Source organism: Patagioenas fasciata, chromosome 14, assembly GCF_037038585.1.
Source record: "Patagioenas fasciata isolate bPatFas1 chromosome 14, bPatFas1.hap1, whole genome shotgun sequence".
NCBI lineage: Eukaryota > Metazoa > Chordata > Aves > Columbiformes > Columbidae > Patagioenas > Patagioenas fasciata.
In genome coordinates, this window is record NC_092533.1 from 19,145,639 (window position 1) to 19,287,067 (window position 141,429).

General features: G+C 47.2%; 3 protein-coding genes across 9 annotated transcripts in view; all 3 read left to right on the plus strand.

Annotated features, from left to right (window-relative positions):
• HSPA9 (heat shock protein family A (Hsp70) member 9) overlaps positions 1-7,309 on the plus strand; it is a 20,449-nt gene extending 13,140 nt beyond the window's left edge. Inside the window, exons 14-17 of the mRNA XM_065848930.2 lie at positions 1,725-1,819; positions 3,962-4,054; positions 5,728-5,868; positions 6,582-7,309. Of these exons, the coding sequence (XP_065705002.1) occupies positions 1,725-1,819; positions 3,962-4,054; positions 5,728-5,868; positions 6,582-6,641 (389 nt within the window). The 3' untranslated portion in view covers positions 6,642-7,309. The remainder of the gene's footprint in view (positions 1-1,724; positions 1,820-3,961; positions 4,055-5,727; positions 5,869-6,581) is intronic.
• Positions 7,310-11,276: 3,967 nt separating this feature from the next.
• ETF1 (eukaryotic translation termination factor 1) lies at positions 11,277-39,412 on the plus strand. Of its 2 annotated transcripts, XM_065849233.2 has the most exons (11): positions 11,277-11,376; positions 11,463-11,610; positions 27,109-27,284; positions 28,075-28,214; positions 31,255-31,393; positions 32,296-32,486; positions 33,010-33,139; positions 33,904-34,059; positions 34,915-34,979; positions 35,907-36,054; positions 37,442-39,412. In XM_065849233.2, exons 2-11 carry the CDS (start codon positions 11,525-11,527, stop codon positions 37,522-37,524), a joined length of 1,314 nt encoding a protein of 437 aa, XP_065705305.1. In that variant the 5' UTR covers positions 11,277-11,376; positions 11,463-11,524; the 3' UTR covers positions 37,525-39,412. The 2 variants fall into 2 exon arrangements, with proteins under 2 accessions (XP_065705305.1, XP_071670990.1); XM_071814889.1 differs by having other exon boundaries at positions 11,291-11,610.
• Positions 39,413-45,373: 5,961 nt separating this feature from the next.
• FBXW11 (F-box and WD repeat domain containing 11) lies at positions 45,374-115,880 on the plus strand. 6 transcript variants are annotated; one of them, XM_071814891.1, is made up of 16 exons: positions 45,374-45,489; positions 53,779-53,858; positions 56,291-56,399; positions 61,334-61,435; positions 83,676-83,738; positions 84,789-85,014; positions 93,347-93,533; positions 94,850-94,940; positions 105,688-105,825; positions 106,103-106,221; positions 106,624-106,873; positions 107,951-108,069; positions 109,099-109,209; positions 110,162-110,240; positions 110,777-110,965; positions 113,381-115,880. In XM_071814891.1, exons 4-15 carry the CDS (start codon positions 61,385-61,387, stop codon positions 110,936-110,938), a joined length of 1,596 nt encoding a protein of 531 aa, XP_071670992.1. In that variant the 5' UTR covers positions 45,374-45,489; positions 53,779-53,858; positions 56,291-56,399; positions 61,334-61,384; the 3' UTR covers positions 110,939-110,965; positions 113,381-115,880. The 6 variants fall into 6 exon arrangements, with proteins under 6 accessions (XP_071670992.1, XP_065705020.1, XP_065705016.1 ...); XM_065848948.2 differs by lacking the exon at positions 61,334-61,435; XM_065848944.2 differs by lacking the exon at positions 56,291-56,399.
• The last annotated feature ends 25,549 nt before the right edge of the window (positions 115,881-141,429 follow it).

A 141,429-nucleotide genomic window follows, 5' to 3' on the forward strand; every position in this document is an offset into this window, starting at 1 on the left:
CCTCCCCAGGGAGGTGCTGGGTGTACAGGTTGCTAAGGAAGGGCTCTGGGTGTTTGTGGAGTGGTGCTTCTGCTGCCTACAGGGGTGTCCTGTGTCACCGAGGAGCCCAGAGCAGTGACATTCTGCTCTGCGTTACCCTGAAGGGACAGAAATTGGGGTTTGGGAATCCAGCTCCCCGTATGAGTTCTCGATCCTGGGCATGCTGTTCCTTAGGGAGTGTAAACACGTGAAGAGATTGCTGTCTGTTGGGGCTGCCTGCCTGGAGGTGCCAGCTTTTACGGGAGAAATCGAATTAGAAGGTGCCTGAATGCAGGGCATGTCAAGTACAGCTGAACAGATCAGCCACGTGCCGAGACCCTGTTTTGTTTCTAATTACTCCATTACACAGGTCTTGAAATGCAAGTATTTTGAAGCAGCAGGTATTTTGCGTAACCACCTCGTTCATTTTCATCCATTAAGGCTGGAAATGTCTCTAAATGACTGGAGGCTTGGGGACTTGAAGCTGTCAGTATATTTTACTGTGTGGTTCAATGAAGTGTTAGGCCCAGTGTTCTGGGGTAATTAACAACGCAGTTGACATTTTCTAAAGCTCTGTTGTGGGCTCAGAAAATTAATTTGGAGCATTTGTAGATTCCCCTGATACAAAATAATCTCTTTCATGGCTCTGACTGGGAAGCCTCCATACTGCCCTTCAGTTGTTTCTTGAAGGCAACCGCTTGAGCAATCAAATGGATGCCCAGTTAAGAAAAATACTGTTAACTCTGTATTGGCAAACTTGAAGGTATGTGGTGTTCTTAATCCTGCTGCTTGGCTTTTGACAGAGATTTGTTACCAAAGCCACACTGCTTCTTACTTAGATTTCCATGTAGATTTCGATGTGTGGCAGCCTTATATCTGAATAGCCATCTGTGATCATAAGCAACCAGAATTTTTAGCTGCCTATCTGTATGCAAACATGGTCCTAATTATAAAGCTGAACTGCTGATCCCACATCTGCATCCAAAGGGCATGTGTTTGTCTCTTTTTCATGGTTTTATACAAATGTTATGTAGAAAACTTATTTCTAGTGAGGATCTTAGTATATCGTTTTTGGACTTTGTGATATCCTGGATGTTGATCCTCTCTTTAGCAATGAAATGATGCTTTACTGCAGAAATTAGCTTAAGTCTGGACTATACATTTGGGGACTAATGGAGAAAAAGAGATGAGGGGGACCTTTAGGAAGCTGCCCATAGAATCACACTGTGTTCACTTACTAAGGGTGCTGTGCGGAGCATTGTCTTATCCTACTACCAGTCTGGGCTGCTCTCCAGCAGTGAAAACAATCTAAACAATTCCTTCTGTTTGGATTTCTTTCTCTTTGGTTGGTGTTCTGGTGGTTTTTGTTTGGTTGGTTTTAGTTTTTGTGGTTTTAACGTGCTAGAACAGCCCTTTGGTTTGGGGGCTTTGTGTGCACGTTCACTTTCCAGAAGGAGTAACTGAAGAGTGGTCCAAGTGACTTGCAGAGCCCGGCAGGAGGTGTCTGGCAGGTCTGAGCTGTCAGGTTTTCGTCTTGCCAGCAGCATCGCTGCCTCTTCAAACACTGGCTGTGTTTGTGCTGCCCATGGGGTCTTCGCAAGTGCAGAGTCCCTGAGCAAAGCTGCTTCCACTGAGGGGGTTTGGGAACTGATACTCTCCTTTCCTTGAAGAACACAGTCTTTATTAATGCTGCTTCTCTAATGCAGTTGTTATCCAGTCTTCTGGTGGTCTTAGCAAAGATGAAATTGAGAACATGGTGAAGAATGCAGAGAAATATGCAGAGGAAGACAGGCGAAGAAAGGTAATGTGATCATTATGGTACCTTCCAGCTCATAGCGTACCTGCTGGTTATTGTTGTTTTGTGCTGTTAACTGTGCCCACCTTGAAGGAGCTGCAGGTTCTGGTCTGCACAGTCTTGAGCTGTTTGCTTGTGCAGCTGCCCAAATATCTGCTGGCCTCCTTGTACTCAGTTTACATTCCAAAGCTGCAGGAAGGTGTATGCAAAGGCATTTGGGTCTTTGGTTTGGGTTGGATAACTACCCTGTGCAATCGATATTTTAATTCGTCCCGGAAGAATTGCTGGGACATGGAGGCAGCAGTAAGCAGGCTCACCTGCCTGTTACTCGTGAGAAAACAGCTTGGCGATTCTAGTTATGCTTTTTGTCATCAATGCTGTTTACTGTCCACCTGCCTGGTACCTTGACTGTTTGTTTGAAGCCAGGGTACTACAGCTGGGTTCTCACAGTCATGTTCCATTTCAGTGCAGGCAGTATGGGGATATTTAAGCTATGTTCTCTGGAGTTTATTTTAAAGCTTAATATGTAGAACCTGCCAGGCAAAGCTGCACCTCAGCCTCTTCCTTTGTAAGTGAGAAATTGCTTTCTGTAGTCTTAAGATCTCACTGTGGCATCTCAAATGCTGTATTCATCTGAGCACAGTGCTTGCCCTCAGCGCAGATGAAGCCATCAGGAGATGTTTGAAATCCTCACTGACTCTGTCAGGAGAAGGCTGACACTCACTATGGCCAAGTGACTGAACCTGTGATATACATTGGATTAATGGTTGGAACTAATTGGTTTAATGAGGGTAGTAGTACTGAATTATGCTACTAAATATAGAGCATTGATTTTTAAGCAAATGCAGTGAAGGCCTACTCTGGGATGTGGCACCAGCATATAGTCAGAGATTGCTGAAACTGGTATGCTAAATTTGTCCACATTGTGTTCTCCTGGTCTGTAGAAACCTGTCTCAGGTCTTCAGGCAGCGTTGTAAGTCTCGCCATCGGTAGCGAAGGGATCAGGAGAGGACTGAAGGAGAGAACGCATGGAATGAATTGATGTGAAGCAGCATCTCCATGCCACAGAGCGTTGGCTAATGAGCATTTGTAGGCTAGATGGAGAACCTTTAATGTCCCTGGTCTGAAAGTCCCATTGTTTAAATAACCACATCGTTGCCACAAAGCGTAGGTGGTGGCCTAGCACTTGAGGAGGCTGCACTGAAAACTCTTTCCTGATGCCTCACTTTGTATCTTAAATCATTGAATATGTTCTTCCCTGTCCTTATCCTGAAGTGACACTCAGTCCAGTGACCCATCAGGGGAAGGTGGTTATGTTACTTTCTTAACTAACACTTCTCTTTACTTGATTTGCGTAACTGTAATTGTCAAAATTACACCTTCATTACACCTTCCTGATCAAGTTTTTATTGCCATGGAAGTATCATGAGTGTGTAAACAGAGTTACCACTCTGCTATGAACTTCGACATCCCACAAAGAGTGAAGACATTGTGTAGAAATGGAATCACTGTGGTTAGTAGTTAGTCTCTTCAGAATATTATCACACCCCTGTTGGGGTAGACTGCTCTTGCAGATGGAGAGGACTGGGTGTCCCAGGTGAAATGGTTTATGTTGACATTGGGACTGAATTATGTCTCAGCGGACTGCTGCTCCCCGTGCTTAGAGTCTGCTCTGCCCCTTGTTGGTTGTGCAGCAGTAACCTTGGGAACTGGTATTTTGTTATTAGCACAGTGGGGGTTTTCTGCTGTTGAGATGTTACAAGCATTTATAAAAAGAACACGAGTAAAAAACCCAAGCATTTTAGTTCTCTAGTGCCCTTGTTGCTGAAGCAGCTTAAGGATATTTCCCTAAAGCTCTGTTGCTTTCCAGAGAAGCAGAGCGAGCTGTGCTGGCTCTGCAGTCACTGACTCTTCGACTTCCAGGGAAGTGAGCTTGAGTGTGAAATCAAAAGGACCGCCAGTTCGGGCTTGCTGGTGCCAGAATGCATCTGAAAGTGTTTGCTTGCATTTCTTTTTGCCCCTTTGCCATTAAGAAGGACCTTGGGTGGGAGCTAGAGCAGAATGTGGCAGTTTGGGGAAAGAAATGTCAGCTGCTCGTTGGTACGTCCAGAACGTGTGTCAGCAGCAATGTGTGCGCTCTCTTCCCAGGAACGTGTGGAAGCTGTGAACATGGCCGAAGGCATCATCCACGACACAGAGTCCAAGATGGAGGAGTTCAAGGATCAGCTGCCAACAGATGAGGTGGGTACTTTCTGATCCCCTACCAGTACAGGAGGTAAGATTCCGTACCGTACCTTTGCTCAGACTCGCACTTAACTCACAGCTGGCCCTGGCCAGTGGCACCAGCTGTGCGTTTCCCTGATGTGTGAAGATGTCACAGTCATCAACTCTTCTGGTTTTTGCACTTGATGAGTGGGATGAGCGTGGCTGATGGGAGGATGTAAGGACACGCTTAGAAGAACGTGGTTTGGATAAAAGCAGAAATCCTATTTCCAAGTGTGGGCTCAGTGTTGCTGAAGATCTAACTGCCTGGGAAGCCGTTAATGAAAGATTTCTGCATTAATTGTGCCCTTGACTCAGCCTTCTAGGGATTTGATAAGAACTGTGCGGTGGCCTGCGTGAGAGCAGAGTTTTGCTCAAAAGCTGGAGATTACGGAGAGAGCCTACCAGCGTATTAGCAGAGGGACAAAGGCAAAGCTGCTGCACAGTCTGGCAGTGCTGGTGGTGCCAACACAGCACTCCAGAACTTGGAGGCACTGAAAATGGCTGTATCCACTTCACTCCAGTTTTTCTTTTGTCTTCAAAGTGGAGATCTAGTATTGAAAGAGTGCTTTTTCATACCATTCTTAAGTGACAGTTTAATTTCTGCATTATGCATTTCAAAAGTCAAGTTTGAAACACATTGCACAATCTTGAAGTTCACAGCTCTTGGAAGCAGAATAAAAGGGCTCCCGGGGCCTCTGTGAAGGTGGTTGAGGGAACAAAATTCTAATTGGTTGGTGCAGCCTCTGATGGGTCTAAATGCTGTTTTTCAGCCCAGCTGTTCACTCTAGGGTGGATATTGGTTGACTGTGTTTGGGGTAATTATCACTGGAGTTTTCTCGCAGGAGAACAGAGCCTAGATCCCCGTTCCCTGCAAGGACTGTTCCCTGTAATGTCTTTTGGGAAATATCGAAGGAAAGCGGGTAGCAGCGCTACCTGCATGTTTTGGGTGGAGAGGGTGGCCTGACACAGGCGGTGTCGATCGCCTTCCCCTTCCTGCGGCTCTGAACGAGAGCTCTGCCCACGTTGTGCCCGAACGCTGAGTGAGCGCAACTGTCCCCGCTCGCCCCGCGTCCCCGCGCTCTCCAGCAGCGCCACAGAACCGCCAGACTGCGTGGAGGGCTTGACAGATGGCGACAGGGGCTGGGCTGGGACCGTAATGCTTTTGTTTGCTGCTCTGCTCCCTCTCCCGCCTGCAACAAAGGCATTCAACAGGGTGATGAACAGCCTTACTCACTGGCTTTCTGACAGTGCCTTAAATACAGCTGAGAACCAGCTTTCTGTTCCTGCAGCCGGGCTCCGGGTGCCAGAGGCTGTGGCGAGGTGTGCCAGGGGAGCGGCTCGCAGCCTTGGCCGGCTCCTCGCTCTCCGCGGGGCTTTCTGTCCTTGGCACCTCTGCTGAGGCTGCAGACAAGAGGAGCGATTAATGCCAACTGTGGCACATTTAGTGAAGTGGACAGGTGCCCGCTGGGAACAGAGCGCAGTCCCGGGCCCTGCAGACTGTATGGCTCAGTTTGAGACTCAACTTCATGGCTGCTGGCAAGGAAACAGTAGTTTTGCTGCGGCCAATAGGTGGGTTAAATAACAGGAATGAAATTCTTGGTGAATGAAGTCCAAGATTTTTGACATGTTTCTTTGTGACTTATTTGCAGTGCAACAAATTGAAGGAAGAAATTGCTAAAATGAGGGAACTTCTGGCTCGTAAAGACACTGAAACGGGAGAAAACATCAGGCAGGCAGCAACCAGCCTGCAGCAGGCTTCCCTGAAACTGTTTGAAATGGCATACAAGAAGGTAGGTTCACTGTCATGTCCATTTTTTAGGTGGGGAAGGGCACGCTCAGGTAGGAGCTGTGCCGGGAGGGGTCGCAGGTGTCTGTGCAGCTCCCTTGGGTGACACTTGGCTGTACTAAGTCTGATGGAGGTAAAGCCTGAAGTCCTGGCCGTCCTGCCGTGGGCAGCCGTTCCCTCGGGCGGCTCTTGCGTTTCTGTACAGTGCTGTGCGGAAAAGTGCTGGGAGCTCATCAAGAAGAGCATGGACAGGGTTTTCCCTTAGGTCTGTAGAGTGCTTAAAGAAACATCTGGACTTAATTTTAAGGATGATTGTAGCACAGGCTTTCTATTCAGTTTGCCTGAAGTGACAGTAGTAAGGCCATTGGCGCTTTGTTCTCCATGTGGTTCCCGGGATGCAGACGGCACACTCTGCCCAGGTGAGCTCAGTGCTGCTGAGCAATCCTCACCATGGAAAGCTGCTTCTCTGATATCAAAATGATCAGTGCTGCAGTGGAAACTTGCTGCATCCACTGCAAAAAGCGTGAACACTGGGAAGAGAATTTCCTCCCTCCGTTGTGCAGAGATGGAGGTTGTTTCCAGTCTCCACTGGACAATTAACCTTTTCACTGGGGGTTTCTTCAGTCTAGAACTAACCTGAGCGGCTAGCTAGGGAAAACAGAAGTCTGCGAGACACATTTTGTTGTTACTACAACTAATAAGCCAACTCTTTCACAGATGGCCTCTGAACGAGAGGGTTCTGGAAGTCCGGGGGATCAGAAGGAGGAGAAGCAATAAGAAGTCTCTGTCTTGCCTTGACTAGAGTATGAAGAAGAGGTCGATTTTCTTGACGCTTGGGAGAGAAGGGACCTTCCTGAGCAGCAGTGGGCAGAATTCAGACTTACTGTGTTTTTGCAGTATTCTATATATAAAATTCTTTAATGTATAAACTTAGTGATGCGTCTGCTAGATAAATTGTCACTTGATGAAAGTTAATTCATGCCAGAGGAAGTTCAAAGTGTTTGGCCCCATGGTATTCGACCGAGGCACCTGGGGGCTCGCTGATCATTTCTTTCTGATACTTGACACAATGGTGTACTAAATCTGATAAAGTTTGGAAAGCATGTCGTCAAATCCAGGGGTGGAGGTGGAAGGGATTGGGAGGAAAATAACACCTGTACTGTGTGTCACTTGTGGATGTGAGCGCTTGTGAGCAGGTGACAAGGCTGGTGACATCTGCAGCGAGGTTAGTGCCCTTGTTCTGCAGGAGAAGGGCAAATTTAGCCGTAACATTCTTTCTTAGAAAAGAGGCTACGTGGAAGTTAAATCCTTTGCTTGTATGAGTCTTCTGCTCCATCCTGTGTCTGTTCTCTGCTTATGGTAAGACGATTTCCTTGATAATAAAACTGTTACTGGATCCATTCTGGATTTTTTTAAAATAAAAGCAGAAAAGTGTCCAACATGGAGTTCTTGCTGTCCTGTGATGGTGTTAACTGCCCAGGAGAGCTGCTGGGGAGCGGTCGGCCAGGTTCTCCTTGTCCCCTCTTGTTACTCCGTGTGTGTTACTGACTGGAAGGAGAACACAGAGTTTACAGCTGCGTTGTCCTGCCAGCTCAGGTATTTAGGAGGAAGAGAAGGATTCTTCTTTCTGGCACTCCAGACAGTTCCCTACAGAAAAGCTATTAGGGTGGGGTTTGTCCTCTCTGAATTTTAAATTGCGGACTGGAAGGGACCAAAACCACTTCAGACGCTGAGCTCTCCCCAGCTAGAAGCAGCTTCTACTTTAGAATAACTCAGCCTTGCTATTGAAGTGAACAAAAGGGAAAAATACAGTAGTGAGTGATCTGACTGCAGAAGGAGCTGAAAGGATTTTGGCCGGGCTTAGGATGAGGAAGGTGCTGGTGCAGCCATGGAGGGGGCAAGAGGCAAGGCCTGGGCTGCCCAGCCTGCGGCATGCTTGGTGTGCTGGGGGGTGTCTTCACAGCAATTTGGGGGGTTGAGCTGCCTGGCTTGGGGTGAACTGGGGAGTTCCCACCCTAAATTCTGTGCTTTGCTTTCAGCGGGGGCGTTGGAGGGTCTGGGGACCTGAACTGCTGTGGCTGCTGGGGAGGACAGGAGGACAGGGCAGCTTGCAGCACGCTCCTCTGCTGGGCTGTGCGGAGATGAACCTTCCACAAGTGCTTACAAAAGTGAGGTGCATGAAGCCAGGTCCTGACTTTGTTGGGGTGTTTTTAAGGGACAGGGCTTTTATTTGTCACAAGCAGATCCCGGCAGGCTGAGATGTGGCCAGCATGGTTCCCTGGACGCTTTGAGGAGGCTGAGGACACGCACATTCACAGCGGCTGCTGCTCCCAAGGGCTCTTTGTGCCACCTACGTGTGCCTCTTATGTGTGAAACCATGTGCTCAGTCCTGCCACAGCGTAGCTCTGGCCTGTACGTGGGTTTGGTAGCGGCGGGGAGCGCTTAGCTGTGCATCTCCTGGGAGTAAACCCCTTTGTGAAACTCAGTCACAGCTGGCTTGCGCTGAATTTCCCTCTGCCGCCCCTGTCTGAAGTCAATCCGCTCTACAAAACCAGTTTGAAAAAGAGGAGGAATTCTCTGGCAAAGCGAGTTGGGTATTTCAGGTGCTAGAAGGAAACGTCCTGAAGTGAAAGAGGTTAAAAACCATCCTCCGTGGAAGCTTTTCCTGCTGCCTCCCCAAAGCGCGGTTGGGCGTTTGCACAGCAGAGCCGGGGGCAGCTCAGGGCAGCGCTCGCACGCTTCTGCCTCTGCTCCGGGCTTGTGGCAAAGGCGCCGGATCATCTCACAGCCCCTGGGCTCCTGAATCATTGATCGGGGTTGGCCTTTATTTCTTGAATGAATTATTTTCCGTGTCGCTGTTTAAAGCCATCTTTCATATATGTTCTTTATTTTTTAATGCACTGTTCTTAGCTCCTCCTTTATAAGCTAAATTATTAAAGCAGGAAGGGAGAAGTGAAATCAGGTGATGTGTGTCACACTGAGAACAGCTTTGTGCTGGGAAAAACTGCCAGGAAGGCAGGAGGTACAGAAACTGGGCTGCTAACTCACAAAAAGGAGAAACTCATGTCCCGAGCAGTTTAACTGCTGCGGCCCCGCTGTGGGGAAGGTGTCATTGGGGTGGGGTGAAAGGGGGTTTGGGCTTCTCTGCCCACTGTCATTTTCCATGCGGGCTGATACTCAGGAGCCTGTAGCCCCAGAAATGCTGCAGCTCTGAAATAACTGGCAGTTTAGAAAAATTATGCACGTGTTCTTTGAGAAGAAAAGACGATGGAGCGATGTTTGTGCTTCCACCCGTGTGCATCCTCTGCGAGTGGGAGCAGCTCAGCACAAGGCACCCAGGGCTCTGCAGGTCCCACTGCCTTAAAATAACAGCAAAACCAGCAAATTGCAGCGGCACAGCTCCTGCCTGACTCGAACAGCGGAGGGAGGGCTGAGATTTCGATGAGGTGCAGGGTATCTGTGCGTGGCTGCAGTGGAGCTGCGAGGCTCTCTGGGCTCGGGACAGCCACAGCGTGCTGATTTTGGGGCGCACACCCGGGGACGGGGACCTGCTGGTTGCCAGTACGGGCAGGAGGTGCTCGGAAAATAAGAGGGAGCCTCTCCCCATTCTCCACAAGACAGCGGCTGCCAGCGCGCTGTGAAGGCACGAGTGTCACGGCAAAGCGGGCGCATCAGGCTACAATTCGGTAACCAGGATGCTTTTTGGAGTAGAATGGCTGGATTGAGGAGTGGGATCGCCAGGGAAGCGCGGGGCAAGGTGTTGTCCGCCTGTCCATCTGTGTACACCCTCCTTGTCGTATCAGGCACCGAAACCTCCATCTCAGCAGATCATCTCCTAAAGCCAGGTATAATCCTCCTGTTTTGAGGAGTATTATAAAGGGCTGTGTGGGACAGGATGCACATGGGCAAAAGTATCTGTAAGGGTTGAAATTGATACTTGCTCAGTCCCAGAAGAGAAACAGGACTTTACATCCAATCAGGTAGTTCTGAAATTCACAGCATCTCCAGCTGAGTCCCAGCCCAGTCTCTGCTCAGGTGCAGGTGCTGCCCAGCTCTGCTCTAGTGCTGCCTTACCGGGGGGCCGAGGAGGCTGCAGTGGGCCTGGGCTATGGCAGTGCTGCGGTCCTGGGAGCAAGACACCCCATAGCATGGGGACCAAGCTGATGGTGTGTCCCAGGGTGACAGGTTGAGGCTGGAGAGACACCAGAGCCATGAACCCCCCGGCATCCAACTGTTGGTGACTGTTTGGCACTGCCAGGACAGTGGGGCAGCAGGGAGCGGCCTCTTTTCTACTGCTGAATAGAACAATTAGTTGACTTCAGGATCATTTCATCACAGCGTTTCCAGCCGGTCACATTTCGGGTTACCTTCCCCACGCAGGACAGGGCTGCGGGGGCACAGCTGTCACCTCCACCTCCCCCCCCAGCTCTCTGGGTGGTTTCCTCAGCCTCTCCCAAATCTCAGGCCAGTCTTGCTGCTCTTTTCTGGCCGTTCACCATTTCTCTGCTGCCTTTGCAGCAGCAGCCTGAGCTCACGGCCAGACCTTGGTGGGCATCACTTGTTGCTTCTGCCCTCTGCCACCCCGTCACCAATAGGGATGGAGAAAGGTGATGTTTCCACGGAAAGGAGAAATGCCAGACTACTGCCCTGTGGCTCCATAAAATACCACACCAACAAACGTGGTGGATGAACCATCCCTGCAGACATCCCAGGCCAGGCTGGACGGGGCTCTGAGCAACCTGAGCTGGTGAAGATGTCCCTGCTCATGGCAGGGGGAGCACTGGGGGAGCTGGGAAGGTCCCTTCAACCCAAACCGGTCTATGAATCCATGATGAAATCCCTCCATGTTCCCCATCTCCTGGGCTTCCTCTGGGCGGTGACAGCCCGGGAGGACCAGGTGTTTCTGAACATGGGCTGTGGTCTCCGGCCGTGTCCCCGGGCAGGGACAGGAACCCCCGTATGCGGGGGGGACACGGCCCCCAAACCAGCAACATCGGGCGCTGCTTTGGGCCGGGGAGTGGGAATACGAGTGGGCTGCTGGGTGGCCGGGCGCACAGCGGTGACAGGTGACAGACGGCAGCCGCAGGGCCCGGGGCAGCGCGGGCAGGGGTCCGGGCCGGAGAGCCGCACGCGGACCGCACCCCCAGCCACGCCACTCTCGCCGCGGGCCCTTTAAGGCCGCCCGGGCTCGGCCGCGCCGCTCTCGCGAGAGCCGCCGTTGCGCCCCGCCCCGCAGAGCACGCTGCGGACTACACGCCCCGCAGTGCCCCGCGCGGGGCAGCGACCAATCGCGGCGCGGGCGGGGGGCGGGGCTCGAGGGCCGGCGGCCTATGGCGTGGCGCCCCGCTCCCGCGCGGGCGGGGTGGAGCCCGCCTCGGGCTCCCGGAAGTGATGTCACAGGCCCCATGTGAGCCGATTGCAACACATGCAGCGCGGAGAGGGGGAGCGCGAGCTGCCGGTGTCCGACGTCAGCGCCGCCGCGAGCCGCGCGCCGGGGGGAGCCGCGCCTGAGGTGAGACCGGCCGGGCCTAGCCGGGCCGGGCATACCCGCGTCTAACCGGGTCTAACCGCTGTGTCTGTGCCGCCCGCCCGCCGCAGGCCGCCGCAGCCGCCGCCGCAGCAGGAGGAGGAGGAGGAGGAGGAGGAGGAGGAGGGAGAAGATGGCGGACGATCCCAGCGCTGCCGACCGCAACGTGGAGATCTGGAAGATCAAGAAGCTCATCAAGAGCCTGGAGGCGGCCCGCGGGTGAGCGCCGGGGCCTCGGCGGCGGGTGGGGGGCGGCGGCGGGGGCGGCCGGGCCGGGAGCGCCCAGGGGGTCCCGGCCGGGGCGGGGAGCGGAGCGGGGAGCGGAGAGAGGGGCTGCGGAGCGGCCCGCCCGGCCCTGGGCCCGCCGGTGTCCGGCCGAGGCGCAGCCCCGGCCCGGCGGCCCCTTCCCCCTGCCCTTTTGTCTTGCCGCGTGGTGAAGCGGCCGGGCCCCCGCGGCGGCTCTGGGGCTTGGGGAGAAAAGCGGGTTCGGGGCCCGTCTCGTTGGGCCGAGTGGCCTCGGGGCCGCCGCGGCGGAGGGGGAGCGCAGCCGGGAAAGGGCAGCGCTGCCGTCAGGCTCCCGCCGCCCCGGCCTGTCAGCTGCTCCCCCGGAGCGGTTCAGTCCCTGCGGGGGCGGCACAGGTGTCCTGTCCCGGGCGGAGCGGAGGGGACGCGGCCCCCGCTCCCTGTGCAGCTCCACGTCGCGTCCGGCCTGGCCGGGTCCCCGTGCCTGTGCCAGCTGGCACCGGGGCGGCGGATTCCAGCTGCACCAGCGGCTCCTCTGGCCCCTCCAGAGGCACCGCTGACTTGGGCAGGGAGCAAAGTGAGCGCGGGGAGCAGGGGCCAAGGCACTGGTTACTTTATTACTTTTCTTATTGATACTTACTTGATCTCTCTCACCCCTTCACCTTCCAGTGAAAGCGCTTGGCTCCATTTCCCAGAAAACCAGCTGCGCCAAAGTTGGGATAGTGTTAAATTTAAGTCGTTATTCCCCCTTATGTCATCCTTGCACTCTGATTTCTTTTCTACCACCAGAAGTAAAATTCCTGGGTGTTGTTACAGCCCACCCCATGGCAGAGGTGATGTGGTGCCTGTTTCTGTGGGTAGCTCAACAGTGGCACATTGTGTGGGTCAGGAAACCACTTGGTCTTGAGTAAGAGCTATAGGTACCAGAGCTGTAAAATAGCAAAGAAAGTGTCTGTCTTGGTATTTGCATTGTAATGCAATAAAATAAAAACGAAGGGGGACTCCTTAGCCACCCTCATGCCTTCAGTTTCCACAGGCTCCTCTGAACGGGTGTCCCACTGGCTGGGGCGCTGCTGGCACCGTCTTGTGGCCACCCCGAAGGTGCCTTTGGACAGCTCGTGTCAGCCGAGGTGCTGTCTTGTCTTTCCCTTAGTGCTGGTGTTTGTTCCTGTGTGTCAAGTAGGCCAGGGAATCACTCAGCTGAAAACTAACCCAGGCAGGAGGAAAGAGGGGGAGGATGCAAGTCACAGGTCTCCCTATATTTTCTTAGTCCGATTTATGTATCTGTGTAAGGGATGGGGGTGTGGGCAAAGGGAGTGGGAGGGCAGGGCTTTCCTTCCCCGTCAGAGTGGACTTTGCCCACGCCGGTCACTCAGCTGTGCCTTCGTGTGGTGTTGACAGCAGGCGAGGATCGCGGGGAGGGCTCAGCAAGCATGGGAGCGTGTCAGCGACTTCTGCCATGCAGCTGAAGGGGCTTGGGGAGCTACAGGCATGCGCTGCAGCTTGTGAAAGCAGCTATCGGTCCCTGTAACAACACTGAGGGAGGCTGGGAGTGTTTTGGAAGCGCACTGTTAGCATTTTGGCTGTCCCTGGTTCAAAATGTGGTACATAAGCATGTCTACCTTCAGCGGCAGCTCTTGTGCTGTTTGGAATAGATGAATGTTGGGCAGAACGAGATTGAGACTGGTATTGGAGAGCTCCTGGGAGAGGTGAGGCTGAAGGGCTAGTGTGGGGGGGAACAGCTTCTTGGGGCCACAGCCCAGGTGTCTTCCCTCTCCCCCATCAGTAATCCCTGGCACATCTCTACTTCATCGTAAAGATGCCACAAGCGGTACAAAATGCATGTAGGAGGTTTGGATGATCCGTGTGCATCCAGCATATCTCCTAGATGTCACGATACTGCTGTTCCTTACTTTAATATCCATGCCCGCTGCTAACCCGCCACCCGACGAAGGCTGCTGATGCCAGCAATCCTTCCCTAAGCAAGGTTATGCAGGTTATCTGTAAATGCGTGTTGTGCTTTCACTGAGTCTAGCTAAAATTATCCTGGTCTGTTTGGGTCCAGTAAGGGGAAGAGATGCTGCAAGTTTTGCCAGCAGAAGCGTTGGGCTCCCTGGCACAAGAGGTGTGAGGCAGCGGAACAGGCTTTTCCGGCCTTCAGGAGCATCACTTCCTCTTCCTGCCAAGTAGGAAGACCGGTTCTGGGGTGGATTAGGGGGCAAAGCTTTCAAATGTGGCTGACCAGGGACTCCTCGGCATCTCCACCTTCCCTTACTCATGTCTTCCTAATAGTGACCCAGCAGCCGTGTCCCAATTTCATGTGCTGGTTGTTCCTGTGGTGGATCAAAGGGATGGGAAATGGAGGAAGCTGGAGCTTGGCGTTCAATTTGCACGTGGCAGCTGGGGCACCTCTCTTGTTATCCGGCTGTTTTGGTAAAATTTCAGTAAAGTCTGCACAATTTTATCAAAAAGTTAAGTGAGCATGAGAGCAGAATAAATGCTTTTATGGTGTGTGAGACAGATGAGGTAAGTGGCAGTATTTGGTCAGAAAACCAAGGGGGAAGATGAGAGCTTCAGCTTTACCAGCAGCTGATCAACCAGAGCAGAGGTGTCAAACTCATTGTCACAGGGGCCACATCAGCCTCGCAGTTGAGTTCAAAGGGCTGGATGTCATTTTAGGAATGTATAAATGTAGGAGTTGTTAGATTTATACAGTCCTAAAATGACATTTGGCCCTTTGAAGGTAACAGCAAGGCTGATGTGGCCCCCAGTGATGATGAGTTTGACACCCCTGAGCTAGAGGCCGGTGAGGGTACAACCGCTTCTCGAACTTTAAGGAAATGTCATAATAAGAATGTCCTGTGTTTTCCAGTCCTGCTTAGGAAAGCTGTCTCTCTCACTGGTATCTGGATAGCAAGAACCTGGAATATCAAAGCAATGACAAACCATTTTCAAAACCATCAAATGCACCCCATAACCCTTTCTCTGCTGGCAGGGAGCAGAAGGAGCTTTTCTCTGTATCTTGCTTCCTAAACCAGAAGTGTCTGTTATCTCCCCCGAGCTCTCCCAAAGTTGAGTTGCAAACTGTCTGATATTGTACAAAGTTAATGAGTTGATCTTCCTGATTTGGTGTGAAGGGAAGGGGGAGCAGCTGGTATCTGTGGAGTATGTACAAGTGAGAGCAAATGGGGCCTGAGTTCTGCGCTACAAGCAATTAACCTTTCTAGCTAAAAGAAGATGAGGGTAGAAAGCTGGTGATGAGCAAGTTAAGCCCTTGTGAGAAATCCCACCTTGTCAGTCATCTCTGGTAGCTTGGAGTGCTCGGACTTTTCATTGAGCATCTCTGCTTCTCCCCTACAGGGGGATTCTGCTTTCAGTCCACAGTTTTTGACAAAACCAGATTTGGTGACAGACTGTGCCCCCCAGAAGCTGCAGCCATGTCTGCAGTGGATGTTGCGGCAGCTCAAGCAGAAGCTGTATTTACCTCTGTGTTTTTCTCTTATCCTCTCTCTTAGGGTTGTTCTGCTGTTGCTTCATGCAGTTTTCCAGTGTCAGTCTTCAACTGACAATCGCTCTTTGTTCCTTTGGTCTTTGCAGTTCTGAATAGTTAGCAGGGCTATGGTCAGTGTTTTTCTGCTAATCTAAGCTGTAAATACTTGGCAAAATCAAGTATCAGCAAAACCCACCAGTCTCCTTGTGGGCTTAGGCCTGAGATGTCACATCTGAATCATATTTGGAAAACTTGTCAGTTAGAAACCTGGGCTTTCATTCCTGAGCAGAGCCATTCGCAGGATGATTTAGTAACACCTCTGCTGAGCGGCTGGATTTTCTGACCCCGAGTGAGAGCGCAGCAGGTGCCGCTGCAGGGTGTGGTGCTGCATTATGGATCAGGAACCTGCTCCCTTGAGACATCTCTCCTGCCTTGAACTTGCTGTCTTCAGAGCAGTAGCCCATATGGGTTATTTTACTGAAAGAGGTGGCAAAGAGAATGTCTTTGGAGGCTGTGTCTGCAGGCATAACTAAGGTTGACAAACAGTGTGTCAGAGAAAATTTTTCCAAATTAAGTATTTTGGAAGTGGAGGGGAAACAAGGGATGTGCAATCTTGTGCACAAATGCAGGAACTACATCTGAACAAGTAACTTATTCTGCTTGTAATGGGAAGAAATGTATCAAGGCAGGAGAATGGAGAAATGGCAAGAGAAGGGGAAGTTTTGATGTCTCCAGAGCCATGGGAAAGCCAAGCGATGTGGTTTCCTGCTAGGGTCTGGATTCTGCCAGGATGAGACTTCCACCTGCTAGATGGGAGAAACCAAATGTGAGGCACATCAAAAGCCACTGGAAAGGACAGAGGCCTGAAAATCTGTGGGAATTCCTGCAAAGTGAAACACATACTTGTTCTGCTTAAGTGTGGAGAAGCTGACCTGTTGCTTAGACATAAATAATTTACCCAGCTTGTGTTGCAGAAAGCATTGTTTGCAGCTGGGTTCTCCTGCAGTTCATCTGGAGCCTTCCTGGTCCTGATGGAAGGGCACAACTTTGGAATTAGCCTCAGGCTGTTCCTGCTTCCCAGCCTTGTGCTACAGGGACTGAAGCTGATTGTGAGAAGGTGGGTGGTTGGCTGTGCATCTCCACACCTTGTTCTGGGCTGTCCTGGGATGATGCTGCTTTGATGACCAGGCAAGCTGGCAAGGCTGAGACCTGTTTGGACAACCTGGTGGTTCTGGAGAACAAGGTAGTCTTGACCTGCTTTGCTGTGAGTGTGGTGGGCCTTTCCAAAAGTGACCTGGAAGACACCTTCTCGTGAGTTAACGCTGCTGCAGCGCTTGCTGCTGGAATGCATTTAAGGAGTAACAGGGCTTAGTCACAAGGAGAAGTCCTGTCTGGGTTTGCCTTGTTCCTCAGTTCTTTGGAACAGAGTGCTGGGGTTATATTGTGCTGCAGCGGTGAGCTATATCTCCCTCCTGAATTAGTGCAAATCCTCATTTGCTCCTGGGAGCACCTGCAGCACTCAGTTGTATATGACTTGTTCTGCTGGTAGCAGGTGCTGTGCAGCTTCTTGGAACTGTGCTGGAATAACTGTTGAATGTGGTAGAGTAGTTGGTTCTCTGGTGTGAATTCCTCTACTGCACCACATACACATAAAGATACTGCACACCATGTATAGTGTGTGTAACCATACCATCAGGTCTAGGCAAGTACCAGCGTAACTGTCTCATCTTTAAGTGATGTTATATGTTGGGAGGAGGGTTTGCTGTGGTCTGTCATCGCTGTGACTGGTTGGTTCCTGGCCACGCTGCCGGACATGTGTGGGTTTAGGGGCTCCCTCCCTGATCCCAGACAGGCAGACCTCTTTCTCTGCCCTCTTTATTGGGATCTGTTTGTTGTGTCTATGCCTTGGGTCCAGGGAACAGTTCAACCGTTGATACAGGATCTGTTTCTGCAGAGCTGAAGCTTTCACCTTAGGATGTGGAGTGTGATGGAGACCTTGAACTGGGCTGGGATGAGCTGGTTGGTCTGGGAAGGGCAGTGCTGTCACAAGGTACTACTTGACTTTGCAGCTTGTGCTGAGTTAATTAGGTTTCAGGACTGATATGTCATGCTAGTGCCAGTCTTGGGATAGTCTTGAGCATGTCTCCACAGCAAGCTGATGTCTCCAGTGGACCTGCCTTTGCTAAAAGCCTTTTGCAGCTGCTGGAGCCTGGGCTGGACCATCCTTGGTGTAAACGGCTGTCGTGTGCTCTGTGGGGAGTGCGAGAGGCCTGAGTGGGGCAAGGGTGGGAAGGGTAGCATCTGTGGGGTGGCATGTGGAATTTATCTTTACTGACAATGACTTTTCTCCTTTGGCTTTATGATACATCATTGAAGGGTGGAGTGTTTAGGGAAGAGTGAAGTCCTTACTGAAGCTGAATGGCTTCCTCAAAGTAGCACTTTCTCAGCCTGCTTGTCTTAAAGGTAGTTTCTAAAGGAGTCATGTTTCTGTTGCGGAGGTAAAGGCTATGATATTAATACTGCCTTTTGCTTCTAGTAGCGTGAGGAGAAGGAGATGTTTGCAGAGAGGCTGGAATAGAAATAGTCCAGGACAGAAGTGGTACCTGAGGGCTCGGTGGCAGATAATCACGTAGGATGTGCTGCAGCTGCTCATGCTGTTCCCCTGTTCTGTTGGAGCCTGTTCCAGCTGCCGGGCTGCACAAGCTGAGTGTGGATTTCCTGTGAGCAGGGCTGTTCAGAGCTCTCGGGACTAAGGCAGCGTCTCTTCAGAGCTCGCGTGTTGGTGGTGTTGAGGGTGGCTGTGCTCTGCACTGGGCAGAAGGCAGGCAGAACCAGGGAGAAGGTCCAGAGCGTTGGTCACTCTCTGCTGGTTGCCTGTGTCTAATTGTTGTAAAACATTTCCTGGGCTTTCTCATCTGCCTGCTCTACCTGTTCCTTTTGAATTATAGCAACAATTAGGAAGCACTGTTTTGAGAGCACACGCTAGCAAGCAGCAGAAATGACCTGGTCTGGTTATATGTCAGACGAGAACTCCAGTATGTGTTTTATAGCCTTTGGTAGTTCGGCAGCCTGATACCCTCTTTTACAACTGCGTGAATCATTAGTGAACAGTGTGATTCATGCACAAGATCATCATTCACATAGAGCTAATGAATGAGACCCTGACTGCCGAAGACAAATGACATGGGAGAAGATAGGAATGAGCACCTCAAAAGAGAACAGGCTTTTTTGGCTTTTTGGCAACTGTTTTTTTCTCCCCTGTTAGCTCCCTATTCCCATGTAGCTCTGAGGCATTAACATCTTAACAAGCAAATCTGGATTTGTTGCTTTAGTCCCTCAGTGTACATCTTGTACCCAACTGGCCCATTAGCATAATGCAACAAGTCTTTTAAACTTGGAGCATTAATAATTGGAGAGGGAGGAGGGAGAGCAGGGGAGCTGTGGCAAGACTGAGCCTCCCAGTGAGTCACAAATGTCTGAAGTGCAGAAATGTCTGTTCCATTTACCAGTAATTGGGCATCCGGGCTTTCTGCATGAGGTCAGATGCAGCCAATAAGGCCTATTCAAAACATGCCTACGCAATTATGTTTTGTCATGTGTTGCCTTTGATCCAAGGGTTTCAGAGTGGCACTGATTCACCTTCCCTGTGGGGTGGGCAGGATCCACTTGTGCTGCTTCCATCCCTACGGGATGAAGTCGGGATCTGCTCCCGGAGCTGCAGAACCCATTTGGAATCTGGGCACTGACGGTTGCCTGAGCAGCAGCCACAGTGTTGGAGTGGCTTCCGTTGGGAACAAGAGGAAGGTTGGAGCACAGACCTGCCAACGTTGACCTCTGGGCAGGTAGTGCGTGGTGGACCAGCAGGTAAGGGCTTGCTATTACCTGTGCATCCTTCAGACATGTGATACCTGGCCAAATTCCCCGCGATGTGGAGAAGTAGAGGTCTGTGACCTGATTCTTTTTTCTCCTCCTTGCTGTCCCTGGGGAGCGGTGCCTGCAGAGCTCAGGAGGCAGGTCCTGGCTGCGGGCCAGCGCTGCTGGGGGGACGCGCTACCTTGCCTGACCCCTGGGGACACGCGAGCCGGCTGCTGCCTCCCTGCTGCCCTAGCAGGGGCTGCGCTGAGCGCGCTTCTCCTTGCCAGGGTGGGTTCTGCCTTGGCACTTTGCTCACAAGCTTGCTTGTCATCTGGGGGCTTTTCCTCTTTGGGAAGGTCAGTGGGTTAGGGTGAGAGGGACTAATACCTTTTCAGGGCAGTCTTAATGTCCATGTTCGAGTTGTTTCTGGTTCCAGGGAGTGCTTTTTGTAGATCATCTTCCTGTAATGTTGGCAGATGAGAGGCAAGATTCCTGTTTGGGGCTCAGAACTACAGCACCAGAGCCTGGCGCTGTGTGAGCCGTGGTGGCAATAGCTGCACAGCCTCATGCTGTGCAGCTAAGTGATTTTCTTTTGTCCAGGGTAGAGGTGGCATTCAAAGACGGATGGAGGAATTAGCTATCTCAGGGGAGTGGAACTCACTTTCTCCAATTAGTGCTTATGCTGAAAAGTACTCTTGAGGAAAGAATGACTTGGTCTTGTGGCTCTGCAGTCCCCCTCACATCCAGCCTGCCCCCATCTTGTGCTTTGTCTGTGCTGATGAGGTGGCGCTGGATCCAGAGGGGTCATCTCTGCCTTACTTTTGCTTGGGAACTGCTCTCCTCCACATCTTCATGCCCTTCTCTGGATGGCTAGGAAGCCCTTGAGGAACAACTTGTGTTGATGTCACCTCTTAGTAGATGATCTAGAGTTCTGGTGTATGCTGTGGCGAAATGCAAAACGCCTCCGAGGTGGCAGTTGTGAGGTTCTTACTGAAGAGATGCTGTAAAAAGTACTGCCAACAGCATGGCTTTCAGCTCAGCTTCACATTCAGCTTCAAAGGAACTGATAGTAGGTCCTGTTGTCAGCTGATGGGTGCTGTGTGCTCTGTCTGGATATCTGCTGCACTCATCTCCTGCATGAGCTGTGCTCAGAGCCAAGCACCTGAACAGAGAGTGGGATTTCATCTGTTTCTGATGGAAACATCACAAAAAGCTGTTGCTTCTAGAGCAGCAACTAGATTGAGGCATGTTGGCTGTGTTTGTTGCAAAGCATTCAACCCGTGTTCTCTTTGGGTAAGATGACGTTGCTTCTGTAGCACTGGAGGGATCCTAGACTCTTAAGATTGCTCTTTCCTAGCAGACTGACAGGATTTCCAAGAAAAATTATGTAGCTTCTGCATCTGCTGTCATCTCTCTAGATTTGCCATCTCAAGTGGACTTGAGCCACTTCCTATGATGAAGGCTTTGTCATCTTAAAAGACATTAAGTCTTTAAAAGGCACAGCTATGAGCTGTTTATGTGCTTCAGAGCCATAATTCTTAAGTTGTAAAAGCATATGCATAGAACTTCCCTATGGCAAGGTCAGCGCCGCTGCGTACAGGGCTTATATGAGCAGGGAGTGTCTAATGACCGATGTTTCATAAGAGAACCCAAACCAGCAATTTTGCACTTGTCTATACTAGAGGACACTTCATAGCATTTCATTCAACATCTCTGCTCAGATACAGGACCAAAAAACCCTCAAGTATTCCTTACTTACATCACTGCTTGTGTGGACCGTGCTTTCAATTCAGTCCTTTGCTCGAGCATCGTGAGCCCAGAGCGCTCTGTAGGTGTGTGTTCAGAAGTGCTCTTGTCGTGGACCTGTGGTGTGTGCCTGGCCAAGTTCTGCCTTGAGTTACTCAGATGTTGCTGGTGTTGTAGCTGGCTGTGAATGTGGCAGTGATGGAGCTGCTCTAGCCACAGTATAACTGGAGTGGGTTTGGCTGTCCGGGCAGCTTGTGCTCCTCAGTGCATGCGATGCCTGCCCAGTAATCCGCGGTCCTCTTGGATGGAGACCAACAGATGTTACCTGGGGCAGGTAACGTGGCTTGAAGCACCATGTGGCAACAGTTATTTCATAGAAAGCTTCTTAGCTGTGGTGTGTGGTTAAGATCAGATGATTTGCGAGCTGTTTGCTCCAATCTCTGGCAGTCGCACAGAAGCCTCATGCGACTCGGTTCCTGGGGAAAGCAAGCTGCTCACACAGCGAGTGTCCTGTGAAAATCAGCTTGTTTTGAGTCACAAGGACTGACGTTCTTTGCCTCTGTATCTGCACGTTACACAGTGTGCTATTAGTGTAAAATGTTTAATTGTGGAACAATTACAGCCCAGCTACAGTTTGTCAGGTCTCCTCTGATACCACAGGATGGGCCAGTAGTTGCTATTAATATAGCACATCTGTTAAATGAATGTTCTCCCTTGCCAGTGCGTATCTCGGATTCCAGGAGACAGGTTGAGTGCCTGTTCCTCCTCAGACTCTGGTTGGGACGGCTCGTCTGCCACATCAAGGGCAGCTACGGTTGGTGGTTGCTGCGTTTGGTACTGTGGCCATGCAGGTAGCTGTTTCACTGACAGAACGCTATGTATAGTGGTGGCAATATTTTAGAAAACCACTAGACCAGTTTCTAGTTTCAGCTGAAAGTTGAAGGTCTAAGGATTTGCTCAGCTGTTCCTTCTAACAGGTGGAAGACTAGAAACTGGATCCATGTAGATGAAGATGGTCACCCAGCTGTAATGAAACCCATCCATGGGGTACACTCAGCAGCTTCTTCCAAACGCAACGCGCTGCTCGCTTTGTGCGCTTGCCTTCTCTTGTGGTGGCTTCTGCTGAACCATGAGTTGCCTACGCGGTGGGCACCGCTCCTGATGCCAAACACAGCGTGGGACTCGGGCTGCAGCCGGTGCGAGTGTCTGCTGTGGGATCCCTGATGGGTCTCGGTCTGTGGTACCACGGCTGGCGGGTGACACCTCTCAGGCAGTGCTGGCAAAAGGAGCTGTGTTGAGGCCATAGTACCTGCTCGCAGGAATATTGGTGAAACTTTTCCCCGCAGCTTTTTGGGGCGAGGTTAGCGATGATTCAGCGCTGCACACGCTGCCACTTGCTGTGACAACTTGTTAACGTTTGCTCCTATGTCTGTCTGTGACTGGGAAAGCTGTTTGCTTTGTGGTACGCTTGTCTGACGTTCAAACTGTAGTAACATTGAAGTTTTAGTAGCAGAACAGGCTGTCCTGTCCACAAACAACAATTTTCTAATGAATTTGCTGTCTCGAGAGAGCAAATCATGGTTGTTTTTGCCTCCCCCTTTCCCACAAACAGCTCTCTGGCAGGTTGTAGGCACAAGGTTGGAGCCCACCCGCAGTGATTTAGAATGAAAGTTGTAATCCTTGTCATCTTCTGTCCTGCAGATACCTAATGCTGGTGCCTTCCAGGCCACACTAAATTGGAGCTAATTGCCAATTACTGGCAGGGCTGGCACAGCATGAGCAGTAACCATAGTACTCAGACAGTGAAGTGCTTTGGCCTTTCCAGAGGTTGGCACTTAATTGCTCCCTTGTTTCTTTGTAGTTGTGGACAGGTGCCCTCAAAGTTTTTAATGGTTCTCTCCTCTCCAGTTCCTTGTGCAGTGGCACATGTTGTGCTGTCTTGTGCTCTGGGATGCCGAATTCTTACAAATCAAACCTCCCAGAGCGTTTTGGTTCTCGATGCGTGTACTTGCATCACAGTGGCAGCTCTTTCGCTGCTGTGCAGACACTCCTGAGCCCAGAATAGGGACAGCAACTGTCTCTAGCTGCTTAAAACTCCCTGGCTCAGTTCAGTCTGAAAGCATTAGCTTCCAGCTGATTTAGTATAATTTGTCTTGGGTGCACTAAAAGCAGGAGGGGGAAACTCTTAGCAATGCTGCATCTTGAAATTGGGATCCTGCTGAGCAGAATATAATCTGAAGTGTTCCAGGTCCATCTTCGTGCAGGAGCGCTGGGGATGGTGCAGGCAAGAACCAGCTCGTTGCCTGTTCGATCCCGAACTGCCAGGGTGAGCACTGCCTGGATTGATTACTTAATTGTTCACTGTAACAGTCCTCTAATGGAGTTCTGTCTGGCAGTGTGCTCGCTGGGCTGGAGGATTCGGGGTTGGCAATGTTCTGCCAGGCAGCAAATGTCCCGTGTGCTTCACACACAGCAGAGCCTGCTGGGTTTAGAGGTCTGCTGTCAGGAAAGGGCCTTTTCAGGACAATAGAATAGAATCATGGCAGTTGGAAGAGACCCTCAGGATCATTGAGTCCAACCATAACCTGACTCTGGCACTAACCCGTGTCCCTGAGAACCTCATCTAAATGCCTTTTAAACCCCTCCAGGGATGGTGACTCCAGCACTGCCCTGGGCAGCCTGTTCCAATGCCCCACAGCCCTTTGGGGAAGAAATTGTTCCCCACATCCAACCTCAACCTCCCCTGGGCAACTTGAGGCCGTTTCCTCTGCTCCTGGCGCTTGTTCCTGGGGAGCAGAGCCCGACCCCCCTGGCTCCAAGCTCCTTTCAGGCAGTTCAGAGATCAGAAGGTCTCCCCTCAGCTCCTGTTCTCCAGTTGAACCCCCCAGCTCCCTCAGCCACTCCCATCACACTTGTGCTCCAGCCCCTCACCAGCTCCGTTCCCTCCTCTGCACTCTCCCTAGTATTTCAATGTCCTTCTTATGATGAGGGGCTCAAAACTGACTCCAGGATTCAAGGTTTGGCCTCACCAGTGCTGAGGACAGTGTCACAATCGCTTCTCTAGTCCTGCTGGCCACACTATTCCTGACACAAGCCAGGATGCTGGTGGCCTTTTTGGCCAGCTGGGCACATGCTGGCTCATGTTCAGCTGCTGTCACCAACACCCCCAGATCCTTTTCCAGCCGTTCTTCCCCAGTTCATGGGGTTGTTGTGACCCAAGTGCAGGACCCAGCACTTGGCCTTGTTGAGCCTCAGAAAATTGGCCTCAGCCCATCGATCCAGCTGGTCCAGACCCCTCTGCACGCCCTTCCCACCCTCCAGCAGATCAACACTCCACCCAACTGGGTGTCATCTGCAAGCTTACTAGGGGTATGGTCGATCCCCTCATCGAGATGATTGATGAAGAGATTAAACAGAACTGGCCCCAGTACTGAGCCCTGGGGACACCACTGGTGACTGGCCGCCAACTGGGTTTGTCTCTATTCACCACAACTCTTTGGGCCTGGCCCTCCAGCCAGTTCTTTACCCATCGGAGATACACCATCCAGACCATGAGCTGCAACTTCTCTGGGAGATGCTGCAGGATACGGTGTCAAAGGGAGGTTGTAGCCAGCAGATTTCCCAGGTGTCATTACCAAAGTAAAAGTGCTCTAGAACCCAGCACACAGCTCATCTAGCAGCTGCGGAGGAGGAAGAGCCATGGGATTTTGCAGAAATACCTGTCATGTTCAGGCACAGCGGCTGCGAAGACGGGTAGGAAACCTGGAGACTGTATTGCTATGCAGAGTAACCTATTTTTTTTTCCTAAGTGTGTTTGAACTGCGGTTTTCTTAGAAACTCTGTACTCCATTTTGCCTCCTTGAGGTGAACTTACTGTACAGGTACAAGCTTGCTTTGAGAGGTGAAATCTGCCCTTCTGGGGTAGAACCTCAGTGGTGTGTGAGGGTCTGTGCCCCCCCCAGTCACCTGTGTGCGGATCTGCTGCTGCTCCTGCGCAAGCAGCACACCTGTGCTTTTACTGGGTTCTGTAGGAACTGGTTAGTGCCTGGAATAGCTTTGGCTGAGTAAATAGTGACATGAGCACCTCAAACCTGGGAAATGCACTTGATGTTGGTAATAGAAGGTGCTTTTGGGTATAAATCCAGACTGGAATTTGCTGAAGGGTTGAACCAAGTAGAGTGCTGTGTTAAACTAGTTTGAGACTTAAATGAGGAAAAGTGCATCACCTAAGAGACCCTTTCCATTTATTTGTTTGCAGTTATAAGTCACGAGGGCTTATGAAGTCAGGCGTATTACCTGGGGTTAGGGTGCTTTGGGAAGGGTGTGGACACATGACTCAGTCTCGTAGATAAGACGTGGTGTGTAATATAAATAATCATGGGTCACGGTGGCCCCTTCCAGGTGCAGGTCTGGTGTGACCCAGCTGCTCAGGGCATGCAGGGCTCTGCTAGTGCAGCAAGGCCAAGGGCTGGCATCTGAGGGCTAGTTTGCACTTGGAAACTGATGGTGGCTTCACAAGTGCTTTTCACTGAAGAATCAGTCTTGGGAGGGCACACCTGGTCTTCCTCTTTGCTATTCTCATCTGCTACCCCACGTCTGTCCTCAAAACAGGAGAAGTTGAAGTCTCGTTGTAGCAGGAGAGCTGGGAAGTGCCCAAGGGGCGGAACTCCCACCTCGCACCCCCGCATCGGGATGCCCTTAGTTTGTTCAGCAAGTCGGATGTGATGTACAGAGCTTTCTGATCTCTGGGAGGGCTGAGAATCTCTTCTTATGGAGGAAGAAACAAACCGTGTGAGCTTGCCTCCAGAGTGCCGCTTTCAGAAAAGTGGGAAGAGTTGCTTTCATGCTGATCAGCCTGTTCCTCAAAGGATCCTGCTGGGCACGGTGGGCTGTTAGATCTCCCCCAGGGCTCATGCCGTTCACCGGGGTAGCCGACTGCTTTAATTGAGTGGTATATGGAGTATTCTTGGCTGGCGTGACCTGCGAGTCTGATCGCTGTCAGCATGGCTCAGAGCTCCTTCTGGGAATAATGCCTGCAAGTGTCTCTTTGCGACTTTCTTCATTAGTGTGTAGGGGGATCTTGGATATTAAACCCAATTAGTTGTCTTCAAGGTCAGGGACTTGTTTGACCTACCGCCACCTGTTTCAACTTGGCCTGAATTGAAGATCTTTGCAAGAGGGCTGCACAGCTTCTGTAAAGAGGCTAATGAAGTGATGCTTTTTAAAGCACTTCCCTGCTGGCTCTGTAGCCCAAACACTTCAGGCAGGACACCAGAGCATGACAATCTGAAACAGCAGCAGGCAGGTACTGCCTGAGTCTTCTCCTGCTGTAAGAAGTGTAAAAGAGCAAAATCCCCCTTTTTTTAATGGCTGAAAACCACTTTCTTGGTTCTCTGACTCATAACCCTGAGTAGAGCTTCTTGCACAGAGCTGAGCTGGTTTGTCCTTGTGAGGACTAGAGGACATGATGAGGTATTTGATTTTTATGCCCTTACTCTGATGTCAAGTATGAGGTCTCGGTTAAATTTGAAATGGTGCAGAAGCAGCACTTGAGACATCTGGGATGCTTCAATGGCAAATAGGAGGTACCTGCTGGAAAGCAGATGGAAACTTCCCTAATTTTCATTTTGGCTTTGGATGGATTTGGACCATGAGGCTGCTCTGGGGACTAAGACCTCTGCAGGATCCACCCCAAAGCTGTAGGAAAAATGAATATCGAACTTACTTTTTTTCATTGAATTTAAGCCAGTTCTGTGATTTGTGGGGTCTTATCTCCTGTTCCATGCCTGAGGCTGGCACTTCTGAGCTAGCAGGCCTGGACTTAAGCCCGCTTTATTTAAAGCAACTGCTGGAGCTGATGAGCTTCCCTATAAAACAAAGTGCTAGCGGGAGGGTAGAAAAGACCAACTACTACAAAAGGATCCTTCCAGTTTTGTTTTCTGTCTTAATCTGAGGAGAACCAAGTGTTAAAACAGCACTTGGGCTGGGTAGTGCTCCAGCTGCCTGGAACAAATGGAACGGGTTTAAAAATGTCCTTAAAGTATGTGACTGCATTGTTTTAAATGATTTCTGCTGGGAACTCCGTACATGCCTTTAGCTTGCAGCTCTTAGCCTGTACATGTGTTCTTTTTTCCAGAGGAGTATTCCCTGTTAAACGAGCGGCTTTTGGAATACCTCAACACTTTGTCACGGAGTCAAATCTTCTGAAGAGACCTTTTTGTTACCTTTTCTCTCAACTATTGTCCAGCAGAAGGGGAATAACAGTGGAGCACCCTTGGGGGGAGGGAGGAGATGCAGCTGTGCGCATGGAATATGGTATGAATACACTTGTTGCTTTGGCTGGTGGCTGCTCACAACCCCTATTTCTTTTTTTCCTTTCTCAGCAATGGTACCAGCATGATATCGTTGATCATTCCCCCCAAAGACCAGATTTCGCGAGTGGCGAAAATGTTAGCGGATGAGTTCGGCACTGCCTCCAACATTAAGTCTCGAGTGAATCGCCTTTCAGTACTGGGAGCCATTACATCTGTACAGCAAAGACTGAAACTCTATAACAAAGGTAACTGGTAGCTTGTATGGATGCTGGCAAACTTCCCTTACTTGGAAGCAGCCTTAAGTTCCTGCATTATACAGTTTTCTGCTAATCAAATCTGTTGGCCTATGCTGCTGTTTTGCACTGATGTTCCAGGTATGTTGCCCATGGATGAACTACTTCAGGGTTAGAGCTTGGGACTAGAATAGTGGGATGGTCCTTGTCTTTGATAAATGGGCTCACGGTCCTGTCCTTAGCACTGCGGGCTATTCTAGACCAGGCCAGCCTGAAGAGCTGTTCCACGAGAGTTCATGTGCATTAAACTAGTGGGTTTTCATCAAGCAGAAACTTCTGTATGCCTTATGCATGCCACTGTGCAGCTACCACCATTTTGGGAGGAAACAGACCCACGCCATCTAAAATGATACTACAAATTAGTCTTTATGTTGGCAAGTGGCTGTAGAAGAACCAGGGAAACTTTATGGGGATGTTCAGTCTTTTTCTGGATTCTATGAGCTTGCAGGCTCATGGGTTTGACAGACAGGTACATGTCTTCGCAGCTTTTTTAAAGTCTTTCCATCAGTGTTACCTTTAGCTTCCTGCTCTAAGCTGTTCAGTATCGATTCACCACATTTGTGTGTTTTCCATCGCAGAGATCTGGGAAGGAATGAGGTGGGCGAAATGAAAAGTGAGAAAAAAACACTTGGGAACTTCGTTTTGATCTCTGCCTTAAGTCTCATGGCCTTGTCGTTGGTTTTTGATGAGTACAGCTCACAATATTTGTTAGTGATCTCAAATTGCGTTGTGTCCTTTACAGTACCTCCAAATGGTCTGGTTGTTTACTGTGGAACAATTGTGACAGAAGAAGGAAAAGAGAAGAAAGTCAACATTGACTTTGAACCTTTCAAACCAATCAATACGTCGTTGTATTTGTGTGACAACAAATTCCACACAGAGGTAAGAAATCCCCTATTGCCTGCTGGTCCAAGTCAGATTGCTTCGCTAGACTTGCTGAAACAATCCTTGGTGTGCTTGAGTCCATAGCCTAGAACAGCAGCTTCAATGAAGACATCCTGCTGGTGAAGCTGCTGGTGGCTGGCCGGTGTTCAGAAATGTGTGATATTTGGGAAAGGACTTGAGATATAGTCCAGCTCCTGCTCCAGCTGACTTTATGGCCCAGCTAGTAACTGCTGAGTTTGTGTAACCCACAGGCACGAGCTTTTCTCTTTCACTGGAGGCAGGTGTGGTTTTTTTTCTTAACCTTAGAGGCTCATAGATCTTATTCCAAGCCAGGCCTTCAAGTAATGCCAAGATAATGTTAGTGTTGCCAGTCTTGATATCAGATGCATTAACTGAGAGCCTTGATGGAGAGCTGACATGTGTCTAATCTGTCTGGAGTAAAGTGGAATTATTTTTATCCCACATCTACTTAACTTAGTTAAATGAATGGTTTGAGGCATATTTAAATAAATGTGGATTACACTGCTCCTGACTGCATGAAGTCAGTTTATTGCCTCTCATCTGTTTTGGTTCTGTTGGCAGTCGCAGAAGTTCCAATGTTTGCAGCAGATGACTGACTGCCTTTCACACCCATGATGTCCAACATGATAAATGTGTGGACTGAGACTAAATTGCCCATCACCAAACCCCTATGATGTGGGCTTGACAGGCCCTTCGGTGATGTCTTTCTGCTTGTTTCCTTGGCTTTTTGGAGAGCACAATTGGGTTTCAAAGGGTATGAGTACAGAAGGGAAAGGTGTGCTTGTTGCACAGGTGAGGTACACCCCTATTATTGTCTCCACACCAAGGATGAAATCCCAATACATCTTTGACCTACCAGGAATAGCAAAACTGCACACAGGTACAGCTCTTGAGTTCTGCTGAGCCTGCACATCCACAGGCAACTGAAAGCAAGAGGTAAATAAGAGAATTCAGGAGAGAGACAGAGGTGCAAAGCCAGGGGAGATATGTGTCCCTGCCACTGTTGACAGTGAGTTGCCTTTTGCGCTATTAGGAAAGGGATTAATTTGGTCTTGGCTGCAGGTGCCACTTCGGGGCACTGATCCAATGCACAAGGAGTAGCTGCTGCCCGGTGGGCTGTCCCGGGAGGCAGCTGTAAATACACCCCTGCTGGTGCGCAGCGCTGCTCAGCGAGAGAACAGCAATAACTCGAGAGGAATTTGTGGTAACTGCAACTACTGCTGATGTGATTGCTGCCAGCACCTTTCTGCACGGGCTGTTTGCTCTCTTGTGTCTTTTGAGTATGTGATTATTTGACTTGGTATTATCTGCACTGAAGTGATCAAATATGCTGTCTTGAGCTGTGAGGTGATGTTAGCTCTGAAGCCCTGGTCTGTCTCATTTGGTTGTAGAGCTGTGTTTTTAACCCAGTGATTGCCCCCAACATGCAACTACAACTCAACAGATGGGGCACCTGGCTTGCTACATCAAGAAATGTCCTGTGGAAGTGAGGACGTGTCAAGGAATAGAAGAGGGATCTGATCTTCAGCTTTAGGCTGAAGCTGCAAAGAGGAAACTCAGCCCAGGCTGAAGGAACAGAACAAAAGCAATAGTCCGTTTTGTGTGCTTGATAGGACAAAGAGTGGAATTACTGATGTAGAACTAATGAAGGGGAATCATTGGATACTTTGTTAAAATAAGAGGGAATCAAGAACATCAGGTGTAGTCATCTGCTGCCTGGCAAGGGTGTCTGATAAGATTTCCCCTAGGTATTTTATTGCCTGTGTGAAACTAAAGCGACTTCCCAAGAGAGAAATGAACCCTGATGTGTCTGAAGGGTAGGATTTACAATGACTGGTTCTGATACCTTGGCTGGAGCGTTCATCCCAGTCACACGACTTGCTTGGCTCTGTCCCAGTTACGTAGATTGCAATGTCATATGCCACTTCCTCCTCTCATTCATCCCACTGCTGAGGAATTAATACAGAATATTTATCTTGGCCAGTAGATTCCATTAAACCTTAGTGTCTGTTTCTTTTAAGTTTGAACGCCGTAGACTCGGTCGTGTGGATTTTGGACGAGGATGACTGTGGCTTTTATTCTTTCCATTCAGCCCAATAATCAAGCTGGCAGGCGTGCAGGCCGTTAAAGGTCCTGTTCTGTAAACCTACACCATCGCTCTTTCAGTATTAAAATAGTGGCTTAAAACAATCTGGAATTTGACAAGTTCTCCATCCGACACCACCAGAACCAGGGCTGGATGGGAGATGGCACAAAAGTAACTCAAAAATCTCGACACCAAGCAGTGCTTTAGTTGTTAGTCAACTTATATGAGGATGAATTTAGCTGCTTTCTTTAAAGGGAAGAAAATTGAAGGATAACTTCATTTTCCTGAAGATGTTATGGCTGTCTTCTCTATGGCAAATTATGCACAAGACAATTATTGCTGCTGTTACTTAATCCTGCTTTGTAAGGCTGAATTTGTCACAGCCACTGTAGATTTCATCATCCTGCTGCTGGGACTTTTTGAAGAGAGCAGGTGCAGCAAAACCAGTATTTGTGGTAGTTGGCAAGTATAAAACTGGTCTGTATTGGTGCTCTGTGGTGTAAAACTGCCTGATGTGAACTGAGTTCTGCTCCCCTGGCTGGAATACTGGGAAAATTACTCTTCCAGTTTTGCCAGCCAGAGGTGATGCAGCCTCACAGAGGTGTGATCTGTTTCAATTAATACTTTCCAGAGCTGACCTTTAGGGTTTTGCTCTTACACCTGCCTGGAATGTCACCTGATGATCTGATAATGCTATGGAAATAGTTATCAAGCTTAAACATCAGTTTTCCTTCTGCTGTTGGTGGTGTTGTGTGAGACGGTAAGCAGGGGGAGTCACAATTCCTGAATCTGCTGCTCTTCCTCTGGTTTATTTGTGAAAAAACAGCGATGACCACCTATGGAACTGAAATTTATTGAGCTGTGTTGTTTCTGAACTAGAATCCTTAATAAACTGGTGCTTGCTGCTGACACCACCGTTTTCTGCTCCAGGCTCTCACGGCACTGCTTTCTGACGACAGCAAGTTTGGCTTTATCGTAATAGATGGTAGCGGTGCACTCTTTGGAACCCTTCAAGGAAACACGAGAGAAGTCCTGCACAAATTCACTGTGGATCTTCCAAAGAAGCATGGTAACGCGCTGGGCTCTCTAGACTGATTGCAGCAGAATATCGCAGGGTGGGATGTGAGGGCAGAAGCAGGGAATGTGGCCTGTAGGTGTTTAGCTCTACTCAATTCTTTGCTCCCTTGAAATCTGACAGCAAAGCCTCCAGTCTGAGCCTTCTGTCAAAATTAATGAATCACTCTAATCCGCCGTTGATCTTCTTGAAGTGACGCTTTTTATTTTGTGGTGGATTTGACCCTTTATTTGGTTTTGGGACAGTCATAACTAAATATTACTAGCACAAGTAGTAACACCACTTGGTAGTGTCTTCAAAGTTTGCATCTGATGGTGTTGCATGCAAACCATGGTGAGAAGCAGGAAGCACAGAAGTCTAATAGAGCGAGCAAAATTCTAGTTTCATTTTACAATGCTGTACTGTAGAGAGCTACTGATGAATTCAGCAAGTTATCTGTTAGCTACTCCTGGTTTACTGTCCTTCTCTGGAGATTGGGATGGGACAAAATGAAATAGAAACAAGTTTCTGCAGCAGAAACTGCCGGGAGGCATCGCATCAGCGAGAAGAGTACGTGAGGTAGTGTAACAAAGGAAAGGCTTTTAATGAAGGCACAGGACACAGAAAATGTGCACAGGTGTTCAGAATTTCTATAAAGAGCTGAGAGTCTGTATGAAAAGAAAATAAACCAATCCCAACATATTTTCCTCTGTGGGATATGTGGAGAAAAATCTCTTGCTGTGAATGAAGCCTCTTTATTTACTGCCTGTTCAACGAGTGCCCCTGGCTCTGCTTGTGGCAAATTGCAGCTGCCCTTGGCTTCAGTGATCCAGGGCCCAGCTGGGACCGTGTACTAATAACCTGCCTGAAATGAAAAGGCTTCCAAATTGCTACCACACATCTGTTCTCTCCTAAAGGTAGAGGAGGTCAGTCTGCCTTGCGTTTTGCTCGTTTGAGAATGGAGAAGCGACACAACTACGTAAGGAAGGTAGCGGAGACGGCCGTGCAACTGTTCATTTCCGGCGACAAGGTGAATGTGGCTGGTCTCGTTTTAGCTGGATCAGCTGACTTCAAAACTGAATTAAGTCAATCTGACATGTTTGATCAGGTGAGTGGCCTTTTCTGAGCAAAACCTAAATGTTAAAGCCGTCGGTGGTGACATGGTGATATTGGCAGTAGCTCTTATACGATGCATCTCGGGAGGAATAAAACTTTAGTGTCTTAAGTGACTTGATCAAAACTAAGCTCATACACTCTAGAGAGATCTCCCTTTCTTAACACCTCCTACCATTAGGTAAGATCTCCTTTTGTTAATAACAGTGCTAGTGAGAAATCTGTCCTCCCTGGTTTGAAACTGGCATTCACGTTCTTTGTGTTTCCCAAATCTAAAGTAGAAGCTTTATTGGAATTAAACTCCGCTGAACCTAATCTGTGTCCCTGATGCCTGAAAATTGTGCTTCAAATTGAGCACTCAGAGGTGCCTCTGACTCAGAACCTCTGCTTGCAAGTGAAGCAAAAATAGATTAATGCTGTGACCCTTACTAAATACTGAATTCTTGTGGCATTAGGAAGTTGTCTTGTGGCAGTTGTGTGTAGTAGACTCTTTCTCACGTCCTCCTTTTCTCTTTTAGCGGTTGCAATCCAAAGTGCTCAAACTAGTTGACATTTCATATGGAGGAGAAAATGGATTCAATCAAGCAATTGAGTTGTCAACTGAGGTCCTCTCCAATGTGAAATTCATTCAAGAGAAGAAACTAATAGGTATGTGGCTACATGCTCAGCCTTCTGAGCCAAATGTGCTTGACTGAATCTGCAGGTTTTGCTTCAGAACTCCTGGTGATGCCTTGTGTGCTGCCTCAGCCCTGCTGTGTGTCCTGAGCTGGGCACAGCACCGCTCATAGTGACTCTTTCTGCTACCTGGACACCTTGTCAAATGCTGCAGGACTTAATGATACTTCAAGACGTGAGGGGGTTTTTATGTATGTGGTTTTTCTTTTTCCACGCTGAACTTGTCAGATCTTCTCGGTTTGTTTTCAGAGATTGCCTTATTTTTGGGCCTTCTGCTGACATTTGGGTGGGAGGGGAAAAAACATCTCAGATTGTTTGCATCTTCAGAAAGATGAGAGTTACGGTTTATTTAGGCTTAAGATGGCAGTAGAAATGATCCTTGGACTCTCAGCACATACATTGCTGATTTGAAACCACAAGAGCACAATAGTGGCAGTAGCTGCTTTGCACAGAAGAGTGGAGTTCAGTAGTGCCTGCTGGTGGATTAGTCCAGCTGATTGTTCAATAGCCTTTCAAGGGAGTGAGATTCCTGACAGGACAGTGTTTGATGGAGCTGACTTTCTGCTGCTGAATATCCTAAGTTACATGCTTTGACGTGTTATCACATCCCTTGCTTCCTTCAGCAGCACTGCAGTCTTGTTTTCCAGTTTCTTCTTGCATTCAAATCAGGCTTGTTAAAAATCCCCGTGGTGTGATCGGCGTTTGTGACAATCTCACTCTTTGTATCCTGGCTGCAGGACGATACTTCGATGAAATCAGTCAGGACACGGGGAAGTACTGTTTTGGCGTTGAAGATACACTAAAAGCTTTGGAAATGGGAGCAGTAGAGATACTGATAGTCTATGAAAATCTGGATATAATGAGATACGTTCTGCACTGCCAAGGCACGGAGGGTAGGTAGTGCTCCTGTGAGACTGAAAGGTCCGTGAGGGTTTGACATGAGCCATCGCACTTGGGTAGATGATGCTGGAGGAACACCAGAGGTAGAATCACAGAAAGGTTTGGGCTGAAGGGCCTTCCCAGCTCCCCCAGTGCCCCCCTGCCATGAGCAGGGACATCTTCACCAGCTCAGGTTGCTCAGAGCCCCGTCCAGCCTGGCCTGGGATGTCTCCAGGGATGGTTCATCCACCACCTCCCTGGCCAACCTGGGCCAGGCTCTCACCACCCTCAGGGCAACAATTCCTTCCTCATGTCCAGCCTGAATCTCCCTCCTTTGGTTTAGAACCATCACTTTTGTCCTGTCATAACACACCCTTCTAAAATGTCTGTCTCCATCCTTCTTACAGGCTCCTTTTAAGTACTCATGTAAATCTTTAAGGGCTTGATTGAGGAAATGGCTTATAAGCAGCCGCTCTGGGGGAATAATCTCAGACTAGCAAGCTTCCCCTGGCAAGAAAGGACCGTAGTGCTGGGCCGGCAGTTTGCACTGGCATGAATCCTCCGTCCCGTGGGTTAAGGATAAATGTGGTACCAATGCCCTACAGAGCAGAGACTGGCCTGACCCTGTGGCCAGAAACACAATTCTTACTGGCTACAAACCAACTGTGTGCCCGCAGCAGGACCTCTGCCGCCTTTGCTGTTGGCACTCCACTGGTTGTGCCCTGTTGAGTTACCCACAGAGCTTCAGCTAGAAAGACTGGCAGTGTCCAGACCCTCCGTGGTGTCACCGCTGGCTGCTGTCTGTCTCGCTGTCTTTTACCCGGAGTCTTACCTGACCTGATGTGTTGTTTTTTCCTCTCCATTCTCAGAGGAGAAGATCCTGTATTTGACACCAGAGCAAGAGAAGGATAAATCCCACTTCACAGACAAAGAGGTATTTCAGCTTTTGGGCTTCTAGATTTATTCTGAGTGTACTGGTGCAGCGCTCTGGATATCTGAGCTTAGTTTGTTGTGAGCACGATGACCTTCCTGGCACTCAGATGAGACTTCCAGGCTGTGGTTCTTCCTGTTCACCTTCAGTGTAGCTCCTGGATTCTGGACTTGCTTTTCTTCAATCCTTGCTGCTACCAGTTCCCAGGCTCTGTGTAAATGAGTTGTTGACAGGCAATACGGGCTGTCTGACCACACCAAACCATCCACTGCAAGAGTTTGGTAGCCACCATGCAGGCAAAGGTCCCAAACCATTATTCCTGGCTTATTTATTGTGCACTGATTTGATCAGAACAAAACAACTAGAAATGATGACGTGGATTTAAGTGCAAGGCAGCATTTGCTTCTACATGTCCTTGAAATGTGGATCTGTCATTCGCTGCCTGGGAGTTTCTTGCTGTACAGGTCAAAACCCCTGACGGGGCTGTGTTATATTACTGCGCAGAGTAAACTGGGCAAACAAGTCAGTCCCTTGCAAAAAGAGCGGTTGTCTGTCCTGTATTAGGCTGCCAGGGTGGCCGTTCCCAGCTGCTTTCCCTCCTGGTGGGGTAATTGCTGATTCCTTGGGTGCACGGAAGTTTTACGGTGTTATCTGCAGTGATGTAGGGCTTCTATGCCAATAATCACTCAACCTTCTACTTATAAAACTATGCTTTTTGCCTCTGTATTTACCTAGATCAGTATTTCCTAGAGTAAACAGTGCCTGGTTAAGTAAGTGGTGCTGGACTTTGCGGGGTATAAAGCAAATACAAAGAAATTGTGAAAACTGCGAGTATTGCATGAAGTGACAGTTGTGCAGAACAAAGAAGGCGTTTTCTCTCCCACTTCTCCACTAACTTCTCCTTTATTTTTCCCTCAAATGTCCACGTAGACTGGCCAGGAACATGAGCTGATAGAAAGCATGCCCCTTCTGGAGTGGTTTGCGAACAACTACAAGAAATTTGGAGCAACGCTGGAAATTGTTACAGACAAATCACAGGAAGGATCTCAATTTGTGAAAGGATTTGGAGGAATTGGAGGTAAACTGCAAGAGAAAAATGTTTTGTCTTTTTTAATGGTTGATTTGATAATCTGGGGCCAATCCGAGTGGAAAGCTTAACAGGTTAACCTTACTCCTACCAGTTTAAGAAACTATTATGTTCATCAGGGATCTGCGGGTGAGTTTGCTGCACGTTCAGCAAGAAGCCGTGCGAGTGGGGTGGCTGTCACTGCAGGCTGAGTTCCTCAGATCCCTGTGTCCTTTAGTGTGCTCGGACTGTCTTTCTGTCCAGCTCCTGGATATCAGAAGGGCCGTGAACAGCTGCTCTGTGTCTGCACCGTTGCTGTTTACAGCAGAGCGTGCCCTGCTGTGTGCAAGAGCTGGAGGACCAACAGCAGCCCCGTTTCTGAAGCAGCTGGATGTCTGTTACCTCTCACAACTTCCCTCTACTTTGCTCCCTGCTCTTCCACTTCTTTTCCAAATAAAACTATTTGTAGGCCAAGTTGTTGGAGAAGTGAAGCTTCTGACGTCCTTCTCTTGAGCGTGCTGACCAGTTTTAGCTGTCTGGCAGGGGTGCAGGTAGCACGTGTGCTTCAGGCTGACAAAATCATGAGTAGGGTAGAGCAGAACCACCTACTGTGCACCTTGTTCTCCCCAGACCCGGATCCCAGGACAAGGCTGTTGCTCATTTGCTGATTAGCCAGCTGTTGCCACTTAACAGTGCTTAGGTTGATGCATGTAAAATAGAGGTGAGTGTCTTGTAAAGAGGGATTTTTAGGGGCCAGAGAACACCAGGCAGAAGGAAACAAACTTGAGTTGTTTGGCTGCATAAACAGCAACAAGTTTCTGAGTTCTCAGGGTTTGTAATTCCAGGAGTCCCTCCTGTCCTGGTGGATCCAGGCTCTTTGGTGGGTTTCACCATGCGCCAGCCCCTGTGGGCTTGAAAGGAAATACTCCTGGAATACCCTTCACCTCAATATGTGTTTCCAGGTGTAAAGGCTTCCCAGAAACCCAGGTGGGAAAGACAACAGCCGCTAAATTCTGCTTTTACCCCATTGTAAAAGTTACCTCAGTGCCAGCCGCCTTCTGTATTTAATGGCATGGCCCTCACCTGGGCAGTTGTGCTGGGACAAATGATCTGGTACTGGTATTCTCTTGGAGAAACAGTCCCCTAGAACAGGCTCAGCTTTTCCAGGAGAGAGCCGGTCTGTACCGGATGGGTAGGTGTTTCTTCCTTCTGGCAATAAGTGGAACATGGATGTGGCATTTTAGCTCGTGTCTGCTGTCAGTCATCAGTTTGAGCCTAATTTGCAGCACAAGCGCAAAGCCATCTTCTGAAAATCAAATTTACGTGCAGACAGGACTCAGTAAACTGCTTAAAATGCTCCTTAAATCCTGAAGGAGCTAAAATGTGTTGTTTTTTGCAGGTATCTTGCGGTACCGAGTGGACTTCCAGGGAATGGAATACCAAGGAGGAGACGATGAATTTTTTGACCTCGATGACTACTAGGTAGTCGACCTGGGTCCGGCAAAACGTGCCTCGCCCCTCCAGCATCCAACCCAAGGAGCAAACTCATGGTGGAAAACACAACAGATCCCTGCCTTAGAATTGGAACATTTCCAGAACTTGATCCACAAGCATTGGATTGAAAAAAGCAAAACCCTACACTTTGGTTTGTCATAGTGTCAGTACAGCAGCAAACTACTAAGTTCCTGTATGCCACTTTGGACTAATTTAAAAAGAATCCCAGTTTTTACTTTTACTCAATGGTGAAATTGGTTGCTCTTGTATTTTATGAAAATGATTTTTTTAACCTTCATGATACATTAACTGCTGTAAACCTCTTCCTTCAAAAATTAATAGAAGTAAGATCCTACTGGTTCATTTCTTTTTACTTGATTGGAGAAATCAGTTGCTGCACTTGGCAGCACTGTGACCCATTTACATGGCATTCTCAGCTTAGACTGCAGAAAAAGCAATGGAATGAGATTGGAGCCATTCATTCTCTTGAAAGGAATGAGAAGGCACTTACCTGGAGTGCTGGCTTACAATGTGTGGCTTGCAAATTGAGAGGGTTTGGGGAGGCTTACCAGCCAAACGTGCTTTAATCTATTTGCAGAAGCACCGCTCGTGCAAACTAGGAAATGCACTTCATTGATTGCAATGAAAATGCTGCTGAACTGGGCTTAATTTGGATTGGAGCAGTGCAGCCTTCAGGATATTTTTTTTCCAGTCTTGACAAAAATAAACGTGATTTAAGTGAAGTAAGGTACACTTTGCTTGGTTTTGTTCCTCAGTAAGCTTTTCTTTTTTTGCTTTAGGACTGCATGAGGTTTCCTTGATTATGTGAATTTGAACCCACAGTTCTTTAATGGAAGGGGGTATTTTACAGTGGAGCCTTTGACTCAAACCTGAGTGCTGGTGCATTTGGAGTAGTTGATACAAAGCTGTTGAACGTTCGCACAGCCCCTGGTTCTCCCATGTCCCAGCACTAGGCCGGTCTGTCCTGGAAATCTGATGCTGAGCTCCAACGCGCCCTTCGTGGGTTAACACCTCAGCATTCGAGACGAGCTTTTTGTCCCTCTCTGTAGAATGCACTTCAACGGCTAGGAGCCAAGGGGTTGAAGGGTTTTTTGGGTGTCTCGCAGGCAGAGGGTGCAGTGACGGCTGGCACGCCGTAACGCGCCAGTCTCGCTGGTTTGGGGCTCTGGGCGCTGCCGCGGTCGCTCTGGTGCATCCGCAGCGTCTGTTCCGTGCTGCCCGCCTGCCTATTGTCCCCTAATCCCGTCTCATTGAACAGAGCGGGCAGAGCTTGTCTCCAACCTTCTGCCACGTTGTGGGTTTTTTCCGAGGTCCAAAATTCCTTGTGAGCAATAGAATCCTGGTGGAGCACCTGGCGATGCCTTTGGAATCTCACGGGAGGTGTTGCTGGGCCCTCCGCACATTTGCGCGAACCCGCGGGGAGCACATTAGCGGTATGTTCTGGATTTTGCCATTGTAAATGGGTCTGATGAGACATGATAAGACCAGAAAAATTAGATGTAAATTTACTTTTTTTTTTTTTGAATATACTGCTTGTCGTTTCACATACATTAGGGTATGCAGCTCCTTTTTGTAGTTTTTATTTTTACTATTTAAGTTTGGAAATGATGCCAAATTTTTGTATTTCTTTAATCAATGTGTTCTCTTCAGTGATATATATTGCATTATATATTGATGTGTATATCAATATATACTGATATGTATTACACTTACACATACAAACACATTAAACGGGGGTGAAAATTCCTAGCCTTCGCATACTATATAGCCTCTGCAGAGAGATCCCAAGCAGTGATATCTTGGTGTTGTGATGTACAGAAATGGAGAAGAGTATTAAACCATATTTAAGAATATAGTACGGACTCCTGATTTATTTTCTTCAGTCCAGGAAGCACCCGCTTTGCTCTCAGCTTGGTGCCAGCTTCAGGTCAGCACCTGAGCTCTGAGGTGGCTGTTTCATAGCTGGGCTTTGTCAGCGTCTTGTTTCTTCATGGTTGTTCTGAGTTGTTCTTTTAAGCTGCAGCAGAAATCTCGCTTCAGTAGAGGGGGAAAAACCACCAATGACCCACGTTCCAAGCAAGTTGTGCTGTGAGTGTTACCTGAGGTTCTCTTGGGAAGAACTGAGGCAGCTGAAGAACGCCCTGCAGGTACACGAATAATAATAATAATGATAACAATAATACTGCACTCATGGAACACCTGGATGTGTTTTTTCTTTCTAAGAAGCCTTTGCTCCCCTGCCTTGGTGCGGGACAAATTTGCATTAGAAGTATTAATGATCCTTTATTAATAATACTTGTATTACTAACAATACTGGCTGTGTGGGGCGGTGCCTCTGGTCCCTCCTGTGTCCAAGCTGCACACACCAGTGACTTCCCCAGAGAACCCAGCTGGGAGGGCCACGGGTACAAGACATGAGCATGGGGAATTTTACGGGATGCTTTAATCACCTGCCAGCTGGAGCAGAGCATGCACTGGCACACAGCACCGGCACACAGCAGGATCAGGGCCGTGCAGCTGTTTGCCTGTTGCAGACTCAGAAAAACCTCAGGTTTTGTACTCGCTCCCTCGCTCTCTTTGATCTGCAGCTGTATCGGACAGGAGAGCACCGCTCATGGTCCTCGGGTCTCCGGATAGCGGAGGTTTCAGATATGAGATGTTTCTGCTGGGGCAGAAATAAAAATGATGCACAAAACCACTTTGCTGCATGTATCTCATGCTATGACCTCGCTGCAGAAAACCAATCCCCGGTCAGCTCGTGGTGCAGATAACAGCACAAAGCTGAGATCAGCACAAAATATTAACAGAAAATAATCCCATCAGTCGGTACTCGTCCCAGGAGCAGCTCTTGCTCGCAGAAACTCACCCGTGTACTCTCACCAGCTGCCAGAACCAGGCACCTGGATGCATAGAATTAAAAAACATTTCCCAGTTGCCACTTTCCTGGCAGCACCAGCAAACCTGGTTCTGCGTTTCGGTTTTGCGTTCCAAGGGACAGCGAGGAGCAGCGAAGAACTGTCCCGCTCGCTGTCACGAATGCTGCGCACCAGATGTGCCAGGCAGCTGCTGCTTCCTCCTGTCCTCACCACCCCGGCTGCTTCCCCTTTGCGTTTTGATGAGAAAACCCTCGTGTGTTTGGGGGGATTGTCTCATCTCTGAACGCTGATTTACAGCCTTCTTTTTTGCCTCAGGTGTTGCAGAGCCCGTGGGGCCGGGGCGGGTGGGCCCTTGCAGCTCCGATCAGGAGACCTGACCACATGGGATCGGCGCGACACGGAGCTTGGGAGGGAGCTCGGTGGGGCCGCGTCCGTGCTGTCGGACACGAGCCGTCGGTACCTGCAGGTTGGTATTTGAAGGCAGGCAGGACAGCTCGCCGCACGCCTGCTCCACCACGGGCTCTTCAATAACCGTCTCCCCGGAAGGGGTCCCATCTTTGTCAGCCGGAATCACGAGGAGGAACACAGGGTCATTTCCAGTCTGTCACATGGAGCCGCTCCTGTGCATCGCTGAGGTTTAAAGTGCTTCCTGGGGGTCCCGTCCATGCACCGTTTCACCCTTGAACTTGGCGGTGGGGGCACGTAGTGGATCATCAGCTGCCGCTTGCTGTCTCAGTGCATGTTTTTTCACGTGCCGAAGGGCTGGAGCTCTTCGAAATGCTTCGGCTGCGTGTGTCTTCCGCCCTCGGTAATACCCACTGGGTTGTTATTTTATGTACAGTAGGTCCATACGGCTCTTACTGCATTCCCTGGTTCACTTTAAATTTGGTGCTGTGTGCTCAGATATTCCGATAATGGTCTTTTGAGACGCTACTTTTTGTATAGCTGTAATTAAAGACAGAATTTGCCCTTTCTAACATGTTATTTTGGGAGCTGGAGCCTGGCCTGCGCAGGCTACAAATGCCATTGTCCTGGGACGCCCAGAGGCAGCTCTGGAATTTCACTCGGTTATTTTTAGCCGGTGGTGAAAAAATTGCACTTCCACCACTTTTGAGCCTTTGTCGCTGCTTAAATAAATCAAAGGGTGAATCCTGCCTTCTTGCTAATGAGCGGGACAAGGAGGTGACCTTAAGCTGCTGGTGAAGCGGTGACATGTGGGTGGGGTAGGGGCTGCGAGGGGCTGGGCTGTGACCGGTGATGCTGGGGCAGCTCTGGGCTCCTTGCTCTTCTCCCTGTATCCCTTTCAGGGGCGTCCCCCCAGTTCTCTCTGCCTCCCCAGGTCTTCCCCCTCTGCTGCAGCAGCTCCAGCTCTCCACAGAGCCCTGGGGGTACCCATCGTGGATGTGGCAGCTCACAGAATCTCAGAATGTCAGGGGTTGGAAGGGCCCTGGAAAGCTCATCCAGTGCAATCCCCCCATGGAGCAGGAACACCCAGCTGAGGTTCCACAGGAAGGTGTCCAGGCGGGTTTGAATGGCTGCAGAGAAGGAGACTCCACAACCTCCCAGGGCAGCCTGGGCCAGGCTCTGACACCCTCACCGGGAACAAGTTTCTTCTCATCTTTCAGTGGAACCTCCTGTGTTCCAGTTTGCACCCATTGCCCCTTGTCCTGTCACTGGTTGTCACCCAGCAGAGCCTGGCTCCATCCTCCTGACACTGCCCCTTTCCATATTGATCCCCAGGAATGAGTCCCCCCTCAGTCTCCTCTTCTCCAGCTCCAGAGCCCCAGCTCCCTCAGCCTTTCCTCACACGGGAGATGCTCCACTCCCTTCAGCATCTTGGTGGCTGCGCTGGACTCTCTCCAGCAGTTCCCTGTCCTTCTGGAGCTGAGGGGCCACAACTGGACACAATATTCCAGGTGTGGTCTCCCCGGGGCAGAGCAGAGGGGCAGGAGAACCTCTCTGACCTACTGACCACCCCCTTCTAACCCACCCCAGGTACCATTGGCTTCCTGGCCACAAGGGCCCAGTGCTGGCTCATGCTCACCCTGCTGTCCCCAGGACCCCCAGGTCCCTTTCATGCAATTCAAAGCAGGTGACAGGAACTCCAGTCCCACCTGACAGCTCATGCTGCAGTTTCAAAGTTTCACCTCGTTCTGTGACGTCCGTCATCGCAAGGCATTAGCCATTCACACTGCCAGAATGAGACCAGAGATTGATTCTTTCTTCAAATAAATGGAGGAATTGTTGCCCTTTTTTCTCTTTGGCATCTATTTTTTTCTCTTTTCCGTTGTCCTGGGCACCTCTTTCCATAGTCAGAAAACTCACCTGCTAGTACCGCTGTGCTTTGGAAAGCACCATGTAAACCATGCTCTGGGTCATGATGTGAGGCTGGGAAGGATGTGGCCCCACTGTTGGCCTGGCTGCCCAGCTCTGGCAGAAGCCCTCAGATGTTTCTTCATGTGGAAATAGAGCGTGTCAGGCGTGCAAAGTTGGGTCTGTAGTCTTGGTTAGAGGGACTTTGAGGCAATGGTGTTTGTTTTGTCCAGAAGAATCTACATGAGGCAGCTTTGGGGTCACAGCAAAGTTTCACCCCCAGACCCTGCGAAGATGGGGAGAGAGAGACTTGCTGCTCTTGGGTCACCTTTCTAAATTCTATCAAAATAATTGAAACCTCACAGTATTTTTTTTTTAGCATTTTTAATGAAGAACATACATTTCTGCTGACCTGTCCTGTAAAGCAGGTGTGTTGTCAATAAGAAAGGATTTTGCGCCATCTCCATCTGCTCATATTCCGTTTCTTAACTGTTCGGCAGAGGTTTTAACAGGTAACAGAAAAAAGTGCTTAGGCTGAAGCTGCCGAGTCCATTCCATCATGAGCGTGTTGCTGCTGCTGCGCTGTTACACCAGGTTGCTGCCCACAACACTTTTGCTTCCAGTTCCCGATGCCCACGAGGCGCTTGGTCCCTGCTGTGTCACCGGGTCTCAACCCGCGTGTCCTTGTTCACCCAGAGCACCTGAGCTCATGGTGCCGCTGATCTGTAACCCCACCCGGCGCTGGCTCCAGTGGCCTTTCCATGCTTAATACAGGCTGATAAGAAAGATGGGACAGACTTTAGCAGGGCCTGTTGTCACAGGACAGGGGGTGATGGTTTTAAAGTAAAGGAGGGAGATTCAGGCTGGACATGAGGACGAAATTGTTGCCCTGAGGGTGGTGAGAGCCTGGCCCAGGTTGGCCAGAGAGGTGGTGGATGAACCATCCCTGGAGACATCCCAGGCCAGGCTGGACGGGGCTCTGAGCAACCTGAGCTGGTGAAGATGTCCCTGTCATGGCAGGGGTGGCACTGAGGGAGCTGGGAAGGTCCCTTCCAACCCAATTTCCCCTGGTGTGGCTCATCTGTTCGTTTTCCAGGTGCTGTCGATCAGCATTTGGTAAATAATCCCATTTCAGCACATCCGCGATGGGTCGGATCTCCACAGCAGCTGGAGTAGCAAAGCAATGCAGAAACAGGTTCTCTGCTTAAAGCACAGACACTATCCCCTGGGCGAGCGCGGCCAGTCCTGAGCCACATGACTGGGCAGAGTGGGATTTATTGAACAAAACTATTGAATAAACAGTACAACATGTGATTCTGCATCTCGTAACACTTTCCTAATTAAGCACGGTTTACAACGTGGTATTTTTCAAGGGGTCTACTTTCATTTCTAGGAGAAAACCTGCACCACTTAACTCTGGTCATTCTGAATGAGTTTCTGTGTAATCACTGTTCTATGAGGAAAAAGGTAAAACCGACATCCTGTTTGTGCTTCGGTAAACAAGCAGAGCTGCAGCCTGGAACCCCCGGTCCCCACACGCCGAGGGTCCCGGCAGCGCCGCAGTGCCGGGGCTCACACCGAGACGGTTCCTGTTCCCCAAGGTACTGGCAGGTGCTTCAGCTTCTCTTGGCTCTTAAACCATGCGGGAGAAACCGGGTCAGAGGTGCTGTGACCCGGCAGCAACAGGCTACCAGTGCAAAGTGCTGTTCTTTGCGAACACGTTACTCTTCACAAGCCCTGACAAAAACGCTGCTGTGACACTGACAACAGCCCCAGGGTGTCCCTGACTTTGTAACTCGTTTTGGGTGGTTCTGCTTCCTCCCCAACGGTTTCTCATGTTTAGCCGAGAGCACCCCGGTGTCCCACACTCAGGGGACATTTCCGCCGCGGACAGGCTGGTTCACTCTCCCCTCCTTGCGCTGGGTGCAAAAGCAGGAAAGCGCCATTAGACCAGCTCCTGGTTCCGCGCTAGCGCGGCAAAACCGACTGAGGTAAAGCGAATGAATCGCTCGCTGAGCGGCGGAGCGCCCCAGGCCGGCGGGGCCGCGCGGGTCCCAGCGGTGCCTCCCGCTCCCGCCCCGCTGGTTTCCCCCAACAACCCGGGGGCCGAGCGGCCGCTTCGCGCGGTGCGTTCGGGTCTGCAGCCCGCGGATCGGCCCCGGGGCCGCGGCGAGGGAGCCCGTCCCGCCCGCCGCTCCCGCCCCGCGGCGTCGCTGCGCTCCAGGGAGACCGGGCGGCCCCGGCGCCGCTCCCGCCAGCGACGGGCACTGAGGCCAGAGCCGCCGCGCCCTGTGGGACCGCCGCGCCCTGTGGGACCGCCGCGCCCTGTGGGACCGCCGGGCTGTGCGCGACGCCCGCACTCTGCGGGCCCCCGGCCCCGCCGCTGGGCCCGATGGAGACGGCAGCGCCGCCCCCGCCGCGGCGGCACGTGACCCCGCGGGGCACACCGGGAGCGGCCCGCAGCCAATGGCGGCGCGGGGCCGCGGGGCACGCCGGGAGTTGTAGTCCGTGACCGGCGGCGCCGCGACGGGCGGTGCCTCTCCGCTCCTCTTCCGGGCGCTTTGACGTAGCGGAGGACGCAACGTGCGTGCGTCGGCGCATGCGTGCGTGAGTGCGGCGCGGGGGGCGGGCGCGCGGCGGGGCCTGGCGGGCGCGGGGCGCGGGGGCGGGCGGGGCGCGGAGCGGAGCGGCCGCCGCGATGGAGCCGGACTCGGTGATCGAGGACAAGACCATCGAGCTGATGGTGAGTCCCCCCGCCGCCCGCGCTGCCCCTCCCCGCCACCCCCCCTCCGCCTCCCTCCGCTCGCCGCCAGGCCCCGGTGCCGCGCCCGGGCCTCGGGGGTCCGGCCCCGCCGTCCCGCCGCGAAGGTGACTCCGGTTGGACCGCCCGCGGCCCTTGCCCAGGCCCGGCGGGGCCCCCGGCCCGGCCCGCTGCGCTCCGCTTCTCCCCCGCGGCCGCCGGTCGGTGCTCCCGGCGCAGGCCGGGGCGCGAGGGGCGCCTTGATTTAATTTAAAAAAATCACATAAAATTAACGAAACCTCCCCGGAAGGCAGAGCCGGCCTGGCGGGGCGGAAGGACGCCTCCGGTGCGCAGGTGATGCGGCCACGCTGCAAAAACCGAAACCGAAGTGGCCCCGAAACGCACCGACCGAGCGGGGCTCGGGCCCCCGGGCTGCGGCGCCGCGTTCCCGGCGGGGCCTCCCTGGAGCCCCCGGGCCCGGCCCGGCCGCGCTTGCGAGGGGCTGGCGGGGCCCGGGGGGCGGGTTTAAACCGCCAGCGGGAGGATTCGGGGCCCTCCGACCGCCGGGTCCCGCGGGTCGGTGCGGGGGGCGCGTCCCGTCAGCCCGGGCAGCGGCGCTCCGGCAAATACGGGGTTCTTAACTAGGGCTAATTGGGATATTTGTTATAGCCCCTAATTAACACGTACGCCGCTAAATTGTGGTTAGCGGAGAGGCGGCCGGATGGAAGTGAAAGTTGTTTTTTTTTTAATACAAGCAAATATTGGATCTCTGTAGGCAAATATTAGGGAGCCCCAATTTTACAGCCTTTAAGGATGAACAAAATGGTTAGGAGTGCAGGTAGACTGATAATAACTAAATATATTCTTATTTATTTGTCATAAGCATAATTTGCTTTCACATACCAAATTTCCTGTGATCCTGCAGAACCGGGTGATCAAATGCAAACGGTTGTTTGTAAGGCACTCTGAAGGTGAGCTGGGTTCAGTGGAGACATTAAATGGCTTTTTTTAGCCAGTAAAGTTATTGATAAACGACCTCACATGGAAAAATATGAACTTTCTTTGAGTGCTGTCTGCTCTCAAGAAGAAGAAATTAAAAAAAAACCAAAAAAGTGATGGGGAGAACCCAGAAACCCATTATGATGCTTTCTGTATTTGCTTCTGATCACTGAGGCCAGTAGCTCCAAAGCTGTTCTTAGCAAACCTCCTTTTCCTGAGCCCTATCGATTCCGTGATCTTGCAGTTCTGCCGTCAGAAGCGTTTCCGCGTTAGGGGACTGCGGCACGGAGGAGAGAGGCTGGGGCCGGTGGTGCGAGGGCTCCTCACAGCACCAGTGCCTTCCAGAAACGATGACAGCCACATTTCCCACGTGTAAAGTGAGCTTTAGTGGCTTTTTGCCCTCCCTGGGCTGGAGGGTTACTAATGCTCTTCAACCTGGGGTTACGGGAGGTGCTTCAGTAGTGTTTGAGGCTGGAAGGTACGTTTGCCTCGCTCAGCTTTCTTGCTTGTCTCTTGGTAAATGCTCTCCTGTTTTAGAAGTCTTCTGTTTGGGGCCAAGTTGCTGGCAGGCAGAAGGCAATGTCACTTTTTCGGATAACTGTTGTACCTTCTGTTTACAGTTGGACCTGGGAAATGTGCTAATTGATGCAAATATTGATGGGGTTATTAAGATTTCTATTACGTAGTAGGAGGTTTAAGAAACATGTTTCTCTCTTTCACAAGAAATTAATAAACATAAACGTTTAATAAGATGAATGATTAATTCAGTAGTTTCCAATAGAAGATGACACTCTGTAAAATGTAGTTGACAGTTGAATTTAATTTCAACCGTAGTGAAAATTTGTGTAGGAGCTCTTGTGTTTGAGTGTAAATGTTTCACAAAAAGCATTGAAAGTCCTTCCCAAATGAAGATGTGGCTTGCAGGTGTTGCTTTCTTGTGTGTTGTAGAAGATAAGATTCTGTGACAGATTTGTTTAAATACAGGAAACAGAAGCTGTATTGACAGATTTCAGTCTTACTTACAAACTCTTGTATCAGTTGTTGATGCTGGTGACAAACATCCCCAAACCGGGAATCATCTCAGCCTTAGTGGGATGCTTCTCTGCTTTGAAATGTTACTGTTTACTAAAAGCAGGATGGTTTATACAGGAGATTGGTTTTGGTGCACTGTGGGTTGTCCATCCCTTCCCTTCACTGCCAAGGATGAATCTGTAGTAAATACAGGACTGAGTATATGGTGCAAAAGTTCTGAGGAGCAGATACAATATAATTCTGAGTGACTGATAAACGAGAGATAATGTGGCAACATGTTAATTGCACAGAAGTTTCAGAACATGATGTTCTAGCCCTCAACTCTGCCTTCACTGGATACATCATTTGCATTTATTTAAAGAAAAGTCAGTCACGGAAATAATACCGGTGTATTTTTAAAGCTGGAATTGAATAGAAATACGGTTTCACAGTGACAGCTTCCATTTGCCCTATGAAGTTGTAGCGAGTGTGCTGGAGTCACTGTGTTGTTTAGGACAGCTGAAGGTTTTCCTTGTCTCGTTCTAGTTTTGTAGATCATGTCACGGGGCCGTTGTAACGGTGCCGAGCGATGCATTCAGTGCTGCCGGTTCACGGCTCTCCCGTGCCCATGGTGGGTGCCCACAGCTGTGGCTCCAGGTTCAGGCTGCAGAGGCTCTGATGGGGTTGGGTTTAGTTCAGATCCCGCTGTTCTTAGGCTGTCTCAGTTCAACACTTTGTGTGAGTGGGCAAACACTTAGAAAATGAGGAGTAAGGAGGTAATCTGGAACAGATGGAGGGCCAGCCAAAACCATTGAAAGGGCTCTTTCTCCCCCTGCTTTTGATTTTCTCTGTGAAATTAGATAACTATAACCTTTCTGCTCTTTGAAAGAATGGAACGTTTTTCTTAAGGTGAAGTTCCATCAGCAATACTTTATGGAACAGGGTTTTTTTTTACAGATTCCGAGTTGTGTATAAAGTAATCTGTGTTGTTCAGTTGCATCAAAGCCATTATACGCATTTTGTCTTCAATACCTGCTAAAAGCCTCATGTTTTTCAGTTTTTTCAGAAAGCTTCATCGGACCATAGTTTTGTTTTACCAGCAGACTTTCAAAGTAGGGTGTAATTAGCTTCTTTGTATTAAAGTGGTTGTAAAAGAATACATAAGTATGGCAAATCCTTTTGTTTTTAATACAAGGTAGAAAGTTATGTGTTTACGGGGTGAACTGTGTGCAGCATGAGATGTGAATAGTATTAAAAACAAAGCTGTTGCTCCCAAACTCCTGTACCCAGCAGACACCAACGGGACGTGGTTAATGCAGTGGGAATCCAGCTGTGTGTGAATTCCCTCACTTGCTGAGCTTGTGGTCATCGTTCTTTTCCCGATGCCCGTGGTGCGCATGCTGTTCTAACACAGATCCCGCTGCTGCAGAGCTGGCAGTTTAAATTCAATATAACCCTGCTCCACGGCACTAGCATGAAAGGGTTGTGGAAAGACCATGCCTAGGAATAAAACTGGTATCATTTGTGTCTTAAAAGTTACATGTACAGAAAATACTCTTCCTAGTACACTATTTTTACTGTTTAGAACGTCTCTCTCAAAAGTGTCTAGCGTTTAAGTGCCTCCGTAAATAATCAATTAAAATCTACAATTGAATATCTTGCCAAAAGTCTTTCAGTTTCTCCTGGCAGAACTTTGATGTGAGCCCAAGGTCTTCGAATTCCAGAGGTACCGGTGTGGCCGCGCAGTATTTCCCGTGGGTGGCAGCTCCTGTTCTCCCTGCCAGCGGTACTGGGGTCCCTGGGGTTACTGACACTGCGCCCCAAGCTAGTTACAGCTTCACGGTGGAAAATAAACCTTAGCATTCAGTTTGGAAACTAAACTACAGCTGCTGTATGTATCTCAGTGGGGCTGTAACGTTCTGGCTTTTTTCTTTCCTGGCTCCATCGTTGCAAGCCAGGCAGGCAGTTACATTTTTGTGTGTGTTTTTCCATGTGTTCTTAGAGAAATCCTTCAAAGGGTTTAGTTTTGTAGCGATAGAGATACAGACGGACTAGGCATCCATCATCTTTGCATCTGGAACAAAGGAGGTGCTGTTCTAGCTCAGATGTGACTGGTCCTTAATCACAGGCTGGAACTAGATGGAGAGTTAGTGAGATGTTTGTAAACCTGTCTGTAAACTAGTTGTACTTTCCTTAGTACGATAACAATCTATTTGCTTTGCAGTTATCTTTTTTTAACCTCCAGTAGCTACATTAGAGTTGAGAGCTGTGTGTCAGACATTTAAGAGTGCGGTGGATGGCGTGCGGGGTGGTTTTGTACCCGGAGGAAAAGGGAAAGGGCAGAGCAGCTGGGAAGGCAGAGGCGAGCCTGCGGGCAGGGGCTGTCCGAGCCACCGTCACGCTGCAGAGAGCGCCTGGAAGAGGAAGGGCACAAATATAAAGAAAATAGATTTCTGTGGCTTTGGCAGCGGTGCAGAAAATGGGAAGGAAGAGCTTAAGAAAATGAATTAGAGCCAGGCAGCTGAGTTCAGAGCCAGCAGAGTGATGATGAAATGAGGGAAGTGGACAAAGAAGGGCTGGAAAGCTGGATCTTCTGGGAAGGGCTGGGGGAAACAATAGCCCGAGCAGGGAAGGGAAGGAGGAGAATACAAAGATGCGGAAGAGAGGTTACAGAGAAAAAAGTTACCTGAAGTTTGTGTTGGTTACGGGAGCAGACAGGGGTTTACACAGGTGGAGGAAAACTGCAGATGCTCCGTTTGTAGGGCAAATTCTGAAATTAAGTTGCTTTTATTTCTTAATGGTGGAAGCTTGCAGCTGCTTGGGGACACTAAATGTTAGTGTTTCATCAAAGGCGTTTCAAGTCTCATTTGAGATTTGGAGACTTTTTTTTTGCCTCACAATACAGTTCAGTTTTCTAACACTACTAAATTTCCCAACCTTTGCAACGACGCTGAGCAAATGAGACCAGCAGAGAGAGTTCCCTTGCAGCCCGAAACACGTGTGCGGGTTCCTGCCTGCGGCAGCACCGCCGGCCAGTCCTCAGGGCAACGAGTCGCCTGCCAGCTCGGCTTTGGGGCCGGGAGGTCCCGGATCGTGCCCAGGTGTGGCTGCGGAAGGAGCCCCGTGTCCAGGGCACGCCGGGCTGCGCGCCAGCTGCTCTCGCTGAAGTGCTATTGGGTTGCTCCTTTCAAAAGCTATAAAGCACATATGTGCCGTTCCTGCATTTTGGACCACGCTGACTGTATCCTTTAGGCAGAGTTGTTGAACGCTGCTAGAAATTTGGGTCACCCACAAGCGTTGCAGCAGCATCTCAGCAAAACAAACCACCGTGTTGCAAGTTTAACCCTTAGAGAGACTTGGGAGCAATGCCCGAAGAATGGATGTACCTTTGAATTTCATATGTGTTTTCTAAAACACTTTCGCTACTTGTTTAATCAACTTGCTGTGTGTCTTTTGATGTGTTACGTTTTATTGCTGCGGAGTTCAGAGGTCACGTTGCTTTGGCATTTCCAGTGTCCCGTTCCCGCGCTGCCGTGAGCGCCTGTGCGGCGGCGGGTGAGGGGAGATGCTGATGGGTTTCAGATGAAATGGATGTTGCAGCAAACGTGCCAATGCGAGAAGGATGATGTCTGGGAGAGAATAAGAGCCCACGGTTATATGAGGGCTGCTCTGCGACAAGTAATAGTTCGTTGGAACGGAGAAAATAAAATCGAGGGAATTGAGAATATTTACTGAGTTGTTTAATGCTGATTAATAACAATACTTATGTTCCAGCTTTTTCCTCTGGCGATGTCTTCTTTATACTAATGCCACTGTTGATGTTGTTATATAATCTGATTTCTCCATTTGATTTTCATGCTGTTGGTAGTACTTAATTATTCACAGAAAATCCACTTTTCTTCTGGAAAATCCCTTCCTTTCCCACTTTATGGATGTATCCATGAGCTCAGTGGTGTGACATCTGACAGCCTGCTCCGTCCCATTTCCACACATTTCCCAATGCGAGTAGTGCACGACCAAGACCAGAAAATGCAAAAATAACGCAATGCCATTTCTGTTTTAACAACAAAAAAGCGCTGACTCTTTTTGGAAGCTTAATTTGCTTCTCGTGCAGGCTAAATTAACAACGGGAATGGTTGAAGGCATGTTGTTTCTTCATTGCTTTGTTAATTCAGGTTCTCTCAGGAGTTGCATCCCTGTACTTCTACCCCAGGAAATGATCGTTTTTATTGGGAATCAGAGAGCTCAGCTTCCCTTGCCCATTTTTTGTGTGAATACAGGCAGAAATTTGTAAGCTGTGGGTAGGTACGTGCTTGATAGAAATAGGGACTGATGTGCTTTCTGGCTAAACTGGTAAAAAAGGTTTTTGGGGTCAGCTTTGCATTGTGGCAAAGCTACAAAATGTTTTGCTCATTGACCTAGAGGAGAAATGCAACTATATATTCAGTGTTACAAGTTGTGGGGCTGCATTCTGAGTTTCATGCTGTCGATGGGTTCTTGGATATGAAGTTTCGATACCAAAGACATTGTGATAAGTCGCACTGTTTCCCTTTTTGTGAGGCGTGTTTGTGTTTCAGGACAGCTTGCACGACGGTGCTGTATTCAACTCTCCCATCCTTTAAAGATTTCAGTCCAAAATACATACGGCTCTTGGAAAATCTCTGCTGACAGTCTGTTTGCACAACTTCAGTGACAATTACAGCTTGCATTTGATAGACAATCTTTTAGGCAATTCTGTTCGGGCAACGAAGGACTAACCAGGGAAACTTGATATTCAGGCTGTGTCCATCCTGCCAGGACTTCTGCAGACAAAAATCAGGCGGGTGCTGGAACACCGGCAAATACTTCTAAGGAAAGCCTCTCCCTCCAACACCCCGCTGGCTCTGTTGGAACTTAGCAAATCAGAACATTTATATAATGCTGATAGCTGGCTTCTTCCTGAGCTATATTGTACTCTTAAAATTCTGAGTCATGTGCCTTGACATCTTAGCGCTTTACTTGGCAGCCTTAAAAATCCCAGATTGGACATGGTATCGGGCTTACAGTGCCGCTCTGTCCTTGAAATGTCGCCCTCTAGCTGACTCTTGCTTTACCGGAAAAGCAGAACGTCACCCCCCCATGAAGATGCTCCTTTGTGCGGGTGGTCCCGAGCACTCAGGGACACGGCTGTGCTCATGCAGATGGTTCCATGGCGGAGCTGTGAGCAGCGGCAGCTTCTCCCACCCTTCCCCAGGCTGCTGCTGCTTGGAGCCACGGGGCCCGTTGTGGAGGCTGGAGAAGGTTTGGCGGGCTCTGCCGAGGGCTGGGGAGCAGGGAAGGGTGAGACCGCGGGGCCTGTTCTTCTGGGGATGTCGCAGCCTTGTGTTCTGAAAAACGGCGCTGTCACTCTTGGCTGCTGTTAGGGGAAATAATTTTGCAGGCCATTTCTCAGGCTGGTTGAAGATCTGACTGGAAGGTGCCCAGGCTGGTCTGTCTAGGACATATTTTCTGTTACACACATAGCAGGGACTTTCTGCAGACTCCATCTTCTCTTAGGTGTTACTGTTAAAGCTGCTTTCAATCAGTCATTTATATTCTAGGTGTACTGCTGAAAGTACTGGATAAAGGCTTTTTTCATCTTGCTCAGTAAGAGGTGACTTTTTCTTGCCTCAGGAGCAGCAGTAGCATGCCTTACTCTCTTCTAGTTCTAGATTGCTTTCCAGAGACAGCAATACTGCAAATCTACTGAAATTCGGTGCTGTCGTTCAGATCGTAAGTGTCTTGAAGGCTCCATCTTTGTGCTGCAGATACAAAAGGCAAGTTAGATTATTTGCAGTCCGGAAACAGGGAAATAATCCTTGCAATAAAATGCTTTTGAGCATGTATATGGCAGATTAGGAGAACTATATTGGTCTGTTTTGAAAACCCGCGTGTTACTGTTCTGGCAGTTCATGGCTTGTGAAGCATAAGCTGGTGGCTGAAGCTGTAGCATTTGCTTCATTATTTGCACTGTAGTTGCTTCTCATCTTCCTTCATCTTTGCAGAGCGAGCTGTAGCCCCAAAACACTTGGTGTGCATTGGGTGTTTCAGGGCAGGGGAAAGAGCAATTTCTTGTCCATAAATCTGTTTCTTTGTCTTAGATCCACCAATCCGATGACCCTACTAACGTAGCCGTTCCCGGCCTGGTAAGGTGCCTTGGCTGCCTTGTCTCTCTAACAGCGTTAGGAGTACGTAATTGGGATTTCGTTCAAGAAAGAAGTAGGTACCCCAAGCTGAAGATGATTGGCTGCTCTCTTTTAACAGAAAAGTCTGAGAAGGAAAACCCATTCGAATCCCCTTTCATTCTGGATTGGTGGATCTGAAGCCCAGAAACAAAGTTTCAGGTAAGAAGTCACCCTGTACTATATCTTGCTGCTTCTGCTTAGATGAGTTTGTCCGCAAAGTCAGTATCTTGCTTTGTCTGCTTAATGTCCCCGAAGCGTTAGAACACAGCGAGTGACCTGCCGAGCTTAGGGTAAGAAGGGGCATATTCAGTAAATACACACGCAGTTTATTAGGAAATTGCAGATCTACTGTGAAAAATGGACCTGGGAACGTAAGGTAGACTTGCCTTCTGCAGAGCTGGGAAGCAGGTACGAGGGCACCAAGCAAATGGTTTCCAAATCCTGCTTCTGGAAGGAGAAAGCAGGTTTACCAGTAATTTGGAACTTCTCGGTCAAGTTCAGGAAAGTCGCAGCTGTCTGCTCTGATTCTCATCAGAAATTTAGAGAACTTGTCTAGTTGTTTGTAGTATAAATTTCACTAGCTTCATCCTGCTGAAATGCTTTGTGAAATCCTGTCGTGGGCAGCACTTTGAGTCGGCCTTTTAAATCCTTCCTGAGATTTAATGTAAAGCTCTGGTCCTGGTTGTTCTCAAAGCTGAGCCAGCTGCAAAGCACGGGCTTTAAGAGGAGCTTTAAAGTTGCAGCGGGTTTATTTCAGAGGAGGGGGAGTCTGGATGTATTTTGAGTCACATTCGTCTGAGATTTTGGAATGACTGTAAAAGGCTACACAACGTGTTATTTCAAAGACAGATGCATTAGGAAGGAAAGCCGGGTCTATGGCTGATAGGCAAGTAAAGTTATGTGAGCTAAATATCTGGTGTGGACAGGTGACCTGCACCTCTCCCAGTGTCCAGCTTTATTGTAAATTAGTGCTTTAATGGACTTGGCACCTGGTTTCTAAAGTTAGTACGAAGCAGTGTGCCTCAATTCCTCCTGACATTAATAGCAATAACACTGAGCCGCTTGAGTGTTCCCTTGTGTAGACAGCTGCTAAAGCCAATGTTAAGGCCTCACCATTTAATCTACTGTAGAAGAAACTCGTGTAGGTGCTGTTGGTCTCATGTTTTAGCTCTGTGTTTTGCTGGCATGGTATTTTGTGCAAAAATTATACTTGAATTTCATGGATGAATGCAGATGTAATGAATTATTTGTGCACAGGGTACTGTTGTTTCCTGGTTTGTTTTTTTGAGTACTTGAATTTTATTTGCTTAGGGTGGAGGTGTCTTGGCCATGCTTTTGTAGTATAATTCTTTAAAAAAAGCTGAGGGGAAACCTAAGGGCAATACTCATTAATCTTAGTCTTACGCATTTCTTGCAGTCTCATCTAATATCAGATAAAATCTGTCCCACTTGCTTTGGAGTTAACACTGCAAAGTAACGTCTTCCCGTGGAATATTTGCTGTTCAGGGTGTGCCTGTTTCGAAAATGAGAGACTGGGGAGGCAGAAGTGAACTTGGTGTCTTTGATGATGAAAACTGAAAAGAGGAAATAATTTAAAATACACCAAGGGGAGGGGGAAGAGGAAGCATGAATGTGTACTCCTGCTGATTGAGATCCCTGATGTTATGATATTTAATATCACTTGACTTTTGAAATGTGAAACAACCCTATCAAAGTCAGTAGTAAAGCTAAGTCGAACTTGAGTGCAAGTTTATGTGGGTCAGAGCTTTAGTTCTTGCCCAGGTTTTGAATTTCAAAAAGTACAATGTGAGTCAGCTATGAAAGGCCATGTAAATATTCCTGTGCAGCATTTACTATACAGTCCCTGAAAGCGAAGCGAGCATTTTATTACGCACCGAGCCCAGACTTCATCTGCATTTGTCCCCGTCAAGTTCAACTGCACACTGCCTTGTCTAGACTAGAGTTTTAGATGGGCTTACTATTATTTTTTTAGATCGTGTTAGGCCTCATCCTTAAAAACTTCTTACAGAAAGAGTGTAAGACAGCTTTAACATCCTAGATGAGTTTCAGCCACGTTTTTCTAAGCATTTAACTTATTCACTCAAAATTTCTACTGTTTGAATGTGCAGCGTTAGCTCCCTGGTCCGAGTTTCTCTTTGTGCCCCAGTTCTGGTTTATTCCGAGCGGGTGTGCTGCTGTCTGGAGGTGCCTGGGACGCCTCTGGTTCTGCTACGTAACAGCACAGAGAAACCATTTTTCCTCTGAAAAACGTAGGATATTTTAATGCAGAAAGGGATATCACACTTCCGGAGTTTGAAACTGTGGGCGTTGGGATGTATGTACATGAAGAAAGCAAGCGCTAAGCTAAATCTTGTGTATTTTGGAAAATTTACATCATTTCATTAACCATTCAGAGTGACTTACATAAATGTCTCGGGATTTTCTTTCCATTTTTCTGTGTCTTACTGAAAACGAGATACTGCATCTCATGAGTCTTATCCTGATGAATTAATGATAATGGAGTAATGTTGTTGTTATATTCAAATAAAGCATTTAATCTTTTCTCCACTGAACCCATATTCCTTTTGTAGCATTCGTTTTGTCGTAGCAAGCATGTGCTTTGATCTCCAGGAGCAGAGTGGGAGCGCCTTGTCCATCACCCTTCAGTGAATTCAGTGTCCTATCTAGAAGAACGCTGTGGTAATGAGGAGAATTTCTCTGATAAACTATTTTCCCTTTGTCTTGCTTTAAATGCCCTGAGTCCTCACTTAGTGTTTTCCCCAAATGCAAGGAGCTCACGTGCAGGACTGGAATGGCCTTTGGAAGGTTGACAGCATTGAGTGATTTTTATTTTGAATGGCAATCATTTAGCTACACAGATTTTTCTGACAGAAAATTGGTTACCCATTTTCTTAGAATGATCCGATAACAAAAAAAGGAACAATCAAAAACATTTCACAAGTTAAAATGAATTTGGATACCTTTTTTTGAGAAATTCACTTTTGCATTTGTAGTTTGTCGAAGGACAGAAATGCAAGAGCAAATTATACCCAAGACAACTTTCCTGACCTGAGAAAGCAGCTGATTTTAAGTCGAAGCGGAACACTTGAATGTGTATGTAGAACTCCATGGATTTTGGAGATACATTGTACGAGTGGTACTCAAACAGCCTTCCAAAGCAGGCACTCGGGCTGGCCGTGAGACTGCATTTCGACCGTGGAAGAGGTAGTGGTGTGATGCACCGATTGCAGCAAACTGCGTGGAGCATGTGAGCACATGGCACCTCTCAAGGGACAACTTGGGTTTGAGATGAAAAGAGGAGGAGCACAAAATACTTCTGTTGGTCTCACGTAAATTGTGGCTTTGTTTTCGAACGCCTCGGCAAAGACGCTCAACGTGGTGCCAAATCGTGCGGCGTAATGAACGCGTTACGGTGCCAAGCCAGGCTGTCACTTGTGGAACACGCGGATTTGTGTTACCTGCATGCCCCACACTTGATTTCCAATTAAATATTCACACTGAAAAGTGTATTTTGCCGTTTTCGCTTTTCCACCTCTTGCGAATACCCAGCCTCCTTGTCCTGATAGCTAGTTGGTCCAGCACTGCTCTGCTTGTCACTAGTTTGAACGAGTCACTTCAGGTCAAACACCAGGTAAGGTCGGGACGGTGCCCCCGCGAGCAAAAGGTTTGAGCTGTTGGCACCTCTTCCCTGCCGAGTGTAAAATAATACTGAAGGCCTTTGAACGCTGTTACTGCTGGTTTTTTCTGTCCCATTGTGTTTAATGCTGTTTTTTGAGAAACTTAAGATCTGAGGTCGATGTTAAAGTTGAGTTGGGAGCATCAGTTGTCGTACTGTCCTTAGGTCTAAGCTCGCTTTTCAAAATACCCCTTTTTGCAGCATTAAATCTGAGCTATGGGGGGATGAGCCTGTCGCTTCCACCCATAGAAAGGGATTTTACTGACTACAGTTAGTTTCCCCAGGAATTTATCAACATTGAGTGCTGATGGAAATAAAGTATCAGTTCTGCTGGCCCAGGCCTGGATCATGCTAAACTAAACTTGGTGTTAGATTACCAGTGTTGAATAGTGCTCAAGTTTCTTACAGCTAAAAACCCGAAGAGAATTCCAAATGAAAGTTGAAGTTTTTTGGCCGTGCCTTGTTTGCCAAACTGTATCTCTGGGCCCACCTTCCCCAGGAGCTGGTGCTTTGCTGTAAGAAAGTTGGGAACAGCATTTCAGACTTCAGCATTTGGAAACCTGAATAATTCGTTAGGTTCTAATGTTCAATTTTGTTGTGTAATAAACTGCATAAGAAAAAAGTTGCAGGAGGAATTAATTAATATAATTAGTGGAATGCTCCTTAATAAAATTGAGTAAATTAGCTCCTGCATTTGTTTTACTGTATTTTTCTTTGGAATTCCGGACTATTTCCCCTCACCAGTCTTTTCATGGGCTGTGTTTAGAAAGTGATTTTTGAAAGCAAGGATATTTTTACCTTAAGAAGAGAGTTTCCCAAACTGTAAACACACCAATACGTTTTGATCCCTTAAATTAATCTTATATGAAAAAACCACTGCGGTGAAAAATTCCAAGTTCTATAAATACTTTCTAAAACCTCCAGCAGTGAGGTTTGGTTATGGAAATGCTCTCATTGCAGTTAGGACATTGCAATATTTCCATATAGCGAAGGTGTGTTAGTTCCATCAGGAACACGGGGGATAATCCCTGTTAATTTCTTGAGCAATTTAGTGCGCTTTGTAGGTTTTTTGTTTGGTGTGTTGTTTTGGGTTTGTTTGTTTGAAGGGGTAAGAAAGTGTGAGTTCTGTTTGGACATAACTCTTAATTTCAAATGCACTCAAATGAAAGGTTTCTGGACGTTTTCTAGTGCTTTAACAAAACAGCACCTATAACAAGTACAAGGTGAATACCAATTTTGAGTTGTTCGGGTGCTGAGGGTTTTTTTAATTAACAATATGCTGCCTCTATCCCGAAAGTTATCAGGTACATTGTAAGAACGCTGCTGTGCGCTTTAATATAAGAAGTTCTTAACATCTGAGCTTTATGGACACTGAAGCATATTCCTGTTTTACCGGTACCGCTGAGAATTTCTAGTTTCGAATGCAAACGCCAGCATATGCATGGTTTTCTTCAATTTGAGATTCAAGATTGAAACCGAAACATTGAAAGTAATTCCTGAGGCTGGGCCAGCAGAGCAGCAAAGGCCTGAGTTCAGGGTCCTGTTGTGCGAAAATTGAATCTTGAATACGCTATTATGCTTTTATTTCTGACAGTTCCTGTGTGAGCAGGGTTAAGAAATAACAAGGCAGTGAAGCACACAAATATTTGCACATTCCTGATGAAGTAGAATGCAATATTTCATTTGTAATGTTGTGCAATATCATTGCTAAGTGTCAAGTGATTTTTATAGACATTTTTGTTCAGGGTTTTATAATACTGTGGAAAGTTTTTGTATGGCTTCGAATTGGCATGGAAATGGCCTCTGTGTCTAATGTATTTTGAATTAAATTAAGAAGTAGTCATCAAGTTACCCATATTTCTCTTAAGTTTTAATATTCGGCTTAGTTAGCTAGAGTAGTTCCTAAAGTAAAACACACTAACAACCTAAACCAGTGATTTTTAGCTTGTAATTTGTGGACTCAATATACACATTACACACAGTTTTTTAGATCTTACCTGAAAATCTTGGAGAAATTAGTTGTGTTTCTTGATCAATGGCTTTTACTGAGTGAGGTGAGCAGAACTGACATTTTTACTGGGCCTGTATGTTTAAAAATGGAAACATTTAGTTGGGCTTTAATAAATAGCTGCAGCAATGCACTGAATGTTGATGGTTTGGTGTTGTGGGAACACCAGATATTGTGCCAAATAGGGTTAAATAGTGAACTGGATTAGAAAGGAAGTTTCTTGAATGATATATGCTTCTTTTGAAGGGAGACTATAAACTGTCTATATAAGGTCTGGCATTTTCTATATCCTCATCAGTGGGTTTGAACAGTATATCCCATCTTTCTTTAAAATGTTTTGGTTTTTCGATGTCCTATTGAAATTAAGGAAGTTCCCCTAATGTCACTGGTTGACAATTCTGGGAACTAAATTTCAAGTATTTGTATGAGGATGTGTCAAAGTAAATTATTACGATGTAATTAAAGATACACTGGATTAATTACTTCATAGCTAAATCAAAAAATCACATTTCTCTAAACTTCAAATAAGAAATGTTTAATAGAAAACCGATTTATTTTGATATTGAAAGAATAGCACAATATAGCGTGAATGTGTGAGGCGAATGCCCCTGGCGGGGCCGGCGACCTTCCCGCCCAGGACAGGACAGGGTCCCCTGTGGTCTGGTGCTGGTTCTTCTCTGGTTTTACTCTAATTTCTCTCCTCAGCACAGAAATGAAAACATTAGGCTTTCTTTTCTTTAATTTTTAAGATCTAAAATGAAAAGAATAAAGTTTTTAACCTCTTTGGTTGCTCTGGGCTCCCTCCCCTCATTACTGGCCCAGGAACCACTTTCTCCGAGTCTTCACCTCCACTTTCAACTTTAAACTTCGTGGGATTTTTTCTTTTAAAGACTCAGTGTTAGTTAGAACTGAACAGGCAGCCTGTGTGAAAACCATTGAAAGTGCAGTCTGTGCCAAAGCCCCGAGCTGGGTTTGTGCGCTGCTCGATAGTGAGGAATGGAATCCTTCCCCGACTTTATCTGATGGCCGTGGAGCGTGTGTGCTGTTCTGTCCTTAAAAGGAACTGTGAAATAATATCATGGAGCTAGAAAAGGTTTGGGGAGTCTGTCTGCATCAAATTTCTTCAGGAAAGGGACAAAAAAGATTCCTTAATAGTTCCTGACTGGTAGTGTCAGCGATGTGGAGCCTGCTGGTCAAGCTGGGTTCTTTCTGGCTTGGGTGGTGGTACGAGTAATAAATGTAGTTAGGGTATAATTTAGCTTCAGCTGATCGTACAGAGATTTTTCCCCAGTAACCCATTTAATCAGGATACCACACATCTGGGCTAAGCAGAACTTGGTCTATTGATTTAAACTGAGCAAGGCGTTGTTCCTCCCTAAAAAAAAATACCTTGTTTTGGTTGTGTCAGTGTCCCAGTGTACAGACTGTAATTTGAGAAGTTAATGTCGACTTGGCTGTCAAAATAAATAAGCACAAATGATTTGAGAAAGTGGCGACAGTGATGGAAAGCTCCCACAGTTGCGTTCCCCACGGGTGGCCGCAAAGGTGTTAATAAAGGTACCCCCGTCGCGCTGGTCCCAGGCCGGCGGTTTCGGGGTGAGGCCCCGTCCCCCGGCAGGAGCTCTGCTGGGCACCGCCGAGCGACGCGCCCACCCCAACAGCCACTGGGAGTGAGAGAAAATGTTCACCTGAGCCCTAAGCCAAGCGGTTGCAGACGAGGAAAATCTGTTCGTTACAGGACAGAGGGACGGCTTATTTTCTGAAAAGGATCTTCAGTCGTTATTTTACCCTTGGCCGCTAACCTTGTGCTTAATGTAGTGATAACATAGATCCGTACCCACGTTAACGTACTAATGAGTTGCCTGCCTTGAGTGATTTGTTGTGGCATCTAACTGCTTCTTCTCTTCCTTCCTTTTTGTCACCCTGCAGTGTTCTGTGCCCAGGTCTTTGTGGCTAGGCTGCTCCAACCTGGTAGAGAGCATGTGCGCACTGAGATGCCTGCAGAGCATGCCCAGTGTCAGATGTCTCCAGGTGCCTTTCTTCTTTCTTGTTGTAAATGTTATGCTGTTGAACATTGTGTTAAAACTCTCCGGACTCTGTTTAATCCAACTGTTAAGTCTGCTAAATGTTTGTTGTGCATCCTTTTGCTGAAATCTTCTGCTGAGCTGCATTGTCGAGTGCAGCCGAGGGGTTCTGTACAGCAGGCTCTTGTGGGCGGGGGGTCAGCTTTTGTGTTTTATTGCCTGTTTACTGACCTTGTGATTAAGTAGCATAGTTGTGCATGTTGCCTGCTACGTTTTGCTTTCTCATTTAATTTACAAAAAAATAACATAATGAGCTTTGCCATTTCTCTTAACTTGCAATGAACTGACTAGCCTGTTAATAATTGTGTGATTTCATTTAGAAAGGATGAGCTTTTTATTTCCTGCTAAGCGTGATCCTGGTTATAGCCTTACATTACAGTCCTTGCACATGTTGGAGTGGAGAACAGTGAGCATGGAGCCCTGGAGCTCTTTGGGTTGCTCTGTTAACTCAGCTGTGCAGAGCAGGGCCTGGGGTCACTGCACAGGAGGCCGCTGAACCTCAACTTCTCTGTTGGTTTTCTTCTAGTAACTGTTGAAGCTGAATCTGCGTAATTTATAGATGGGGGAATTGCTGCTGTTTCCTCACTGGTTTGGGAGGGATTGAAAATGATAAAAGGGGAGATTTTGATACCAGTTAACAATTTTGAACTCCCAGGATGCTGACCCTGGAAGGAAAACGCAGAACACATAGTAACTGTGTGGCACTTGCTAAAGTGTTTCTGAATGTAACATTCATACCAGGGCATACCTTATTTAATATTAGCATCTTTTATAACATATTTGCATCACTCATTGGTTCAGTCTTTCACGTGTACAAATCAAATACTTAAAAGAGATGGCTTTTGTGAATGAAAACTTAAACAAATGGAGTTTTGTTTGAGTTTGGGCACTGGGTAACGTGAATGTCTTGCCTTAGAGACTCGAACCTCTCCTCTTGCCTGCAAAATGTGGCCACGGGGATTCCAACTCATTTCACTCAAAATACAAGCATGTTTTTCTGTTTGAATGCTTTATGTTTCCAGTTTCTAAATACTATTCAAAGGTGGGTGGGGGGTGGAAATCAAGACCAAGATAGATGTATACATGGATAATATAATTCTATAGGAACTGGCACTACCTCATGGCCAAATAATGGTTATAGTAGATGCTTATAGTCATGACAAAGCGAAGTCACTGAGGTTTGGTGTCTGTCTGGGGAATATTTACAAACTAGTTCAAATATAAGATCTTCCTGCTTTCTTTCCTTGATCCTCAGTATTCACCCCTCATCGGAAAAGGAAAATAAAGCTTGGTTCGGTGGGAATTGTGCATGTTTTTTCTCCTGAGACCCAACTTGTCAGTGGCCAGAGAGCACAGCAGAGTTCTTCAGCAGCTGCTGTAGTTGTGATTTGATGGGCAGTGCTGGTGGGAGCAGGTGGGCTGGGACCTGCGGGGGTGATGGTTTCCAGGTTTGGTGCTGAACCTTGGAGCTGGAACCCGCAGCTGCTTGGCCGTGGTCGTGGCTGCAGACCTGGCATTGCGCTCCTGCGCTTTCACACTTCATTTTTTTACCTCCTCTCCACCTGACTTTTGAATTTGTGACTGTATTTAGCAGCTTGAGAAGTATTTCGGGTCGGAGCAGCGTTGCTGTTAGTAACCGATGTTTACATGGTCGGTGTAGAGCTCGGTTCATGGGCTACAAGGTGTGGGGAGGGTTGGCTGCTGGGTACACCGGCAACAAATTGCAAAAAGACTCATCAGGCTGGGGGGACCTTTCCCAATTTCAGGTCACCGCTGCGTGTCCGCAGATCCCAGGAACTGCAAGGGCTGCTTGATGATCACTCTGAGAACTTTAGAACTGCCCCAAGTTTAGAAAGCAGCTCTTTGGAAATTTCACATCAGTTAGCACATCATGGCAAACGAACTGGCGTGTTTGTTTTGCCCAACTGAACTGTTTATTAAAACAATATTACAAATTGAAAAGAATCTATATATTCAGTTGAAATAATAGTAAATCTGTTTATTATGAAAGCTTTTCTCTCTCTGTTACAGTACCTATCGATAGGTACATAGTAGTTAACTATAAGTTGAACCGGCTGGGTGGTAGATTAATTGATGCAGAATACATTGTGTTACAAACTTCTGTTGATAATGTTGATTACAGGATAAAATACAAAGCAGTTTTTGAATGCACTGCTTGATACATGAGATTTTTGGAAACCTGTTATCACCCAGATGTGGTGACATATCTAATTAAAAGCCATAGCTAATCACAGAATCACAGAATCGACTGGGTTGGAAAAGCCCTCGGAGCTCATCCAGTCCAACCCTTGGTCCAGCTCCAGTCCATTGACCAGATCGTGACACTAAGTGCCGTGGCCAATCTCAGTTAGTTAATTAATGCAGCTGTTATGTCAGGATGTGTCACTTTGAAAACTCTCTCAAACCTGCATTGTTTTCAGGAGTTGTTACAGATCTGTTAGATTTAATGAAAACCACATTTGAAGCACCAGTTAATTTGTGTAGGCTTTTTGCTCTGTTTGCCTATAGGAATTTAACAACCCCAGGACATTTTACACTATATGATAGTACCAGCTGCCAGGACTAACACCTGTGACAGCCACTCTGTTTAAGCTGGTGGGATTTTTGTTTTCTTAACTCTGATTTTTGTAGAACTGCAAGCAGGAGTCACATTTTTGAATCCTTTAGAGGTATCTGTGGGAGATTATTATATTTTTTTAAGAAAAAGCTTCTCCTTTTGGGCGTGTGACTCAGTGATGCCCAAAGGGAACTTGGAAGCGAAAGTGGCACCAGCTGCTTTTCCCCTTTTTAAAATGGTTCATACCGTGACTTGCGCGTTGTTGTTTCCTGAGCTATGAGCCCATGTGTGCAGACAGGCAGGGCATCTTTGTTCTGTAGCGCACATTCCATTAGTGTAATGATGATGATTAGTAAGGTTAAGAAGGGAAATACAGGAGCCCTTCAGTGATGTACAGAAATTATCTGGGAGTTTTATCTGTTATCTGTGTTGTACAGGTCGTTAGTGAATGGACCAGGAAGAGGGGAAACAAAAAACAACCCCAGTCTTAAATCAAGAGCCTTGCAGAATTTCTTTAGGAAGCTCTTATTCAGTCTCTGCTTTTTCAGCCATTTAGACTCCAAGAGTAACCTACCACCAGTCTAAAAGAAGCAAGCAGAGATTAGGTTTAACTTTCCCATAACGTTGTTAGCAATGATAAAACATACCTAGGCCCTTCTGAAGGGAAGCTGGAGCACTGATGCTGGGGGAGCGTCCGATCCCGCACCCCCCGCCGGGCGCTGTGCTCCCTGGGTTTCCTCACGCGGTGCAATACCCACCTGCTTCCTGTAGCTTACTGGAGAGAGATTGAGTTTCCGTGTTCTGTGAGCTGTTAGTGAACGGAGAAGGGAGATAGATAATTTATTAAAACAAATGTTATTCGGGTTTGTAGCCCTTGAAGTTTGTTCTCATCTATTCTGATTTTCAGTGTAATTAATATTATTTGGAAAGAAAGTCCTTGACACTTATTACTTGGTATTATTGTATTGAAAAGCATATATTAAATGCCAGTTTGTAATACTTGAAACTGTTATAGATTCTGAGGCTTTTTTTTTAACTACTTAATTATCCTTAATGATGTTTTTGTACCAAGGAGCTTACCATTATGAGCACACTTGGATTCAAACAGCTACTGTTTTCATCTTGTTTGACATGGATTTGACTGCAAGAGCAAAAGTTGGTCTCTTAATTAGGTGTTTAGGGAAACTGGCTCTATTACCAGTTGTGTAATGGAACCATATGGATCCATCACCCTCGTGAAGCGCAGCGGTGGTTTGGCGCGTGGTTTGTCCCACTGAACTGGGCAGCAGCTCCAGCGGGGCTGTTGCGCACACAGGAGCGTCTGGGGCTCTCGGTGCTGTCTGGAGGCGTCTCCCAGCGAACTGAACACTCATCATTAGGGAGCGGGAGACAGGCACTCAAACACTGCTTGGAGTTATTGCGTAATGTCAGCGGTGATGAAATAAGGCGTGGGGAATAAATTATTAGATAGATGGAATGAAATTAACCTGGTAACCAAATACTGCTCGACCAACTTGTTTACTTGTGTTCAGTTACACTTTTCCTTGACTCTTTTTTAGGGGGATCATTGTATCTCTCTTTGAAAACTATGCTTAGTTTTTTCTTGCTTATTTAGACCCCCTCCCTGCAAAATGTTGGATTTTTTTCTATACCTTTCCACTTATTGTCCTTAATATTTTCAGGTTACTTTTATGTAGTGTCCTGCTCTTCCCTTGATGTTCACACGTGGAGATGCAGCTTGGAAGCTCTAACATAGCCCTCGGTCGCTACCAGAGCAATAAACTCGCTTCCAGTGTGAGAAGTTTAGATTGAATATTAGGAAAAGATTCTTCACAGAGAGGGTTGTTGGGCACTGGAACAGGCTGTGGTGGAGCCACCATCCCTGCAGGGGGTTAAAAATCATATAGACGAGATTCTCAGGGACGCGGTTTAGTGCTGGAGTTGTGTTGTGATGGGGCTCCGTGATCCTGAGCGTCTCTTCCAACAGAAATGATCCTGTGGTTCGGAGTCACCTTGTTCCTCCTGAGGCCAGATCTGACAGCTCCTGAAGTGCCTCTGTGGGACCTGAAGTCCCCGACTCCTGGGGCCGGTGCTCCGGTGTGCGTCCCCGCTGGGCCAGCTCTGCCCGTGTTCTGTTCTTGCCCGTGTCCGCTGATGGACGAGCAGCAGGAAGGTGCCGTTGGCTTAGTTCTTGCCAGTCTCATTCCTGCTTATAGATTAAGACAGGGGTGTATTGGTTTATATGCCATAACTGGAACCTTTCTTCACAAACACATCATCTTAAAAGCCTTTTGAATTGACCGATTGATAATTTATTACTGTTCAGAGGAACTTACTGTCTGTCAGTGGAGTTCTGAAGCGTTAGGGTTTTAGTATTTATTCCTTACAACAGCATTCCCTGCGCAGGAAATGGTTTGTTAGCAAGAAGGGATCTCAGTGTCAGCACAGCTGAGCTGGGACAGAAGGACGCTCAGCTTGCTATTTATTGTTAGGATACAGTTTAGGCTTAACTTGCTTAAGCTTCTATTTGCTACTCTTCACTTATTTTGAGCTTCTGTTGGCTGATGTTTCTATTCAGATATGAGAAGAAAGTACAACAGAAACTATAACTGGAAAAAATTGTATTTGAAAAGTAAGAATTGTGATTTATTGGCACAGAAACTTCATCATCCTTTTTTCACAGTACAGACTCAGACACGGACACGATGCAGCGTTCTTCAAATGACAATGAGCGCAGTCAATGCATTCTGCTAAAACCTGTTCCTGCGGTGCATGAAATCGCGAATCAGAAAGTGATGAATAGCCTGCCGCTGTGTAGTCTGCATCCTTTGGAAAACATTATTCTGTGCAGCTGTTAGAATGAGTTGTCACAGCCAGACAACTGCTTTGCTTCTTCTGCTAGATTTGCAGTCATTTACAAATACTTCTTTGACATATTTTCTGGTATTTTGCCTCAAAACAGTGCGACTGTTACCGTTGCTTTTTGGAAACAGTCCAACAGGTCCATTAGAAAGAAGTGCATATTCAATTCCTTTTCTTTAAAGAAACAGAACGTCTCTCCAATATCTGAAATATCTGTGCTTGTCCCTCTATTTTAAATAGACTTCTTTCTGAAACAGAAAGCTTTAAAACTAAGCATGGCATTGCAGAAGCAGTTAAAATGTCGGTGCACTAGACCTGGGGCCATTTTGTGCGGTGACATGGCCTGAATTCCCCAGTTCGCAGGGTAAAAATCTCCCATTTCTGTGTTAATCAGCAGCAGTGCTTCCCAGTATTGTTCATTCTTCTGGCCGAAGCTGGCGTCTCCTCTCAAAATTAATAGCAGTTTGGGTTTTGTTTTCGGCAGTTTCTCATAGTGTCTTTTTTTTTTCCAGTTCTCGGTATGTTTGTGGTGCAGACTCTGAGGGCTGATGCGACAGCTCAGTTTGGTATTAGTTGCATATATTGCTATATTCCCAGCATTTTGCAAAGGGTAACATTGCGTTTTACCCCTCCTTTTTAAATATTTTCTTGTGCCCCAGTCCCGAGCCCCTTGGTTGTCTGCAGCAGAGCACAGCCCAGCGTCCCGGGGCATTTCTGGTCCTGGGGTGCCCCGGGCTGGGGCCGCGGGTCCCCAGTGCCCGCCGCTTGGTGCCGAGCTCCCCGATGTGGCGGCCCTGCCTCCTTGCTTGGCCTGGACCCAGACTGGATAACGAAATGTAAAGTGCAGGGATTGTTGTTTTCCTAAGCGTGATTTATTGTCTGAGGGAAAGTGGTATGATAAGCACTTCTTTGAGTCATCCTTCGTGTATCTGAGTGCTTTCAATTTTATGACTTTAATTATTAACTAAGCCTGTTCTTACTTAGGGGCAGGAACAGAAACCTTCTCTTTATTGGGTCAATTCATACTGTTGATTTTTAAGTAAGAGAGAGTGGTTACTTAGGGATTACTTTAAACTTTGCCAGTGAGATAGTACTGAGCTACAAACCAGAGCTCTTCCTCGGCAGTTTCCTTCGCTGAGGAGCAGAACTGCATTCCCTGATGTAGGAAACAATTATTTTGCAAATAAAATAGGCCCAGGCAGGATCTCTCGGCAAAGCATATTTTAATAACGATTTTGCAAGACCGGGTGTTCTACCTAAAGGTCGGCACACCTAATAGGGCAAAAAGCCCCTGCTTATATCTCCCCAAAATCCCGGCCGCAATTTCCCTCCCCTGTTCCCCATTGATTGGTACTGCAGGGTTTACAGACTATATATACGGACAGTATATATTCCAGGAACAGACTGTGTTTTACATTAAGGATCCACAGTCCGATGTCTCTCTTCCTTCCCTCATTGGGCTCAGGTGTCAGCTCCTCAGTGATGTGAAAATCACCGTTCTTCGTTAAACGTTCCTTACACCTGACGACAGGAGACTGTCAAATGAAGTCAGTCTCTGTGAGCTGTGGTTCCTGTCCGTCAGTCCCTGGTGGATGGGGCTGACCCTCTTAATAAATACGAGTGCTTTCTTTTGTTTTGACCTTTGTTTTCAGCAGTTTTTAGATAGCACTAAGCCGCACACATTTCATCCCCAAGCTGCAAACTTGCTCCAGCAGTGGAGTGACCCCTTTCAGGAACCTGCTTCTCTTTCCAAGCAGCTTCTCCAGTGATTTTACCTGTGGCTGTTAGTCAGTGGGCAATTCTTTCACATCTTTTTCTTTAGAAGTTGCCAGTGTTAAAAAGTTGCAAATTCAGTTAATAATCTTTATGATAGAGATGAGGAGGAAGTGGTGATGTGACTCTTTCTTGAGATATTTCACTAAACTGCTCTCGGCTGCAGGAGGGACTTCCAAATGTAGAAAAAGTAACATGAGCTTAGAGATCCGCTCCTTATTCCTCTGGGTCACTTGCTCGCCTGCCTTTTGCTCTTGTTTCCCTCTTGTACCATTTAGAGATCACAGTCTATCGTCTCTGACTGGGAAGGATATGTCCCTGAGGAGGCAAGTACATTTTTTGGTGATGGATTCATCTATCAACACAAGATGCTAGTCCTTGCCTCAGTAAATCCAGAGCTGTTCTTTGTAGCTGCTACAGATAAGCATAATTTCAAATATAAATTTATGTTCCTCAAAAGCTGATGCAGTAATACCACGCTCAATGTATGTCACAAGTGGCGGGCAGGAGCTGTCGTTCCTGGTGCCTCGTGCAACACATCTGCAGGTGACTGTGTCTCTGAGGGGAGAGGTGTTGTCAACTACACCTTCGTGTTTGTGCTTTCTCAACCTCCTTTGAAAAAGAGAGTTTTTTGCTGTCTGATCCTGTATGGGTGCAAAGACATTTGCGAAGTAACGTGCCCTGCTGTCTGCCTGCCCTCCAGTAGTGCCGCGCTCTGCTGGGGGGGAACGGCGGCGTTCTTGGGAGGGGACAAGGAAAGGCGAGACAGCCTGGGCCAGGTAGAGTTCACATACTCCTCTTCCTCGCACCTGTTTCCCCAGGAGGAATTTTCAAGGAAAGAGAAAAATCAAATCAGATATTTGCCACTAAGGTTGAAATGGTGTGTGCAGTGTCCTCACCCAGCACCAGCAACGTCGCAGGCAGGAGGATCAGATCCTTTGCTTGTGGGGTATTAATCAGCAGCCTTGATACCGGTCTTAATAACGATTTTGCCAATATTAATAGTTCCACTCCGAGTCACCATCATAAGGACATTTATTCTTTCTGTGTTCCTGGGTTTCCCTGGGCTCTCCTGTATTTTCATCCCATGAATTATTCTGTAGGTCTTCAAGGCTGTGACACATGAGTCTTCATGTAAATGGTTTGGTTTGAGTGATCATTTGAAATGACGATGGAATCCGAATGAATCAGAGGCGATGTCGGAGTCAAGGGTGGGACAACTGTCTGCAAACTCACCGCAGGACTGAGCATGCACTGCCGACTGCGGTCTGTGGAGTGCGGGAGAAGGGGCACAGCAGCAAAAAAAGGAATGACAACTGACACCCTTTACTACTTTGCATGATAACAAGGGCAAGTGTAGAGTCTTGTTAGAAACAGCCCCAGGTTCCAGTGTAAGTTGGGGAATGACCTATTAGAGAGCAGTGTAGGGGAAAGGGACCTGGGGTGACCATGAGCCAGCACTGGGCCCTTGTGGCCAGGAAGCCAATGGTACCTGGGGTGGGTTAGAAGGGGGTGGTCAGTAGGTCAGAGAGGTTCTCCTGCCCCTCTGCTCTGCCCTGGGGAGACCACACCTGGAATATTGTGTCCAGTTGTGGCCCCTCAGCTCCAGAAGGACAGGGAACTGCTGGAGAGAGTCCAGCGCAGCCACCAAGATGCTGAAGGGAGTGGAGCATCTCCCGTGTGAGGAAAGGCTGAGGGAGCTGGGGCTCTGGAGCTGGAGAAGAGGAGACTGAGGGGGGACTCATTCCTGGGGATCAATATGGAAAGGGGCAGTGTCAGGAGGATGGAGCCAGGCTCTTCTGGGTGACAACCAGTGACAGGACAAGGGGCAATGGGTGCAAACTGGAACACAGGAGGTTCCACTGAAAGAGGAGAAGAAACTTGTTGGGGGTGAGGGTGTCAGAGCCTGGCCCAGGCTGCCCAGGGAGGTTGTGGAGTCTCCTTCTCTGCAGACATTCAAACCCGCCTGGACACCTTCCTGTGGAACCTCAGCTGGGTGTTCCTGCTCCATGGGGGGATTGCACTGGATGAGCTTTCCAGGTCCCTTCAACCCCTGACATTCTGGGATTCTGTGATATTTCTATGGCAAAATAGTCCTGTTTGCAAAGCCTCACTATGCAGAGTCGTTGCTTCTTGCGGTGCTTTGGACAGGTGGATTTTGTGGATGCTTCAGAAGATTGAGTTGATTTTGTTGCCCTTAGAGAAATAATTCAGGTCGTGTTCATCCCAGCCCTTTCGCTTTGTGAGGATCGAGTTCTGGTCGGTGCCATCGCGCTGGTGTTTGCAGCAACTCTCAGCTCTTGAACTCTTTAATTCTTACTTGTTTTTTTCATTTCCCATGTTTGCACACAATTTTTGATGCAGTTATTAAGCCAGACTTTAGCAATGATCCAAACTACACTTTTAGCCTGTTGTGGTTTGTGCGTTTTTTTTTTCCTTCCTCTATTCTAATTATATGTTATTCTTGAATAAATAAACTGCTAGATATTTACTATAAATTGTATGAATGAAACATCTTTTCCATGTCTTTGGACGCTTCAGCTCTTTTCCCATGCGTGTTGTAACTGATAAATGTTGAATGTCATTGTACTAAATGGATTAGGGCTGTTGAGAGTTTAAATTTGAGAGAAAATAAAAAAAGAAAGGAAATTTTAAAAAAAATTCCTGATGAATGATAGCGGACTTAAAAATTACTGATGAGTGAAAGTTCTCGGAGTTATTCTGTAGCTGGTAATTAAATGCCCTGCTTGAAAAAAATCACTTAAACAAGGATCAAGTGAAGATATCTTTGAAGTTGTATGTATGATTGCAGAATTTGAACGCACACTTTGCAAATCGTGGTACATTTGTCTGCTCTTGAAGATACTGGAACCAGAGAGTTTATTCAAGGTGTATAATACCGCAGAACTGTTTCCTGGGATGGTACAAGAGCCCAAGTGTAATTCTGTACACTCAGCTCAGGTTGTTAGAGCGAAAGTCATCTGCAACTCTCAAGCTTTTATGTACATAACGTGTTTTGGGAAAAATGATAAGAATTAGGCCAAATGCCTTTGAATTTGCTACCTGAATGGTAGAAATGCAGCATGCAAGGGGTTGGCATCATTCTGCTCTAGAGACTTTTCTGTCGTCCTGCAGGACGTATGAAGTTCTCTCTGAGCCCTCAGTGCAGCTTGTCAGAGGCATTTACGCCGCTACAAGATGTTTGCTGCAACGTCAAGTCAGTCACTGATGTTATAGAGATTAAACATAGTCTGGCAGAAAGAGGAACCTCGGGCACTGGTGACTGTTCCAGTCTCAAATCCTGTTCTGTGGAGTCTGATCGTGATGCACGTTTTGTATTAATCAATCGTATCTTGAAGTTTTAGGGGGAGCATTTAGACATCGGTTCTATAAATCATGTGAAATCTAAATTATGCTGTTGCACATTGCTTTGAACACCTGGGTGAGATGGGCACTGGAATGCAGCGTGTGGCTGACGCCGGGCAAGGCTGAATGCCTGTTGGAAAAACTGATTAGGGTGTGTTTTACACCTTGTATTACCAAAGGCTTTTCCTGAAGCCGGAGTTGGTCTGCGTTGAGATCAGGCTTGCTCTGGGTTTTTGGATATCAACAATTACAAAAACACACTGAAATTGTGTATAAGCAAAAGATTGTGTTTCAACCAATTAAAGAGTGATGAGGATTTCCTGACAGGTTACGATGGATTGATACAGCTTCATGAGTTGCCCAGTCTGGAATACGTTGCCATATGTCTTTGGAGGAAAAACTGGGCTTAGTACAGCACGAGTTTTTTTTTTTGAGTAGCTGGCTGGTTTTAGGGTTTAGTTTTGTTGAATATTTCATTGTGGTGGCTTCTTTTCTCTTGTGTGCAAATGCCTTCTATTTTGCCAAAGACAGAGAACTGAGGGTTACTGCAATTTTATTTCAGACCCCTCAGTGTTTTTTGAGTAACCTTTTAATAACTTTTACAGAAAAGCCTCTTCAAAATCTGGTTAAAAGTTTTGCTGATCCTTGGGGAAGAGCAAAAACCAAAGAAAGAGAATAATTTGTGATGTAGTTCTGGTGGCCAGGGAAAGCAAGGGGGGAATGAGGAAGAAGAACCAGAATCTGCTCTTAGAAAAAGGAAAGAAAATGCATGTCCATGGCTTCTCTTCCTACTGCTCTGTTTCATTGTTTTGGTTGAGGCTTAAAGGGTTGCAAATCTCTTTTGGATCTCAGGGCAAGAAAAAGGTAATAAGCACCAGTGCATGTGTTAAGTGGTAGTGGATATGAAAAACAAATTGATTTGGTTTGGAAAAAATGGCTTAACGGTGTGGATCTTCGGCGGGCTGTGGTGTCTGTGCTTGTGATGCTCGTTCGTGTCCCGTCCTTCATCCACTTCACACTGAACCTCAGTTCCCTCCGGGAACAATCTGGGAATAACCCTCGGAGTATTTGAACTTTGCACCGAGCAGCCAAGTTGCAATTGTAGTTAATCTTAACATAGCCTAATTTATTTGTGATGAATCCGAAGTCAGGTAATTACCAGCTTAGTCTGAAATTTTCTTCTGGGATGTTAGTTATCCTACCTTTAATCTGAAATACTGTAAGTGGGCCTATTAAATGTGCAGGGGAGAATGTTCTGCTCTGGAAGGAAGGAAAGTTACTGTAATTGTTAGGCAGGATTTTCCTCTGAAGTTTATTTGTGATTTTTTTTGTTAATATGAGAAATAAAAGCTAAAGGGGCTCTTTAGAAGGTATTGAGACAGTTTCTCAGATAGTATATACTGCTTAATGTTTCCATGATACCAAAAAAACTTGACATATCCAATCCTCCTAACTGCTCAGCAAAATCCGGTTGTTTCTGGCAGCTTTTGGCATAGTTGTAGGTGCAAATTGTCTGATGGGGCGAGTGCCCGTGATGCAGTGGAAGCTCTGAACATTTGCTGTATTTACTGTAGCAGTTGCAGTGAATTCACTGTGCAGGTAACACAGTTTGAAGTTCCCCTCGAGTCCTAAATGTGCGGAGGAAACACTGTTTTACTTTGTGGTGCATTAAGATTAGAAGTGCAAATCGGTTCTACCTAAATAATTATATTTGGAAAATTAATTAGATGAACAATTAGCATTATTAGTGCAAAACCAGTAATAGTAATTGTAACTGACAACTTGTGGTAACTTCTCTTAATTAAAAACAGAACTCAAACCAAAAAACTCCACAAAACCAAAACACCCCACAACAGTATCTTGTTCTAGCGTCTCTTTACCTTTCTACAGCCAGTCTGTCACAGCCCTATTTCTGATGTAAATATTTTACTGTTAAAATGATGATTTGTGAGTGGAAAGGATTTCTCTTTTGGGGTGTTTGTACTCTAGAGCTGTGAAAGGTGATTCAGAGATGTTTTAGTGGTGCCAGCAATGAGCCCAATAACTGCTTTAATATCCTATGAAGTGCTGAGATTTTTCCGCTCTGGGCAAGAATATGGTTTGTGAACGTACCGTACACATCCCCAGTCTGCCAGGGAGGGCTGGGGGGCCTTTTAGAAAGGCATGAACTGAGACCACTGAGGAACAAGCACCGCTTGAGAACTGGAGACAGAATTAAACCAGCGCTGGGCTGGGAAAGGGCTGCTTAGAGAAGCACCCTCGGTAGAGTTCGGGTGAGGCGTCGTGGGGGGACTTGTGCCTGCTCCTCCACAACCTCCTGTTTGTTCGTTATTGTTATTATAGTTATTGATTGCAGTTTTTTGAAATCCCAGCTTGAGCAGGGAGACATTGTGGAAAGCAGCGAGGCTCAACACAGCCCCCAGACCTTGCCTGTCTCCATTGAAAACTGCATTTGCCATTTTCTTTTAGTAGGCTGATTCTGCACGAAACTGGTACTTTCTGTTTTGAGGGGCAAGTGTAGAGAAAGTGATGCAATATAGAGATACATGGGGCTTGGCCTATTTATATTCAGCGAAATATTTTGCATGACGTGCAAGTTTTGCAAGCCATGGTTCGGTTCAGGGATGAGTCAGCTGGTTGTACAATTCCACAATTCGGTGCTTGTTGTCCTTGTAAATACAACATGTGAATCTTGACTGGACACAGCGGGTAGTGGTGACTGACCCTGTACTCCACACACACAGAAATGCTGTTAAATGAGAGTACGGGTGTGTTTGAAACAGTTCCGCACGGAACACGTGAGCCGTGATCCCGCAGTACCTGTTGAGGTAAACTTGCCTCTAAGAATCCCAGAATCACAGAATCCCAGAGTGTCAGGGGTTGAAGGGACCTGGAAAGCTCATCCAGTGCAATCCCCCCATGGAGCAGGAACACCCAGCTGAGGTTCCACAGGAAGGTGTCCAGGCGGGTTTGAATGTCTGCAGAGAAGGAGCCTGGCTCCATCCTCCTGACACTCCCCCTTTCCATATCGATCCCCGTGAGTGAGTCCCCCCTCAGTCTCCTCTTCTCCAGCTCCAGAGCCCCAGCTCCCTCAGCCTTTCCTCACACGGGAGATGCTCCACTCCCTTCAGCATCTTGGTGCCTGCGCTGGACTCTCTCCAGCAGTTCCCTGTCCTTCTGGAGCTGAGGGGCCACAACTGGACACAAGATTCCAGGTGTGGTCTCACCAGGGCAGAGCAGAGGGGCAGGAGAACCTCTCTGACCTACTGACCACCCCCTTCTAACCCACCCCAGGTACCATTGGCCTTCCTGGCCACAAAGGCCCAGTGCTGGCTCATGGTCACCCCAGGTCCCTTTCCCCTACACTGCTCTCTAATAGGTCATTCCCCAGCTTACACTGGAACCTGGGGTTGTTCCTGCCCACATTCAAGACTCTACACTTGCCCTTGTTAAATTTCATTAAATTTCTCCCCATCCAACTCTCCAGCCTGTCCAGGTCTCTGATGGCAGCACAGCTTCCACTGTCACCACTCCTCCCAGCTTGGTGTCATCAGCAAACTTGCTCCCTCATCCAAATAATTGATGAATATATTGATGAAGAAGTAATAATTTTATTTAAAAAATTTATTTCTTTACAACTTATTTACGAACATAAATATACAAAATAAACCACCCCAAACCATGGATGACTTGAACTGGCTGGCAGATCCAAAGCATCCTCCCCATCTCATTTTAGAAACTACATCTCCTGCTGAAAGCACTGGATACCTTGGCATTGCAGTCATTGTATTTTGTTTTTTCTAGTGATGTCTGTTTGCTGAATGGAAATCCAGGTGTGCTCGAAAATAGCTGGGAACTTGGAGAAAAACAGCACATTTTTTCGCGGTGCAGTCAGAGCGTGTGCTTGATGTTCGGCAGAGCTGGATCAGGACAGTAACTCTGAACTGCTGCTCGTTTTTGTAACTTCATTTCACAACCACGTTGGGTAGTTTAGTCCTCCGTGGACACAGGCCACACTGGGCTGACTTCTGAGATCAACTTCACGTTAAGCCAGACATAATGATTATTAAGAGATACGCAATTATGTATTTACAGAAGAGCAGTGAATTGTTTTTGTAATGAGGTTAAGGTGAAGACCGATACTTAAAAACAGTTAAAATACTGCTACTAATTGCCAACCATCAAAGCATTAGTGATTAAGCAAGCTACAATGTGTTTAGTTGCTGCTTGTATTCTTTTAAGCTGCAAAAATAACTGTTCTGGAACGTTGAGGTGAAGAATGAGTTGAGATTTTCTTTCTCTGAGCAGGAGACTGTTGGGTTTTGGGGTTTACTGATGAGCATGTCCTAGAGAGGGGCCCAGCCAGGTGTGTAGGAGCATCAGCTGTCTCTTAACAACATCCCATCTGCAGCTTGTGGTCGAATGGCGATGGTTGTTTTAGTGACTTTAAACACAAACTGGGAGCTGCTGGCGCTGAATTCACCCTGTCTGCCCGCAGACTTTCCTGTGCTTAGTCAGGAGCCAAATAAAAGCGACACCTTATTTTAGGTATGAGGGTTTATTTTTTTCTAATTTTGCCTTCAGCTGTTGAATCTTGGGAGACTCTTTTAGTGTTTCAAGTATATTTTTGTTTGAACTTCCAGCAATAACTCCACTAAAATAAAACCTGGCAACTGGGAGAACTGCTAGCTAGGTAAGAAATGAAGCACATTGAGCTTAATTTGAACCGATCCCTAGCGATTGCATAAATAGTTTAATTTGAGCTGAAACAAGCAGTTACTGGTACAGGTGTCAAATATAGACATGTCCATGGTCAGCAGAGTTACTGCTGAAGCTGGAATCATGGAATATCTCGAGTTGGAAGGGACCCAGAAGGTTGAAGTCCAGCTCTGTTCCTTGCAGGACTAAGTAAAACTGAGTCGAGTTTAGCTCGATGAGCCTTAGAGCTCTGTTTCCGTAGTGCTTTTCAGTGACTGTGGGCAGTGGATCGAGTTTATCTGCCATTTTCAGAAAGTCTTTGGAAAATGATTTGACTCTGGACTGCATTTCCTACTTTTCTCAAGTGATTTTATTTAGTAAGGGTAGGACTTGATTACCTCACTAAATTACAAAAGGAGCGTATTTTATCTTTTTACATAATTAATGGAGAAATAGTGCAAGGGGCTGTTTTCTATAGGCAGCTGGGGCGAGGTGGAGCCATAGCTGGAGCGGCGCTGTTGCTGTGGTCTCTGTGAACCAAACATCCGTACTGCCTGGATCAGAATAGCTCTCCGTACCTTTTTGTTCCTGCTCCTTTGATACGGGATCTTTGATGTCGTTCCTCCAAACAGGGCCTGTGGTGGTGCTACTGAAGAGTTTGTTTTGAAGTGCTAAATCTTTGCAGTGTTTAGGACCAGCAAACTTTGTCTGTGACCGCCTATTTCTGACCTGGCATTTGGAAGCACTGTAGGTTTTTTGCATTTCTTTGCAGCCTGGTATGTACAGATTTGGAGGGACGTGATAAGGAAGGGATTTGGCCCTTGCTGTGGGAAGATTTGATTCACATCTTGTGCAGTTTAAGTGGTTCTCCAGCTTCACTGAGTGTTTGTGCTAGCAGTTAAAAGAAGAAAATCCCTCCCGTCCCTGATCAAGTATCAAGATGTTGTTAATAAACACCATTTAACAGGCTCCTGGTTTAGCGAGCAGTGACCGTGCCCTCCTGAGGAGAGGCCTGCATTCATTTTGAAACGCTTTAAGGCCTTGGGGGCTTTCTGGCTGTGTTCCGAGCGGGGAGCCGCGAGGGACACGTGCTGAAGATGGCTCCGCTGCTGTGGTCCAGCTGTCCCATGGGACGCTGGATTCCTCCTCTGCTCAACGTGTCATTAGTACCTCGGGCAGCCCTTGCTGGCAGAGCCGGTTTCGGGAGGCGACTGGAGCATACAGAGCTCGAGCCATGTTTGACTTCACAATATCCAAGTATGTATTAGTTATTTTGTATTGTTTCCTTCAACTTCTCTAAGGGCAGATGCAGATGTGGTTTGCTGAAGATCAGAGCCTGTTTAGCTGAACTGTTTTGATTAGTTTTGCTTATTTTGTAATTTCAACTGAAATTTCCTGGAATCTTTTCTGGTGAGTGGGAATCTTCTCAGAAATTATGTTTTTAAAGACTCAGCTTGATCTTTGCAGATCAGCAGTACTGGTGTGGTCTCAAGGGCAGCGGGAATTAGAAGTTTCTTTTCTATCACTTTCCCTTTCATTATAGCTGAAAAGATAATAATGGAAGATTGTTTTGGTGTTTTGAGGTAGCACAGCTCTTGTCTAATTGTGTCCATCTTTGTGTGCTGCGGGTCCGTTCTGGGGTAGGGAAGATCCCTGCTGAAGGAGCCTGGCGGTGTTGTCTGCTCCCGGAGTGTCTTGTCCCAGTTCCCAGCATTGCTGCTGTCACCTCTGTAATTGCTCCCTCGATACCAGAGCTCAAAGTGGGTTAAAGAACAAAGCCGCGTGCGCTGATCCTCCGCAGCGGCAATTAAGGGACTGCAGGCACTCCCGAGTGCTGAAGCGCTGTGCAAACCCAAGCCTGTAGCTAAGAAAAATATGGTGGAAATCTGGTTAGCCCTACAGTTTTGATAGATTTCTGCTAGAAAAGATGCAGCTTTTTTAATAGATCTTGTGAGATGAGCCTTGCGGACTGATTGCTGTTCATCTACAGAAAAACCCTGGTGCTTTTGCACCTGATGTCGTAGAACCATATGCATGTGGAACTATTAGGCTTGAGCCTCCAGTTTTAGTTGCTATCAGGTAGCTAAAGGTCTTAATTGAAACTGCGATTGATGAAATTTTATGATACCTACAAAGCTTTTGCCTTTGGGGATCATTCGTGGTTGTTTTTATTTTGAAAGGTTTTTAATAATCTCCAAAAGAAATGAGCTTTGTGTAGTGATGCTTGTCAGTACCTCTTTCTCCCCAAGCAACTTTTGAACCTGTTTGCCATGTTCTTTTGCATTTAATAGAAATCCCAAAGACCTGAGGTATTGTGGAGAGAAGGACTAAAGCAAGCTGGAGGTTACTGCAGAACTGGGTGAGGAATATGGGATGCAAATCTTCAGGAAGCAAGCTTTTAAATTCTGCAGCTTATTAATGAAAATAGGGACAGGCTTTCCTGAGTGCAACTTTGTTCAGTTGGGTTATAACAAGTATAAGACAAGGGAAACCAGCTCTGCTCAGCCCCATCATTATCACTTTGCTGTCATTCCCAGTAGGGGTGGAAAGCACTTATTCCAGGCTGGCTAATTAAGGAACGACAGCTGCTTGGAAATAGCATTCTACTTTTGCAAGAGCTCTGAGCAACTTCACAGGAATTTCTGGGAAAAAAATGAACTTATCAGCAGGATCAGTTGCACTGTGAGAAGCTGCCAGGCTGTTGTGGGGGTAAAAATCACACCTGTTCTCCCCCCGTCTGCAGGTGCAGGTCAGTTGTGTTGCGAGAACTGGATGAGAGATCATTGCATCCAGGCTTGATGCTGTTTGGCAGCTGTGGAGAAATGGAGTTAAATCAGTGATAAATCCGCTTTAAAGCTACTGCTGAGAGCGGCGGAGGCAGGCGGGACGGGAGCTTTCTGCAGGGGGCGGCTGGGGAGATCTTAATAACAAGGTCCGGGCTGAGGGGAGGAAGAGCTGGCCGTGTAGATTCTGTCGTCCTGCTTGCACAAGAACTGGGGCAAGGACTGGTGACACCAGCTGCGAGGAGTTTTGAAACCTTTCTTCTACTGAGTGCTGTGGGTGTACGGGACAGGGGAGAGTTGTCTGATGGCTTCCTCCAGACGACAGCGCAGGATCCGCCCGGTCATTTTTTAGTCTTCAGTTCGCAGGCAAAGTGATTTAGAGATGCATCGGAGGCTTGAGTTAGGATGTATGTGAGCTGGGGAATGACCCCCCCAATTTAAGTGTTTAACACAGAAGTAGAGTGAATTTATTAGGAAGATAAAACAAGGGAAATAAGCTATATATTTGGGAGCAGAAAGGATCAGAATGAAGGATTAAAACTATCAAGCTCTCATATATAGTAAGAAAAAACAGAGCCAGTTTAGCATGTGGAAGGAAAGGAAACATAATAAACGCTGTAGTAGGTACCATTAAATTAATGCATCTGCCCACTTCTGGTTAAATACATAAATACAGTGTTAAATATTCAGCCTGAAACTCAGCCCATGTAGTCTGCCCTCACGTTCATGGTCCCAGAGGCACTTGTCAGCAGCAGAACTGCCTGTGCCAGGTTACCCGCTGCTGGATCCAACGCTGTCACCTCCACCACCACTGGGCTCAGGAGGGACAAGTGGAGAGGACCCAGGGACACAGTGGGAATGGCGCATCTCCCACAGCCTGGTACCCGCTCTGCTTTACCTGGACAGCAACAGACACACCGCAGAACTGAGGACAAACACCTGCTCTGCAGTCAGTAGCCTTGTGTGGAAACCCGATTATTTTGGTGTTGTGTCCTTGCATGCTGTGCGTTACAGTGCTGCCCTGCTATAGGTTTGTTATATATTCCTAGAATGGGAAGATGTAACATTTAGGAGACGGCTCTTAGCCAACCTCCCCAGCCTACGTGATCTGCTCCCAGTAAAGGAGCAGAAGAAAGCAATGGCAGAACCTGACCGCGAGCTGTTGAAGGGAAGTTAGTTTGGGGCTAAATTGATACCATGTGGGTTTTCTGCTGAGTATCACAGAATCCCTCAATGTCAGGGGTTGAAGGGACCTGGAAAGCTCATCCAGTGCAATCCCCCCATGGAGCAGGAACACCCAGCTGAGGTTCCACAGGAAGGGGTCCAGGGGGTTTGAATGTCTGCAGAGAAGGAGACTCCACAACCTCCCTGGGCAGCCTGGGCCAGGCTCTGCCACCCTCACCCCCAACAAGTTTCTTCTCATATTTAAGTGGAACCCCCTGTGTTCCAGTTTGCACCCATTGCCCCTTGTGCTGTCACTGGTTGTCACCCAGAAGAGCCTGGCTCCATCCTCCTGACACTGCCCCTTTCCATATTGATCCCCAGGAATGAGTCCCCCCTCAGTCTCCTCTTCTCCAGCTCCAGAGCCCCAGCTCCCTCAGCCGGGAGATGCTCCCTCACACAGGAGATGCTCCACTCCCTTCAGCATCTTGGTGGCTCTAATATGCTAACCCACACTCACTGAGAATTCCCTTCCTTGCTCTAGCACACAGAATCCATGCCTATATTTCTCTTCGAGCTGCAAAAGGGGATGAGGTATTCCTTACTCATTGAAGTACATACTAGTTGAGAACACCGTTAACAACATACAATCACTGTAATGAGTATTTCTATGCATTCAAATTTCAGATAAAACAAGAAAACCCCTGTGTAATTCTGTGGAGTTAAGTTTGCTGGTGTGGGACAGTTGGGTACCAGTTTGTGAGGGACCGCAGCATCGGTCACGGATCGTTTGCACACGGATGACCCTGCTGGTTCTGAACAGTGTGTGCTTCTCAACAGCTGCGGTGGCCCTCACCGGACTAGCATGTGGAAAATGTGGAAAGTGCGGTTTACTTTTCCAGTGTTACTGTCCTATGACGTCCAGAAACACTAAAATATACGTATCTGTGGAGGAACACAAAACTATTACAGCCTTTGTCCATTTTTGGACTCGCCACTAGCCGCCTCCCGGGCTTGTGTTCGTCATGTGTGTCATCACCAGATAGACTTGAGTTTTTCCATCACCCGGTGGGCACAGGCTTTATAATGTCATCTTTTGTCTGTGTGATGCATGGCTGTTGATTTGGCTTTTTTTTCATACTTAACTGCAGGGAAGAAAAGGGTTCCAGGTAAACTTCAGACAGAGCAGTGTAGGCCGGCGGGGGAAGGCTGACCCGTAGGCGTAATATCCTGAATTTTTCAGGTTTGCTGGTTTTAGCGCAGTACATTCCTCATGCAGGAAAGAGGAGAAGATTAAGTGGTGAATGCTTTGAGATGGAATTGTGTTTTAAATGGGGGTGGATGTAGTTATTAAGGGGTTAATCCGTAATACGTGATGGCAGGAGTAAAGGAATTACATGACTTATTCCATCGTGTGTTTTACTTGAGTGTCTTGTTCCTCTTTCTGCTGAGGCAGACGGTGGAGGGGGAGCGGGCTGAAATAAGTACAGATCATGTTTAAGACATTGAGTTTTTCGTGACGGGCCTGTGCTCGTCAGCGGGTGTCTCCCGGACACCGTGATGGGCAGGACAGGGGTGCTGGGAGGCCAAAGGAGCAGGAATTACCATGGGGTCTGTACCAGTGAGCAGGGGGCAATCGATGGGAACTGTGGTCCGGACAGCAAAAGGGAGCAGATCATGAAAACCAGCATGGTCAGCAGGACAAGGGCAGTGATCCTTCCCCTGTGCTCTGCATTGGGGAGGCCACACCTGGAGTGTTGTGTTCAGTTCTGGGCCCTCAGGTCAGGAGAGAGATTGAAGTGCTGGAGCGGGTCCAGAGAAGAGCAACAAGACTGGGGAAGGGACTTGAGCACAAGCCCTATGGGGAGAGGCTGAGGGAGCTGGGCTTGTTCAGTCTGGAGAAGAGGAGGCTTAGAGGTGAGCTCAGCACCCTCTAGAACGACCTGAAGGGCAGTTCTAGCCAGGTGGGGATTGGGCTCTTCTCCCAGGCAGTCAGCAATAGGACAAGGGGGCATGGGCTTCAACTCTGCCAGGGGAAACTGAGGCTGGAGACTGGAAAGCAATTCTGTGCAGAGAGAGTGGTCAGCATTGGAATGGCTGCCCAGGGAGGTGCTGGACTCACCGGCCCTGGAGGTTTGTAAACTGAGATTGGACATGGCACTTAGTGCCATGATCTGGTAATGGACTGGAGTTGGACCAAGGGTTGGACTGGATGAGCTCTGAGGGCTTTTCCAACCCAGTCCATTTTGTGTGATTCTGTGTGTGAAAGCAAAAAGGGAAGAAGTGAGTGAAAGGTTTTGGAAAGCTGAGGTAAGCTCTAAAAGCAACATCCGCAGCTGAACGCTTATAGAAACCCTTACATCTCTTGTTCTGGAACAAAAGGGGAGAACACAGCGATGAGGGGCAGCTGTGATGCGGGGAGAGCACTGAGGTGGAGTCAGGGTGAGGAGACATCGTGGCGGCGCAGAGTGACGGGACATGGGCAGGGGACGCAGAGCAGCTCCTTGTGCTAAGCTAGCGCTGGGAAAACACGTATTCTGTTGCATGCAAGTGGTGTATAGTGCTATTTTTCCTTTTCTTTTTTTTTCACTAGATGTATGCATCTTAACTTTGACAGAAAGTGCTGGTTGATTACTTTGACAGGTTTAATTACTTTGGCTTGAGTAGGATGCAAGTGAATTTATTTCCCAGTGAGAAGAGCGTTGAAAGGTTGCATGAAAACCTGTCAAAGGAAATTGAAGAGGGGCTGGGGAGTTATCTTTACAGTAAATGGAATTGATAAACATGTCAGTTAAAAGAGGAATTTATTTATAATACCCAGGTTTTGTGTCCAGAAATCTTTGAAAATTCCGTTCACTGGGAAAATGAATTTTATCTGTTCACTTGATTTGCTTTTTGGTAATGCTTGTAGAGCGAGGAGTTGAAATAGAATCAAAATTGAAGTAATGCCTTTTATTTTCTCATAGAACACGTCAGTAATGGAGGATCAGAATGAAGATGAGTCTCCAAAGAAAAATACCCTATGGCAGGTAGGACTGACATCTGGGGAGAAGGAGAGTGGCCATGATTTTCTGTGGTCCCAAATCTTGCATCTGCGTAATCATCCTTGTATGGAGTTGACTGTGTCATCCTAAAATTAGCTCGACCTTCAAGTGAAGGATGACGCCGATGAATAATACTCGAGAACTTACTAGATTTCGTAGTTTGTGCTGACCCTGAAAGGCCAATTCTGTATCAAAGGATATTTGGGAGTACAGGTCAACCTTTCTGAGCATGCGACTCCTTTCAGAGGAGAATTCAACACCTTCACGTGTCAAGGAGTTGCAAGCACTTTGCTTGGGAGAAGCTTGGGAATATTCCACGAGCCGGCAGCTGTTCCCCAGCAGCCCCTCGGTGTCCTGAAGGGCTGGGAGCAGCCTGGCACCCGTCTGGTTCTGTCGACTGATGAGCAGCGAGTCCTCGGCTGTTCTGGAGCGTCCTTGTTTGTAGCTAAAGCTCCCAGATTTTAATTATGGCCCGAACATTGACATGAGCTGTTTGTCAAGAACACAACAAAGCCCTTGAGATCATGTAATTCTCACTCTTTGTTTGTGGGCAAGCGGTTCAAAACTGACACAAGGGTGTTAATACAAAGATTCACTTAGAGAATGAATACCTGACTTTGGGATGTCTCTGAGTGTGTGTTATCCTAACTGTTGGAACCTCTGTGAGTGGTTGGTGGAGCAGACTGGGGGGTGCAGAAGGGCCAGACTGAGGTGTGCAGCACAAACCACTGCTTTAGTCTGGGAGAGTTTGTTCTCAGAAGAATTAAGTTCCTTGCTGTGCAAATTGTAACAGGTGTAAGGGAACCAAAGTGTTTCAGTATAAGAAGTAACTTACTACTATGAGCAAGGTCTTTTCATTCATCTTTATGAAATATGAAGTTCGCATGGCATAATTTGTAGCCTTAATGTATTTTAAAACTTAATTCTGTTGATTATTTCGTTGTGTCTTCTCACATTTTCTTCCTCGAGAGTTCTTATAAAGCTCTTTCTGTTCTTGCTTATACTGAAATACTGCTATTCCTTTCCTAAAACCAGATAAGTAATGGAACTTCATCCGTGATTGTCTCAAGAAAAAGACCATCGGAAGGAAATTACGAAAAAGAAAAAGACTTGTGTATTAAATATTTTGACCAGTGGTCTGAATCAGATCAAGTTGAATTTGTGGAACACCTTATTTCACGAATGTGTCACTATCAGCATGGACATATTAACTCTTACTTGAAGCCCATGTTACAACGGGACTTCATCACTGCGTTACCAGGTAAATTAATATTTCTTTTACAAGAGGTGCATTTATAAATATTTCTTCTTTGTTTAATACTTCAGATGTGTGCATACTTTTTGGAACATCCTCCAGATGTCGATTGTCTTGTATAAGGTGATGGTTCCAGAAGTCATTCACTTCTGTGATTAATTGAATTGGCCACTGGATGCCAGTGTTGTTCCATGTGAAAGTACTTTGAGTAGCATATCCTGATGGATAGTTTGTGTTTAGCTGGAACTGAGTTGTTGTAAAAGTTGTATCTCTGCAAGCTCTGGTCTAAGTTCCTTTTCATATGAACCCTGTAAGTGCAGAAAACACTAAAGAGGTGGTTTTGTTTGTCAAGTCTTTTATTACATTTTAGTTGTGTTCTGAGTTCCCTGCGTCCTTAGATGAGTGAATCTCATGTGTCTTGTTATTGACTTGAGCACAAGTTATTGTGGATTTTATTGTATAGTCCATCTGTACTTCCTTCCTTCAGTTGCTCAGAAACCGCTTTTGCTGCTGGTTGATGTAAATCTGTAACACTAGTTCTAATATGAAATCTGTGTAGTACCCCAGACCGGTGAGTGGTATCTCAAGAGTGCCAAGACACGGCAGTGACAGAAATCACAAAAGGAATCAGAAACTGGTGATTTTTTGAGCGCAGGGACCACTAAATAAAGTCATTTTGAAGGTTGTTCGTATTACAAGCTGTGAAGCTTGTAGGCGCTGGTGTGCTTGGGTGCTCCAGCCTGCGGGGGCCGGGGCGGTGCTGCAGGACGTGACGGGTGTCCGGGCACTGCGGTGCTGCTCTTGATACATTTTCACACAACTGGGAGGAATTCAGCTTTTGGAGGTGATGGGGGAATTTTGGCTCATCTGCCAAGCGTGGTTGGAATGAACTTAGTAGGCAAAGGGGAACGAAGAACATGGCATAGGACACAGAAGTGATGTGGAACACACGTGCTCTGTTTTCCTAAAAAACAGGCTAAAAATGTGCCAAAGGCACATGAAAGCAGGTGTCCTTTTCCATACAGCCCCTTTCAGGGAGGTTATTTTATAGAACACTTTGGCCACGCACACAAATCCACGCTCCGTGTTCTGCCTGGAGAGCTGACGCCTTCAGCTGCTGGGGATGGTTCTTCCTGCTTATTTTCAACATAGTGAATTTTGTTTTCTCTAGGGAATATCTGGGGTTAACTAAAAAATAAAGTGAACCAGACACTCATGAGCATAATGTGCGAGTATGAGCTTCAATTATTATTTTATTTTACTTGTGTTTATACCTCAGGGCTGATATCACGGAGATACGCAGTTCGTACATACTGTATATTTATTCCTAAGGAATTGGGGGGCTGTGTAAGCCGGCACTTGTTTACACCACATTTGTTTATATAAATATGTATTTATGTTTACAACTTTTATGGGTTTTGAAGATGTAAATGCTGGGAACTGTTCCCATACTGAGCCTTTCTTAAAGGTAACGTGCTAGTTGAGGAACATCTGTATGAATTTACCAAAGAACTTAATCTGTCTTGGTTGAAATCAGTCCTGTGTTGGACTAACATCACATTGAAAGATAACAGTAAAGTACTACCTTTTAAAAGATAATTTTACTTCTTTCTGATAAGTGAAACTCCTTTGTTTTAAATGGAAATAGATTTTGCTTCCTTCTGGCCCTACTGATTTTACAGCTGTGAGAATGCAGGAAAAATGGGAAAAGTTTGTGAGATCTGGTTTTCCTACAGTGGGAAAAAAGTGCTAATTCTGGTGTGTTTTCCTGTACGTGGCGGCAGAACGTGGAGTCTGCAGGTCTGCTCTCACAGGCTTGGGCTCTAATCCCGGCCCTGCGCCTGGCTGAGCCCAGCCCAGCTCTGCCATAGGCCGCCCGCACCCGCCGGTGTTCCCTTCTGCCAGCAGCAAAAATAACTCTCAAAAGACAGCATAATTGCGAGAATAACTTACACCGCCTCCGTGCCTTTGATTCTCCTAGTTATCCTTCAGATGTTAACATTCCTTGCGTGGTCTCATCCAGCTTGTGCCCCTTCCTTAAATGAATGACAACGCTGACCCTTAAGCACAACTCTGTAACCCTTGATGAGGAAAGAATGTCCCTTCTATATCTGTTTTGTGTGTTAGAACAGTCCGAGAACTGTACCCTGCCAGGCTTCTTTGGAGATTTGTTGCCAGAATAATAAAAGCCTGTGCAGTTGCGTGATCTAAGTGACTGTTTCGTATCTAATGTTTAATCACTTTTATAAGGCTGACATCCCACATTTGGGTATCAAAGTATCTCTGCCTTGGACCTTTTCTACTGTATTAATTAAAGATTTTACTTCTCTTTTAACGTGAACAATTGAAATCTGTGCGCTTCTGCAAGCAATCAAAGTCTGTAGATTGGGTGGCAAAGTGCGTGTGTGTTTGTGCTCAGTGTGTAACTGTTGGCGTATTGATAGAACACAAGGTGGTTGTATTTTAACATCAGAAAACACTTGAGTTTCAGATGTTTTAAAAATCTGATTTTTGTCTGTGGCCAATGTGACACAGAATAGTGAAAATTACACATCTTAGTAGAGGGTTCTGCCTCATGATTTGCAGCTGATCCTTAAAAATCAATGAAATATTTGCTTCCTATTGAGCAGTTGTGTGTGTTCAGGTGCCCAGTCCCAGGCGGGTATGTCCGTTATCGCTGCTGTGGGGATGTGGCAACTGATGAGTTATTTTATTGAACACCTCGGCTTAGTTCAGTTAAACAATAATGAGCATTTGGGGCTGGGATTACGCCACAAGCGAGAGTCCAGAAAAGCCTTGAGTTAGTGAAGGGGGTACGAACCAGCTGAGCCCCCGGCACTTGGGACTTGTCTCTGCGAACACTTGGTCGGATAGTTCCATAAAACATCATTCTACAGGTAGACACTGAAATCTAAATCTTCTCAAGCGTTCCTGTCGAGGGTTAAGATTGCGGGATGTCAATCAAACCCTGGCAGATGTGTTGTTAACCTCCTCTCCCCCCCACTTCCCCCTTCAGCCCTCCCTCTCCCCCCTTCCCACTCAGGACAGGCGATCTGGAGGGAAAGAAGGACAGAGAGAAGAGAGTTGGAAAAATTAAAGATATTTTACTAATGCTACTAATAAGAATAGAGAAAATAATGCAAAATATACAAAACCAATCTTGAAAGTCTCAGCAACTGCAGAGCTGGCACCCGAAGTCCTGGATTGGACTCTGCAGCCAACCGGAGCTGGATTCAGTCTCTCACTGGGCCTCAGTTCGCAGGGACGACCAGCAAGGTCCTCTCCTAGTGTCGGCCACAGGGAAAAGGGACGAGATCCTCGTGATATCCCACTTCTATAAGAAGCATTCACATGAACAGAATGTTATACACAGTTGATCAGTTCCTTGGTCACCAGTTTCTCGTTGCCCCTCTCCTGAGATGTGAATCTGTCCTTATCAGTAAGTTTCCATTCCATTGCTAGGTTTACCAAAACATGTGTCTGGTTCTCCAGGAAAATGCAGCTCATATGAAGCTTTAGCTGACAGGCAGATTCACTGAAAGAGGAACTTGCTTTTTATCAAAACCAGGACAGTTCCTAACCTGGAGAAAACAGAAGCTGCCTTAGGAAGGAAGATTTTATGTGTACTTTGGGGAGTTATTCTCTTTATGAACAGTTTTCTAGCCCTGTCTCTAAATGCTTGGTGTGTATGTTAGCGAGATGATTTCTTTTTCAACTGGGTTTTGAGAAGGACCTGGTCTTACCCTGATACTTCTGAGCTGCATTTCCAGACTTGAAGCATGAGAGGCAGATTCGGATCTGGATTCTCACAGCTGTTTTTAAGAGGGTTGTCAGCTGTGTGAAAGACTGAACAATTACAAAATATCCCTGCTTTGTCATGTGTCATTTTTCAGAAGCGGTTCTGTGCAACTGCATTTGATCTGGAAAACCTTCCATTTGAAAGATAGGATTTCACAAGGGAAAAGAAAACCATGGGCTTCAGTCCTGCGGTAGCCTCACGCTCCAGGGCGTGAGGATCGGAACCAAGCCCTGCTTGTGCTGTCCACCATCTTCACCAGGACCCACGTGCTTTCTTTAGGGCCTCAAAATTGTGATTGAAATCAAATTCTCCTGAAACTACCTGAATGGCATGTCCGTTCCTACTCACACAAAGGATTTAAACTCCAGCAGCTGAATTTCTGATTGTGGAATGTGCTCTGTGCTGCGTATGAAACTCCTCAAGTGTTTGTACCTGATTCAGAAACACTTGCCTGCTATTGAAAACAAAAGTGCAGCATGAGTCCTGACTCTGAAGGGTATTTCAAGCTCCACTTCCACACTGACCCGTTCAGTGGCTTTTGAAAGATGATACAGGTTTGCCAGAATAGGGAAAAAAACCCAAACCCCCCATCATCAGAAAACCACAGAACCACACACTTGTTGAGTTCAAAGGATGCTTTGCAGTGTAGCCTTTTCATTAAGTTGGTTACTGGTAGTTTTATAGCTCCTTGGAGTTCTCGTCTCTCTGGGGAGCATCACTATTTAGTGTGTTGCCGGGAGATGGCAGTAACAGATAAACTTTGAAAATATTATTCTGTGGATGAGCATCATTGGAACATCTGTTTGTCTGGCGCTTTCTCCCTTGGGAATTGTTCATTTCACATGTGGATCTTTACATTTCAAAAATTGCTCAAAACCATAAGCAAGGTGTTAACAATATATTCAAATGCCAGCCTGACTACTTTATACCGTAACCTTTCTTTACGTGCGTGGTTGAAATATGTGGTTTGTTTACTGTTATTTGACTAAAAGCATTTGGGTTTCCTTCATCTAAGAACGTTAGTGTATGTGTGTGGTGATTGTTTTACAAAATTATGCCAATCAGGCAAAATTCCACTTCCCAGTTTTGGAATAAGAACAGCATCTGGTGCATCTCTTCAGCATGGATCCTGCTCTCCCACCTTTACTAGAGAGAAATAGTGGCATTTTGAGCGAAATGTGCCTGGGGACAGCCGTGCCTTTGGCTGTACAGTTTATTGGATGAACTTTGCATCGCTCCTTTGCTCATTCACCTGCAATCTTTCGGGTGCATGAGTAAAGAGTTTTAGACCTTAAAAGTGCAGACACTGAAGGATTTACCTGTTGCTAGGGTATCTCACGCTTCTTTGGAACCCAGACATAGCTGGAGCTTGTTTGCCCTCTAACAAAGAGGCGCTGAGGTCACCTGGAAGGGTGGTTTGTGTCCCTGCTCCTCTCTGCGCCAGCGCTGGTCGAAGGCACTGTTGTGGGGAGGACAGGACGGCATCCTCGGGCCTGGGGGAGCTGGAACCTCCGGGTCAGTGCCTTGTGCTTCTGTCACGGTTTTCAGAAACACCGGAGCCATCAGTGTCAATGTGTCTTTTTAATAATTTCTGGGTCTGCTGGTTTAACCGTATAATACTTTGATATTGTCAAGGTTTAAGGCAAGGCGGCAATAAACCAAGGCAGACGCTCCCTGTTATCCCCTTTACCTCCTGCTACCCCTTCCTTTAGATCGGAAAGATGATAAGAAAGATAAGGGGAAAGGAAGAGAGACTTAGACTTCAGGTTGGGGAGTTTTAAAGGGTTTTACTAATGCTACTAATAAACAGAGAATATATACAGAACATACAAAGGCAATCTAAGTGGTGGATGCGGAGCTGGGTCTCTCAGCAGAGCTGGGTGTGTGGAGCTGGCGGCTCCAGCAGCTGCAGCTCAGGCCCCGGAAGTCACGGGTGGGACTGCACAGCAACCGGAACCTGAGTGCAGGGCCTGAGGCCTGTGGGTCACAGACAGACAGACAGACAGGGGCCTCTCTGGATGCCGGCCGGGCATGGGCGAAGAGAGCACGGCCCTGTGATCACCCTCTTATATGGGGGGTATGACGATTATGGGATGGAATACTTCTGCTGGTCAGTTCTGGTCACCTGTTCCATCCACCCCTCCTCAAACACGCTCCTCTCACAGTGGAATGTGGGAAAACTTATCAGTCTTTCTTTGCTACCATAGTAATAAATCTAAACACGAGCTTCTTCAGCATCCCCTTGGTCTCTGATCAGCACTGAGTGCAGCATCCTAGGAAAAATATGCAGTTAAACGCAGAAAAGTCCAGCCACCTAAAGAACTGAGCTGAAAGAAAAATCACCAAAAGAGAACCGGTCTTGTTTTTAACAAAACCAGGACTCTTAGTTTTGTTTAAAACTTTGTAGTCATTCATTTTTAGATTTAATTAATAAGCTTGAAGCATAACCTGATGTTGGTTGGACTCAATTACCATTTCTGTCATTTCTTAGCACTACACTCTCTTATTACCCATTGACTGACCAAGTGTCCCTGTGTGAGGTGAATATTAATACCCCTTTAGCCGCAGACGACAGTGCCCATGCTGGGAGGATCCTGAACACACCGGCTGTTGTCTGGAGGGGCAGCCGAGGTTGCTCAGATGGTGTAAAATGGCTGTTGAAAGAGAACCGGTGCTGTGCACGTCCCACAGGAGCCTCGGCGTGCCCTCTGCTGCAGGGTCTGCGGTTCCCATAGTTCGTTGCCGTATCCTCAGCACCGTTTGCTTCGGGAACTGCAGCGCTTTGTGTAGAAAATCCCTCCTCTTCCAAATATACCGTGTGCTGCAAAAATACATAGAGGACAGTGTGTGATTGTAACGATGCACTAGACAGCTTGGCCAACTGCCATTCATGGCAATTAAGTTACTCTAGATCTCTCATTTAGTGGAGTTTTTTGGAAAGCAAAATTGCAGGTGCTTTGAAGTAAGGACCAGGCTTACCGGTGATTTTGGTGCGACCAGTGATGCTGTAGTTGGAATACGAACACAAAAAGCTTGATTTCTGTTTTAAATTTAGTGCAAGTGTATTACCTAAGTGGGTTCTATGTGTGTACCTTTACTCAACTGCAATCATGTCTTTAAATGTAACACCCTCAGCTGGAGAGAAGATTCAGGCAAAGACCAAAAGCAAATGCGTGCAGCGTTCCATCTGGTTTATGTCTTGAAGATGTATGCTGGCAGCTTACTGTATTTGTCCTCTTTGTTGGTGTGCTTGTTCTTTCCACCAGCTTCAGCTTGGCTACCCAGTGGTTCTGGAGAATTATTAACTGATATTTGTGAAATAATATATTGCAGCATGTTACCTTACATAGACCTGGGTCAATGGACAGGACCCCAGGGTGGGTGATCTGAACTTCTGCTGGCGTGTTGATTGCATTTAATACGTAAATCTAACCCTACCATGATAGAAAGGGATCACAGGGGTTAATAAGTTGCTGCTGGAAGCTGGGATCTTTGTGAGGAAAATCAGGGTTTCCCCAGTCCACTGATAACTATGGCTTGTTGCCCAACATCCCTTATCCTGCAGGTGAAATCAGAGCACGAGAGGATGTTTCTGGGATGTCTAAGTGCTGCCAAAGGGCTTTCATTTGCAATAATGTTATTTTACTTGCATCCACTGGCCCCGAAATAAATGCTGTATTGAATATTATGGTCTGATTTACTCAAAATAGTTCCAAAAAATGTACTCCTCTTTAATTTTCCTCTAGCTGAAGAGAAACCTCAAAGCCCCCAGCCTCTGGTATAAGTCATTCAGTAATAATTTCTGCAAGTGTGGAGTCTAGCAACAGTAAACCATGAACCGGGATAACTGCCTCGGATGTTAAAGCACCATTTGTGATTAATGAATTGCTGTTGAACTCCCTGATTTCCCCTTCCCACCCTAGGCTGCAGGACACAGCGACGCTGCACCTGCACTTTAGAGAAGGAGGTTCAATAGAAAGGACGTCCTTGCGTTTGATAAAAGGAAGCTTTTGCAGAACCTTTGCTTGTGCTTCTACTGGTTATGTCTGTGTTTGTTCCTGTGGAGTCTTGTCTTTTTCTGAGTTGAATTATCTATTGTTGCATGTAAGAGAATAGTAGAAGAACCAGTATTTGAAGTCTTTACTACAGCTGCTTAGTAAAGCGTCTGCTTGAGGATAATCTTGGTTTTGGATCACGTAGCCCAGTGCATTATGTGCTCAAAAAGTCCAGGATTGTGTGCCCAGGAGAAGCAAAACGCTTTCAGCTGCTTGCGTACTGTGCTGAATTTGGGTTCGTGCTCATTCTCACTCTGGAAATGGGACGGTCCAGCAGGCAGACTGTGCTGGGAAGGGAGTAAAGAGAGAACTTTTGCTGTGCCTGTTTGGATTAATTTGTAGCCGGTGCTTCTGTGTGTGATAATTAAGTTATCATGTTGCTCCAGCCTTAAGCCTTGTTGGCTTTCTATGAATGTCTTGCAAAACTTGTTTAGTAGTTTCCTGCACAGTGATTGACGTTTCAATTGCCTTTATTTCTTTGCAGAGCAAGGCTTAGATCACATAGCAGAAAACATCCTTTCCTATCTGGACGCCAGGTCGCTGTGCGCGGCAGAGCTGGTGTGCAAGGAGTGGCAGAGAGTCATCTCGGAGGGGATGCTCTGGAAGAAGCTGATTGAGAGGATGGTACGCACAGATCCGCTCTGGAAGGGGCTGTCAGAGAGAAGGGGTTGGTAAGTACCTTGCTGAGAAATACATTCACCTTTTACAGTGTTCTCCTTTGCACATTTCCCTAGCGGTGAGCTCGTAGTGGGTGGGTATTGTCACCCTGATCTCTGCCCTGGGCAAAAACTGTCACCTGCCCTTTGGCTTTGTCCCCTGTCCTGCCGTGCGCCACTTGCTTTCTTGCGGTAAGTCTGTCTGTAAATCACAGAATGGACTGGGTTGGAAGAGACCTCAGAGCTCATCCAGTCCAGCCCTTGGTCCAACTCCAGTCCATTACCAGATCATGGCACTAAGTGCCGTGTCCAATCTCAGTTTACAAACCTCCATGGCCGGTGAGTCCAGCACCTCCCTGGGCAGCCATTCCAATGCTGACCACTCTCTCTGCACAGAATTGCTTTCCAATCTCCAGCCTCAGTTTCCCCTGGCAGAGTTGAAGCCCATGCCCCCTTGTCCTATTGCTGACTGCCTGGGAGAAGAGCCCAATCCCCCCTGGCTAGAACTGCCCTTCAGGTCGTTCTAGAGAGTGCTGAGCTCACCTCTAAGCCTCCTCTGCTCCAGACTGAACAAGCCCAGCTCCCTCAGCCTCTCCCATAGGGCTTGTGTTCAAGTCCCTTCCCCAGTCTTGTTGCTCTTCTCTGGACCCGCTCCAGCACTTCAATCTCTTTCCTGAGCTGAGGGGCCCAGAACTGAACACAATACTCCAGGTGTGGCCTCCCCAGTGCAGAGTACAGGGGAAGGATCACTGCCCTTGTCCTGCTGACCAGCTGGTTTGGATACAGGACAGGATACTGTTGGCCTTCTTGGAAATCTGTAATTTCTGTTTCTCAGGGAGAACTACCAATTAGAATCAACTCACAAAAACGAGCAAAATAATGTTTTGTGGGGCTTTATCTCCAGTTGAACTTTTTTTTTGCTTGAAGTGTAAGATAGTTGATTGGGCCACAGGCACCTCTGAAAGAGAAACCATTGATGTTTGTGGTCCTGTGTGATTCCTGAAGAGATGCGTGTTCTGCTGTAGAAACCTGCCATTCTGTGCTCTCTAGTGGTGTGCCCAGGAAAATGCAAGAGGACGGCACCCTTCTGGCTGAAAGCCTCACGAAGCAACCAACCCTCATCTGGAAAAGCAGAAGGAAAAGCCCTGCTATCTTTTTAGTCTTGGACGTTTTTAAATTAAGCTGTTGGATTGTAAAGTCACAAGGATCGTAACGGCAATACTAAAAATTCTTAAAAGTATTGTGTGAGAATATGTTCTGTGCAGACTTTGAATTCCTTTAAAGTTTGGATTCTTTGTGGTAAATTGAAAAATATTTCTGCTTCTTTCTAGGGATCAGTACCTGTTTAAAAACAGACCAACAGACGGCCCCCCAAATTCATTTTACAGGTCCTTATACCCAAAGATAATACAGGATATAGAGGTATGTTTTCTGATCTATAATAATCCGCAGAGAAATAACGTTGCATATTGTCAGCATTTCAAAGATGATGCATGTAGGAGCAATGAAGCCTATCATTGTATCTGAATCACTGCTGCTCTGTGAGCTCTTGGTCGTCAAACAATGTATAAAATACCCCCAGCAACTTCCTGCTGCACAACATGCGTTAACGTGTTGCTGAACACCCTCTTCTTTGTGTTCAAAACTATTTTGAACTCTCCTGGGACTCTGGATTTTAATAAAAGAGTTGGTTTGGGAAACTAAGACTATTCTACATATGGCTGAATGTTCTAATAAGAAAGTGATCTGAGGTTTAATGCCTTACACAGCAACCATGTAAAATGTTGCTCATTTGGTAACCCGTTACTTCCCAAGCGCTCGCTGTGGCACATGCAGCTTTCTCCCGGGTGTGGAGTTATTTTTCCCCCTCCAGTGGTTTGATGAGAACAATCAGTCCAGTCCTACAGTGACACATGAACGCAGGAGGGACCTTGATGGGCTGTAGAAATTACTATTCTTTGACATAAAATTTTCCTTATATTGTTTGAGTTACGAAGTTGGGCTCGCTCCCTTGGTTTAACAGGGTAAATCGTGATCATCTTGGTATCGTGGCTACGAGCAGCAAATGTCTTGCTCAGTTTGCTGTGTACCCACCATAAAACTCTTTGGTTGTGCTACAGACTGTAGTGGATTTATTTCAGCCACGTGATGGGTGTGAAATGATTGCTCTGAAATTCGTGAGTGGGGGAGATGGATGTTTTGGTGTTTAAGACAGATGTGAACTAATGGAATCGTTCTGCTACGGCAAATGTGAGTTTGTGTCGCTTGGCACTCAGTAAACAAAACTATTCACAACTCTTAACCTATCTGTAAAATGTATCTGCTGGAAAACAGCCAGTATTCAGGTATTTTTTTATAACCCTTGCTACACAATTTATAAACATCTATTGATAAAGAACTAAGCATGAAATGTAGCCCAGGCAGAATATGATCAAACTTGATATTTGCTTGTGAGCTGAATGATACGCATTTTATTATCTGAAGGGAGATGTGTCCTCTCTGTAAGGAATGGCAGCGATTTTGCAGTGATAGAGGCCCATGGGACTAAGGAGAAGTCTTGATGTGATATTTTCTTGCTTTCTGCAAGTTTCTGGCACTGTTGAGTAACGAAAACAGGCAAAAAGCGGCGTGAAAAGCTGACCTGTGAGCTGTGGAACACTGCAGGAGTCCAGCATTATTGTAACTCGGATTTTAAAAGTTATTTTTGCTGAAACTCATTTGTTTGGGTGTAAATGGATTATTTGTGTAGGAATTCTTAGTGTTAGAGATGGGAATGTCCCTTAGAGATGTTGTGAGGCCGTTCAGCCTTTGGACTGTCACCATCTGCTATTTAATACTTCTTTTGTTGCTGTAGACGTGCTGGTGCAGTGCACGGGAAGGAAGCTCCTCAGGTGGCCTGGTTTTCATAGGATGGAATACGCAGGAAAAAGCCCAAACCCTCGGGCTTTGCTTGTTGCTAATGCATTAAATGTGAGCATTTTCAGTCTCTCAATACCTGGGGGTGGGGAATAAGTGCAACACTGGAATATGTCATAGTGATGAATATATTTTTGAAAAACTGAATTTCATTGAGAGAATGTTGAATCTACTAAACCATCCAGTTAAGAGAAAAAATTGCACTTCACTGCCTGAAAAGGGCTCATGTATTCAATATGAATAGAAAGCACATGAGTGCTTGCAAGTCAAGAATCAGAGGTTTATAGGACTGTTTTCAATGCTATCTTCCTTCAGAGCTTCAGCTCATAAGTCCTGATTTCTCGTTCTCTGGTGCTCAGGCGGATGATGTGATAAAGGTGAACGTGCAGAGTTGTGTTAACTGGTGTCAAACACGGCAGTTCAGGGAAAATCTCCTCTAGTTCTCTGCTTTCCACTTCGTGCCTGTGTCTATAGACCTGTGAAAAACCTTTGGTCTTCACTGGTTGGGTAGAATTTAAGGTACAGACAAGTAACCTCAGCACCGTCCATGGCCCCTTGGTAGAGCAGGGACGCAGGAAGGAGCCCGATCTGTCAGCTCTGAGGTTTTGCCTTTGAATTCACTTTAGCACAAGTAAGTGTGAGCCTATTTGCCCAAATTCAGAGGAAAAAACAGTGTTTATGTGTTTCCTTCAAGTCTCCTGACATATTGGTGTTTTCCACGTTTCCAGCCTGGAGAAGGGTTCGTGATTCTGCTAATGGTTGAGGGCCAAGTAATTCTTCTGCTTCCAAAAGTCAATTATACATTTTCTAGTAAGTCACTCTTTAAAGTGTTTTTCACAAATTGCTTCCCTAAAGGACTGTCAAAAGAAGCTTTTAACACTGTTGAAAAATGTAGATGATGAGTAACAATAACAACAAAACATAGCTATAAATTCTTCTTGACTTTTCCTCCCCTTATTCTGTTTTTAAACCTAAATCACAGAATCCCAGAATGTCAGGGGTTGAAGGGACCTGGAAAGCTCATCCAGTGCAGTCCCCCCATGGATCAGGAACACCCAGCTGAGGTTCCACAGGAAGGGGTCCAGGCGGGTTTGAATGTCTGCACAGAAGGAGACTCCACAACCTCCCTGGGCAGCCTGGGCCAGGCTCTGACACCCTCACCAGGAACAAGCTTCTTCTCATCTTTCAGTGGAACCTCCTGTGTCCCAGTTTGCACCCATTGCCCCTTGTCCTGTCACTGGTTGTCACCCAGAAGAGCCTGGCTCCATCCTCCTGACACTGCCCCTTTCCATATTGATCCCCATGAATGAGTCCCCCCTCAGTCTCCTCTTCTCCAGCTCCAGAGCCCCAGCTCCCTCAGCCTTTCCTCACACGGGAGATGCTCCACTCCCTTCAGCATCTTGGTGGCTGCGCTGGACTCTCTCCAGCAGTTCTGAAGTCATGTTCTCCCTCAGTTTCATGCCTTTCCTGTTAATTCCTTTTTCAAAGCAATGTGCAGAAGCTCTTAAATAAGGCTTTCATCTCAGCTGTGATGAAGAATTTTGTATCTCTTGAATACCAAAATGTTTTATCATCAAATATTTGCCTGGACTTTTAATAAGATCTGTGTGTTTCTGTCAGAGGGTCAGGGTTCAGGGAGCAGTGATGAGCCAAAGGCTACCACATTAGCATTTCTATCATTATATTTTTAGAAAACATTTCTGTTTGTGTCCAAAGAACTTGATTTTTGAATGCAGTAAAGTATATTTGATGCAACACAAAAATCTCATCATTCAGTGGAGTACAAAGATTAACCAAATTCTGCTAGACTGTTTCTAATTATAAGAGTTACTAATTACTGCAGCTGGCCCTAAATTGGGTTGCGAGTAGAGATGAGTTCAAAGGAGAACACGCTCTCTCCTTTGGACTGACTGTCAGAATTTGAGAAGTAATCCAAAACCTGAATTAACAATTGAAAGGAAAAAGGATGAATAGCAAATTTGAATTGTTTCCCTTGGGTTCTATTTACTTTTTGGGTCAAAAGTCCGTGCAGCCACAAGGTCTCGTTAGCCGGAAGGTCTCGTTAGCCGCAAGGTGATACCGGCAGGGACTTGGCAAAGTGAGGTTCCCGGGTCTCTCTGAAAATGTATTAGTGCCAATATCTGTTTATTTCATGCCAAACACATTTTAGGAACATAATGCACTTCTGAAATCACTGGATCTGAAAACAAGAGGACATTTAGAGATCTGAGACCAAATTCTTGGAAAGAGGTGGTTACTCTGCACCTCCTCTGTGAAGCCAAATATTTAATTAGGTTCCATTTCACGAGAGGTGCTCCAGTAACTGTACGTGTCTCCGAGGCAGATGTTCAACTGCCAGGCTCCCTTAGGAGCCTTTTTTTAAAGGCAAAAACCTGTTTGGGGCTTATTTTAAAAAACTGGAGCTGTTTTTGCAAGACCTGGTTTGTGGAGCTGATCTGGTGGGTGCAGAGTGTCCTGCGCCCGGGTGCAGCCCCAGGGCGGCCTGGTGCAGGGCAGCTGTTCTAATTGGGATTGTGTTAATTGGCATGTTGCTGGGATGGGAAGCTGAGTGCTGCTCATTCCAGAGCCCCATGTCCCTGGATTATTTCCAGATTATTTGTGAAGCTTGGCCAACTGTTCTGTTTTCCCCTCAGGATTAGCACAAGTATCTATATCTTCTGATGAGCTGAGAAGACTCAGTTCATCCATGTTCCCACATCTTTAGGCACATGGCAGGTGCCCTCATCTTGTTTCCATAGAGACTTAGGTCCGCGTAATGAAGATGAGAATTACAATGTGATTTTGCTGCAGACTCTAGGAAAATGTGCCAGGCCATCAGATAAGCATTATGCGTTCTTCTGAATTTTGCAGAAGTTCCAATTTTACATCTAGAATTGAAATTTGAAAAGGGGGAAAAAAATCAGCTCTCACCTGCAGTCACTACCAGCATTGGGAGAGCTTTGGTTATGAGCGCTGCAGTGTGTAATTGCTGAGGAAATGGGTTCGTTTGGTGCTGTTGTAATGGTGATGCTGGAGGAATTCTGTGCGCCTGCCTATGGAGAATCTGGTCAGCAAATTTTTTCAGCCAGCCATTGAAGATGCTGAAGGGAGTGGAGCATCTCCCGTGTGAGGAAAGGCTGAGGGAGCTGGGGCTCTGGAGCTGGAGGAGACTGAGGGGGGACTCATTCCTGGGGATCAATATGGAAAGGGGGAGTGTCAGGAGGATGGAGCCAGGCTCTTCTGGGTGACAACCAGTGACAGGACAAGGGGCAATGGGTGCAAACTGGAACACAGGAGGTTCCACTGAAAGATGAGAAGAAACTTGTTCCCGGTGAGGGTGTCAGAGCCTGGCCCAGGCTGCCCAGGGAGGCTGTGGAGTCTCCTTCTCTGCAGACATTCAAACCCGCCTGGACACCTTCCTGTGGAACCTCAGCTGGGTGTTCCTGCTCCATGGGGGGATTGCACTGGATGAGCTTTCCAGGTCACTTCAACCCCTGACATTCTGGGATTCTGTGGTTCTGTGATTGAAATCTCTGCTCCACAGGCGCTTTGCAAATGACATTTCTGACCCACAAGGCTGCGCAGGGGCAGGGCAGGGACAGGACGGGGCAGGGCAGGGAAAGGACGGGGCAGGGCAGGGACAGGACGGGGCAGGAGCCGCGTTCCATGCTGCACGGCCCAGGCTGCAGCTCTCTCATCCTGCCGGGCACACGGCTCCTCGCAGACGCCCCTTGCACGGAGCGCATCCTCAACTTGGATGTTTTTTAATTCGCTTTGCCCACATCGCAGCTGCTTCTTTTCACAAACAGGCATAAAAGGCTACTGGTTTTCTTCTGCAGATTTGAAAAAGGGATTAATTGATCGTGTTTGGGTACTTTGAATGCCCCTGTGCCCTGACAGGGCCTGATAAGTACCTGTTTAAATATGACTTTGTATTTTTACGGTGTTATGCATAAACACAGCTATTGTCTCCAGTGTAAACTAAACGGTGCAGTAGTATTGTCAGCAGCATTGTTCTTTGCCAGGTGTCGTGCAGAGCCCAGGTGTCAGTGAAGCACCTCCGGGGACCTCTCTCTGTTTTCATTGCTGCTGCCTTGTAGTTTTAAGATTTCCTCTCCAGATCTGGAAGTTACCGCAGTACTTCTCTATTGCTTGGCTTTAAACAGGAGCCCATTTAAAGTTAGTTGATTTTGATGTTGCATCTGTAACCCAAAAGCTTGAAATGTGTTGGCCGCTGAAGTGTGTTGTACCTGGTTGGTGGAAATGGGAGGAAAGACCAGCCAGACATCGATGGATGTCCCGTGATCATCACGGCGTGCAGCTGCAGAAATGGAAAAGGTTTTTATCAGACGCCGCCCTCGAATCTCTTTTGGGATGTGGTGCTTCGCGACTGTGTTTGCAGAGGTGCTTGACAGAGAGGAGAGAGCTCCCAGGGCGGATGGATAGCTCTCCACCCACATCCTGCTGTCCCCAGTTCTCCTGAGCAGGACGCACCAGGATCCTTCGTCCCCTCCCTGGGGAAGGGGAGCAGCTGTACGGGTGCTGTCGGCGATGGCCCAGCACAGCCCCACAACGGCTTTTACACTTGATTTCCATGGGAGTCACCCAAGTTTCTCGTGTCCTGCCCCTGCGGCGTGTTCCGCCTCCTCCAGCAAGTCAGGCATCACCCTCCTGGGCAGTGAGACTGTGCTAATGCTCAGTTACTCTTCTCTAGGTCTGAAACTTCAGTTTATGTTGCCTCTGTTTATCTGATTTGCCTAAGCTATCTGGTGTATAACACCATTTTGGCACTTAGGGAAAACACTGTCTGTTCTTTACGCTTAATAAAATGGTCAGTATTATACTGCCAGCTTTCTTCCAAAGGCATTTCCTATATTCCTGGTATGTCCCTGGCCTTTAATGCACCTCCTGAAGTCTCCTTTTTCTCTTGAAGCAATGTGTGTATTCCATTGTCCAGATTTGTCTTGTTCAGCATCATAAGGTTGCTCTGTTATTTTTAAACGTGGCCTTTAAAAGGGTCCAGCAAAGGTACAGCGTGACTCAGGACCAGTTTCACTTGGTGGACCTTTGAGCAGCTTCATATGTGTTGAATCAATCGCTTGCAGAAAGAGACAACACTTCATCAATTTATATTGTCCACATTTTGATCTTATCTAAACAGCTCTAAACATTAGGAACTTAACTTTTAGGTCTCAAATTCTGCCAAAAAAAATCAATATTTAATTGTAATTGTCTCCTGTGCCTGTTCTGTTGGCAATGACACTATGCCGCTACCAGAGGTGACAACGTGCTCATCTCCTGGTGAATGTGGCCTTGGGTACATCGCACCCGCAGCCGAAACTCTTCACTATCCCTTGAGATGTAAACCCCATCGAACGTACTGACTGCCCCGTTTTCTTGTTCGTCGCTTGGGTGACGCGGCCGGCCCGAGTCCGAGGCGTTTGAGGGATGCTGGGTGCAGTGCAGGCAAGTTTGCAGCCGCGCTGCTTCGGCACAGGGGTTTCATCGCTGTCCCTGTACCACACCGAGCCCCTGTGCTCTGTGGGTTTTTAGCTGTCTTTGCTGCTGCGTGCCCACCAGCAGCTCCTTACCAGCGGTTTACAGAAGCGATGGTCCTCACCAGGAACGTACTGATGCTCTTGACCTCCAGGGTTCTGTCCCTGGCTGCTTTGGGCACAGGCGCTGCTGCAGGCACGTTTTGTGCTGCGTTGCACTGATCCCACGTGCTCAGAACAGTTCGTCCCGCTGGGCGATGCCAGGACAGCCGGCTCGCTGCAGGTACCTCCCGAGGTCCAGTTATTATCTCAGCAATATTATTATTATATCATGTTATCTCAGCAATAAGCATCACGTGCTTCTTCTGAAGGCCAAGAGAGAGACTGTGAAAGCTCTTTGGTCGTTACTGCCCGACAGCAGCTTGGAGACCCAGCAGTGAAGTCCAGACCCAAGCCCAGATCTAAGCGATCTGTATCCTTCTTCAAGAGCTTGAGGCTTTTTCTTTACCCCCCTAATGGTTTTGGCATCTTCAAAGGCTCTGAGAGAGGAAAGACCTCAAAGCTGCAGGGAGCCTGGTGCCATGGCCAAGCTGTCATTTTGTCCTTGCTTATCAAACCCTCTTAACTTCATAATGAATGAAATATTAAGCCCACTCCGCCTCCATGACATAAGTTCATTTCCTTTCTTCTGCCAGAATCAGGAAGGGTTTTCTTCCTTCTCTTAAAAGAAAACGCATGAAGGAGAGGGATTTAGATTCTAACTGCCCCTGGTGTACATGCTTAATGCTTCAGGAGAAATCCCAATGAACATAACTAATATGTAGGTCCCTTTTTCTTCTATCCTGTTCATGCTGCAGGAGGATTGTGTGTTCAGAGGGAACAGAAACTCCTTGATTCTGGGGATTAAGAAAAACCCTCTTGCTCTGCAGTAACATTCACAAGAATAAAAATGCAATGTTAAGCCAAGGAACTGAACACAGTGTACAATATCAAATGGGAAAAAATCCTGTTCCTAGTAGATTATCTTTAGCACTTCCAAAGTATAGCAAATGTTCCAAGTGTTAATCCAGATGAATTGCATCTTTTTTTTTGCTGTGTGTCTTTGTACCAGTGAACACATTCTGGCACGGTCAAGGCTTGGCTATACCTCTGCGTCTCGGGCTATTATCTGTGTGTACTTTTCTCTCTACATGTCTTTTTCTTACCCATTTATGCATTTCTTCAGCTGCCAAATGACTCTCCTGATGTGGCAGATGCTTTGGCTTCATGCTTGGTCTTTATCGCTTGTATGGCCAGACTGTGTTGGTTGTGCAGCCCATGTCAGCTATTGCTCTCGTGAGCTTTTCGCAAAGTGCCAGAAATGGTTTATCTGTGCGTGTGAACTGAGGAGATACAGTCCTGCAACATCGTGCTTTTCATTGTGAAACCCAGGTTTACAGGCAGTGATCTTGGAGACTTTGAGGGGATCTGTAGAAAATAGAGTAGTGGGTGTTGCATATATTGGTATTAGGTTTGGTACCATAAATAGGCAAATAAATCATGGGTGTCTTCAGCATTGACTCCCTGGTGCTTATCACAGCCCATAAACCCCCTTGTACGCACATGCCCACCTACTCGGCCTATACAGTTTATTAAGATATCCCCTGGAAAGGGATTGCAAATGAAGACCTTTATGAGCTGCACTATTCAGTAACCACCAGACATTTCCTACAGCCAGGAGCTTTAATGCGGTTGCCAGTATCATATCAAACATGTTCCTTCTCCGAGGGTCCTCCAGTTTGCCCACCCACTCAGCCGTATGCAGTCATCTAAAATAATGTTATTTCTCTGTATGTCCACATCTGTTTTCACTCTCTTGCCAATTGAACTGCTGCTGTATATTCTCTGTGTATCGTGGCTGCTTTCCCAGCGTATTGAAAATTTACGCAGCGTAAGGGGATTTTACAAGTTCTTGAAAAACATGAAGTATTTTCCCACAGTAGCCGTGCCGTATAACATCTGAGTGCAATGACATCTATTCTCAGAATTCAAGTGTGCACCTGCACATGACTTACTGCTTCATTGTGCCTTCACACAGATACAAATAGCACTTGAGTTTCTTTTATTTAAAGCCAAGGTTTCCTCCTGGCGAGCTAATTAAGTAGCTTCCTATAATGAACTATGAGTTAAGCCAGCTTGTGTCCACGTGTCTGCTGGGCAAACTTTTACTGACTCCTTCTCTGGGAAACTCCTACAAGCAGCGTTTCTGATTTGTGGTGTTCTTAGTGCCTTCTGTAGCTATCGGTGGTCACTGTCACTGACTCCAATCTGTGATGCTTTATCTCCTGTGTCTTCAGCGTTAGTGTTGCATTTTTCAATATCTTCCCTTCAGATGTACAATTATATTGGTTCATGCTATTAACGTCTACAGTCCGCTCCAGTTTCCGAGAGTCGCGCCTGTAGCGACAAGGGAATTAGTGAGTTGTGGTTCTCCCCTCCTCGCGCAGATGATAAGCGTTGAGCTCAGGTTTCAGCAGTGTCTGTCCTTCCTCTCGCACCTCCATTCCATGCTGAGCACCGCAAGCAGCCGCTGCCTTCAGGGCAGGAGTCCAAGGCTGAGCTTAAGCGTCAGATTTGAACGTTTTAAGCCCAGTTCCCAGCCTGACGATCAGCAGCACACTCGCTGGCCAGAAAAGGGGATTCCCAAACTGGCGCATGATTTGCTATCTTAATTTCATTAACTTCCCCACCAAACTGGAAGAGAACAAGAGGGGATGAGGAACTTGTCCACATCACTTAGTACTTAGGATTTAGAGAAATTCCTGTGGCACGTCAGGTTTGTATTACGACTGCGTATAATCCTGTCCAAATTGCAGAATGGGAGACAATTGAAGGAGCAAACGTGTGGAGGACAAATCGATAGGTTAGTTTTCCCTCGGAGCAGACATTTTCTTGGAATTGGGGTGTCACAGCTGCACTGCACTTTCGTCTTTAATAAGCATTTCAGTAGTTTTCCAGGCTTGGGAGAACTGCAGAGGTGCCTGCTATTGCTTTGAAAGTTATCAATGTGCTTTTCCAATCAAAGGGACAGTTGATCAGCTCCTTCCCAGGCTTCCCTGCAGCATTTGGGACGGGAACCTGGGGAAATAGGTAAATAAATGCTGTGTTTGGGTGCCTGTGCTGGAAGACGGGAACATCCCAGGCTGTGTAGGTACTGCAGGCGCTGCTCTGTGCCTGCATCCTCTCCTGGTTGTTGTTACGAGTAATAAAGCTGATTGAAACAAGGACATCATTCTGATTCTGCTGTGAAATATTTTGTGGTTTTTTAAGGTGTGTCAGGGCTCTGAAAATGCCTCTCACAATGAAAACGTTGAGTTTGTAAGGGATTAAAAAAGGAGAGACCCCAGCACTCCCTCTTGGGCTCAGCAGGGATGTGATGTTGGTTACACGAGCTCCTGCTTCAATCTGTGCTGCTTATGTCAGATGGTCCTGGAAACATGGGGGATAACTGAATTGTTACAAAATTTCTCTCTCTAACAACTCCTTTGGAAATTCTCACTAAGGTTGGTTGACTGTGATTTTCACCACTAAACACAGCGTTTGTCATGACAAAAAAACCCCAAACTTCCAATTCATTGTTTTGTGCATTTTTATTAGGGTGGGGAGAAAATATATGATGAAGTTTTACATCCTTTGAGGATGAGGCGTGCAGCAGTGGAAGGATTGCTGTGTGTGTGCTGCAGCAGTCGTGCCTGACTCCCCGTTGTTTCCCCTCTCAGACTATAGAATCCAACTGGCGATGTGGGCGACACAACTTGCAAAGGATCCAGTGCCGCTCCGAAAACAGCAAAGGTGTCTACTGTTTACAGTACGATGATGAAAAGATTATCAGTGGCCTACGAGATAACTCCATCAAGGTAAATGCTTTGGTTCCACCTTTTCCGTAGAGGTAGGTGGGTGATTCTGCCTTGGAACAGCAGCTGCTTGTGCCTGTCTTTCTGTGATGGTTGGTTATTGCACTCTTCTGTCAAAAACTTGCATCAAGTTTCTTTAAGCTAAAAGGGAGGACAGGTGAATTACTCGTGTATTCTCCTGGCTAGCTCTGGTTTTCTTCCTTCCTTCTCTGTTGTCACAATGTTAAAGTCTTGAATATAAATTGATGGCAAGCCATTTCTGCTTCTTGTTTTTAAACAGATTTGGGACAAGACAAGCTTGGAATGTTTGAAGGTATTAACAGGGCATACTGGCTCGGTTCTTTGTCTGCAGTACGACGAGAGGGTCATCGTAACTGGATCTTCAGATTCTACAGTGAGGCGAGTGTTAAGTTTTTGCACAAATATTATATGAGTATTAGGGCTGGGAATACTTAGAGTAATATCCAAATATCAGAAAACATGCCTAATATTAATGTCATACTATTATTTACAGTTGGCAAAGCATCACATTCAGTAGTTCTTTTTTTGCCAAATTTCCATTGCATTTATGTATGATTCAAGATATATCCTGAAGCTGTAGAATGGCTGGTGGCCCACTATACAACCCTATTTAGGGTTTCTTGTACCACCTTCTTACACCTCTTAATTATGACTCTTAATAAAGGGGTACTTGGTATATATGGAGCACTTGGCTGACTGCAGTTTTGACGATACTGAGTGTGCATGTTTATGCTCTATACCATCATCCTTCAGTTGGGATAAAATCACTTTCTGTTGCAGAGTTTGGGATGTAAATACAGGTGAAGTTCTGAACACGTTGATTCATCACAACGAGGCAGTGCTTCATTTGAGGTTCAGTAACGGCTTAATGGTGACGTGCTCCAAGGACAGATCGATCGCTGTTTGGGACATGGCGTCACCCACCGACATCACCCTGCGCCGCGTCTTGGTCGGCCATCGTGCTGCCGTCAATGTGGTCGACTTCGATGACAAGTACATTGTGTCAGCCTCAGGTGACAGGACCATTAAGGTAAGTTGACAGAGCTCCAGTCACAGTCCCTGTGTCTACCCAGCCAGAAAAGCTTCCAAGTGTTACTTGGCTCGGAGTATCCCAAGTGTTCCTAAGCGGTTCTGTGCCTTTTTCTTTATGGTTCTACGAGCTGCTGCCTCTTGCTGGCTGTTCGTGGTTTTATGTGCAGAACTAGGCTTGGAACATTTCTGTGCAAAAACGTGAAGCCTGTTTGAACTCCAGTCTCAAGATCGATTTGTTTGTTAAATGTGGCTCATTTTGTGACTTTTTCCAAGTGTTATTTTTTGTGTCAATTGGTGATCCCGTTCCAGACATGAGATTTATCAGCAGTTGCCTTTCCTCACCACGCCTTCCCGGCAGCTCCACCAGACTTTGCCATGTTTGGGGGATTAATGTGTATGAAGACTATTACATACCAGAAGATCTGAGTTACCCAGAGCGTATTAATATCACAAAGGTGTTTCCACCCTTCACTCTCTAGAACCAGAGCTACCTTGGGCTGTGGCAAAAAGCTCTTTGCAGTTTAATCTCCAAATACCTGTCAGAGATCCTGCTGCGCTCTATGTTGGAAAATGAGCCACTGGATACTCTGTGCTACAACTTCAATTATAGCTCATTAAAAATGGGCAAAGTTGATTGAATCATTTAACGTTAAGAATGAAGCAGCCACCAAACTTTTACAGGCCACATTTTTTCCTTCTCTTCCTAGTAGATTGCTAGCAATTTCTTTGGTTAAAAAATGTGGGGATTTTGCATATGGGATAACCTTCACTTTTAAAAATGTTTACTCATTTATCAAGATTCAGGTGTAATCAAGTTTATTAAATCATTTGGGGCAGTCTCCACCACTTGTAAGTATTTCATAGACAACCCTCCACCAACTTTTCTCATTGACTCGACGTACAACAGCAGTTCCCTGTGGCCCCAGTCTCCCACTAACATCAGGTACATTTTGCCCGTAAAAATGTGATTTTCATTCCCACTGTCCTGTTTATGAGTTGATAATGGCTTCTGCTGAAATTCAAACCCGTTGTTTGGGTGTAATTCTCAGAGGAGTGTTCACCTCGTGTTTCACAGGTCTGGAGTACAAGTACGTGCGAGTTTGTTCGTACTCTGAACGGGCACAAGCGCGGCATCGCGTGCCTGCAGTACCGGGACCGGCTCGTCGTCAGTGGGTCTTCCGACAATACCATTCGGTGGGTGCCACGGGGCTGCTGGCAGTATGGAGCGACGTGCATTGGTGAAAATAGGATTTCTTGTCGTTTTTAAGGCGGTCCTGCACTGCTGCACACACAAAACACAGAACCATAGAACGGTTTGGGTTGAAGGGACCTTAAAGCTCCCCCAGTGCTCCCCCTGCCATGAGCAGGGACATCTTCACCAGCTCAGGTTGCTCAGAGCCCCGTCCAGCCTGGCCTGGGGTGTCCACAGGGATGGGGCATCCACAGCTTCTCCAGGCAGCCTGTTCCAGTCCCTTGCCACCCTCACAGTGAAGAATTTCTTCCTTATATCTGATCTAAATCTCCCCCCCTTCAGTTTAAAGCCATCACCCCTCATCCTATCACTGCATCCCTTTGTGAAAAGTCCCTCTCCAGGTTTCTTGTAGGTCCTCTCTAGGTACTGAAAGGCCACAATAAGGTCTCCCCAGAGCCCTCTCCAGGCTGAACACCCCAGTTCTCTGAGCCAGAGACACCTTTGCTATGTCTGGCTTTTGGAGCAGACGATGTGTGATTGAAACTGAATTCCATGTGAGAGTAAACACAGCCCAACCCTGGGAAAAAGTGGGACACTGAGGTTTATGTCACAGGTAAACAAAACTTCTTATCCGTTTCTGTGGTTTATGACCACGCTGTCTCTTTGGAGGCATGAGGAAAATGTTGGTCACTGATTTTCTTAATTACTTTCTTAACCTCTTATCTCTGGTTTATGCAGAATGAGAGAAAGTATATTAAAGTTTCCCAAGATAATCTTTAAAGTATCCAACATTTACTTGAATGTAATTTTGAATGATCAGATGAATTTTGATGTGCTGATGCTGCAACACAAACTTATCTCTGAATTGTGTGCAAGGAGCATCTCATGGTCCTACCAGCTGCCTCTTTTTAGTAAATTATGTGCTATCTTCCACAGAGTCCCATTCAGTACTGTGCTTAAATCCCTGCACGGGAGGCCACGGGCTGGTGCTGACCCTGAGGGACTCAGTCTCTTTCCTCTGCTCTCTGCAGGCTATGGGACATTGAATGCGGTGCCTGTTTAAGAGTATTAGAAGGCCACGAAGAACTGGTTCGATGCATCAGGTTCGACAATAAGAGGATTGTTAGTGGAGCCTATGATGGGTATGTTTTTGAAAGCAATTTTAAAAAATTGTGCTTTTTCTAGCAAAGCATCTTCTGCAAACTGTTGAGCTTTTGTTCCCCGTGGAAAGGCTCATCTCATTTGACTAATGGATCAACATTTGACCGAGTGGCTTCTGCATGAGCATTTCAACACAGCAGGCTGCACTTTTAAGTAGCCAAGAAGCTGGTTTTCTGCTGCTCTTTAGCGCACTCCTGAATTGTGTTATCACTCAAGTTTTATTTTCCGTAGAAAGGAAACTTCAGTTTGGCTGAAGTGACAGCCACCCCTAAGTGCATTCCTTTGTTTCTTCCCTCCTTGCCAGGTCCTGTGTGCTTAGAGTAGTTTAGGCTTCCTATTTTTGTAAGAGAGCAGCACTGAAAATGAATGTTGCAAGAGTAAATGTGTCTTACGGGGCTCTCGGAACCGCTGGGTGACCGTCTCTGGTGGGCGGGAGGCAGGAGCCTGTTGGCACTTCCAGCTTACATCTGTGTCCAGATCCTCCGGGTCTGTCTCTGCCTGATTTATGCTTCAAGTGAACAGTAGAGTTATGGAAAACAATTCTGGAACTGTGTTTGTGTCCCACCTTTTATTGGGGTTTAGAGCCGCCCCGGCTGATTCCTGGGGCACACTGCAGCTCGTCGGCAGTGCTGGGAGCTCCCGATCCCCTGCGGTCCCAAGGGGCTTGTGCACACACAGCGAACGTGTCGTTCACATCACTGACCCACCGGGGCCATCGCAACATCACTGTACTTGCTGCTAGAAAGAAATACAAAGCTATTTGTGTTGTACGAGATTTAGTGTAAATATTTTAGTGAAGATTCAACCATTCTGCTTGATTCTGATAAACGAGCTGTAGGGTGAATCACAGACTTTTCCGTCACTTTAGATGTTGCTTCTATGCTTATACTTGAAACGACACTTTCCTAACCATCTTCTACTTTTGCATTATAGCAAAATTAAAGTTTGGGACTTGCAAGCTGCTCTTGACCCTCGTGCCCCAGCAAGTACATTATGCTTGCGTACGTTAGTGGTATGTAAAATTAATTCATTTGGGGTTATCTGAAATCTTTTATTTGTGAGAGGCATTTTATTACAGTATGGTGGGATAGGTGAAAAACTCAGGATGTTTTATAAAGCCTAGGCTGCTGCTTATTCTAAGAATAAGGAAAAATATATATATTGTTATATCCTGAATGATTTCTAGTTTAAAATTCTTGTGTATTCTAAAAGAGGAAACCCAAACCAGCATGACACTGTATCAAACAATTCTAGTTATTGGTGGTATATTTAGTTTTACTGAAAATAGGCTGCTTTTTCTTTTCAATGGGCTGCTTTTACCTTTAATAACCTCTATGCCGGCCCCTCCAGGGGAGGCTCAGGCTTTACAGGCACCGGGTTTGGAAACCACGTGTTTTGCTGAACAAGCTTACACACAAAATGAGCATTTCTTCAACTAAGTGTCATTACAACAAAGGGTTTCCCGACCAGCCCACCAGCGGCTGTGCTGTGATGGGGTGGAGTGCTGTCCTCTCCTTGCCTTGCTCACGGGCTCCCTGTTACTCACAGGAACATTCAGGACGTGTCTTCAGACTCCAGTTTGATGAGTTTCAGATCATTAGTAGTTCCCACGACGATACAATTCTGATTTGGGATTTCTTAAACGTGCCACCCAGTGCCCAGAACGAGACCCGCTCTCCATCTAGAACATACACATACATCTCCAGATAACAGTCTGCACTTTCCTGCCCTCGGAAGGTAAGTCTCCCTTGTTTTATTGGCTGTATTATAAATACCTGAAATTATCGCTCTGCCTACAGGTTGGCTTAGTCAAAACAAGCAGCTGATGTTTTCCTTAAGAAAATAAAACCTGTTTATGCCAATCATGCTTCAGCTTATGAAACTTGTAATGTTTTCTTAGCCCCTTCTATAATCCCTCCTGTTTAGAACCAGGTACATCAGGTATTTCATGGAAAGTTGTTATCTGTTCACAACCTTCTTGGAACTGGAGGAGACTTGGTGTATTGCACAGCTGTCCCAGATATGCTGACAATTCTTGATGTGTCTGCTCGCTCTGTGGAGCTTTGGAACAAGCGCTGTGGTGCATCTCCATAAACCAACCGTGCGTGTCAGCTTTGGGCAAATGCCCATCAGAAACAAGCTGTTCTGTGATAACCTCAAAGAACAGGGCAAGCGTTCAGAACTCAAAATCACATCGCATCAGGCAGCGCGACAGCTCAGAGGTGGCAGGAACAGCGCACGTTAACTTTGCGCATTTTGTTTCCATTTTTCTGCAAGTCAGCTTCATTTAGTTCTCACAGCACGGTGGGTAAAAGCTCTGCTGTTGGTTGGAACAGTGGATTCTTTGCCTTGTGTCATCTGTGTTATTGCCAACGATTGCACTTCAGACTCTAAACAGCTGTGGGTGCTGGGGCTTGGGACTCGCATTGCCCCGACAGGAAGGACTGATTTTATTTAAAGTAGATAATTAGTAGTTTGTTAAAAGACTGTGGGAAAAGCTTTCCCCGCCTTCACATGAGCACAGGTTTCGTTACCTGTGTATCGTTACCCTGCTGCGGCAGTGAGTTCCTCGGGTTTCCCACTCCTGGCTAGGGAATGCCTTGTGAAGATGCTGGTTCTTCAGAATCCGTTTCCCCCCCGGCAGCATTCCTCAGGAAGGCGTCCCCTGCCTTTCCCGCTGCCTGAGCTCCCCAGCCAAGACAACATCCTCTCTGAAAGTGACGCTCGTTACCTTTCAGAGGGTCAAAGCGCTAACCTGCCCATTGCTCGCTGAGTTTCCTGTTTTTCTGAACCTTAATTAATATAATTACACCCATGATTAAGGAAGAAGTGTTATGCTACAATGATGAGGTAGTGTGCACAACCAACAGTTACTGGAAACCTCAAACCCATGTTTTAAGAGCACTGCTGCAAGGGCAGCTCAGTAAAGCTCATGCGTGTTGGAGGACGACAGGAACCCGCGGGTTGTGTCCTGCGCTGGAGCTGACAGGCGCGTCCTGAGCCCCGATCCTGCCCCTGGCTGCGGGAGCTGCAGGGCGGGTTGAAGTCAAATGGTTTTTCCTCTCTTTGGAAACTTTTCTTCCTCCTTTCTGAATATTTTTGGTTTTCCTTGCTTTTTCAGGCATTTAGAATAGACTGCGTGAGAAGACAATAGTTTTAGAAACATCTCCCTCTGTCATACACCAGTGTTTTCTTCTGTTAACTTACAATTTGAGATTGACGTTCTTTTGTTTGCTTGCTTTGTTTTTCTAAAAAAAAAATACATAAGTGTATTTGGCAGACTTCTTTTACTAGTTTTGATTAATGGAAAAGCTATACATAGCATGTCTTAAGCACACAAGAAATTAGGAATTGAATAAAATTTATATCAATTGGCTTGACCAGCAATATGCTGGTGTCTGCCCGGGGCCGTGCGCAGAGCGTGAACCGGGCGGCTCCGTGGGGCGGAACCACGGTCCCTTGTCACCATCTCCCATACAGGAGAGGTGCAGTGGTGTCACTCTGTGACAGGTTGGTCTGACTTGAGAATCCAGAAATATAAACCTACATAAAACCGTGATCAAACAGCTCATATTTCATTATGACACTTAATGAAACAGTTTTCTATACTGTTAAACATTATAGATCTCTGAATTTCGAAGCAGCCCTGTATGCTTGTGTACAACGTTCCGCCTCTTCAAAGTGGATCATTTCTGACAGCCCTGGCGGTTGGCTGCCGGGGTTTTCCTGCTTTCTGCTGAATTCCTGCAGCTTATTGTAGCACGATAACAATTGGTGCCGTCTGCTAGTCCAATATTCTTATATGAAGCGCTAGGCTTGGGGCTGGGGGAGGAGAGGTCGGGGGGAAGCACCTAAAGGTGTTTTAACCTTTATGGGAATTCCCCATCAGAAGAGGGCAGTTCTCTGTAGTCTGTAGTGGTTTTGGGAAGTTGCAGGTAAAATGAAAGTTCAGATTTAATGACACTGAGAACTCGCTAGTAGTGAAGTCCTGTGGCTGGAAAAGGTAGACACATAAAACCACTCGAGTAGTTCTGCCCTTTCATTTTCACCCGGAGTGCTGAGAATGCTCTGGGCCTCGCCCCCAGGTGTCTCCAGATGTTGCTTTTTGATTTGTATCTTCTGGCCGTTCAGTTTGTGTTTTGTCTTTTCCAGGGTTTCACAGTCTTGAACTACTGGATTTTTGGCTACTACATGCCTGAAGATGTCGATTGACAGCTAAAGTCAGAATTGGTTCTAGATGCTGTGTAGATGCAAAGCAGCACAATTCTATATCTAAATTCCTTAATCTTTCCTGCTCTCAGTGGTCGTCTTTGAATTTACTACAAATTCACTGACTTGGAGTAGACGAATTTCAGAAGCCCATCCTTCCCTGCAGTGAGAAATCCAAAGCTTCACGTGTAAATTGTCCGTAGAAACCGAACTCTGATGGCTTGTTTTTCAGAAATAAATCAGAAGACAAGAAAGGACTTGGCCTAATTTATATTGCTTTGCACTTTTGTCTGACTTTAAAGAAAAAACATTCTCCGATGAAATTTGGGTGCCAAACACATACCCAGAATGTACAGAGCTTTGCTTTCGAAGTCACCGTTGTCCTTTAGACTTTACTCATGACAGACCCAGAGCCTGCTTTGTTTGGTAGGAGTGTACGTTGGACTTGTAGAAATATTTCTGAATTGCTCAGTAATATTTTTGGATTACAGTTTACTTGTTTCCGCACCAATAATTTCTTTTAAATTAAAGATTACCTGTAATTCAGGCTAGGTTATCTGAACTAGTTGTATAGCACCGTCTTTTCCTTTTCCCCGTGCTCTGTACTACAGCCGTCCTGCGCTTCCCCATGTTTGGTATAGTAAAACCTTTCCATGTGTGCTTGCCTCATTGCCGATACTGTACAAGCATGTAGATATAATGTACATAACAGCGTGACCCCGGGTGCCGCAGGCGGGATGTCCTGACACTACACACTAATGCGGAACGTGGTAGCACTTGGCGGCGGGATGTTCAGACTACTGGCACTGCAGGGGTTAATGTGAGTTTCCGAGACAGTTTCTCTGCAAAAGGAGGTTTTCAGTATTCATTAGTTGTTTGGTTTTTTGTTTTTTGTTTTGTTTTGTTTTTTAATGGGAACTACATATTTTAAAATGTAATTTCTAAACTTTTTAAAAATTAAAAAAAAGTGTTTAATTTATGTTCTGTATCTCACATTTTGTGCCGCAGTATTTCCAGCTGTGTCTCCGTTGGGCGCCAGCGGGTCCCGCAGCCCCTGCTGTCCGTCCTTAGTTCGGCTGCTCAGTGGAGAAGATGCCAAGGGCCAAAGTTCATTAAATTTCTGTGTGATTTGTAACACGGTGGAGCAGAGGTGCCCTCGAGTCCATGCGCTGCTTACCATGCTTGATTACCTTGCTGATTACCGTGCTGGTTTTCTTTTCCGCAGCCGTGACCGCCGCGCTGTCCTGCTCATGGCTCCTCTTGGTTAGCGTGCTTTATCAGCAACCTGCTGCTTTTTCTTTTGTCATAGTGTCCCCTCTAATTTCTGTGGTCATATAAACGCTACTGCATTTTTCTCATGTCAGAATAAGATGTGGAGAGATGCAACCGTGAGTATTCTGTCTGCGTTAGCCGTGTGTCACTACGCCTGTCGGTGGCTTTTCCTCCCTGCTCCGGTCAAGCTGGGTGTGAAACGCGCCTGTTTTCCCGGGCAGCTGCGTGCTGGCACGGCCGTGTCCTGGCACGGCCATGTCCTGGCACAGCCGTGTCCTGGCACAGCCGTGTCCTGCCGTACCTGCTGTCCCCTGAGCCCGTGTGCATCGCGTGGCTCCTGTCCTGGCAGCACTTTCTGGGGTTCGTGTTCTGCGCGTTGGGGCTCAGAGGGGCCGGGTGTCGACAGCTCGGAGCCGGCGCCTGCGGGCAGCGAACCCAGCGGGCGCGAACCGGCGCGGCTGCGGGCTGCCCGCTCCTCCCCTTCACGCTGAGAGAGGTGTCGGGATCAGTGTTTAATTTAAACTCCCATGTACGTGTTACTACAACAATATTTATTTCATCGAGGTGACCGAATGTGATGAATTACAGAAGGTTAAAACCGCGCTCCTAAGCGCCCACGCGATCGCTTTTTGGTGAGCTTGACGGTAGTTTGTGAAAGTGTCTTACTTTACCCTTCTCATCTAATAGCTTTAATATTAAACTGTTGAGAAAGAAAAACCTGTCGCAGCCCTGAAGAAAAAGATACTTGTTTCCGAAGAACGGAGTCCTTTTTTAAATGCATGTGTGAGATTTAAATTCCTGGTTTTCCTTGGGAGATAATGGTATTTGAACATGCAGTCGGAACTTTTGTGCTTTGTGTACCATAGCAGTGGACTTTTGTGACTGGCACCCAAGGAACCTGGCTCCTGGGATTGATGGTAGTGATCCTGGCTGCACTCTGGACTTTGTTTTGCTGACCATAATTGAGCAACTGTACATTACTGCGATATTAATGTTTCAAAGCACTGGGATAGTCTAATTCTAACTTGTAATTATGTTTGCCAATTATCTGTTTGGAAAGTTGATGTATGAACAGCTTCTTGAAACTGTTAAATTGTACAGATATCGTTCATGATCTAAAGCTTTGTACTGTGGAATGTGCTTAATAAAAAAAAAAAAAGTTTGAACTTAATTTGTTATATAAATGGATGAGTAATGTCACCTGGGCAAAGTCGTTATTGGGTGTTACTACGAGTTGAGGGCGCAGTTCCGTTACCTCGCTGCTGGGCACAAGTAGTTTGAGTCCGAGGGGCGGCCGTGCTGGCCCAGCTCCTCCCTAGGGCGCGGGCGCTTCCCTGGGGGTTTGTGTCCCTCTGGGTGTCACAGCTTTGGGAGGCCATGGTCAGAATGGAGCTGATCTGGTTCCCCTTTCCCCGAGGCTCCGTTTGCTGCAGCGCTTCCGTGTCACAAGCATCACAACAAGCGTTTGTTCTTATTTTATCGAGAAAGCAGATGGAGTTTTTTCAATGTTACCCATTTTCTCGGCTGCTACAGCAACGCGTTCCTGCCCCGGGCACTGCACAGAGAGAGGCTCTTGCGATGCCAGGTAATGTATCGAGAGAAACTGGGTTTTAGCTAATTTAGTTTTTACTTTAGTTTTAATTTTTTAATTTAAAAATTAAAATTAATTTTAAATTAATTTATTCAAAATTATTACTAGTCATGATTATTAAAATCATATTAAGTAATTATTAAAATTACCATTCTTTATTTAAATTAAATTTATTTAAATTAAATAAATTTTTAATTATTTCTTAATCTATATATTTTTTTAATTTAGTTTTTCTTTAGCTAATGTGCGGACCAGTGGGAGTGACTCAAAGCTCCCATCTTTGCCCTCTATCCGCTGATTTTCTGTCAGCAGTTTTATTTGTGAGTTCGGTTCTCTTGTAAGCAACCGAAGAGGTTGCTGCTGTGTGGTTTTCGAGTTGTTCCAGTTCATAGTTCATTTTGGACCGATGGGCCAAGAAGCAGCGAATGGAGCAGCTCTTGTGCCACCACCTCATCAGCGCAGGCCTGGACAGGTACGGGGCTGAAAACATCCCGTTAAATCACAGGACCTTGGCCACCTCTAGAGAGCAGTGTAGGGGAAAGGGACCTGGGGGTCCTGGGGACAGCAGGGTGAGCATGAGCCAGCACTGGGCCCTTGTGGCCAGGAAGCCAATGGTACCTGGGGTGGGTTAGAAGGGGGTGGTCAGTAGGTCAGAGAGGTTCTCCTGCCCCTCTGCTCTGCCCTGGGGAGACCACACCTGGAATATTGTGTCCAGTTGTGGCCCCTCAGCTCCAGAAGGACAGGGAACTGCTGGAGAGAGTCCAGCGCAGCCACCAAGATGCTGAAGGGAGTGGAGCATCTCCCGTGTGAGGAAAGGCTGAGGGAGCTGGGGCTCTGGAGCTGGAGAAGAGGAGACTGAGGGGGGACTCATTCCTGGGGATCAATATGGAAAGGGGCAGTGTCAGGAGGATGGAGCCAGGCTCTTCTGGGTGACAACCAGTGACAGGACAAGGGGCAATGGGTGCAAACTGGGACACAGGAGGTTCCACTGAAAGATGAGAAGAAGCTTGTTCCTGGTGAGGGTGTCAGAGCCTGGCCCAGGCTGCCCAGGGAGGTTGTGGAGTCTCCTTCTCTGCAGACATTCAAACCCACCTGGACCCCTTCCTGTGGAACCTCAGCTGGGTGTTCCTGCTCCATGGGGGGATTGCACTGGATGAGCTTTCCAGGTCCCTCCAGCCCCTGACATTCTGGGATTCTGTGATTCTGTGGTCTGATGTTTTGTGCCCTGGCCACAGGGCTCACCCACCACCTTCTCTTGACACTGTCATTTTTGGTATGGCTTATGTTGGAGGCACTAACCTGAAATGTTTTTAAAGGTGCTATAAACTCCATGGTGAGAATATGAATGAAGTTCTAGCTAAGTATTGGCAAATTCGGTCTTGAAAGTGTCTCTCAAATGTGGATTACTTTTCTTTCTCCTTGGCCCACTCTGACACTGGATGATAATTTTGAAAGCAATGCTGCTCAGATTGTAGCAGCACTGCAGTGAGTGGAAATCGAGTAAAATCTCATGTGTTCTCTGCTAACAGTGTCTTGTAAAAAGTGAAGCCTCGTGAACTCTTTAAAGGGGTCGTGAATGTCTTGCTGAGTATCGTTTTCCAAATTAGCCATAAGAGCTCTGTGATATATCTGCGAAAATCTGGAGTATAAACTTTGAGGTCAAACTTTAAAATTCCACCTTACCTGGGTGGCCTTTGGTTTTGGTTGTTTTGGTGGGTTTTTTCCTTGCAGTTATAAGCTATGTAACAGCCATCTGTTAATTCCCAGCAGAGAACTTCACAGTGGGGCTGTGGGGGCAGCTCTGCCAGGTGCCCCCACCCATCCCGGGGTGGTCTGGGGCCCTTCTGCTCCCTTCCCTCTCACGGAAGGCTGGGAGGTCCTGCCCAGCGTGGATGTCCCTGTGCTGTGAAACCCCCTGTGACAGGGAGGGCAGATCAGGGACCACGTGGTGCTGGTTTGGGAGAGGCCGAGGAGCGTTCTTGGGTTGCAGGTACAAGCTGAACCTGCGGTGGGTTGGGGTTTACCCACGGCGTTGCCACAGCTCGGGACTTCGCTTTGTGGTGTTACCTGGGGAGCCCCGGACTGCTGTCGCTCCTATCTGCTGATCGCATTTGGCAACCGGGCAATGGGAAAGGGTTTGTGCTTGGAAACAAGGTGATGGGGTGTGCGAGGCCCCACAGTGCCCAAGGTTTTACCAGCCAGCTGCCGCGGTTTGTGCTGCGCGCTGGTTTGTTCTGGGCAGCAGCGCGCTTGCTGGCTTTGGCACAGCTTCGTTTGTCAACACGAGTGGAGGGGACGAGTGCTTAACAGAGAACTACAAATCATTTTTATGAGATTCTTTTAAAACCCGTACCTGAAGGTAAGCTGTGGGGGCTGGGCCGTGACGCTGGCAAGAAGGGTTGGTGTTGGTGGCTCCCCCGGCTCTGGTTTTCCCAGCAGAGCGCGGTTCTGCGGCCTCGTCTGTCACCCCGAGGAGGCGGCTGTGTGTCCATCATTGCTCGCACCGGTTGCTCTCGTGTTTCCATGCTCGCAGGGAAATCGCTCCTGGCTTTTCTGCTGTGTCAGCACCGTGAGGTCGCGGCTTCACGGCAGAGCTGCTCCTGGGGAAAGGCTCCTGATCCACCCCCACAGCTCAGCCTGGGCTGGCCCTCCAGGACGGAGCTGTGTTGATGAGCTTAATTGGATAGAAATGCACATTAGTCAAATGAATCAATGGCAGGTGTGACTGACAGAGGGGTGGGAGGGAGAGCAGCGAGACGGGTGTTTGTGGGCTGAGCAGATGTTTGGGCCGGTTGTTAGCACTGCCCAGCCTGGAGCTTTCTCCTCGGTGGCGCAGAGCTGAGTTTTTGCTTGACTTTGCTGAGCGGGCCTCTGCCGCAGTGGGCTTTTTCTTCCCCGGTGCCTGCTCTCCATTTACCTCAGCAAACAGGTCCCTCCCGCGGGCGGGTGCAGCGGGGACGTAGCGCTGGAACCCCAGCGCGGCCGGGGGGTCTGGCGGCGCAGCGGGGATGCAGTGGGTGTCCTAAAACCCACAGCTCAGCTCGGCCCAGCCCCTCGGAGGAGTCTCAGATCACCGGTCACAGCTCTAGAAATAGTTCTGGGGCTCAGGTGGGAGCAGCCCTGGAGGAGCTCGGCCAGCAGCGTGCGAGGGAGGTGGCGGCAGCAGCGTGTGTCCCCTCACACCCAGCCCCACAAACCAGAGCTGCCAGGGGCAAAACTTTGTTTTACCCTCAACTTCTTAATGACTGAGGCTGCGTGTGGCTGTTGGCTGCTAACTCGGACCTGAACCGGCCGGAGGGAGGCAACGGGAAGGCTGGTGCTGGGTCGTGCACACCCATGACATGCTCTGAGGGCTCAGGAGGTGATGGGACTGGCACCTGTGACGGTCCAGCCGAGGTTTTGGTGTCCCTGTCCTTTGAGCTGGTGTCCAAGCGCGGGTGCTTCCTGTCAGCTGCACGGCGCTGTTAATCACGCCAGGAACTGTATCATCCTGGCCTCTTTCCCCACCTCCATGGCAGGAGCTTTCCTGCCAAGGGTTGTCCCTTTTGTCCCCATGGATCAGAGTTTTCCACTGTCTTTCTGAGCTCCTTCACCACCAACACCCACCATGCCGAGCCCTCATCCCCAGTGCAGCGCCACCTCCTCCCCGGCTCCCTCTTCCACCTTGACACAGCACAGTTCCGGGGCCGATCTCCGCCGGGCCCGCTGGGATGGCGGCGCAGCTCTGCCCTGCCCGCGCTCAGCTGCCGCGCGGAGCCGCCGCCAGCACCGCTCAAAAGCCTCTAGGAGGATCGGAAATGGCAACTTTCCCTTGCAGAGAAGCGCGAGGGGTTTATTTGTGGAGCTTTATCCTTGGCACTCACTGGAGGGGCTCGACAAACAGCAGGGGCTGTGCGTGCCAACAGGAGAAGATGATGGAGGGGGCGAGCGCCCGCTCCAGGGAGACGTTTCCCCTCTGGATGAGGCGAACAAGCTGCGAAACGTTCCCACGGCGTGTTTGCCCAGCCCCACACGATGAGTCGGTGTGGGAATGGTTTCCCCGCACCGGGCAGCGTGAGCGGCCCCGTGCCCCACGCTGCAGGAACCGGCCCGGCCGCCCTTCTCACCTGAGATGGGCCTGGTGCTGAAGGACAAGCAGCTTTCCGTGTCCCAACGATTGAAAGGATCGCCGTTTCATCCTTTCCTTGGCACAAACCAGTGCAAATAAGCTGAGATGCATTTGTATCTCTTGCCTATTTCTTTTCTACTGTAAAAAAATGTGTATTTTATTTTCTTTTTGAAGGTTTATTTTTCTCTTTGAAGGTTTTATTTTTATTTCTGAACACATCATGCTCAGAAGAAAGCTCGTGTTTTGTTTTTTTCTGTACAGGCTGGCGTTCCCATGTCGGAGGAGCAGGTGAGCGGGGACTTGGGCTTTGCTGGTGGTGCTGGTTCCCTCCGACCATGGGATGCCCAGGGAGCCACCTCGACAGCAAAGGCTGCTCCCGAGTTCTCTCTCCTGCTGCTGTCAGATTGCCCTAATTTATGTTCAATTAAGTGTATTTTTCCACCTTGAATCCTTGGGTTGGTTTCTTGTTAGAAAAGTGGGCTTCTCTGGAAAGCACGTGTTGAGCTGTGGGAGGCGCAGGGCTCAGCCAAGGGGCCCGGCGGTTTTTCTGGGGGTGCTCAGCCCTGGTCTGGTGGTGTCTCCTCAGACAGGAGGTTTAGGGGACGCTCTGGGCAGCAGTGCTTGGAAACAGCGGGAGCTTTGTCGGTGTCAGCCGGGGCTGCCCCAGCGCTTGGGACCAAGGCGCAACTGCTCTCACTTGGGAATCAGTGCACAGTCTTGTGCCAGTTCATTACGTCTTGCAAATGGGAAAGTTTTTGAAAGATGGGTGTGTTCATGGTAAGAAATAAAGGCTGGAGTCATGTAGTCCTTTAGGGTTTCATGAGCAATTCAGTGTCTTAGGGTTTCAGGAACCTGTGTACTTCTTTATATTTTGAATGATTGAGCTGGTATTCTCAAGCAGCAAGAATGAAGCTGCTGTGAATGCTTTGGATGTTTTGTCGTCATTTTTCGTTTGGTTGTTTTTTGATGACAGAGCAGGGTGTGTAAGCTGTCCCACACAGCTGTGTGTTTGGTGACGTGGTTTCTTTGTGGATGGCTGTGGGGAGCAGTGCAATGTTTGTTCTCCTCCCCGGCCCCCAAGCAAGCACCCGTGGGGACTCGGGCTGGAGATGTGAAGGGGTTTGTCCCCGGGCTGGGAAAGGGCCGATGCACACGCTGCCCATGCTGACATCACAGAATCCCAGAATGTCAGGGGTTGGAAGGGCCCTGGAAAGCTCATCCAGTGCAATCCCCCCATGGAGCAGGAACACCCAGCTGAGGTTCCACAGGAAGGTGTCCAGGCGGGTTTGAATGTCTGCAGAGAAGGAGACTCCACAACCTCCCTGGGCAGCCTGGGCCAGGCTCTGACACCCTCACCCCCAACAAGTTTCTTCTCCTCTTTCAGTGGAACCTCCTGTGTTCCAGTTTGCACCCATTGCCCCTTGTCCTGTCACTGGTTGTCACCCAGAAGAGCCTGGCTCCATCCTCCTGACACTGCCCCTTTCCATATTGATCCCCAGGAATGAGTCCCCCCTCAGTCTCCTCTTCTCCAGCTCCAGAGCCCCAGCTCCCTCAGCCTTTCCTCACACAGGAGATGCTCCACTCCCTTCAGCATCTTGGTGGCTGCGCTGGACTCTCTCCAGCAGTTCCCTGTCCTTCTGGAGCTGAGGGGCCACAACTGGACACAATATTCCAGGTGTGGTCTCCCCAGGGCAGAGCAGAGGGGCAGGAGAACCTCTCTGACCTACTGACCACCCCCTTCTAACCCACCCCAGGTACCATTGGCTTCCTGGCCACAAGGGCCCAGTGCTGGCTCATGGTCACCCTGCTGTCCCCAGGGCGCCCATTTTTAATTGTTAACCACACTTGTGGTACTGAACAGCTCTCAGGTGGAGCAGCTGATCTGTTGGCCTGGGCCCCATCTTACCTGTGGAGAGATGCTCCTCCAGCCGATGCCTGACCCTTCTCGTGCAGCACTCGTTGTTTTCTGCAGGTAAAGAGTTGTAGGGACAAAAGGTCATAAAAGAATTCAAAGTGATATCTTCTGTGTTTTTTTATTGTTTTTTAATAGCTTTACTGAAATGAATCTGTTGCTAAGGAAGTTAATTCGTGGGAAAGATGTTTCTCCAATACGGTTGGTGGAATTCCCATATATTTTGTTTAGAACGAAAAAAACAGTTGTAGAGAGATTTCAGGCTGTGGCTCAGGTGGAAGGAAATCCTGAGGGCAGTAGGGCCGGTCCCTTCACGCAACTCCCTGAGCTGCACGTTTGAGTCCCGAGAGAGCTTGATTTTCCCACGGGAGCCACCTGCTTCACGTAGAAAGCGACTTACAGGGCCGAGTTCTCAGCGGTTTTCCAAGAGCAGAGTCCAGATTCATGCCCTCGACATCCGTGTTTTTACAGCACCAACCACAATATCCCATTGGATGAAGATCAAGGCCTCAGTCCTTATTTTTCAAGGTGTGTAATGGTCTGGGCTCTGGATTTCTGACAGCCAGAAGCTTCCATGCTGAATTAAACAACACAGCATTGCTGGCAGGGGGATGGCAGAGCGTGTTTGTGCAGGACACAGACGTTCCTCTGCCCGGGAGCAGTGCGGTGTCACGGGCTCTGTTCCGCCCATCCTGGGAGCCACGGGGAGCCACAGGCCCTACTTCTCCTGAAGAAAGAACGCGGGTATGATGTAAAAACTAAATTCAGGAGAGATCCACTTCTCCAGCCCACCCCCAGTGCTTCTCCTGCAGGTCCCAGGCCAGACCCGGCCCGCAGGAGCGCAGCGCTGCCTCGAGCGTGCCGCTCCGCAGGGACGAACAGCACCGTGTGCCACGCACCAGCTGCATTGCTTAGCGCACCGTTCAAACAGGCTGTGAGCATCAGTGCAGTTTAAAATGTGCCCTTGGGGATGCTAAAACTTGCCTTTTGGCTGCCCTGTCACGGCTCGATGGGTTTTTGTTCTGATCCCGACACAGGCTGCTGAGCACAGGGCCGTGCTCGGTGTCCGCGGTGGTTTTACGGCCGCGCTGCGCGGGGCCCGGCAGCCTGGGCTGGAGCACTTGGTGACTCTTCTGAGCTCCAGCTCTTCCCTGGGTGCTTTAAAAGCATTTGTGCTGTGTTCTGTGGCACTGAAACAGGACACGGCTCCGATGTTAATCATTTACATACCAGGAAAAAGTACTGCTGGGAGAGACAGCGTCTCCAGGGAGCGCTGTATGCCTTCTACAGAAATGCTTTTTATTTTGAAGTGAAGATTTTTATTTACAAGAAGTTGGAATTTGAGACATCAAATGACAAAAATGAGCAGTAATTACCCCTATCTATAGCTGACATCCTCTTTGCAGACCTGGTTGGGGCTGAGTCCAGCTACAATAACAGGATGAAAGATTTATTTGAATCTAGATCTCTCTTGATTTGTTTCTGCTATCATTAAATATGTGGTGTGTACCCACTAAAAACTGTCAGCACTAGCTGAAATAGTTAATTTTTATCCTTAGATAATCCTTAGCATTTAGATTTTTTCAGAAAACATTCTAGCCAGTAATTTAACATGGCAAAATTACAACTGAACCAAGGAGAGATTCCATGGCATTTTCAACGTGGTTTATGCGTCTGTGCACCACATAATTGGATGTATCCAATTAGACATTAGAAATGACCACCTTCTGTCTCTGGTAATGACTTAATGCTGCTCCACTGCCCGAGCGCCATCAGCGCTGTGGGGACAGGGTTTAGTTACGGCTGCATCTGGAAAGGTTTGGAGTCCAACCGCCCTCTCTCCCGGATCATTTTTCCTCGTGTCTGATTGCACTGTGAAGCCGGAGCAGCCCTCGTGGTTGGGTAATCCAGGAATGCAGGTTCTTGTCTGTGGGATTTCTGGTATCGGCACAATGAAGCTTCTCGCCAGCAGATGAACCTGATGATCTTGCAGGTTTTTCCTGTCTAAACATGCCGGTTCTGATGAGTTTTGCATGTGTCTGTGTCGTGGGAGAGTCGTTTAGGGTTCTGCTCACTGCAGAACAATGTTTAGATTTCTTAAAGAGAAGTGTGACTTAAGAGTTTGGTGGCAGGTTCACTCTATCATGTACTGCATGGGGGAGATGTACCAAGCCGAATGCTGTGACCTTCTCCCCAGGTGCCTGTACCTGTTCGCGAAGCGAACGTTCAGGCATCTTCCCTCCCTGATAACTGTTCACCGTGTCCTGGGGCTCCGGAGACAAACTCTCGGCTGAGGCCGGATCCTCATGGTGCAAACGTTCGGGGTTCTTCTCTCTCTGATAACCGTTCACTCCCGAGTCTGTATTTTAGAATTCCGACAGCAAACTCTCAAGTGAGGCCTGATAACCTCATGCAAAGCAGACTTTCAGGAAACAAATTTCTTAGAAAATAACAAATTTAATGGAATAGAATATCAGAAGGGCTGGCTCGAGGTGGGTACCTGCGCAGAGGTCCCACCGAGCATAGAAAACTACGAACTTTTCTATCTTTACAGACCGTTCAGGCCATGATTCAGTTCAACAGCAATGTTTCACCTCTAGGTCCTCTTGCTCCTCATCGGATCCTCTCTCTCTGTTTCCGTGTGGGCCTTTGTTTTGTTCAGTTGTAGACATTGGTTTTGGTCCATAGCCTTGCAGATACTGTTTTGTCTGAATAAATCCTTCCTTCTCAGTGAGGTGCAAAATACGCCTTATCTTTTAAGTGTCCAATGTAGTTTGTAGTTGCTTCTCATAAATATAAGCAGAACTTTACAGCTTAAAATTTTAGCAAATTCAGCTTACTAAGTAACATGAAGCAAAGAGTATATTGAAAATCATACAACCTTATATCTCTCAATAATTCGTTACATTCATTATGCATCTACTTAAGCTAAATGATTAGTATTGAACTTGAACTGGGCTCATCCACTGACCTCTGAGTAGTAAAACCATTGCCATACAGCTCACTTATTTAGCAGGGAGAGCACAAAGTGGCTCATCCAGGCCGTCATATTTATAGAATGAAGTGGTTGACTCATAGTCAAACTGCACACAGTGGGAAAGGTCTGCACGAGACTCCCTGTGCCCACATGTTACTGGTGTTCAGTGGCCGTTCTGCTTCCCCGTGGGTCTCCTGACAGGAGTTCTTGGCCTGGCTGTGGCTCAGGCCCTTCCCTCCTCTGGAGCCTGGACCAAACTGCTCTGGTTTGGCTGGGGGTCGAGTGCATCGCCGCAGCCTGCACTCCTCACCCCGCGCATTCTTGTCTGCATTGCAGCGGCTCCTCGGAGGTGGCGGGGGGAGAATTGATTGAGAAAAGACACTTGGAGAACTCAACACACGTGCCGTTGACTCCAAATCCTCCGGGCTGGTTTGGCAAGCGACAGGCAAAGACATCCTGTCGGCTCCTCCTCAGCGCTCGTAGGCATCCTTTTATCTCGGCACGTGCTCCTGGCTGGCTCGTGAGCCCTTGTCACACTTTGCTGCCGATGCCATGAGACTCAGGCTGTGAAAGGAAAAGTCCAAACCACCAGCATTTGAATTCAAACGCCAACGTTTCCCTCTTGAATGACATTCTGCTGAATGAGGAAGAGAGACGTGGGGAAGTGGCCAGGGTGGTGTTGCCCCAAACCTCTGCTTCCCCTTGGGTCAGAGAGTAAATAGTTTTATTGGCTTTGCATGTGGACCCTCAATTTTGTAGAGAGGTGTAGATGGGCACGGAGCCCCTGGTGCATGCTCTGGCTGTGAGCTGCCAAGGACCTTAGTACTCCCTGATCCCCATCCTGCTGCTCCTCAGCATGGTACCTCGTCCCTCTTTGCAGCCCCTGTCCATTTAATCCTGGCTTAGGCTCAGCCTGCAGACAAAAGAGGGGTTCAGAGAGGGCAGGAGGATGGGAAGAGCAGCACAGCAGCCGCTCTCTGATCTGCCACAACCGCTGGTGGCAGGGGAAGTTTGCTTTGCAGAGGTGCAAAGAAGTGAGCCGTTGTGCTTAGCAAGGGAAGGCTGGAGAAAGCTACCTTCTCCTGGAATGGCGGCACTGGTGACAGAAGTGACAGTGAAGAAATGAAAATGCTGTTGCTGGGCTCAGCATTAGAGCTTGTGCTCTGGGCTGTGTGGAGCTGAGCCAGCGCTCCTGGCCCCCCCATCTGCTCACATCTTATTTGGGAAATGGAAGTGAGAAGGAGTTGGTGGAGGGACAGCAACAGAGAGGGAAGGGACCCTTTTGCCCTTCTGCACCATTTTAGCTCTAGGACCTGGTAGCTGTTGGCTGGGGAGCCCACCCAGGACTGTGCTCTCCGGTGTACGTCCCGTGTGAGGAGGTGACGCCGGCACAGATGAGCTGTCTCCACCGCAAGCCAAGGACACAGCTCTGCCAGGAGGGAGCTCTCCTGGCTGTGCAGACACTGTGGGCAGCAGCCTATCCCCAAGAGAGCCAGCGTCAGTTCAACAGGGGACTGAGCCGTCACACCCCACTGAACACCAAACCCTCCTCCGGGATCAGCTTCTGCCCGCGTGTGAAGGGAGGGATGCTCCACCGCGCCGCGAGACTGCAAACTGCCGTCAGCACCCCGGGAGGGATCCGAGCGGCTGCGAAGTGCGAGAGGGCAGCGAGGAGACAGCCTTCTGGTCAGCGGTGGCTCCTGTCGCTGGACGTGCGTCAGGGCAGAAGCCGAGCCCCTGGGGAGCCGCCTCCGTACCGCCCGTCCAGAGACGCCCTGCGCAGGACAGACGATGCTTTGCTCGCTAATCACATTTCAGGACATATAATCCTTACTTCACACTTTTTCCCAGACAATATCTTTCCATATAATCTTAATGATTCCTGCTGCAATAACAAATAGGCAGCCCTGAGAATAACTTCACACTTAATTGCTCGTGCCAAGAATCTCACCACTTGGCCCTTCTTTGGGTGTTTTCCCTCCAATCCATCTGCACAAACAGAAGTGGGCCAGTTCTGTGCCTCAGGAATGAGGAGATAAAAAGGCAATAATTTATTTTTCCACCAAAGCTAGAAGTATTTTATAGAATTTGCTAAAGTTTTTGTTTCAGGAAATTTCATCATGTCTCCAGGAAAAAAAAAAGCACCTAATTGGCCTCAGATTTTCTACCTCCCTTTTCATTTTTGTAATATGAGGAGGTCTAGGTCATCTCAAGGTCACTGCAGTTAGTGTTGCTTTAGTGCACCTCTGTGGATACCTCATTTCTGCAGCAGTTTTTCCTTTAAAAACAGCCCCAGCCTGCTGCTGTAACAGCCACTTTCTTTGGCAACCATTTGCATTCCTTTAGCATATGGAAATATTTTTGAAAACACATACCAGTGTATGCTGCTTATAGGTGAAACTCTCCATCAGAAATGGGGCAAATGCTTCTGAGCTATTCGAATGTTGTTGAAAAAAAACAAGAGTAAATCCCTCAGCTTTGAACAGAAAGCTGCCATTTCCCATTATCTAGTTTGGAATCTTAGTTAATGTCAGAATGAAATGCTGGTGGTTATCAAATTAATAAAAATGTTTTGCTTGGGAAAAATCAAATTTTACCACCCTCCCAAGCCTTCCTGCTGCCCCGGTGTGTTGGCTTGCACGGCTCCGGCTGGGGAGCGCGTTCCAGCCTGGGTTGAGCTTGATCTTCTGATCTCAGCAAAGCTGTGCACTACAAATCTTTCACCTTAGAAAAAATGATGTGGTATCTTGAAAACAGAGCAAATGATGAGTTTGTATGTGCTGTAGAAACACATTTTTTTTTTTTTTTTAAAGTGTGTGCCTGAATGGCCAGATTTTTCTGAGCAGATAAGGCCAAAAAAGGATGGGAGAAAGGAGGTGCCATCCCTATTCATTGCAGCGTGGAGGAAAAGAGCAGTTTACATAGTGGATAAAGTGTGTGGCTGGCTCAGTGCGTTGTGTTAACCCCTGTGCCAGCACTGACTGCAGCTCTCCTGGATGGGATCAGATTAGGCTGGACTTACTGGGTGTTTTGATTGTACATTTATGGCAAAGCCGATGCGCTCTACAAGTACCCCCATGTTATCTCCATCTGGTTTTGTCTCTTCGTGCTGCTGGTGTCAAAAAAATGACACCAATTTGCAAATGGAAGGCCCAAAAGCAAGTAAGAATTGTTGGGGAGAGCCTGCAGGCATAATGATGGAGCGGGCGCTGCCGCACAGGCTGCTCCCTGGTCCCACACTCAACACACCTTTTCAGTTTTCTAGTAATGCTGAGGAAGGACAGCTCTGGGGGAGAGGAGAGAGATGGAGAGGACCAGGCAGCTGTGGAGCATCTTCTCAAGCATCGAAAGACTGGGTGGAAATGCGGAGCAGCTCAAAGAGCAGGGCAGGCAGCTGCAAGTTGATTCACTTCACCATCACACGCACTTGCCATTGTATCCCTTGCTGCAGATGCACTGGTCCTCACTTCTTCCCAGCTCTGATTTCAGGTCACATTTCTGGAAATGTGACAAAGGCACAGGTTTGGGTGCGCATGAGTATGTGTTGTTCACCTTGAAAACGACATTGTCTTTTTACTAGCAGCATCCTTACTGCTCTGTGAAAAAGGTACTGTGTGCCCACGGCCAGTGATGCCTTAGGAGAAAGTTGTACTGGCCTGAAAAGCAAGAGAGGTCAAGCTTTGCTATGCTGAAGATCACATTTCAGCAGATGGAAAGGCCATAAATGCCTGCACTGGTTGGAAAGAAAATTGGAATGGAGGGAGCAAAATCATATATTCAGGGCAAGAGCAGCAACGAAAGCAATACCAAAGTTAGCCCTGCATGGGCAGCAAGGCAAATAGCACTGCTGAAGAGTGAATTAAGGCTTCGGTCAAAGCTGGGCTCACTGGGCCGGGTGCTGCGAGCGGGGCTGCGGTGGGCGTGGGGTGAGCAGCTGCTGCGCTCGTTTCCTCACCAGGGCTTGCCCGGCGGTGCCGCCGTGCGCAGGGACGCGCTCACGTGTCCTCCTCGCGGCACCTGGCACTTTCAAGCTACTTTGGAAGATTTCGGTGGGCAGAACGTGGGCTTTCCAGAACAGGGGGAGCAGAGGAAATCTGCATCGTGGTTTATTTCTGTGAGAGAAATGCTCTTGGTACCATTGGTGGGCAAGAAAACAGACAAGATGCCCTCTTGAGTGTCCTCTTGGTGTATTTGCTGGGGTGCATGCAATTCCAAAACACAGCTCTTCGCAGTTTTGTGTCCACATATATGAACAGATTTCTTGCTTGCACTGTATTTGTGTTTTCACTATTGCCCCTTCCGAATATTTACATATCTGAGGTCTTCTCACTTTGCATGAACCCTGGGGAAAATATTAAGCCTGCAGGTGTTTTGCAGTAGAAATGTTGCATTTTAGGCATGAGGGGGCCCTGTTTAACGCAACTGCAGTATGTAAAGCTGTGGACAAACTGCCCTAAATTGCCCAGTGATGTTTGGTTGCAATGGCAAGCAATACCATCAAAAAAGTATAACAGAGACCTATCTGTGCTGGTTGTTTGGTATTTTTCCTGCATTTCATTTGGAGTGCATAGTAATTTTGTGTGGCTGAAAGAGAGAAAGCCCATATAGATACTGAATGTGGCTAAGAAACCTTAGAGCAGCCTTGTTTCTTAGGGAACAATGGGTTAGGACAGATGTTCTGCTTTTTCACATGTTCCTTTTTTGCCTATTCTGTGGTTGCCGTTAATCTGAAATGTACCTGTGCCAGTAGCAGCAGCAGCAGGAGATGATAAAAAAGGAAGTGATGTGCTGTGAGCAGAACCCAATAGAAATAGAGGTAGCCTGAAATGTCATAATTTTTTCTTTATTCCTAGTTCCAATGTTCGTATAAATTGCCCTAATAGATCACCGCATTATTTAGGACTCCATAAATCCTGATCTTAACATTTAACCCTGTTTTTATCCATTGCAGTTTAAAATTAAAACCTGTCTTCTTCTGCCTGCTTGATTCACAATGGGAGATAATGCATTCACATTTCAATGATGGCAAACAACTCTTCTTTAACAGCTTTCTACAGGTGGAAGACTTGTACTGAATTTGGCTTTGTTGGGTTATTTCCTCAGTTTAAACTCTGCGGTGACAGCGTTTCAGATGCAGCCACAGTGTGGGTGAGGAAGCACTGGAGCTGAGGCAAAGGTTCTTGCTTAGGGGCCCTTATTCCACAACCATACACTGAGGAGAATTTTGTAGCTGTTATTGCCGGGCTTAAGTTCTCTCTCTCACGACAAGACACATGGCCTAATATCTGTTGGCAAGCTGGGGATCCAAAATGAAACACCATTCTATATGACCTATTTACAGCTGTATACGTGCTGGTGCTGATCCATCTGTGCTTCAGGCCAGGTGCCACTTGGGGAACACTGGGAGGGGAGCCCAGCTGGAAAACAAGGTTCCAGAGCAACACGTTCCCACTGATGATCTTGGATGAGATCTTTCACCCTCAAGGTTTCGTTTTTTCTCCTGCATCTGACGAGCACTGTGAGACAACAGCAAACCTGCAGCCAGGGTATGAGCTTCCAGGGGATAGTTCCAACAGAGCTCAGCACTCATTTAGGGACCCAGTTGGATGGCTGGGTTTTCAAATGGGCTCTGTACATCTGGTGTCACACGCTTTTGGAAATCGGAGCTGTGTACAGGGCTGAATTTAAGCAAATTGTGCCCCACCTGTGGTTGCTGAGGGGTCTGAATACTGCACGTGTCCTTTCAGGTGGCATGGGACCCCTGTACCCAGTGGTTTTCTGGAGAGCGTATTGCAGTTTGTTTGCACCCTCTGCTTCTTTGTTACCACATTTTGCCATATTAGGCAAATGACAGAACTGGCAAATATGCCAGTAACAAATACCGTATTTCTTTTCTGTTGATGGGTTTCCTGCAAAGGCCCGTTTCTAAGACTCTGCTGGTCAGAACTGGCTGAACACCACATACCAAGGGATGTCAGCTTGCAGAGCATCGGTGAATTATTTGCCGTGACGAGCCTTTGGCTATTTACTGTGAATTATGCAGAGCAAGTGATTAATCATGCAGGTTGGGTGCTTTTGTTTTGTTTTGCTTTTTAACTCCACAGCCGGATAACTGAAACAAGAGGAGTGAAATGAGGAAATTCAAGTTGCCACATCAAGCCTTCCACCGCGAGCGCTAGAGCCAACACACATTCATGTGAGAGCTGGCGAGACTTTTTACTTCTTCCACTACCGCTATGACATTTTGGCAATTCCTGAGCCCATTGCTGAGCTTTTAGCTTGTCCCATGTGACACAATCCAAATAGGCTGGGCCGTGCTCCCTCTCAGTTACTGCAGTGATACAACAGCCTTCCAGATGATATTCCTCTTTAAGGAAAATCAATACTTTTTTGTGCAAGAACTTAATGGAATGGATATGTGTCCTTTCTGCCCAGCCAGTGGTGCGGTGTAGTGTGAGAAGAGCATCAGCATCCATGCAAACAACAGGGCCATCAGGGTTCAAGGTAAATGGGGACACAACTCTAAGGCAAATTTTATTTTACCTTGTTATCCTGACATAGTTAAAGGTTTTTACAACTGTCACCTGCGCCAAACCAGTGGTTTTAATTCTCTGTCTTTGAGGAGAGTTCAACACAAATTCAACCCAATTCCCAATAATAAAATCCCCCATGGGAGCAGGAACATGTTGATTAGGAAGTGTATATGTTGTCATATGGGCTGCCAGCATGGGAATTCTGCTCAGCGGAGCCCCTCTGGCTGTCCAGGTCACTGGCAGGACGGGGATGCTCTGCTTTGGCTGACTTCGGAGTGAGCAAACTGGCTTGTCAAACTGGGCAATTTGGGGACTAGTTTGAACTGAAATGTTACCTGTGCATACAATATGAAAACAACTGACTTAAAGCATGTGGTGCAGTGACCAAGAGCCCACAGCTGGGTAAAAGTAGCAGACATACATAGCTGAAGTTGCTCTTGCTCTCTTTGGATTTATGTTCCATATATAATCAGTTTTTATTACCTAGCTCCTTCTTAGCAGCATTCCAAAGCCTATTGCTTATAGAAAGTCCATGAGCACCTTCAAAAACAACCTCTTCCAAATGTATATCCTCCAACTTTACCTGGGGATAAAGATTCCCTGCCTCTTGGAGCAGACATGGGGATTTTTTTTTGTCCTTGTTTTAAACTCACAGGGAAAGATTTTGAAAAATGTCATATGATTTAGTAAATCACAGTGGTTGAAGATTAATTTAGAGTCATTGTTGAACTACTTTACAACCCAGACATTGAATTTCAAGCAGCTCAAGCCGGATCACAAGATAAAAATGTTTAAAATGATTAGTTGTTTTTTAAATATTTTACTTATGATGTCTTCTATTGCCTCTTTATACTGCCATTAACAGAATAAAAACCATGTTCAACTGCAGCTGTGAGCCTAGGCAACAGGTACAAACCAGAAGACAGAAAGAGACCATCAGTGCTTTGATAAGCCTGGAACCCTGAGACAGAGTAAGAAAAGGAGCAGAGACACTGGCACATGCAAATTCGTTTTATGGCCCTGGTAGTTCTTCAAGTACATTCACGTCGATTTATACCTGGGTCTTTGACCACTTTTAAAATCTAAGTTTGTTTGTTGCACTCTTCCATTGCACAGTTCTTAATTGTGTGGGGTTTTTTTTAATGCTTCCTTCCTTCTAACGCTTGTAATGCTCTGCTTGGCTTTTGAGTGGTCAGAAAGATTTGGACTACTTGTCTGGGTGGTTTCCTTGATCGGGAGGAAGAGTGGAGTCTGTTTCCAAAATCCCTCTTATTCGTGAATTATTTACACCCTTGGACAGGATTTTGATGGCAAAGCTGATGCTAATAGCAGGTGCAGATCTATTTTCAGAGCTCCAGCAAGATCAGCACTGTCTCTCAGCACCTCTAGCCAACAGCAGTCGATTCTCTGCCCAAAGCATCCCATGACACTGCGATTTGGAGTCCTAACTCTTCCCCAGCACAAAATGGGGCCCCACTGCAGAGAACATGAGCTTGGCATGCAGCTTGGAAATCATTTCTCTCCCATATATTCAGCCACCTGGCTCAGCTGTCAATTGAGTAGGTCGTTCTCCTCACTTATTTTTGGGGCCGGTCCAACTGAGGTTGTCTTGCTGACAAAGAGAGCGCGGGGGTCCCTCTGTGCCCATCAAACTTGAAAGGAACGGCTGCGTTTTGGCAGACCAGGCACATCTCCTCTCTCCCCAGTGAAGCCGCTTGCTTGTAAGGAGCATGTGAGTGCAGGCACGTTACACAAGTGTCCTGTCCCAGTAGCACATCGCCTTGGGAGCTTTCAAATCTGCTTTCAAAATTTTACCTGGAAGCGGAAAGTCATGTAAAATTCCATAGAAAGGAGAAAGTATCACTATTTCTTGAAAATGAAATCAAACGTAATCGTTTATCCATATCTTTTTGGCTAGTCCTGCTCCATCGCTTTATCACATTGGCTTATGCATATCCGCTGCTGTTGTTAATGTGATGTTGTCAAGAATACAAGCCTTGCTTTGGGGAAATGGGTTTGCTTTGTTAACTTGTCTTCTCCCTTTTGGCTTGGCTGTGAAGTCATAAAATAAAATCACATGTGCAAAAAAAGCTCTTTAAAATTTCATTTGCTGCACAAAATGAGGAGTTCAGTGATATTCCTGCTGAAATAGAAGGGGCAGAGGGCTATGAAATTTATTGTGAGTATTTTAAGCAGCTGGTGAAATGTGAATGTTTACCAGGATGAACCATTTTATAGAGGTGTAGCTTCTTCAGTTTGCCCCCAAAGACAACCAGAAAAAAAGCAAAATATTAGATTATGAATATATTCTTAAGGTTAGTATAAAGAATAAAACTGGCAAGATGGAATCTGGCCCCTCCAGGGAGTGTATCCTATCCCCTGTCTGATTCCAGTGATCTGCATGAAGCAAGGGTCCTTATGCTGGGGATTGCACAACTTCCATGGTGTTGCATGCAATTATCTTTTACTGCCTAGACAAACTATCAGAGCATTAACCTGACGTTTTCCATGTAATGTTCCAGATGCATGTCCCCCCTGAAAAGGCCCATAATTCAGCTTACTTATAGCTGAATAAAGAACAATGCCTCCAAATAGAAGTCAAAGTTCACAGGGATTGGCTAGTACAGCATTTTAAAACCTAGTTCTCAGCAGGTTATAGGGCTGGGGAGAGGCCATAATAGGATATTGAAAAGTTTTTCTTTTTCAGGCTTGGCAATAAATTCCTTGACATCCTGTTGTAATTTAATGAGCTGGTAGAGATTGCCGTATTGCATTAGCCTCTATGCAGCCCGGGTCTGCTGTCCACCTACCTGCAATGCCGGAGTTAAACAGGTAGGTGTTTGACTCATCTACCTGTGAGGAAGGAGATCATCGAAGCAACCTACAAACTGCCCATCTGGTGTGGTATTTTAGTGCCACAACGGACTGTCTCAGACCCTTTGAAACACCTGGTCTGAATTTTGAAGGGCAGTGCCAGTCCACACATAGAAACTGTGGAAGCCAAAACCAAAGGAATGAATATGTGAGCAGGAGCTCGCTGTTCAGGTTACATCAGTTGTCCCATCTGTGGACTCATATCAACATGATATTGCAGCCCATGGTGACCTGTAAACAGAGCCACTGCAACATCTCACCTGTATGAACTGGTTTTGCATCTGTTTGGTTAAAAAAGCATGAGCAGCCTACCTTCCGTACCTTCTCTGGGTGTTTTATGTGCTGCTTTCCTCATTCAAAGTAAACAAGTAAATGGACAGGAGGGGAATTTTCTATGTGGTAGTTATATACATAACAAAAATGGACATACAACCTGTCATCTGTTTCTTTTTCCCAATGAACTACAAAATCAACACACACAAATATGTTTATGTGAACAGGCCAGAAAAACAGTTGGTTCATCAAATAAAAAGGGGCATGCTTGGCTCTGCTAGGCCAAGTGTTCAACTGGATCCTATGTATTTATAAAGTGAGAAAAGTAGAGCATATTTGAAAATGCAGGTGTATAAATATTTCTGCCAGACCTGTTGGAGTATTTGAAGTCTCCCCAAGCCGCTGCTCTGACTCACCACTTTCCGGCGTGTGGGGAATGCTGCCTTGTGGCTGTAGATCCTGGAGACACCATCAGCTGCGACTCGGGGGCCAGGGCTGCGTTGGCCCAAGGGGGTTTTGCCCGAGGAGCACGGAAGACACCCCCGGTCTGACCTCACCCCGGCTGTAGCAGCGTTACGGAGCTGGGGCCCAGCAGCAAGCGAAGGCTGGGGTGGAAGCTTCACCCAGGCTGGGAGCAGGAGGTTGACTCTGTGGAGGTGCTTGAGGCGGCCGTGGAGCTGACCGCTTGTTTCCTTGGCCTGCCATCCGTGGAAGAACGCTGCAACTTAACTGCCAACATGGAAAAACTGTCTCAGTTCTCAAGTCTAAACTTCAAAGACAGTCATTATATTTAATGTTACAAACCCCCTAATAATCCCGAGGAGGAGGGAGAGTGGAGCAACAGCATTGGCACGCTGACACAAACTGCAGACGCAGTGCAAATATTATATTAGATACTTCCCAGCTATGACTTCCTCTGGGGTGCTGTCACTGCTACGTATGGAAAAGTAAATCCTCTCGTAATAAAACTCATGCACGCACACGTCCGCGCGCACCCAGGCACGCACCTGCGGAGCCGTCATCCGCCAGCCGCAGCGCGACGCTCCGCCGAGGTTCACAGAGCAATCCCACGGTTTATCTAGGCTGCAGCCAGCCAGCACAGGCTGATAACCTTATATAAAATATGTTTTCCAATATTTCATCTCCTTTTCTGTATGTAGATAGAATGTCCACAGCTGCATAGAATAATCATTAATAGCTTTCCATCAGTTAACTTATTAGTTAAACAAGGCTTCTGTGTGGAAAGTTTGACAAAGTAATGAAAAACATTTTGAGCCAAAGGGACAGAAGGAAGTGTAAGATAGAATAAGTAAAATTTGAATAAGTAGAATAAGTATAAGTAGAATTTGAACTCACAGAAATGTTTAGTAGCCTGAAGCTCTAAAGCCAGTTGAGCATTGTCAGACAAGCATCATCGACTTTGTCTTCAGAGAACATCTAGCAGTTGTTGTGCCCAGCTAAATTTTGCAGGGAAGCTCAAAGAGGAAGAAAAGGAACCCACAAGTTGGTTGCAATATGAATGCCGTTCCACAGCTAAAGAAAAATATTTTAATCTACAAAGCAGATGATAAACTCTCCTGCCAGCACTAGAAGTGTTACATTTCTCCTGAACCCTGGTGTCAGTTTTACTTAGAAGATCTGAGAGCTTTCCCTGTCTGCCGGTTTGGTGATTGTTCTGCCTCAACCCTGGTACTAAAAGGCCAGTTTGACAGGTTTTTGGTATTCCTGAGTGTGAAATTAAGTGTGTACAAGCACATCTAGCTGAAGAGCTGAGAAGGAGCTTCAGCTTTGGTAAAATAATGTTTAAGACATAATCTTTATGGAAAACTGTGGCACAACTCCTGCTTCTTTCAACAGGAGTTGGGCTCTGCCCATGGCATTTCAGCTAAATGGTCTGTAAATCGCCTTGGACTGAACGTTGATCTAGAAATTTCAAAATCTTGTTTCTTTAGTTCACAGTGAAGGAGCTCCCTAGTGCGAACAATGAAATATTTTAGCCTGGATAAAGGAAATCATAAATTTTACCTTTCTTGTTATAAATGTGAGCTGAAGAAATCACACATGGGTGTTATACCATTAGAATTACCTAACTTAGAGTTTATTTTCATTATTATATTATTAGAATTTTATAATGTTAATGAACTCTATATATGTCTTAGAAGGGCTCACTCACCTTCCAGTGGCTCTCAACAATGGTTTAACGCAGCCCCGGGCTGGATGTGTTCCCAGTCGCCTCTCCCTCGCCCATCAGGACGCTGATGAAAGCCACTAGATGTCACTGCTATATTGCACTAATAAAGTTAAAATAATATTTTTCTGGCAATAAATGTCCTGACTCATAAGGAAGCTGGGTTATAAAAGCCGCGGATAGTTTGGATTCCTTCCAGTTAAAAAACAAAACAAAACTTCTTTTTTTTTTTTTTTTTTACTAAAAATATTGGATCCGAGTTCAAAACAGTCATTTAACAAATAATGTTGACTTGTATTTTAAAAGGAAAAATACTTTGAAGTTAATACCAAGAAAAGAAACACAGTCTGTGGCTCTGTGAACTGAGATGATGGGAAAAAATTATATCTGAAGGTCTACAGTGCTAAAGACGAGGCTTGACTAAATGTAGGGCTGGGGGCATTCAGGAATACTCATATTCTCTCGGTCAACCAGAGAGCGAGGCAAAAGGCCAGTGAAATAATAGTAATAGCAGCAATAATACTGTATATTTATACAATGCCTTTCATCTCCCAGGTTTCCAGGCTGCAGTGTCTCGCTGATGGCAGATGCAATAATCACCGGTCCCACCCTTGGCGCGGCTGCGGCAGCCGACGCACCGCACGGCAGGACCCGCTGCTCCTGCGCCAGCCGTCGGGAGCGCGTTTCTGAACCAGGTAAAGTGTATTTGAATGGACCAGCTCCACGTTTGTCTCTGTTGCTGGCGCTACTTCAAGTTCTCTCATCTGTTTCTGCTGGAGGGGAGGGTGTTTTGGCTTTGTTTGGTTTGGTTTAAGTCTTGGGTTATTGAAAAATTGGCAGGTGAGCTCAACTTTTCAGCCCTTCCTGGGAAGAAATTTAATGTGTCTCAAGTAGCCACATGATTATACCTTATCATTACCTAACTGAATCCTTACGTTTTTCTTTTGATATTGCTTAGGGAAGAACCAGCCAGATTTGACTTACACTGCCATAGGGAATGAAGGTGGAAGATGGAGATAATGTCCTAAATTCTAACAAGAAAATGCTTAACTTGAGGTAGGCCCTCCCTTCTCTGTCTAGGGAAGCTCTTTTTGAAGATGAAGAATGCGAGGTTCCTTGGAGATGAGATGGAATAGGATGGGGTAGGGTGGAAGGGGAGAAGTATTTTTGCCCTGTGTGAATCCTTTGCCTTTTGTCCATCACTAAGTGATCTGGTCATCCTCATGCAATTTGGTAACCAGCATTTTAGGACGGATGTGAAAGCACATATTAGGAGGGCAGCCAGTTTTGGCAATATAGGATCCTGTCTCCACTCAGTCTTGATTTTGCTGTCACAGTAGAATTAGCTGAAGTTGCTGGTATTTTACAGAGGAGGATTTTACACTGTGAGGAACCTCAGTGCCGCTGCAGCCCGGAGTGCAGCCCCATGTCTGTGTCCTGGTGGGTCACAGTGCACAAAGTGATGGGCTGTCACGGGCCTTTCACTCCCAGGAACTGTAGCTGCTCTCCCAGAAAGATGGAGAAGAACCATTCTGTACTACTGGGTATGTGCGATCATTGAGCAATTAGGTTCCCTTTCAGGCCTTGAGGAGTTTTATTCTGTGTCCACCACGTAACACAAGTGGGTCATGGTATAAATGAGTGTAAACCATGCCCTGGCTTTCATCTACATGAGAGGAGCTAATTAACTGACCTGGAACCAGCATCAAAGGTAGGTGAGATATTTTTTGAAGAGTCTGGAGCTGGACTGGACACAAAGCCTGAGAAAAAGTCCACTACACATCGACCTTGCAGGCAAAGTGCCTCCTGTGTGCCTTATCTTACCCAGTGCTGCCTCTGTTTTAATGTTAGGAGAACTTAGGTGGAAAAATCTCTGGTTTGGAAAGCACTTTGGGACTTATGGTGCTGTGTCACTGCAGGTTTCTATTAAATACCTGGTATCAAGTGAAAAACTCATCCGAAGACACTCACAGGCACATGCTGTAACTAAAACTGGAGGGAAAGCTGATCGGCCTCTCTCTGTATGGGTACTGCTATGGAGGTTGTATGTTCTAGGTCTAGGTAAGCTTCCAGACAGAAAAGGAATGAGATGGAGAAACACGCCAAAGGCAAGAACAACTCACTTCCCTGGCTCGGGTTACCAACAAAGGAACGAAAGCCTCAGCCTGTTGTATAAATTATGACCTATCAGCTCAACCAGAGTCATAATAAGAAGGGAGGAATCAGATGAGTAAGGCAACAGGGGAAAAGCAAATACTGTGAGTAACGGCAACAAGAGGTTAGTTCCCTAGAAGTTGTCTAACCACATTAGATAGCACAGCTTAGTGACTGAGTCTGGGCCCAGCGTCTAGAGAATAAATCAAGTGGGTTTTTTGTTGTTGATAAAACATTTTCGCTGCAGCAGATGGATTTAATATTTCCTGGATCTATACTGTTCGAGACTTGGAGTGGGGATGCTTTTCCAGGATTGCATTAGTGAGGGCTTCGTTTCCAAGGGATGCAAGCTCAGACAGTTCTCCAAAGACTTGTTACTATAAACTGCTAAGTGAGGATTTTTGTCTCTCTCTTCTTTGTTTCCTCCCTCTGTTTGTTGACTTCGGTGTTTGCTCCTGGTCCACTTCATTTCTCTGGGACCAGTTAATTCCCCCCACTCTTATTCTACTTGCTTCCCTCCTCTGTTACTCCTTCACTGTCACTTCCACACCATCTCTTCAGGGGTATTCTTCTGAAAGGTGCCTCCCATAATCAGACTCTTCAAACTAGGTTCTGTATATAAACACATACAGCTGGTGCATAAATACGTATAGCTGCCAGAAGATCATGTAAGTTCATAGGTATCAAGTGGTATAAAATGGGACATTGCCATCTTCTTCAGTTGAGCTGTGTGATTTGACCAGGGCTCCCGAATGAAAGACATGTAATGCATCTGCGCTAACTCATCACCCAAATTCTTTTTCACACATGAATTCTCATTCTGCCATATCCTACCTTTCAGCTTCGTCAGATGGTACTGGATTTGCAACAAACTCCAGTGGCATAACCTTCCAGTCTTGAAAATATGCTGTAGAGAGCTCTTCTTTCTGTACTGTCAGGCCATCAACTTGGTCTTTTGCTGACCAGCTTACACTGGAAATTCAGACTGTCTAGGTCAAATAAGGTTGTCTGGCAAGTCTGGACAGACATGTATAGTAGACCAGCCACTATAGAAACCTAGCAGTATATACATATTTGAATTCAGATGCCAGATAAAATTTTAAGTCCCAGGAAATCGTGGGGCCTGGGACAAGCCGAGGCTGGTGATGCATGAGTGGCCCTGCTCTCTCAAAGCAGAGTGCGCTGTTCCCGTCACCACCACCTCTGATCTGGCAAGCAGTTATTTGAAATATAGTAGCAGGAGGACTGGATGGCTGGGAAGAAAAGCCAGCTTCGAATGTGAAGAAAATACCTTTCCCAAACGGTCCACATCTGGCTGTAAATCCCTCAAAACTCATCTCTACATATGAAACACACTGATTCCACGTATGTCAAGAGGAGAGCGGCCTCTTTATAGACCAAGTACCTCAGCTGAGACAAAGTTTGGATTACACATTTTTTTCACCACAAATACACATACAATTAAGAATCAAGGTTTTCCTATCTTGCTTTGGCTTTCCTTCTATTATATGAAAAGGGTGGTCGGTGCATAATCTTTTGAGTAACATAAAAATTTACCCATTAGTGATTAGTCTTTTTTTTTAACTTCTTAAGAGTAGCTCAATTTAATTTCTTACTCAGCCTATAAATCCTTCCTCTTCGTCCATCTCCAGCCCACTTCCTCCTCCTCAGCACTTCCTGCCAGGTATAAGTGCTGCTCACAAGACAGTTTTATTCCACAATGACTAACTTGTCCTGAAATGTGTTATGGTTTAATAACAACAGGAATTAGGTTTGCTGCTACCAAAACCATTTTATTATGACACATCCAAAGACATAAAACCCTCTTGTGCAATAATAAGGGGAAAAAACTATTTCCATCCACTTGTACAAAAGAAGGCTCAAGAGATTAGTACTATAATAAGATGAAAACAAACATGATTCAGTTTAGAAAAATGTAGCTAATATGTCTAAAGGAAACTGCAAGTACTTAATCAGACAGAGAAATTTGGGAAGCAGGATTATTGGACATGACCTGTGAGTTATAGGGAGACAGCAAATCAGATATTAAATAGATAATGACGCTTTTTGCTGAGATGGCACTGGCATCAGAGGATTTGGGATATTGCAT

Coding starts and splice junctions, on each gene's coding strand:
- FBXW11 (XM_065848942.2), top strand. CDS start 45,445: ATGGAGCCGGACTCGGTGATCGAGGACAAGACCATCGAGCTGATG. Junction 45,490..61,333: donor ACAAGACCATCGAGCTGATG/GTGAGTCCCCCC, acceptor GTCACCCTGCAG/TGTTCTGTGCCCAGGTCTTT. Junction 106,874..107,950: donor CAGGTGACAGGACCATTAAG/GTAAGTTGACAG, acceptor CGTGTTTCACAG/GTCTGGAGTACAAGTACGTG.
- ETF1 (XM_065849233.2), top strand. CDS start 11,525: ATGGCGGACGATCCCAGCGCTGCCGACCGCAACGTGGAGATCTGGAAG. Junction 33,140..33,903: donor TCAAGAGAAGAAACTAATAG/GTATGTGGCTAC, acceptor TCCTGGCTGCAG/GACGATACTTCGATGAAATC. Junction 36,055..37,441: donor AGGATTTGGAGGAATTGGAG/GTAAACTGCAAG, acceptor TGTTTTTTGCAG/GTATCTTGCGGTACCGAGTG.